The 121,896-nt window shown below is 40.3% G+C and overlaps 4 protein-coding genes, 1 long non-coding RNA gene and 1 other non-coding gene across 6 annotated transcripts; 1 reads left to right on the plus strand and 5 right to left on the minus strand.

Annotated features, from left to right (window-relative positions):
* Positions 1 to 42,252: 42,252 nt before the first annotated feature.
* snapc2 (small nuclear RNA activating complex, polypeptide 2) lies at positions 42,253 to 57,331 on the minus strand. Its single transcript, XM_049568848.1, has 6 exons — positions 56,906 to 57,331; positions 56,622 to 56,795; positions 54,119 to 54,257; positions 50,696 to 51,442; positions 48,927 to 49,015; positions 42,253 to 44,321 (listed from the first exon to the last, which is right to left on the minus strand). Exons 1-6 carry the CDS (start codon positions 57,116 to 57,118, stop codon positions 44,028 to 44,030), a joined length of 1,656 nt encoding a protein of 551 aa, XP_049424805.1. The 5' UTR covers positions 57,119 to 57,331; the 3' UTR covers positions 42,253 to 44,027.
* Positions 57,332 to 58,086: 755 nt separating this feature from the next.
* Positions 58,087 to 78,358, plus strand: LOC125884125 (uncharacterized). The gene is made up of 3 exons (XR_007448648.1): positions 58,087 to 58,222; positions 73,340 to 73,440; positions 77,666 to 78,358. It is a non-coding gene; the product is annotated as an uncharacterized LOC125884125 (long non-coding RNA).
* On the minus strand, positions 58,380 to 58,461 carry trnal-aag (transfer RNA leucine (anticodon AAG)). Its single transcript has one exon. It is a non-coding gene; the product is annotated as a tRNA-Leu (tRNA).
* vgf (VGF nerve growth factor inducible) lies at positions 67,047 to 78,870 on the minus strand. Its single transcript, XM_049568827.1, has 2 exons — positions 78,555 to 78,870; positions 67,047 to 73,525 (listed from the first exon to the last, which is right to left on the minus strand). Exon 2 carries the CDS (start codon positions 73,473 to 73,475, stop codon positions 71,307 to 71,309), a length of 2,169 nt encoding a protein of 722 aa, XP_049424784.1. The 5' UTR covers positions 73,476 to 73,525; positions 78,555 to 78,870; the 3' UTR covers positions 67,047 to 71,306.
* Positions 78,871 to 91,564: 12,694 nt separating this feature from the next.
* On the minus strand, positions 91,565 to 110,923 carry ap1s1 (adaptor related protein complex 1 subunit sigma 1). Its single transcript, XM_049568921.1, has 5 exons — positions 110,764 to 110,923; positions 102,001 to 102,179; positions 97,631 to 97,739; positions 96,551 to 96,688; positions 91,565 to 94,413 (listed from the first exon to the last, which is right to left on the minus strand). Exons 1-5 carry the CDS (start codon positions 110,764 to 110,766, stop codon positions 94,366 to 94,368), a joined length of 477 nt encoding a protein of 158 aa, XP_049424878.1. The 5' UTR covers positions 110,767 to 110,923; the 3' UTR covers positions 91,565 to 94,365.
* Positions 110,924 to 114,318: 3,395 nt separating this feature from the next.
* serpine1 (serpin peptidase inhibitor, clade E (nexin, plasminogen activator inhibitor type 1), member 1) lies at positions 114,319 to 121,169 on the minus strand. Its single transcript, XM_049568885.1, has 9 exons — positions 121,069 to 121,169; positions 118,101 to 118,339; positions 117,735 to 117,959; positions 117,431 to 117,625; positions 117,131 to 117,329; positions 115,923 to 116,023; positions 115,690 to 115,776; positions 114,939 to 115,022; positions 114,319 to 114,829 (listed from the first exon to the last, which is right to left on the minus strand). The coding sequence occupies exons 2-9, from the start codon at positions 118,336 to 118,338 to the stop codon at positions 114,783 to 114,785; spliced, it is 1,176 nt and encodes a 391-aa protein (XP_049424842.1). The 5' UTR covers position 118,339; positions 121,069 to 121,169; the 3' UTR covers positions 114,319 to 114,782.
* Between the last annotated feature and the right edge of the window lie 727 nt (positions 121,170 to 121,896).

Here is a 121,896-nt window from a genome sequence, read left to right on the forward strand (position 1 = left end):
GTCAAATATGCTTTTAACACTCAGTGGTTACAGCACAGTGGAACATCTGCCATCTAACAGGTTCCTTATGCCTTCAAAAACACCTCACAATTTTAATGGCATACAAGGCAGGGCATACATGGGTCATGGTCAGGTTTGGCCTATGACAGACCTGCTGTCTTTGTTAGGCTATGATGGAGGACGCAGGGTTGGTTTTAAAGCTACAGTGAAGACACAGATATATTAAACTGCAGGACCTAAAGCATCTATTGGTATCAACTGTGTTATGCTAACTTGCTGGAAAGGGGGCTCAATAATTCTCCACAGTTATGTTAAATTTTGGTGAGGGAAAAGGAGTATTGCCATTTTTCAAAACAGTGTATTTAAATATTTCTACATACTGGAGTCCATACCTAAAGTCCTTCAAATTGCAGGAATTTGGTATAACTAGAAAACTGAGAGTTGACAGACATATACTCTTTACACTATTTCAGGTCTGCACACAATTTGACCAATGTTTAACTAAAGTAGCCTCAAGACTGCATGAATAAATGTAGGAAGAAATGTATTTGTTGACTCCTGATTTGATGTTATCATTTAATACCTTGCAGTAATTTCCTCAATCAATGTTGATTGACTTTTCTGTAATTATTCATAGAAGGGCATTTCTTTCAGCCCCGGGACACAAATGTGACTACCCCTGTTTTTCAAAATAAGAAAACAAGGTCTTAACTGTAGCTACAAGTACAAGTAGATACAAAATACACGTGGTAATTTGATTAATATGATTATATTTGTAGGAAATATGAAAATGTATAATGTCATCATCATGTCATTAACATTTCATCATGTCATCCACATATCATCAACATGTCATCATCATGTCACCATCATGTTATCACCATGTCATGAACATGTAAGCATCATGCCATCGTCAACATGTCATCATCATGTCATTAACATTTCATCATCATGACAGTCATCCACATATCATCAACATGTCATCATCATGTCATAATCATGTCACTGTCATGTCATCATCATGTCATCATCATCATGTCATCAAATGTCATATTAACTAACAGCTGGCCTGATTAACTGTGGATTAATGTCAGACAATGCAGTCTATGGTTCTAAAATAAAAATCAGAATGCATGACAGGCTTGGGGCAAGCTCAGTTACTACTGTCTCAGGCATGGGTCACACACCTGGCACATAGTCTGTATACAGACATGTACAAAACAATACGTGTATCCCTGCATTTTTAGTATCAACACTTTAATCAGCAGCTGCAGAGGCTGTGGCTTAAGAGGTATAAGGGATCGTCCACCAATTGGAAAATTGGCAGTTTTATACCTAGCTCCTCCAGTCCTCATGTCGACATATCCGTTAGCACAATAATGAACCCCAAATTGCTCCTGATGTGTGAATGCATATGAATGTTTAACTGAGTAGCAGGTGGCACCTTGTACTGTAGCCTTGGTCACCAGTGTATTAATGTGTGTGTGCCAATTTTCCCTCTTTCGTACACCAGGAGGATGCTACCCCCAGTAACCTCATGGCCATATATAAACAAAGTGTGTAGGTAATACAGTATGCCTTGCCAGTTAAATCAAATTTTACCACATCTCTTGTCTGATGATTTGAATATTAAATTGTAGCAACATTATCTGGAGTAGCTGCATGGCTATTTACTGTATGTTAGTCAGCTAGCAGGTGTGCTTAAGGTGGACACTGACTGTATATGCTATTAAATAGCTACAGTTGGTGAATTTGATGAAAAATAACATTTTTGATATTTGCTGAAACTGTCACTATAATCACACAACACTAAATGAGAAAGATAATCAGTGAACAAAATCATACTCCTCTGCCTACTCTATTGTCAACACTTCCGATGGCCTTACTGCAAGTGAATGAATAGAATAGAATTACTACCATGTGGGTGTAAACCTCTGTGAACCAGTCAAGTTGCAGTTACAGTTTGCATGCATGTCTGTCCACACTCATGCAGCTATGAGAGTTGATAATGCTTTAAATGTTGTTGCAAAAATGTGGATGAGTTTGAGGAAACTCCCTCAAGGCCCTCTTCAGATGTTGCGTTTATGAGAATGAGACAGACACAAGGTCATACTGACCTTGACTTTTAACCTATGACCACCAACATCTAAGCAGTTTATCTTGGAGTCCAAGTGGATGTTTTTGTCCAATTTGAAGATATTCTCTTAAGGTGTTACTAAGATATCAGGCTAATGAGAATGGGATGGACAAACAAAATGACCCGAAAACATAATGCTTCTGGCCACAGCTATTTTATGGAGCATTTCTCAAGACTGGGTGACATCACCATGTGGGGAACAAGGGTTGTAGTTGAAAGAGGAATTGGACAGTGGGAGATAAGATCTGGCTACAGCTGACCAGAGTTTGGCAATGAGTCATCGTCATAGCTATGAGGGATGTCCCGATCTGACCTCAAAGATTGGTATCTGGGCCGATCAAAGTATTTTTTTTAACTGATTGGGATCAGATATATTGAGCTAGAGGGCCTGATCTGATCAAACACGGTTTTACTCCAAAGTTGCCTAGTACCAGCGCTTGGTCAGTGACATATATGAAAAAAAGTTGTCCTTTCATGTCAGCATGAGACACGGCCAATTGCTGTTATTGTTTAATGGCACCCAGCGGGGTCAGGGGGAAACACAGTGGGACACTAACAAAAGTTAAAGGGTGGTGGATGGGTTAACACCACCTGGGAGGTGAGTGTTTGCTTCCTGTAAGATTGTAAAGCCAAACCCTGTCCTTTTTTCAAAAACCCAACATTGTCAATGTGTTGGCTAAATGGATCCGTGTTCGTTTGTCGTTGAAGGAAAAAAACATCAGTTTGCAGTGTTGTACTTACGTAGTGCATTTATTTTGAAAGAGACTGTAGGCAAACTCAAAGTGTATTTTGAAAACAGATAATGCATGTAACAGGCTGAAGTTGACACAGTGTCCCAGAACATCAACAACCAACACACTCAGGGTATCTTGCACATCAAATCTCAATGTGGAAAGTCCATGACCAGTCAATATCTGACAAGGTTGGAGTGACAGTGTGTTGTTTTTTACAGATTCTGTCTCATGTACTTCTTTCAGACTATCGTAACAGTTTCAGCAAATATGACACAAAGTTATTTTCATAAAAGTCACCAACTGTAGCTTTAATAAGGCACACACATACATACACAAACTAAAAACGGTTTTATACCTTTACCCCTAACTGGTCAGAAAAATCTATTAAAGCAGTTAACAGAGCTTTTAAAGAATTTAACTAATTATTTTAGCAAATTGGAGCATGTCTGAAATTGTTTTAAATTTGATTAAATTGCCCCTGAAACACAAACACAGATCACACTGATGATGCTGAGAAATTTCAGGAATTTCATGCATGCAATACTTACATCCAAAATCTGTCTCTGTTGCAGTCACTGTGGGCTCAGCTGTGATGTTGTAAGGACAATCTAAAAATTTAGAAGACAAAAATTATTTTGCATTATGTATGCACACCACAGTGTGTTTGGAATACAAAACGTGTTTTTGATCAGAGAAATAAGTCTTAACATAAAGCTTGCAAATCAATGCTAATAAAACTGCCGTACTTGAATGAATATTGTTCTGATCTTGTGGTTTGCTAACAATGCGCACTGTATGTAAATATGTATATAAATATTGATTTTCAATCTTACCTGCTGTGCAGCCAAGAAGCTCGACAACAGCCTCCTTAACTGCTTTAAAGTCACTTTCATATAATTGTTCAGAGCTGGCATTGTTTGGAATCCCCAAAACCACATCATGTGTGACACTAATCCTGAAGTAGAAGAATGTCATACAACATGTCAGTATGGTTTAAGTCTTTTTTATTTTTTTTATTTAGTGTTTTCTGTACACACGAAATCTATTACAGGTCTGTCCATCTGAGAAGAGCGATCCCCTCTGTTGCCCTTACTGAAGTTTCTTCCATTTTGTCCCTGTTAAAGGGTTTTTGGGGGTATTTTTTGCCTACCCAAATGGAGGGTTAAAAGGAAAAAGGGTATTGTATGCTGCACACATTATATAGCTGCCCGAGGCAAATGTGTGATTTGTAATAGAGGGCTATATAAATAAAATTAGATGTTTCTTTATTGGAAACCATTTTGCAAACATGCAAAGTTTCCTGGTGCCTATATGTTAAATGACTTGGGCATTATTGGTGTAAGATGTGTACGACATCTATTGCACGTCTGTCCGTCCTGGAAGAGGAATCCCTCATCAGTTGCTCCTCCTTCCCGCCCCCCCCCCCACCACCACCACCACCACCGAAGGCAAATTGTGATTTGTCATATTGGGCTTTATAAATAAAATTGATTGATTGATTGATTGTTGAAGATCTGTGTGCTCAAATTACCCTTCTGCTCTTGGTGTGGTACTGTAGATAGACATGGCTTCATCTGATAATCTCATCTGAAATAAATATGGAAGAATCATTAATAACTTATCGCTTATTCAATATCATGCTGGTAAGGTGTTTGAATAACTTTACCTGTTCAGCTGTGTCATCTGAGAATCTGACCAAAGGGCCTCCACGACTAAGAGAAAAGAACAGGCAGAAAACTGTCATAAAAAAACACTCAGCCTTGTAATAACACAGTTATATCAAAACGGATGTCTCTTCCCCTGTTTACATTACATAGCAAAATACATCAATGATAAAATGATTCTGGGAATTCATAAGTACATTACCTGACACTAGTTACCACCACTCCTTTAAAATTTGTTATGTCCTTTCCCCTGTAATATGCTTCCATCTGAAAAAGTAACAGCATAACATAAATAATGTTTCAAAAGCAGAATTCCTATAGAGGAAAACAAAACATTTTTGGAGTGGTCTAAATCACCAATGTGTCCTTTTATTAACCATCATCATCATTTTGCTTTTTATGATCCTAAGATTTGTTTTTCTGCTATCTCAGTCAATTGTCAAAATCCTAAATTCAAATAATTTTGATCAATAATAACATCAATTAAAATTAGATTTTTTTTGGACTGGGAGTGAAAGAAGATTCCGTAAATTTTAATGCATCACTAGTCTTGCTATTGTTTCAACATGTTGCTATAATTGTGTAATTTGATTAGAATTCAGTCAGGGCAGTATTATAAGCAATATTATATTTAGTAGTATGGCTCTGTTCTGGGGCCTCTATGACTTTTGTCAGGCCTACGCAGAAAGAGCAAACTTCTCTGCCCTTCCAGATGGTTACATGACAAGCCTAAAGCAGAGAGGGTACACCTCTCTGCCCTTCCAAGCACATACTGCCTGCAGCAGAGAGAGCAACAGCACATACCAGTGTTGGGAACATTAAAAAAGTAATTAGTTGTAGTTACTCGTTACTTTCCCCAAAAAGTAACTGAGTTAGTAACTGAGTTACTGCACTATAAAAGTAACTAATTACCTGGAAAAGTATATAGTGTTACTTTTTTATAAAATGCTCAAATATGTCAAATTGCTTGGACACCCCACTTAATGGAACTGTACAGTATGTAATGAAACTCAACTGTATGTCATGAAACTCAACATTGAATATGTTAAATGAATGAAACTGACACTTAATAGAATAAATCATTATTATAAAGCATTGTACACTTATCTACACTACACTGTGTTGTTGTGTGGGACAACGTAACAGACACAGACAAACAAACAACCAGGGCTATGGAATATTTTACACAGAATCTGAATCTGCACACTGCCTTTGAATCATCCCCTCTTGAAGTCAAATCTTTTAACCCTCTCTCTTTCTATAAATCTTTATTGTATTCTTTCCTTATTTTGCCCACTTGTTAGCGAAATAGTTAAAGAACTTCCACTAATCGCGCAATTTAAATGTGAAAAGTCTCATTGACTGACCGTCACCTGTGTGTATGTGGAGAAGGAGAGGGGCAGAAGGAGTGGAGCTGTGGAAACATCCTGCAGTTCGACATACTATCATGAGCTTTAATAACTTATTAGACAGATATATAGAGAAAGGTGACATTTAGACAGCAAGCCCAAATAAGCAACTCCATTTTAGAAACAAGCCCAAAATCTTGGTTGGTAAGCAGACCTGACAACCCTGCATGTGTGCTTGTGAATACCCGCCCTACTCTGCCTCTGATTGGTTTATGATAAAATTTACTCTCCCTAAGCCAATCATCATCACTTATGCGGTTGTCTCTCCCTTCCTTCCCCCTCACCTGCCCTCACCAAAGTAGAAAAACTTTAGAGCTCCGCTGAGAAGGAGCTTTCTTGGGTGAAAGCTGCTTCAGTGAACTCAAGTAAAGCCGAGTAATGACACATTTTATTGTGAGTAACGGTAACAGCGTTGTAATGGGGGAGACAATGACTTTTTTGATTACTCGTTACTGAAAAAAGTAGTGCCGTTATTCATCACATCACTGGCAAAGACCCCCGGGGAAAAGAACAGAACAAGCATGAACGACCAACAGAAATGATACTGGTAAGTCAGACACAGTATGAAAAAGAGGGGTTGGGGTGAAGGCGGGTTGCAAAGCAGCTTGCAGAGGAAACAGCAACAGCAGGCAGGCCAAAACAGTTTAAATAGGGTGCCCTGAATAGGATTTGCTAATGGTTACATAGAAAGGAATCATGTGGTCTATCAGCTGACTCCCTTCCATCAATCAGCTGATCCATCAGTTGGGGCTGTTTGAGATCAGTTGATGTAGCTGGGATGTGAGCTGAGCTTGATGTTGTGTACTGCCTGAATTAATGGTATACTCAATGTGTTCTGCCTGCATGTCATTTTGAGTTTTGATAGTCATTTAAGTTAAGCTGAACAACATATGTATCCAGAGCAAAGTATTATTTGAAATGTGATTGCTTGCTCAGTTTAGTGCATTTGATAAATGCAGATTTGCCTCTCCTTCTTTTTTTTCCCAGTCAGCACACAACTAGTTGTGTAAAGTCCCAAATGTTTCAACATGCTATAAAATCCTCAATATTACAACATACTGCGACATTCAAAAGATAGTAAAGAGGTTACAACAGTTTATTTTGGAATTACTGACTAAGTGTGTCCAGAACCTAAATGGCTGTAAACCAGTATAATGCATCCATCTTTCCATTTACCTGGTTGGTGAAGTTGCCAACAAACTCTGTGTATTCAGACGATGTTTTGTCCTCATATTTGTCATTAAATTCCTGATTGATCACCACATTAACAGCAACTGACCTGTTAAATGTAACTGCAAAGAGAATCAAACAAATTGGACACCATAAATTAAAATTTAGGATAACAGCTAATTAAACAAATATGATCTGAAACTTTTAGTTACATTTAAAAATGACAGGGCATGCAAGGACTTGACAGTACCTGGGTCAACGCTTTCAACAAATTCACAAAGTTTTCCACTGAATCCAGCAGAACATGTGCAGTTAAATCCATTGAAATATCCCCCATTTTGGCACTTTAAGGGATCTGCTGTTGTTACTGGTTGAGGGGTTGTTTGAGTTGTTGGCGTAGCAGATGGTGTTGTGGTTGGTGGATCAGTTGGTGGTTTGGTTGATGGTATGGATGGTTGTGCAGTTGGTATAGTAGTGAGTGGTTGGTCTGTTGGTGTTACAGTTGGTGTTCCGGTAGGTGGTTCTGTTGGAGGTGAGGATGGTGGTCCACTTGACTGGGTAGATTGTGGGGCTGTTGTAGTGGTTGCTTCAGCTGATGATGTGGTCTGAGCAGATTCAGATGTTACTGTGTTGGTCAGACTGGTTATATCAATTGCTGATGTGGTCTTGGTTGGACCGGTTGGTTCAGAAACCAAGGTGGGACCAGCGGGATGAGATGTCACTAAATCTGTTTGACTGGTCGGTGCAGATACCAAGGTGGTACCAACAGACTCAGAGGTAACTTTGTTAATGGGACTGGTATGGTCCACTGCCAATGTGGTCTCCCCAGTTTCAAATGTTACTGTGTCAGTTGGATCGGTTGATTCAGGTTGTGATGTAGTCTTGGCAGGCTCTGATGTTTCTGTTTCAGTCTGAGTAGTTGATTCAAATGCAGTCGTTATCTTGGTAGTCTTGCTAGGCTTAGAAGTTAATTTCTCAGTGAGGCTTGTTGGTTCAGGTGCAGATGTTGTCATGGCTGGGACAGATTCAGAAATTGAGGTGGTGTCGGCAGGCTTAGATGTTACTGTTTCAGTTGGGCTGGTTGGTTCAGGTTCCGAAGTGGTCGTGGCCAGAACAGAAGTTACTGAATCAGTTGGACTGGCTGATTCAGATACTGAGGTGGTATCAGCAGGCTCAGAGGTTACTGTATCTGTAGGACCTGTAGGCTCAGTTGTCAATGAGGTCTTTGCAGGCTGTGATGTTACTGAATCCGTTGGACCCACTGATTCAGATACCAAGGTGGTAAAAGCAGGTTCAGACATTGCTGTATGCATTGAACTTGTAGGTTCAAGTGACATGGTTGTCTGGGCAGGTTCAGGGGTTACTGTGTCAGTGGGATTGGTTTGCTCAGATGCTGAGGTGGTCTCCCCATTTTCAGATGTTACTGTTTCAGTGGGGCTGGTTGGTTCAGGTGCCAATGTGGTCGTGGCCAGAACAGAAGTTACTGAATCAGTTGGACTGGCTGATTCAGGTACTGAGGTGGTATCAGCAGGCTCAGAGGTTACTGTATCTGTAGGACCTGTAGACTCAGTTGGCAAAGAGGTCTCTGCAGGCTGCGATGTTACTGAATTAGTGGGACCAGTTGATTCAGATAATGGGGTGGTACTGACAGGCTCAGACATTGCTGTATCCGTTGAACTTGTAGGTTCAAGTGACATGGTTGTCTGGGCAGGTTCAGGAGTTACTGTGTCAGTGGGATGTTCAGATGCTGAGGTGGTCTTCCCATTTTCAGATGTTACTGTTTCAGTGGGGCTGGTTGGTTCAGGTTCTGAAGTGGTCGTGGCCAGAACAGAAGTTACTGAATCAGTTGGACTGGCTGATTCAGATACTGAGGTGGTATCAGCAGGCTCAGAGGTTACTGTATCTGTAGGACCTGTAGGCTCAGTTGGCAAAGAGGTCTCTGCAGGCTGTGATGTTACTGAATCCGTTGGACCCACTGATTCAGATACCAAGGTGGTAAAAGCAGGTTCAGACATTGCTGTATGCATTGAACTTGTAGGTTCAAGTGACATGGTTGTCTGGGCAGGTTCAGGGGTTACTGTGTCAGTGGGATTGGTTTGCTCAGATGCTGAGGTGGTCTCCCCATTTTCAGATGTTACTGTCTCAGTGGGGCTGGTTGGTTTAGGTTCGAAGTGGTCGAGAACAGAAGTTACTGAATCAGTTGGACTGGCTGATTCAGGTACTGAGGTGGTATCAGCAGGCTCAGAGGTTACTGTATCTGTAGGACCTGTAGACTCAGTTGGCAAAGAGGTCTCTGCAGGCTGCGATGTTACTGAATTAGTGGGACCAGTTGATTCAGATAATGGGGTGGTACTGACAGGCTCAGACATTGCTGTATCCGTTGAACTTGTAGGTTCAAGTGACATGGTTGTCTGGGCAGGTTCAGGAGTTACTGTGTCAGTGGGATGTTCAGATGCTGAGGTGGTCTTCCCATTTTCAGATGTTACTGTTTCAGTGGGGCTGGTTGGTTCAGGTTCTGAAGTGGTCGTGGCCAGAACAGAAGTTACTGAATCAGTTGGACTGGCTGATTCAGATACTGAGGTGGTATCAGCAGGCTCAGAGGTTACTGTATCTGTAGGACCTGTAGGCTCAGTTGGCAAAGAGGTCTCTGCAGGCTGCGATGTTACTGAATTAGTGGGACCAGTTGATTCAGATAATGAGGTGGTACTGACAGGCTCAGACATTGTTGTATCCGCTGAACTTGTAGGTTCAAGTGACATGGTTGTCTGGGCAGGTTCAGGGGTTACTGTGTCAGTGGGATGTTCAGATGCTGAGGTGGTCTCCCCATTTTCAGATGTTACTGTCTCAGTGGGGCTGGTTGGTTCAGGTGCCAATGTGGTCGTGGCCAGAACAGAAGTTACTGAATCAGTTGGACTGGCTGATTCAGATACTGAGGTGGTATCAGCAGGCTCAGAGGTTACTGTATCTGTAGGACCTGTAGGCTCAGTTGGCAAAGAGGTCTCTGCAGGCTGTGATGTTACTGAATCCGTTGGACCCACTGATTCAGATACCAAGGTGGTAAAAGCAGGTTCAGACATTGCTGTATGCATTGAACTTGTAGGTTCAAGTGACATGGTTGTCTGGGCAGGTTCAGGGGTTACTGTGTCAGTGGGATTGGTTTGCTCAGATGCTGAGGTGGTCTCCCCATTTTCAGATGTTACTGTCTCAGTGGGGCTGGTTGGTTTAGGTTCCGAAGTGGTCGTGGCCAGAACAGAAGTTACTGAATCAGTTGGACTGGCTGATTCAGGTACTGAGGTGGTATCAGCAGGCTCAGAGGTTACTGTATCTGTAGGACCTGTAGGCTCAGTTGGCAAAGAGGTCTCTGCAGGCTGCGATGTTACTGAATTAGTGGGACCAGTTGATTCAGATAATGGGGTGGTACTGACAGGCTCAGACATTGCTGTATCCGTTGAACTTGTAGGTTCAAGTGACATGGTTGTCTGGGCAGGTTCAGGGGTTACTGTGTCAGTGGGATTGGTTTGCTCAGATGCTGAGGTGGTCTCCCCATTTTCAGATGTTACTGTTTCAGTGGGGCTGGTTGGTTCAGGTGCCAATGTGGTCGTGGCCAGAACAGAAGTTACTGAATCAGTTGGACTGGCTGATTCAGATACTGAGGTGGTATCAGCAGGCTCAGAGGTTACTGTATCTGTAGGACCTGTAGACTCAGTTGGCAAAGAGGTCTCTGCAGGCTGCGATGTTACTGAATTAGTGGGACCAGTTGATTCAGATAATGGGGTGGTACTGACAGGCTCAGACATTGCTGTATCCGTTGAACTTGTAGGTTCAAGTGACATGGTTGTCTGGGCAGGTTCAGGGGTTACTGTGTCAGTGGGATTGGTTTGCTCAGATGCTGAGGTGGTCTCCCCATTTTCAGATGTTACTGTTTCAGTGGGGCTGGTTGGTTCAGGTTCCGAAGTGGTCGTGGCCAGAACAGAAGTTACTGAATCAGTTGGACTGGCTGATTCAGATACTGAGGTGGTATCAGCAGGCTCAGAGGTTACTGTATCTGTAGGACCTGTAGACTCAGTTGGCAAAGAGGTCTCTGCAGGCTGCGATGTTACTGAATTAGTGGGACCAGTTGATTCAGATAATGAGGTGGTACTGACAGGCTCAGACATTGCTGTATCCGTTGAACTTGTAGGTTCAAGTGACTGGGCAGGTTCAGGGGTTACTGTGTCAGTGGGGTTGGTTTGCTCAGATGCTGAGGTGGTCTCCCCATTTTCAGATGTTACTGTTTCAGTGGGGCTGGTTGGTTCAGGTGCCAATGTGGTCGTGGCCAGAACAGAAGTTACTGAATCAGTTGGACTGGCTGATTCAGATACTGAGGTGGTATCAGCAGGCTCAGAGGTTACTGTATCTGTAGGACCTGTAGGCTCAGTTGGCAAAGAGGTCTCTGCAGGCTGCGATGTTACTGAATTAGTGGGACCAGTTGATTCAGATAATGGGGTGGTACTGACAGGCTCAGACATTGCTGTATCCGTTGAACTTGTAGGTTCAAGTGACATGGTTGTCTGGGCAGGTTCAGGGGTTACTGTGTCAGTGGGATTGGTTTGCTCAGATGCTGAGGTGGTCTCCCCATTTTCAGATGTTACTGTTTCAGTGGGGCTGGTTGGTTCAGGTGCCAATGTGGTCGTGGCCAGAACAGAAGTTACTGAATCAGTTGGACTGGCTGATTCAGATACTGAGGTGGTATCAGCAGGCTCAGAGGTTACTGTATCTGTAGGACCTGTAGGCTCAGTTGGCAAAGAGGTCTCTGCAGGCTGCGATGTTACTGAATTAGTGGGACCAGTTGATTCAGATAATGGGGTGGTACTGACAGGCTCAGACATTGCTGTATCCGTTGAACTTGTAGGTTCAAGTGACATGGTTGTCTGGGCAGGTTCAGGGGTTACTGTGTCAGTGGGGTTGGTTTGCTCAGATGCTGAGGTGGTCTCCCATTTTCAGATGTTACTGTTTCAGTGGGGCTGGTTGGTTCAGGTGCCAATGTGGTCGTGGCCAGAACAGAAGTTACTGAATCAGTTGGACTGGCTGATTCAGATACTGAGGTGGTATCAGCAGGCTCAGAGGTTACTGTATCTGTAGGACCTGTAGGCTCAGTTGGCAAAGAGGTCTCTGCAGGCTTCGATGTTACTGAATTAGTGGAACCAGTTGATTCAGATAATGGGGTGGTACTGACAGGCTCAGACATTGCTGTATCCTTTGAACTTGTAGGTTCAAGTGACATGGTTGTCTGGGCAGGTTCAGGGGTTACTGTGTCAGTGGGATTGGTTTGCTCAGGTGCTGAGGTGGTCTCCCCATTTTCAGATGTTACTGTTTCAGTGGGGCTGGTTGGTTCAGGTGCCAGTGTGGTCGTGGCCCGAACAGAAGTTACTGAATCAGTTGGACTGGCTGATTCAGATACTGAGGTGGTATCAGCAGGCTCAGAGGTTACTGTATCTGTAGGACCTGTAGGCTCAGTTGGCAAAGAGGTCTCTGCAGGCTGCGATGTTACTGAATTAGTGGGACCAGTTGATTCAGATAATGGGGTGGTACTGACAGGCTCAGACATTGTTGTATCCGTTGAACTTGTAGGTTCAAGTGACATGGTTGTCTGGGCAGGTTCAGGGGTTACTGTGTCAGTGGGATTGGTTTGCTCAGGTGCTGATGTAGTCTCTGCAGACTCAGAAGTGTCTGTTTTGCTCTGAGTAGTTGGTGCAGATGTCATAGTTGTCTCAATAGGATCCAGTGTTACTGTATCTGTTTGACTGGTTGGTGCAGATACCAAGGTGGTACCAACAGACTCAGAGGTAACTTTGTTAATGGGGCTGGTGTGGTCCACTGCCAATGTGGTCTCTCCAGTTTTAAATGTTACTGTGTCAGTTGGATCTGTTGATTCAGGTTGTGATGTGGTCTTGGCAGGCTCTGACATTTCTGTTTTAGTCTGAGTAGTTGGTTCAAATGCTGTAGTTGTCTTGGTAGGCTCAGAAGTTAATTTCTCAGTGGGGCTTGTTGGTTCAGGTGCAGATGTTGTCATGGTGGGAACAGATGTTTCTGAACCAGTTGAACCAGTTGATTCAGATACAGAGGTAGTACCAGCAGGCTTCGACACTGCTGTCTCAGTAGAACCTGTAGGTTCAGGTGCCAATGTGGTCAAGGCCGAAACAGATGTTATTGAATCGATGGGACCCATTGATTCAGATACCAAGGTAGTACCAACAGGCTCAGATGTTGCTGAACTAGTTGAACCTGTAGGTTCAGGTGACATGGTTGTCTGGCCAAGATCAGAGGTTACTATGTCAGTGGGATTGGTTTGCTCAAGTGCTGATGTGGTCTCTACCGGCTCAGATGTTATTGAATCTGTTTGGATGGTCAGTATAGGTACCAAGGTGGTACCAGCAGATTCAGAGGTAACTGTATCAGCGGGACTAGAATGGCCTGAGGACGAGTTTGTCTCTCCAGTTTCACACGTTACTTTCTCAGTGGGACTGGTTGGTCCAGGTGCTGATGTTGTAATAGCTGGGACAAAAGTTATTGAATTAGTTGGACCAATTGATTCAGATACCAAGGTGGTACCAGCAGGCTCAAATGTAACTGTGTCTGTGGGACTGGTTTGGTCTGCTGCTGACATGGTCTCCCCAGTGTCAGATGTTACTGTGTTAGTGGGACTGGTTGGTTCAAGTGCCAATGTGGACATGGTCGGAACAGATGATATCAAATCAGATGGACCAGTTGATTCAGATACTGATGTGGTATCAGCAGACTTAGAAGTTACTGTATCTGTAGAACCTGTAGATACAGTTGGTAAGGTGGTCTCTACAGACTGTGATGTTACTGAATTAGTTGGACTCATTGTTTCAGATACCAAGGTGGTACCAACCAGCTCAGATGTTGCTGAATTAGTTGAACCCATAGGTTCAGGTGACATGGTTGTCTGGCCAGGATCAGAGGTTAATGTGTCAGTGGGATTGGTTTCGCCCGCTGCTGATGTGGTCATCCCAGTTTCAGATGTTACTGTGTCAGTGGAACTGGCTGGTTCAGGTGCCGATGTTGTCATAGTTGGGTCAGATGTTACTGAATCAGTTGGAGTGGCTGATTCAGATAATGAGGTGGTACTGGCAGGCTCAGATGTTGCTGTCTCAGTAGAACATGTAGGTTCAGGTGACATGATTGTCTGGCCAGGTTCAGAGGTTACTGTGTCAGTGGGACTGGTTTGCTCAGGTGCCAATGTGGTCTGTGCAGGGTCAGAAGTTTCTGTTTCAGTCTGAGTAGTTGGTTCAGAAGCCATAGTAACAAGTTCAGATGTTACTTTGTCAGTGGGAGTGGTTGGTTCAGGTGCAGATGTGGTCGTGGCTGGAACAGATGGACCCATTGATTCCGATACCGTGGTGGTATCAACAGGTTCAGAAGTTACTGTATCTGTAGATAATGTAGGTTCAGTTGGCAATGTGGTTTCTGCAGGCTGTGAGGTTTCTGAATCAGTGGGTCTGGTTTGGTCACTTCCTGAAGTGGCACCTGTCATCTGCCTCATTATGGACCACTGTCCATCATGAATTAAGAAATATTCTGAAGAAAAGAAAGGAAGAAAAATCATCCAAGTTCAAAGATAGCGTCCCTTTTAAAACCTTTCTCCTTCAGCAGGTTTTCCCACCTGGGAAAGTTTTCTAACTGTTTGGGACAGACAATGATGAGTTCTATTGCATAAGACTTTGTTTTGTTTTGTTTTGTTTTTTTAATGTGAATGTGAGGGGGAAAACACATATGGGAATTCAGGTGGTAGACGAGACCCGACTTACAATGACCTTGGCCCTGTTTGCACCTGGTATAACCATACTTCTTGGGTGAAAGGGCCACAGTTGCACAGCTCTAATTACAGGTGTGGATAAGATGTGTCTTAAGATCCGATCTTTCAGATTTTGACATTGCCACAAAGGTGATGGGAGAGACATGCACAGGATTGTTATAGGGTTTTAAAACAGAATAGCTTTCAAATACAATCTCAGTGGGTCTCATTCATGAAACGTGAGCAGAAGGAATTTGTGTGTAAACTGTTTGCAGACGGAAATTTATGTGCGTGTCTGCATTCATCAATATTTTAGCTCCGATCTTTTCGTAGCTACTAACAAAATCTACTCCTGCTCCTGACCACTCGTAGTGCTTGTGTAAATTTAGTAAAACACATAAATATTGCTTGTCACTATTAGAAATTACAATTTTAACTCATATTGCGCTCTGTTATGTACACAATACACAGATGCCTTTGAAACACGTAATCTAAACATGACAAAATATTAAAAATATAACACATTTAGTTAAATTAGTTGGCAATTAGCAGGTTTAAGATCCAGATTAGGTTAATGATTGTGAATTATCTATGTAAATCGACTCAGTAGATTACACGTTCTTTCTACATGTTGAATGATGATAATAAAAATACCCGTGAGGACAGCCGGATCACAGCCTCTTCGGCCTCAGTGCCTGGTTTCAGCAGGGGCAGCTGAAAGAATTATTTGAGTGTTTTTGTTTTGTTTTGTTTTTTTGTGGCTTTTTGATCATTTGAATGAATATATCTGATTTGAAAATGTTTAATTTATGTTGTTTAAAACAGAGCTTTAGGCTATTAAGATTCATATAATTTGAAGACGATGCATACAAAACTGCTGTAGGCTATATGTTATCCGTATCATTTGTTAAAATAAATCTTTAATAGCTCTACATTCCGACAGCCATCACTGATCTAGAGTTTATCCATTACGCACAAAACATCTCTGGTTTCCCGTTCCCACTTCATTCAAAACCCCACAAATGAATCTTCTGTTTGTTTGGTTACCACTACACCATCAGAGATGATTTTCAGAATGTATTAGGCTTGTCGCTGTCTCCGTCAGGAATGAGGTCTCCCCAGTTATGCTGGGTCCACGTCATTGGTTCGACAGCCCATTGGTTCGACATCCCATTAGTCCAACTGTCCACGATGCTGAACGGCTCGCGGCGGGCGTATGGTGCGCCGCGACCGGCTTGAGGCGGAGCAGGCCCACGGCTTATGTGTTTGTCACTTTCTTTTTCATTTTAACCCACACCATGATCTTTTCCTGACCCTAACCAAGTGTTTTTTGTGCCTAAACCTAACCAGACCTTAACCACAGGGCATCATGATGATTTCGGAACGGACTTAGGAACAATGAGTTTAATATGGTCAGAACAATGGGCTGTCGAACCAATGGGCAGTTCCCGTTATGCCAGCACTGCGCTCGTCTGCAGCAGGTAGCTGTGACTGTGAGCCTCCTCCTCCTGTGGCTGCTGTATTTTTTGTGTGTGTGCTTATGCGTTTCTTTGCTTTCAGTTTCATATCAAACCATTTACGCTTCACCTCTGACATGGTTCTTTGTACCACGGAACATTAACAGCATCTGTTACCTCCCTCCAGGCCTTCGCTTTGCCTGTCCCTGTCACACCATCACTACTAACTAAAGAAAATAAAATGTTTTTTCTTAAGTCCACTTCACCCAAAATTAATTCAATCTCCGCTTCGGAAAAATTCTTTTTTCTTTTTTTACGCCATGACTGACAGGTCGACAGGATGCACCTACACCTCCTTATATGGTGGTCACTGGCTATTCATGGGCGGGGATTTATGCTAATTGCTGATTACCGGGATCGCGCTGTCACTTTACGATGGATTGGCATTCATGATCATACACACGTGTTTACGATCAAATCTGAGTTTCCAGCGGCGTTCCTGAATCCAGAGTAGGTTTTTAGTAGCGTAGGCTTTTATGTGCAAATCTACACACAGATTTACTCACTTTTCATGAATGAGACCCAATGTGTCTTGCAGTGTCTCCCTCTCACCCCTGCTCTTGTTGCCACCTGTGAGGTAACTGTGTTCAGGTGTGTTGCATACAGGTGAAGGGGTGTGGCTGGTAGGAAACAAAGGAGCAGGGAATTGTTTCGGGAGGGTTTCTTGATTTTGCTGGGGAAAGAGGAAAGCAGAACGGTGGTGGAGTTGAGACAGCCTGCTTCGAAAGGAGAATAAACTTCAAAGTACTCATGTTTTTGGTGATTCCTTGATCGTGTGTGTGTGTGGAGGACCAGAAAGAAACTGAGTCAACAACTAAGTAGGACCAGATTGTTTTTTTTTTATTCCACCCCGGTGAGTTTGATTCCTCTTTTTTTGGACATTTTTCTTTTTTGCAATGCATTGCTTTTTCCCAGAGCCTGTTTTTTCATTTTCAGTTATGGACACTGGACATGTCTTTCTCACTGGGATTATCTTGAGTTGGATGAAGAAAATAATTATTAAAGGGGACATTCCGCCATTTACCTTTTCTAAACTTTTTTTTCCCTGTATTTTCATTTGGGGAGGGGGAATAATGTATAAATAAATCATGTTTGAGTCTTCTGAAATTTTGTTTGCTACGTTTTTCTGCTGGTGTCAGTAGGGAGCCGGTCAGGCACCTTATATTGTCTACCCCCGCTAACCAAGATTAAGTAATAACTGTAGCTTTCGAGTTTAACTCATAATTAGGCTTTAAAGGTAAGCTGATTGTCACATTTCGAGGTGGGATGCATTCATGTGGCCATATTATATTATTACCTCCGCCAAGGAGGTTATGTTTTCGCCGGCATTTGTCTGTTTGTTTGTCTGCAAAATAACTCAAAAAGTTCTGAACGGATTTTGATGAAATTTTCAGGAAAGGCTGATAATGGCACGAGGAAGGATGATAAAATTTTGGTGGAGATCGGTTGAAGCGAAGTGGATAAAATAATAAAATGGCGGGAAATCCGAGCTGCTTGGCAGAGGTCTGTGCTCTCCAAGTGCTCTAGTTATATCTGTGGTCATATTAAATATATATATATATATATATATATATATACACACACACACACACACACACACACACACACACACACACATATATATAATATGAACTATAAAGCTCAAAAGATTCAACTGTCTTGGTTTCGCTTAAATTAAGCTGGAGCTTTGGAATTTTTTTAGAATATCACCAGATGAAAACACATTGCTTTATAAAAATAAAAAATGATTGATTAATGTAACAGGGGCTTAGTCTGAAATGAAACACTGGAGATGATTTAAGATCAGAAATGTGTACAGAAATCTATTCTAGCTCCATGCCCAGTGTCCACTGTATTGGATATAATCAATCAATATAATCAATCAATCAATCAATCAATCAATCAGTTTTATTTATAAAGCCCAATATCACAAATCACTATTTGCCTCACAGGGCTTCACAGCATACAACATCCCTCTGTCCTTATGACCCTCGCAGTGGATAAGGAAAAACTCCCCAAAAAAAAACTTTAACGGGGGGAAAAAACGGTAGAAACCTCAGGAAGAGCAACTGAGGAGGGATCCCTCTTCCAGGACGGACAGACGTGCAATAGATGTCGTACAGAACAATCAACATGATAAATTAACAGTAATCCGTACGACACAATGAGACAGAAAGAGAGACAGAGACAGAGACAGAGAGAGATGCAGGACAGATGGTAATGACAGTAGCTTACAACAACATTAATGAAAGTAATAATATAAGTATTTATTAGTTTCAGTCAGTATTTTTCAAATTCTGACTTCATGCCTAGATTCATCGCCTGGGTGTGACATTAATGTACTAAATTAACCATATTAAAATTAATTAAAAGATATCAATACTTGAGCCATGTGATTTTCCAAATATCCATCCCTGTGGAGATCAGGTCATTAACATAAAATATTCAGATTCTTTGTCATTGTAATTATGGGGTATACCAAATATTAGAAACACTGTTCTGTATAATGCAGTACAGTCAACAGCAGCAGACCTCCAAAATGACCATAATGATGAATCAGCACCTTTCACAGTCTCAACATTCTGATGGTAGGATTTATTGCATGGCTGATGTATTACTGCTTTAGTGTTAGCTAGGCATAGTGACCTGGTCAGTAGCTGATTTCTTCAGAGAGTTCAGAGAGAGACAAAACAGTGGAAATGTTCCTTTGGTGCTTGAAGAATTTGAAGTAACCTACAAGTTGAGATTGCAAACCCCCGACTCCTGAAAATAACAACTGTACACTCAAACATGCCACCAGGATCAGATTTTTTTTATTAATATAATGAGACCTGAGCAACATGATTAATATTTTTAAGGTTTGTCGAAGCAACTCGAAGCTCTTGATTAAGGTAAGATTCCTTGCCATGCACAGACATTTTGTGGGGTAGATGCTCATGCTGGGGGAAAAAAAGGCACATCTGCACACGTGGGGAAAAAAAACCAAAACAAAAAAAGTGTGCTAGCAAAGCACACCCTGCTGGAAGTTTCTATGTGTCAGCCAGCACCAAAAGGGCTCTTGGGGACTAAATACATACACTACATTTGTTTACAGTGATAAGTAGGGGAAGTGTCTGTCTCGCTTACATATGAGGTGTTTTAAGATCTGTACTATGCACCTCACAGCTGCTACTTAAACATTCACTTTCTATTTTTATTCACTTCTCTATATTTATAACAGGCAACAGCAAAGAAAACAATGCATCATTGTGCACACTTTACTAGTCTATAAAATAACAATTCAAAATCAACAAATCTCAACAAAATTGTAAAATGCTATACTCTGAATAAATAACACAATAAAGCAACCAATCTACCCTCCAAACTGCAGGCCTGCATTCAGTTGCAACAATCAGGCTAAGTGTGATCTGCTCTCCCCTCATTTTGTTCTTTTCTCCTCTCCTCACTTTATTCTCCACTACTTTCCTCTGGTTTCCTACTCTCAATTTGTTTTTCTCCTCTTTCTTTTTTTAAAAAGTCACATACTCAACCCTATAATTATCTTTTAAATAAGCTTTGAATATTCTTAAATCCACAGTTTGTAGGAATTTCTCCCCTCTAATTTTGAAATCGTATATTGCATTCAAACAGCTAGCACACTCTAGCGCCTCACTTTTTCCAACTGCAACTATGGTAGCCGCTGTGTACCAAAGAGCTATGAAAACATTGAAACCATGTCATCCAATACTTCATGAAGTATTCATTCATGCTCCTACTCAGACACACGCAATGCGAGTTGACAAACCCCCTCCTCACCATGCTGGCTGTGTTTACAAGGTAGGACTGTTGGGGCATGTGTAAATCGAAACAAACCAATCACGTCTTGTCTTTTAACAACTGACAAGTGGCTCAACCTCACACACCTCATCCCTCTCCTTGCATCACTGCGCCGCTGACAGCGGCCTGTGATTGCCTTGGTGTGGCCTGCCTGTTGGGAAAAAAATGACAGGCAGGCCAGCGGCAGGCCAATCACAGCGTCCCTTTTAAAACCTTTCTCCTTCAGCAGGTTTTCCCACCTGGGAAAGGCTATCTCGATGTTGACCCTCGTTTTTTTAACTCGGTGGTCACGTTGCCTTTTTGATTCCCTTTTGCGCTTTCTTGGCAATGAGGATTCCGTCTCCCGTGATGCTGCATATGCATGATACTGCATTATGCTCAAAGAGTGGGACTTTGTTACGCTGCAGTAGTGCAGGCTTTCAAATTTGCAAGAGTAAGGTAGTAGCGAAGCGCCTCTTGCTCCTCTCCTTTGGCTTCTCAGTCACACATCTGGCCTGGCTCTCAACGAAAACGCCGAAGGTAGGTCCCTGGTAGTGCTATATGTCCCTTGCTGGCAGATGTATTTTCAAGATGGCAGAACGTTACAGAACCCCCCAAACGACTTACCCGCCCAGCGTACAAACAAATCCGAAATTCTCCTTTTATGAGAATAAGTCAGATTAGTGGTGGAGGTAATAATACACCAGTGATGACATATTTATGAATGCATACGCCGATTTTTGCCAATAAACAACTGAAAACGTAACACAATGTCCCTTTGAAGAATCCCCGAGAACAGACGCATGCAGCAGCTGCAACTTTGCCCTCCTGCTCTCGTCCTCTGCATTTTTGTGCACAGCATGTTTGTGCAGCACCAAACCGAATGTTAGCTTTGTTTAAGTGAATTATCAGAGGCTTGGTGTGGGAGATGTAAACATTATTTCAATTTGACTTTGACTCAATTTGACTCGGCATCTGTCTCCGCTCACATCAGGCAGTTGGTGAACCCCAATCTGCCAGAGTTGGAGGGACATGGTGTGATTTTACACCAGACTAACTTACTTGTTGTTAAGTGTAATGGTGGGTTGTTGTCTATTCAGAATGGCAGTACTGAGATGTTTTAATTGTGGATTAATTTTACAACAATGACAAACAATGCACAGGCTTAGGGCAAACACTATCATTACCTGGCTGGTCATAAAGAAGAGAGACAAAGAAGTTGCTCTGCAGGGCGCTCAATTTGCGTGAGTAAGCTGTGGTGGCTGTGACAGAGCAAGTTGAAAAGGGAGGGCAAAAGGCCCAAACGTGGTAGCTGGGAATACAGCACACTTTAAATTGAGAAATAATGCCATGGGCCACATTTATAAACTAAACTGTAAAATTATTAAAAGAAATAGGAAAAATGCCTTGCCAAACAGGGCAGGGCACCTGGGGTTTATCTGTGCATGTGCCTGGTAAGATTAAATAGCACTGTTACTGTAAAGAGAAGATTAAATTGGGGCGTCGGTGGCTTAGTGGTAAAGCAGGTTCCCCATGTACAAGGCTGTTGCCGCAGCAACCCGGGTTCAACTCCAGCCTGTGGCCCTTTGCTGCATGTCACTCCATTGCATCATAGGCCATTTACAACCATAGGGCAATGTAAGACTACATTTAGGATGGCTCAAGATAAAATCCCATAACCTCTGACCACATAAGAGTGTGCCAGCTGAGATGTTTGATATGACATAACCAACTTATCTGCCCTAGGAGGTTTCAACAAACTCATTCATTCTGCTGGAACCTATCTCAGCTGACACTGGACGAGAGGCGGGGTACACCTTGGACAGGTCACCAGACTATCACAGGGCTGATACACAGACAGACAATCATTCACACTCACATTCACATCTACAGCCAATTTTTAAAGTTACCAATTAACCTAACCTGCAAACTGAGCACAGAAGGGCCCCAGCCAGCCATAGGGTTCAAAACCTTATGCTCTGAGGCGTCAGTGTAAACCACTGCACCACTGTGCTGTCTGGTTTCTTTGATTGGAGAATATCAGAACTCTAATTAGCCTTAAATCAGCTGTAAAATAAAATATGAATACATGGTCAATCCAGGTAAACCGACTTTGTCCAATAGTGCTCTTATTTTAAAGTTGCCAACTTTGAATATAACCAGCAAAATATTTATTCTATCCATTAACACAAGCATGGCTGAAACAACCATTAACAGGGATATCCGTGTCAAAGATCAGTTGTGGTGACAAATGTTGATTTGGCTCTATTTCTTTATGGAAAAATGGTTTTACAAATATTCTGACAAATCTTACCGTCAGCAGAACACAAGCAGATGAGTAGAGCAGAGATAATCAGGACACGTAAAAAGAATGCCATGACCAGCAGCAGTGTATGTCACTGATGAATGACACAAATCCAAATGCTGAAAATTGGAAATGACCGCCTATGTATCTATCAAATTGCACAATGTATACTCTGTAAAGTGGCCAATGTTAGTGGCTCAGCTCTATGTAAAAGCATACACCCAGTACCAAGGTGTATAGAAACATCACAGATAGCAGGATGGGCTAAGATAAGACACACAGTCATGATATAAAACCACTTGAAGATGGCATTTATTGCACATACAAAGCTTTTCTCATCTTTCTCATCTCATCATTTACATTCTAGGTGCACTGTTAGTAATTCAGTCTGTGCAGAGAAAGGTAGCAAAAAATTATACATAAACCAAGGGTGCCCACTTTGCATCACTCTTCTGTCATAACCTCTTCCTTGAAAATGTTACTGACTGTGTATTTAGATATTTAAACCTGCAATTGAAGCTATCTCACTAGAGAAATGTAGCAAGCTAAGCTATGAGAAAATGGCAAAATTAGCTTGCTACTTGCAAAGCTACTTTTATTTTTTGACTTAATGCCAAATTAGTGTTATCTCAGTGATAAGAAATACTGTCAGCCAAACAAACAGACAGGTAAAAAAATGTTCAGTTGAAGTGTTTATTATCAAATAACAGAATTAAAACCTTCTTGTTTTCTTCTTTGTTTGTTTGTTTTTTTAAGACTTTGTGACATTTCAAAATATCCTCGAATAACTTGACATCATCAGTTGACCTGTTGCTCTCTCTCTTTGTCTTTCCTCTTCCTACTTAATGCATTTCTCTGTCTTTGCCTCTTTCAATAGGGTATCTGGCTATGTCTGGCTATATGTATTTTCTCACTCAATAAAACCATAAAAATAAAAGACAGTAATATAAACAATAAAAATAACAGACCTAATTAAAAACATTTCTGTTTTTGGGAAATTAAAACATGAACATGTCCTACAAATAACACGTGACATCAGTATATCATTCTTTCTCTCCTCTCTTCCTTCTTAATACTGTCCTGTCTCTCTAGCTCTTTTCTTGGCCCTTGCTGTGTCTATTTATCTAGTGACCACTGCAAATCCACTAAATATATACAGTATATGGGCAAGACACATGAGAAACGTGTCAAGAATTGCAATGTACAGAAGACAGAGTAGTTGTGCGTACATCAATCAATCAATAAATCAATCAATTTTATTTATAAAGCCCAATATCACAAATCACAATTTGCCTCACAGGGCTTTACAGCATACAACATCCCTCTGTCCTTTGGACCCTCACAGTGGATAAGGAAAAACTCCCCCCAAAAAAACCCTTTAATGGGGGAAAAAAACGGTAGAAATCTCAGGAAGAGCAACTGAGGAGGGATCCCTCTTCCAGGATGGACAGATGTGCAATAGATGTCGTACAGAACAGATCAACATAATAAATTAACAGTAATCAGTAGGCTATGACACAATGATACAGAGAGAGAGAGAGAGAGAGAGAGAGAGAGAGAGAGAGAGAGACAGAGAGACAGAGAGAGAGACAGAGAGAGAGAGAGACAGAGACAGAGAGAGATGCAGGACAGACGGTAATGAGAGTAGCTTACATTATTGAAAGTAATAATATTATAACTTTAGTTCTGGCTACTGTGGTACATTATGTTGAAAGTATATATTAATATCTGGCAGTATACATGTGTGACAATAATCATATGTGTATAATAACAGTAGAAGTATGACTAATGACTAATGATGGCAGCAGCAGGAGGCATCTGGCAGGACCACGGCAGCAGCACAACCACACACGTCACGCTATCCAGGCACCGCTGCGATATGAGTTAATCTGAGAGACAGTGGAGCACAAAGGCTCCGGAAAAGAAGCCGAGTTAGTGACATCCAGAATGGCCGAGTTTGCAAGATGCAGTAATAGGATACAAGAGAGAGAGAGAGAAGGAGAGAAGGTGCCCGGTGTATTATAGGGGGGTCCTCCGGCAGACTAGGCCTAAGTCAGCCTAACTAGGGGCTGGTACAGGGCAAGCCTGAGTCAGCCCTAACTATAAGCTTTATCAAAGAGGAAAGTCTTAAGTCTAGTCTTAAATGTGGAGACGGTGTCTGCCTCCCGGACCGTAACAGGAAGATGATTCCACAGGAGAGGAGCCTGATAGCTGAAGGCTCTGGCTCCTGATCTACTTTTGGAGACTTTAGGGACCACAAGTAACCCTGCGTTCTCAGAGCGCAGTGTTCTGGTGGGATAATATGGCACTATGAGCTCTCTAAGATATGACGGAGCTTGACCATTTAGAGCTTTATAAGTTAACAGTAGGATTTTAAATTCAATTCTGGATTTTACAGGGAGCCAGTGCAGAGAAGCTAAAACATGATCTTGTTTCTTAGTTCCTGTTAGTACACGTGCTGCTGCATTCTGAATTAGCTGGAGAGTTTTTAAGGACTTACTAAAGCTACCTGATAATAGAGAGTTACAGTAAACCAGCCTTGAGGTAACAAAAGCGTGGACCAATTTTTCTGCATCTTTTCAGGTCAGGATAGGCCTAATTTTCGCAATATTAGGCAGATGAAAAAATGCAGTCCATGAGGTTTGTTTTAAATGAGAATTAAAAGACAAATCTTGATCAAATGTTACTCCGAGGTTTCTTACGGTAGTGCTAAAGGCCAGAGCAATGCCATCTAGAGAAACTATGTCATCAGATAAAGAGTCTATGAGTTGTTTGGGGCCAAGAACAATAACTTCAGTTTTTTGGTTTTTTTGTCTTTAAGGCAGTTAAGGAGTTTAGTTAATTGATTACTTTCTTCTGGCTTCATCGATAAATACAACTGTGTATCATCCGCATAACAATGGAAATTTATAGAGTGATTTCTAATGATGTTACCTAAAGGAAGCATATATATAGAGTAAATAGGATTGGTCCGAGCACAGAACCTTGCGGAACTCCAAAACAAACTTTAGTACGTAAGGATGATTAATTATGAACATCAACAAACTGAAAACAATCAGATAAATAAAATTAAACCAGCTTAGTGCAGAACCTTTTAGGCCAATTAAGTGATCCAGTCTCTGCAGTAGAATTTGATGGTCAATAGTGTCAAACGCCGCACTAAGATCTAATAAAACAAGTACAGAGACGAGTCCTTTGTCTGAAGCAATCAGAAGGTCATTTGTAATTTTAACTAGGGGTCTCAGTGCTATGATGCACTCTAAATCCTGAAATTCCTCAAATAAATTATTATCATGGAGAAAATCACACAGCTGGTCTGCGACTACTTTCTCAAGGATCTTTGAAAGAAAGGGAAGATTAGATATTGGTCTATAGTTGGCTAACACCTCTGAATCCAGGGTGGGCTTTTTTAGTAGAGGTTTAATTACAACTACCTTAAAAGACTGTGGAACATAGCATGTTAATAAGGATATATTGATCATATCTAATATATGAGTGTTAACTAAAGGAAAGACCTCCTTAAGTAACCTAGTTGGGATGGGGTCTAAGAGACACGTTGATTATTTAGATGAAGAAATCACTGCGGTCAATTCTTGAAAGAAATTGGGGAGAAGTAGTCTAAATATATATTAGGTCTTATAGCTGTGTTTGAGGTTAGACAGGTAGGCCTACTATCTGAGGACAGGAGGTCATGAATTTTGCCTCTAATAGTTAGAATTTTGTCATTAAAAAAGCTTATAAAATCATTACTGCTAAGGGCTAAAGGAATACAAGGCTCAATAGAGCTTTGACTCTCAGTCAGCCTGGCTACAGTGCTGAAAAGAAACCTGGGGTCATCCAATCCTGCTTAAGGTCAGGTGCTGGATAATAGGGGTCCATGCAGAAAGAAGAAGAAAATCTGCACACTGAATTAGAGCTCCCAGTAAGTTTTTAATGACTAAAAAAGCTTTTTTAGTCATCAAATTTTATTGGCTGTAATGGAAAAGTAATGTAACAAGTAGTGTAACGAATTACTGTTGGCAGGGAGTAATAAGTAAAGTAATAGTATTACTTTTGAGTAACAGGCAATTAGTGATAGGTTACATTTATATAGTAACAAGCCCAACACTGGTCCAAGGTATCCAGAGGCATGCACTGTTCCTACGAAAAGTAATGCACCAAAATGAATGCATATCCCATGTAAGGAAGTACTTCATGCATAACCCATGATATTGGAAAGCTGCCATCATGTGACCAATGTGCTGACAGGAGTAAAGAAGGAAACAATCTAGAGGTCCAGTTAGGAGGCAGGTTGGGGCAGTGGATGGGTCACAAAACACAGGACTTTTCCCCGGTTGTTTCTTTTCCTAAACCAGTGTTGGGCTGTTTGTAATATATTCATTACATGTTAGCCAGTAGTGCTACAGCCGACCACCATGACTGAGAGTTGTGTTGTTGGTCACAGCCGGTGTTTTGGACTGGAGGTTTGATGACATATTTTTCCCAGTGGAAAGAGTTTTAGTACAACTACCTGCAGAAATAGTGTTCTTGTCCTCTTTCCTCCTGACAAATTCAAAGTAATGGAAATATATTCAGCTGCTAAGTTAAGTGTTTCCATCCTCTAGACTAGCTTGATGCTTCGTGACTTGCCTGCGCAGCTTGATGATTACGAAAATAAGTCTGCTGATGTGATGTATTTCAAGTCAGTAGTGATGTGACAACAACAGCAATATTGTAACAAGTTGTTTGGTTTTGGGGTAACTGTATTATCACTGAAATTTTATTAGTAATAAGTTACGCTACTACGCTACGGAAACAGTAATATTTTTATGTAACGCGTTACTGCCCAACACTGTCTTTAGCCTAACTACAGTAACTTTAGTTAACTAAACTTAAGCAACTTTATGTTAATGATGTAACATCATTCATGAGGCGATTATTTGTAGAAAATCATGAGCTGAAAGCCATTTGAAGAATGCATTACATAAAGATATCAATTAATTATTCAAAATTTAGATGGCTTATTTTTCTCAACCACCAACTTTCACCTGGGAGGCCGGTGTTAGCCAAACCTTGTTCTTTTTTCCTAAACCCAACCAGATGCATGTGTAGGCTAAACGTAACCACATAAATTTGTTGTTGAAAGAAAAAAACATGAATTTGGAATTTTCTATTTTGAAGTCTTTTTTGAAAGAGACTATATGCAAACTCTAGATTTCCTGTGAAAACAGAAGTGTATGTTGTTGTGCATGTAACAGGCTGAAGTTGACACGATGTTCTACAATGTCAACAATCAACACACCCAGGGTACCTTGCATGCCGTATGTGGATGTGGAAAATCCATGACCAAACGTAAATATGTGACGAGGACAGAGTGAGAATGTGTTGCATTTTTGCCTTAAAATAATCTCAAAACTGAATTTGATGACATAATGACAGGCTGCAGAAAGACAATGCAGGACATTCACATCTGACCAGCCAGAGACAATAACTGTTATCATGTGACTGAAGGTTAGGTCACATGATGACATCATGAGCCATCTCCATGACAACTGAGCAAATGCATCCACCGATGAAAACACTGAGGAAGCATTGGCTTCGATATGAAGAGCAGCTGAAGGTGGTGAGTAAGTAACAGCTAGGTTTTGGCATGAGTGCTTATTCTCATTGAGGGTGTGTGTTTATCTGGAGTTTACAATGGCTTCAGATGTGACATGCCTTATCAGAGCTCAGAGATAAGTGCAGTCATACACAATTCTACAGTACACAGCCCACTTTGTCACTGCTGGAAGGGTCAAAGGTTTATTGAAGTGTTCTTAAGTGAAATGCAACAGCAGGGTGGGGGTTAACATTTTTCCTGCCTTTGTAATGGTGGGTTCACTTTTGACTTATCAGACACTAAAGCTTGACAAACCCTCCCTCTAAATTATCTTACCTTTTACACTCTCAAACTATAAATACTGCAAAAATAATCTGTATGACGGCTGTGTATATCCTCTAACCTCCACAGTGATAAAGCTAGTTACAAACGGATAACCTTGAAATAACATGAATACTACTTCATGGTGAGCAGAATGCATGGGGAGAGTCCACGCACACACACACACAAACCTTGTCAAAACTTTGTTTACTATGTATAGCTTTCTAAAAGGCAAAAAGTTACAGATGATACTGTACATTGCACCCTTTGCTCATTGTGTCCAAAAAGTTCTAGTTGAACTTCATCAGTCCACAGGACTTGTTTAGATGTCCCTTTCAAACTTCTGATCCTGAACTTTGTGGTGAGGACACAGGAAAGCTTTTCCTCTGTTGACTCTTCCATGCAGGTCATATTTGTGCAGGTGTCACTGCACAGTAGAACAGTGCACCACCACTCAAGAGTCTGGTAAATCTTCCTGCAGGTCTTTTGCAGCCAAATGGGGTTTAATTTGCCTTTCTAACAATCCTATCAGCAGCTCTCTCAGAAAGTTTTCCTGGTCTTCCAGACCTCAACTTGACCTTCACAGTTCCCGTTAACTGCCATTTCTTAATTACATTACGAAGTGAGGAAACAGCTACCTGAAAACACTTTGCTATCTTCTTATAGTTGGCATTTGTGGTCATCAGTTATTTTAGAGTGCTGGCAGCTGTTCAGAGGTGCCCATGGCTGCTGATTGTTAGGACAGTATTTCAGGAGTATTTCTAAAGTTTTAAAATTTGCATCTTCTGGCCTGTCCCAACCTGTGACTGTGAACACGCCACAGCCCTAACAAGCTAATTTAGGTCTGAGACTCTGTTAAAAGTTAGTCTGAGAGCTCAAACATCTTGGGGTACCCAAGCCTTTGCATGGTGCTCCTTTCCTTTTTTCCACTTTAAAATTTTACAAAACAAAAATAATACACTGATCTTGCTTAAAATGTTAAAAAAAGGCATGTTTCATCATTTCATCTCCTATTCACTTAACTACTTACAGTAAACGAAAGTTTGACCAGGGGTGCCCAAACTTTTGCATAACCCTGTATGTCATTTTGGTAAAAAATAAAATCAGTCAGTCAGGGGTGATTGCTCTGAGACAACAAGGGAGGCTGAACTTCCCCTAAAATTTCATAGAAGAAATGGTCAAATATGCACTATTGAATTTACATTAAAATAAGAATTTACATTGCTCTAAACATGCGCTAGGATTTCGCATTGACTATGATGTTCAAACGTCAGCTGTTTATCATCAGTTTTCAAACGCGACTTCCCTGTCATACAGTCTCATGTCAACACGGTGGACGCGGAGCCTCCAAGCATTCCTATGAGACAGTGCTGAGCAGTTTTTTTTCATACAGCAAAGTGAGACAGTCATTGGATAAATGCTACAAAATCATCATGGACTATGTTTACCAGCACAAGAGCTCAGTGAGCCACCGAAGGACCGCCCTGCGGATTTACTATTGGTTCTGCAACGTAGGGAGTTTTTTTTTAAACTCTGAAATTGTATCCGCCCATCTAAACACAAAATCAGGGAGAAAGACATCAGTCTTTAGTTAAGCAAAGTTCTAAAGACTGACTATCAATAAACTCCAGGTTGCTTATAATGACTGCAGTATACTGCTAAAGAAACCCCAATGGTGCAGTGTAGAGCTTAGAGCTTAGATTCTCTGCCCGAGCCCGAGCCCGGCCTGACCCGGCGCGCGGGCCCAAGCCGGGTCGGGCCGGGAGCCCCCCTCCCTCTGACAGGCCCAGGCTGGGCCTGGTCAGATATGACGTTTTTTTTTTTAAAGCTATGATTTGATAATGTTATAGGCTATGTATTGTAGCGACCCTGCAGTAAATGATCTGTTATAATGTCAATGTTCTGTGAGTTAATGGCATGTTTGGGATTGAATGAGGTGCGGGGTGCGAGTGTGACGGAGATGAGGAGGGCTGTGTGCGTGCGCGTGCTGGTGTGTGTATGAGCGAGCTGGAGGAGAGAGCAGGAGTACACAGTTGGAGTTACAGCTAAGTTGTTGTTTGTTGGTTGTTTTGGCGTGGTTACGGCCAACAGTAACCTGTACTGTTCAGTAATAAACGGTGGTTTAATTGCACAATAACTGCGTCATCCTTTCCACATGTCCGCCTACAGTATTATAAAAAATAAAATTAACCCACACTTTGTATGACACATAGCTAAAGTTACAACAAACTTAGGGCCGAATTCACAAAGAATGAACTGCGGCCGCTGATAGCACCTTGAATTGCACTTCATTTGCACCCGCAGTTTGCTCCGTCTTAACGTCCTATTCACAAAGGATATTGCGCTAATGATATACCAGCGCAAACACGCCCACAAAGTTTGGCAGCTGAGTGCAGTTTGCCCCTGATTTCCCCCTGATTGCAGTTTGCCCCTGATTTCCCCCTGATTTGCCACACATGGCAAAGTATAAATGCTGGCTTTGCACCAAGAACACCGTGGCAGAACAATGGCAGACTTTGTTTGGCAAAGTACTGAATACTGTAGGCTATAGCCTCATGTAGTGATGTCTGCTCGTGAGTCAGTCTAACAGTGTCGGATGGGTTGAGGCTGTGGATTTGACCAAGTTTGACCACTTTATCACTATTCTCTCTCACTTGTAGCTGTTTTTTCATTATCTTTTGAATTTAATATGAATTATGGAACCGTTTTTGTTCACATTTGTTTCCCCCGTTTCGTAAAATTAGGCTATTGAAAGTTGCTTTTGAAGTAGGCCTATGTGACAGAAGTGCGTTTTGAGAACGACCGCAGACTGTCACCTGTTCAACGCATCAGTATCTTCGGGTGCCATTAAAGTAATAATGATTATAATAATAATGCCAAAATATTATTTACAGACTGATTTAACAGACGATCACTGCTGCCACTATCACTGGAAAGTCTGGGCGAGAGGCTTCCACAGAGGAGCGCCCAGTTTGCACCAGCTTTCTAAAGACGTTATTTACTTCACTCAAACTGCGTGTGGCTATTAGCGCTGGTGTTAGTGAATTAGACATTGTTTATCAATGAGGGTCATTTGCATAGAAATCTGCTTGGCAGCGCAGTTAGTGGAGCATTTCACCCTCTGCGCGTGCTTTGTGAATTAGAAGGCATGTGTTTGCTCCATTTTTACCGGTTTAGCGGCCACAAAAGCCACGCAGTCCTTTTGTGAATTCGGCCCTCAGTTACACTGTTGCAACATTTTGCACGCACAGCCCTTCACCACCTGGATCCTAAAATAAACACCTGTTTTATTACATAATCATGCTTCCGTGTTGCGCCATTTATTAAGATCCTATGTTTCTGTCATTTAAATAACAAGACTTGTGGTTTAATACTCTTCATTATAACAGCCAACTTATTGAAAAGTAAAATAAGTTGGCTGTTACAATTACGCCCCCCACGCCACATCAGGGTCAAAAGTCTGAAACTCAAAAAAACAGATTTGAAACTGAAAAAAAAGATCTGAAAGTGAAAAAAAGATTTGAAAGTGAAAAAATAACATTTGAAACTGTAAAAAATAAGATCTGAATCTGAAAAGATAAAACATGCAACTGAAAAAAATAAGACCTCAAATGTTAAAATATATATGGAAGTGAAAAGTGAAAATAAATTATTCATTCAAAAGAACTACCAAAGTGAATCAAAATTATATTTAACCTGAAAAAACGTTTCATATACTTATTTTTATTTTGAATACATTGTTGTATTTTTCAAAATTCAAGATCAACACATGAATTTTCAGTTTCAAATTTTATTTTTTCAAGTACCCACTGAGCAAGCAACGTCTGTGGACGTCCAAGTCTAGTTGATATCATATCAACTAGACTTGGACGTCCACAGACGTTGTTTGCTCAGTGGGTACAAAATATTTGACCCTAATGTAGCTCCATAATAATTCATATTGAATTCAAAAGATAATGAAAAAACAGCTACAAGTGAGAGGGAATAGTGATAAAGTGGTCAAACTTGGTCAAATCCACAGCCTCAACCCATCTGACACTGTTAGACTGACTCACGAGCAGACATCACTACATGAGGCTATAGCCTACAGTATTCAGTACTTTGCCAGACAAAGTCTGCCATTGTTCTGCCACGGTGTTCTTGGTGCAAAGCCAGCATTTATACTTTGCCATGTGTGGGTTATTGCAATCAGGGGGAAATCAGGGGCAAACTGCACTTAGCTGCCAAACTTTGTGGGCGTGTTTGCGCTGGTATATCATTAGCGCAATATCCTTTGTGAATAGGACGTTAAGACGGAGCAAACTATCAGCGGCCGCAGTTCATTCTTTGTGAATTCGGCCCTAAGTTTGTTGTAACTTTAGCTATGTGTCATACAAAGTGTGGGTTAATTTTATTTTTTATAATACTGTAGGCGGACATGTGGAAAGGATGACGCAGTTATTGTGCAATTAAACCACCGTTTATTACTGAACAGTACAGGTTACTGTTGGCCGTAACCACGCCAAAACAACCAACAAACAACAACTTAGCTGTAACTCCAACTGTGCACTCCTGCTCTCTCCTCCAGCTCGCTCATACACACACCAGCATGCACACTCACACAGCCCTCCTCATCTCCGTCACACTCGCACCCCGCACCTCATTCAATCCCAAACATGCCATTAACTCACAGAACATTGACATTATAACAGAACATTTACTGCAGGGTCTCTACAATACATAGCCTATAACATTATCAAATCATAGCTTTAAAAAAAAAAAAGAACGTGCAGTGTGGGCGTTACCACTTTCCATGCCTTATTGAGGCCTCTGATGTTCAGTTTTAGTGGCAGATTGAAGGAGTCTCAGAACTCTATAATGATATTGTCAAACCCTAGACTAAGTGACACTAGATATAGGTCTAATCTATGGAAACACTGGTTTGACTGTCTTTTGTAATCTGTTTTACTGGGGTCTGTGATGTATTGTTTTTGTTTTGTTTTGTTTACTTTATTATGTTGTATGTTTTTACTGGACCTTTGAGTCTGTGCAAATAAAGCTGATTTGATTTGATTTGTTTTGATGTAACTGCAATTTATTTAGTATTTAACAAAATCTATTTTTAGATTACAAAACTTTCTTCCACATGTCAAATTGGCCCAGTTGTCATAGAATTGTACATGTTAAAATTTCCTTTTTGTCTTTTTCATTGAGTACTGTAAAGGTCCATTGTCTAGAATTTAGGGTCATCTACTGGCAGAAATGGATTTTAATATTCATAACTATGTTTTCATTTGTTTATAATCATCTGAAATTAAGTTTTCTTGTGTTTTTTTTTTTTTTTTTTTTTTTTTTTTACATTAGAAAGAGACCTTTATATCTACATACCTAGTGGGTCCTCTTCCACAGAGTCCTCCATGTTGTTGCTACAGTAGCCCAGCACGGACAAACCAAACATGAGCACTGCATCTAAAATCACATTCTGTGCACTACATACCCAATATGTATACTATCGTTCAATATAATTTTGTGTGAATAAACAGTATGTATCTTTTCAGATGTACTGAGCTGTAATTACAGTGTCACTCTCTGAGAGCCTTCTTGCCAGTTGGAGGCATGTAACAATGGTAATCTATGTCAACCTAAGAGCTACCAGTACAATAATTTATAATTTTTGGTATGCCTTGCGAAGTGAAATCTTATACATATACTTAAATTGATAGTGTTACCAAGTGTTACCTATTCATATCTTTGCTACCAGGGTGTCCTGTGTTTGTTTACTGTAATATTTCACTGAGATATGATATGCAATACCCATACTATTGCTTTCATACTAAGGCCCCAGACATACTAAAAAAAAACTACGACATGCTGTTTTGGCATACTAAATAACATGTTAGTATGGAATTTTGGATGCAGCCTGACTCTGGATAAGGCAGTTTACATTTTCACATCAGCCATCGTAGTTCTCCTACACCCTTGGCACACAGGAGACGTTTCACCTGGTTGCAATCTGCAATCTTTTCCTCAATTGGGCTCCATAGTTTGAATGAAGGGAAGCCTTAAAGGTTCAGTGTGTAGGATTTAGAGGGATATATTGGCAGAAAATGAATACAATATAATAAGTATGTTTTCTTTAGTGTATAATCACCTGAAAATGAGAATCTTTGTGTTTTGGTTACCTCAGATTGAGCCATTTATATCTACATAGAGAGTGAATTCTCATTTATGATTAGATTACCATGTTGCACCACCGTGTTTCTCTCTCTTTTTTTTTAGATTTGTATTTTGAGGGTTTTTGCCCTCATTTGATAGGACAGCTTAGGAGTGAAGGGGGCGAGAGAGGGGATGACATATAGCAAAGGGCCACAGGTTGTCATCAAACCCAGACTGCTGTGGTAGGGACACAGCCTTAGTACATGGGGCATCTGCTCTACCAGGTGAGCCACTGGGCGTCCCACACCATCATGTTTCTACAATAGCCCAGAACGGATTAACCAAACACTAGCTCTAGATTTGGCCATTTGTCATTTTTGTGTTTTTACAGCTGTAGTTAAAAGTTTACATTACGATGAGCAGCTTTGGAAATACACTGATTAGTATCTTTATTCAGTGTTTTTTAATGGTTTAAATCACCTGGTTTGTTTGTTTAAGAGAGGAAGAGACCTCTGTGGATGGTTCAGCTGGTAAAAACCTCCAGACCTCTGAACAATGAAGGAATTCTAACCAGGAGAAGTTTCAGCTGGTTGCAATCTGCGATCCTTACTGCTAGATGCCTCTAAATCCTCGTACATTTGTACTGGACCTTTAAAGCTGCAATAAAATTTTGGACAATATGTGTATTTTCAGCATCACTTTGTATTCATGGCTCTGTAATTTTGTATTATCAAAAGCTATTTTAGAAAGACTAATTTGTATGAAATTCCGTACTAATTACAGTAAAGGGAAAGTGTGTGTAAATACTACAGTCCCCATGATGTAGTTCCAGTTTCACTGTTTTGTAAACTGAACATGCAAAACTGTAAAAATTGTCTATGGACAGCATACAATTCAACATGTATGGAGAGTAAAATCTCAAAAAATAAATTAATCATGAAAATGTTTTACTTCGGTTTATATCGAGCTGTTAATTTAAGAAAAATCTTCCCTTCAACCAAATTACACAGGCCTCTCCAGGGAATTTTATCACCCTCTTTTCCAGTTCCATCATATAATGCCCCTAGGCCAACTCCATATAAAATGAAACACCTTTGGAACACTCCTGTAATGTTCAGGTGTCCACGTTTTTTGTGAAGATTTCATTAACAGTATGAAAGGAAGCATTCTGCATACTGAGCAGCTTTTGATACATAATATTTCAATACTCTTTAGTTGATTAAAGGGTCCAAATACTTCCACCATTGCTTTTAATTTTTTAAATAAGTTATTTATTGTAACATATTGATACAGAATGCCAAACAGTATTAAATGTGTCCATTTTGCTTCATGTATAACAAAAAAGGAAATTGTGGAACACTGTGTGCTTATCTGTTAAGATGTGCTGTGTGTTTCTATTTCCCAGGAAGGTGAATGACACATTGCTCTCTGCTGTGAGATTACACTCAGAATTAAGTTGTTTTAGTGGTACAAAGATAACATTGCTCAAGACAAATGTTGTAAAGCAGTAAAACTGCACCCGTACACTCCCTTCCAACAATGACAACTCAGGCTATTTATATCATTATTGTCAACACAAGCTGAGTGTCATGGCAATGCTCCACCTTGAGTGCACCGTTATCTATTAACAGCGCGTGTTTTCCTGCAGTCATCTGAAAGTCACGTTTAATAAATCATCTTCAAATAATGAATTAACAAAGTGACAATTCAACAGCACAGTGAGAAACTTCCTCAACTGCAGTCATGACACAGGAAACTCTTGCCAGTTGTCAGAAATTAAAATTTCTTTTTTTTATCCCTGTTTTTACTTTCTTGTTCAGAAATAATTTGATTTTGTTTTCTATGTTGACATGGAGAGAATTCAATAAAAAAAAAAAAAACAATTTATTGAGTCACTTAAGACAAAAAGTTAACTGTCATTTAACATGTCTTTCATTTAATCAGCACATGATAAATGCATACTTTATAAGGATATAAAATGACCATGTGTATTGTATTTCACTTTGTTTGGTTATTTTTTTATTTAGGCTTTTTCTCTTACATAGTGAAGAGACATTATTTAAATCAGAAGCTCCTTGATCTGAATTGGACTGTACACTCAATGACAGCTTTCAGTAGATAACAGTTTTTGTATTTTACAATTGCATTTGAGTCAAAAATAATTCAGCTTTGATACTGAGACTGTGTAAAATTGGCCTGTCTATTTCTTCTAGAAGCACATTTACCACCCAACAGTGGCTTTTGCTGCCATCTGATGCCACATCAGGGCAAGTTTCTGTAGAAGTTTAAACCCATTCCATTTTGTGTTTTCTTTTTTCCAGTCTTTTGCTTCTGTACTTTATAATGATGTGCTTGTGGCAAAAGGATGCAAACTAGTAAAATCTGTGTTCCTGTAATGGCTTTGGGCTCACTTTACCAATGATGGACTGCTTATTTCTCTAAAATCTTTCAGGCTGTAAAACAATACATATAGAAACATCTTTATTTGACAAATACAAACATATACACAGACAGACCCCAGGACCCCCTTTTTGCAAAACATGTTTTTTTCTTTTTCTCTTTATATGTAACTTTATATTTTAGATTTTTAAAGGGACATTGTGTAGCATTTTCAGTTGTTTATTGGCAAAAATCGATGTCTGCATTCATAAATATGTCATCACTGGTGTATTATTACCTCCACCAATAATCTGACTTATTCTCATAAAAGGAGAATTTCGGATTTGTTTGTAAGTCATTTGGGGTTTCCACAACGTTCCGCCATCTTCAAACTACATCTGCCAGCAAGGGACATATAGCACTACCAGGGAAGGAGAGGAGCAAGAGGTGCTTCACTACTACCCCGGCAAATTTGAAAGCCTGCACTACTGCAGCATAACAAAGTCCCACTCTTTGAGCATAATGCAGTATCATGCGTATGCAGCATCACGGGAGACGGAATCCTCATTGCCAAGAAAGCAAAAGGGAATCAAAAAGGCAACGTGACCAGTAAATTAAAAAGAAAACAGGGTCAACATCGAGGTAGCCTTTCCCAGGTGGAAAGAGCTGCTGAAGGAGAAAGGTTTTAAAAGGGACGCTGTGATTGGCCTGCTGCTGGCCTGCCTGTCATTTTTTTTCCCGGACAGGCAGGCCACGCCAAGGCAATCACAGGCCGCTGTCAGCGGCGCAGTGATGCAAGGAGAGGGATGAGGTGTGTGAGGTTGAGCCACTTGTCAGTTGTCAAAAGACAAGACGTGATTGGTTTGTTTCGATTTACACATGCCCCAACAGTCCTATGTCGTAAACACAGCCAGCATGGTGAGGAGGGGGTTTGTCAACTTGCGTCACGTGTGTCTGTGTAGGAGCCTGAATGAATACCAAAGAGCATGGATACCAAGAGGCGAAGCTCCATTGAATTTCTGCCAACAGCCACTAGGGGCGCTGCCGCCATTTTGGACTGTTGAGCTTGGACTGTTGCGCCCAGACAACATGCAAGATGTCAAGGAGAGAGAGAAAAAAAGTAAAAGAAAACAGTGTAGTGCAATTAACTATAACAACTATCAGTGGAACACCCCGCACCTGGCCTTCCACCGTTTCCCGAAGGATCCCGACAGGTAAGAACTCCTGAGGTGTAAGTTTTAAAGTGTTTTAATATCCATTTAATATGCCAGTTTTGGAGGGAAGATAACACTTTTAGAAGATGAACTTCATTACTCCTTCACAATCACCCCATAAGCCAATCTACCAAAAATATAGCCTACACACACACACACACACATATATATATATATATATATATTATTATTATTATTATTATTATTACTGTCCCCTTACTGTACAAACTGTAAATAAATCTTTATACCTGACTATGTGACGTCGCCATTAATGTGTTTCTAGTTAAAATATTGATTTTTTTTTTTTTTATCTTCTCATAAGTGGATGTAATATGTAGAGATGCAATCTAGGCCGTTTTTCCTCGTTTTGTTTTTTTTTAAAGTCTATATTTTGCTTTACAAAAACGTGAAAAAGCAGCTGCGACCAAGCTATCACGAGGTGAGTAGCAGTGTAAGCATAATTAATAGCGATATACTTCAGTTTGTCTGTGTGTTTTTGTATGCAAGCGGGTCTGCTGCGGTCTGCCGACAGTCCAATATGGCGGCGGTAGGACGAAACCATGGGCGAGTCTGTTGCTATGGGGCATTTTATTGAGCTTCGCCTCTTGGTATCCATGCTCTTTATGAATACTCCATGAAGTATCTGCTGACATGGTTTCATCAATGTTTTCATAGCTTTTTGGTACACAGCGGCTACCGTAGTTGCAATGCACGTTTGAAAAAGTGAGGTGCTAGAGTCCCACTCAGGATCACGCTTAAGCAGCATCACAGGAGACGGAATCCTCATCGCCAAGAAAGTTTGAATGCAATATACGATTTCAACGTTAGATGGGATAAATTCCTACACACCATGGCTTTAAATCTAGCCTTATGACATCGTTTCTCATTTCAAGTGTGCTGTATGCCCGAAAACTGGATTTGAGTCGAGCTCCCGCCCCTGCCAGTTTAACTTCACTTGTCAGAGCATCACAGTTAACGCACACAAATGATAGGAATTAGCACATGACTATTTAATAAGGAAAAATGACAGGAGGATGAGGAGAGGAGGAGAACAAATTGAAAAGAGGAGAGGAAAGGAAATGATTTGAAAATAAAGTGAGAGGAGAGGAGAGGAGAGCAGGACACACTTTAGTCTGATGGTTGTAAATGAACACTGGCCTGTTTTGTAGTTTGGAGGGTAGCTTGGTTTGTTATTTTATTTATTCAGAGAACAGCGCTTTCCAATTTTGTGTAAGGATTTGTTGATTGCGAGTGGTATTTACTTTATAGACCACTTAAGTGTGCACAACTTGGCATTATTTCCCCTGTTGTTGCCTCTTGTAGATAAATGTCTGTGCATGGTATTGCCTTTGGTTCAAATGAAGAACTGAATTTGTTGTGTTTCGTTGAACTTGATGGATACATTGCTTGTTTTGCCTGTATTTTGTACTTCTTGTACTTTATCTCTGCTACTTCAAGAGCTATAGATAGTAGATTTCTCACCTGTTAGTTGACCATATACTGTATGTTTTTTTTCCCCTTTATCCTCTTTGTCTCTGATGAGGAAATGAAATGTTGGTCTGTTTGCAGCATTAAAAGCTGCAAATCAATCAGTGTGGTTGTTCTTTTTCCTGACAATGGATTTCTCAGAGACTAGAACTGAAAACAGTCAATTAGGCAATCAATGTAAACTTCATCAGAAACTATTTTTGATAATGGAATAATCATTTAAATAATTTTTGAAGCCAGGTGCAAAACAAAAAAATCCACTGCTGATGGCATTTGATGTATGAATATTAAGAGTTTCTGTGATAGTGAAATAAAGTGAAACTATGTCAGTTTTCAAAATTCATACTTGTTATTCCTATGTTCCGAGACAGCCCAAAAAAATAGTAAACATAAACAACTCTCTCCAAAATCCAAAAGCTAGAGTGCTGAAACTTAAATATATGATGTTGTAGGGTATAAAGTCTGGAGATACTCCACAGACAATGAATGGTGAAAGATGTTCTAGATGACAGTGAGAGCAGCCAGGAGAATGTTCTGAGTATATGGGTACATTTTCTGTTTCAGAGTGGAAAAACATGACAATAGAATAAAGATCATTTGGGTATTAAAAAAAAAAGAAAACAAACATTTTGTGGGTCGACAAAATCAGTCTTCCATTCACTATTTACGGAGCAGCTCCAGACTGTACACCCTATGACATCAGAGGTTTGATACTTCCTTTTCTGGTTTCTGGCTTCGGCAGAGAGTAACTCATGTTCACAAATATTGGTTGAACTTTACTAGACCATGGCAATAACACACTGGCATTCCTGAGTTAGGTGGTGTTCTCCCTAAAGATTTTTTGGATTGTTGGCTTAGAAATCACGATGAGCATTTTTCACTTTTTTCTGACATTTTCTAATCCAAACAGTTAATGAAAGAAACCCTCTTCTTTCGTTTAACAAAGTAAGACAAACTTCTCACTGAATCAGTGTTTAATCTCAGAGACCATCAGCTATTGGTCTGATGATGATTTAGCCTCTGGGGGCCCATAGCCAATATTTCTGGGGTTTCCGGTGTAGCCAGCGGATATCAGGGCCAAGACTTCCTCCTGTTCCATGTGACGATCACTCTCCACAGTCTGATTAGCAACTTGAGACACAGGGATGCAGTTGTAGTTGAGAGACAATAATCTCTAAACAGATACCTACATATAAACGCTGATGCGTTCTCCCTACTTTGCTCTACACATGGACTGGGTCCACACCATTACCACACCAATGTATGCCTGTGGTGCGCCAAGTTGGTAGAGTCTGCACAGTTACTGTAGTTATCATAGTCGGCAGAAATGCTGGATGCGCTGCTAAATTTCAACAGCATTTGTGTCACCACGACCCCATGACTCATACAAACACACACAAAGCAAGGGAGATTGATGAGACAAAGAACTGAAAAATGTCATTAAGGACACTTTCACACTGGCACTGTTTAGTCCCCTTTAAATGAACCCTGGTCCGCTTCCACGGATAGTTCGGTTCATTTGGAATCATGTGAACGCTCATTAGAACTCTGGTGTGGACCAAACGAGCAAACCCATGGTCCGCTTGAAAACTGGGGGTCTCGGTTCACTTGCAAGTGAACCCTGGTGCGGCTCTCTTACAATGGGAAATGCAAATGGACTATCCAGCAAACCAAAGAGAGGAAGTGAACAAAAGAAAGGAAGTGCCGTAGAACGCAACAAACAAAGCCAACAGCGCGAACAGGGAGAAGTAGAGGTTAAAAAAAGAAAAAGCTGGAAAATGTCTTGTGGGCAGACGTGGAGTAGTGAGGAGGTGCAGGCGCTTATTGATATATGGTCAGAGGACTATATATTGCAGTTGCTTGTGGCTACCCACAAGAACAATGAGGTTTTTAAAGGGGATGGATTTCCATTTTCGGTCCTGGCCAATCGATGAGCTGGGTTTTCTTCTTACTCATGCTTTTTTTTCCTTCCTGGTTAGTGGTCATTTTGGGCAATACCACCCCAAAGGAGCAGCTGTTGTAACTGCGTGATGTTGTCCAACATGTGTGGTCCACTTTAGAAAGTGCAGTGTGAAAGTGAACTGAACCAAATTAAAGTGTGAAATTTTTCAGCATTCCCCATCCAATAGAACCGAGTCCCCTGGACTATCCTGGTGTGAGTGCGCCCTCCCTCAGACATACATAAAATCATATGGTGAGCATCACTGTCCATGCAGGCAATTATTTGTCAACTAGGAAAGCTACCATGGCTTTGTCCTGTAGGCTGATGTTGTTTGGTTTATCAACTTAAAAGTTACAGGGGTGCACACTCATCCGGGGAGAAAAAGGTGATGACAATGTGAACTGTTCTAACTGCTGTTAAAGACTGATTTTACAACTAAAATAAAACTGTCACAAGGTTACTTCTTTTCAGCTTCTGTCATTTTCAATGAGCTTGACATTTGCCCCTTTCTTAGGCAACATAGGCTAATTTAGCAAGTGTTCTGTTTGACTACATCACGTGAAGTAGGTCTGTTTAGCTCATTGTCTAAGTTTTTTCATATGTTAGGGACCGAGAAATTCAGGGCTGATACCAATAGATGTTTTTTGTTGTTGTTATTTATTCCCTCTTTTGTGCCAGGACAAGAAGAAGTCATTACAAAAAAATAAAAACAACAACAAAAAACAAAAAAAATAAACACTGAAGAACTGCCCTTCATTACACTACCTCTGAATGAGCGCAATTCATTCATACACATCAGTGTGTATTTTATATTGCTGTCAAAACATCAACAATTTTCTCCCTCAAACAGCTGCATTTATTCAAGTTTGTCACCCAAAGCTACATTTTTCAAGATTGAATTCGAACACATCATAAAAATGTTCCAATTTACCTTTACTAAATTCTCATTTTCACTGAATAGAGCTTGAATGCATCATAACGTAACTTGATGCAACCTCCACAGACAGCTGCTTACAGCGGTTCACTAGCTCTCCTGCTCATGTCAGCGCTGATTTGTTGTTCATAATGTAACATCATCAGAGAGAGTTATTGATCAGTTCTACTGATTAGCCTTCAAACCATTGAGAATGAGTATCTACCAATAACCACAGATGGCCAATCAATCGGAACATCCTTATCTGGGGGTATTCTATTTACAATTCTTGCTTGTCCCCAACTCTTACTGCTTAAAGCAGAGATAGTGAGTTAACTGCATGTGTGGAGATTTTATAGCCGCTGTGCGACTAGCTAGCGTTCGCTAAATCAAAACAACTCAACCAATGCAGGCTAATGAACAGTCCTAGCTTGACACATCATCATATAAGCCAAGTACAGTTATCATAACGCTACTGTAGCAGTGTGTCTCAAATCACATAATTCTGTATTAAACACTTGATATTTTAAGTGCACAAGTGCATCTGCGATCACACTGCATGGTTCTGGAAAATGCAGTGTACTTCTGGGGCACTCAAAACGGTCCAAACATCTTTGTGACGTAGTGGAAGCTTTTGAAATGAGGCTGGGGACAACAAGGAGCCTGTTAGTTAAAGGGGTTTTTGCACTAAGTACCAATGTTGTTGCACAGAAGCTGTCAGTAATGTTTGTTGGGTCTGTAATGATTTGGTATCACGAACAATAATAAAGTGCTAACATTAGTTTGCTAGCTAATGTGCTAAGGGCAGTCAGTGCGCGATAAGAGACAACACTACTTTGCTGAAATTAGTGCACCACACAAGAAGAACGTAGTGTACACAGTGTACTACATTGAAGTGTACTAACCAAGTATGCAACTAAGTATGCAATTTGAGACACACTCTAAGAGACTTTCACCTTAAGGCATGCGGGCAGTCAAAAACTGACCTAATTTAAGTCCCCGACTCTGTCCTTACATGTTAAGCAGTGCACTAGCACACCAAAACAGAGCAGGTTTTGTTTACCTGCAGGCGACCATAGCCCACTCAAACATGATTGGTCAATAGCACTCAGACTACAAACTGAGACCAAAACGCTTCTGATATCAAAATCTTGTCCTCTTGGCTAAAGAATCTGCATTCATATAGAGCCATTGGTTTCTAGAGTTTAATCAGTGTTTAATGCTGTCTTAGAAACTGAACAATAAAACTGAAAAGTCTGAAACCGACAAAACAATTTAAATGAGAAACTATCTGATCAGAGAATAAGAAAACAAGACTGAATCTGAGCAGATATTCAACTCTGGAGCTTCTGGGGGGTACACAAGTTCTACACCCAGCCCAGTAACCTCTGAGACAAACAATTAGCAAATAATCTGGGGCTCAACTCTGGAATGACTATAAAAATAATATATTATTATAGAACATACACATAACTAAAGCATTCTATATAAACCATTACACGTTAGTTTGATACTCTTCGAAGTGGACCTATTTGCGCATCAGCAGTTTCAGTGGCACCATAAAAGGGTTGAGGGGGGGGTGGCTGAGTGCGTTACTGCTCCCTGCTGACTGGCTCTCAGCTTCATCTGGCTGCTGTTTCTTCCCTCCACTGTCCATGGCGTCACCGCTGTCAGCAGTTGCAGCAGAGTTCTGCCCAACGTTTGTTCCATTGCTGCTTTGACTGCTCGGTGCGTCTGTGTGAGCACAGAGTTCATTCTTAAGGTCTTTAAGCATTTTGTCTGCCATCTTGGAGTCAGCAGTGGATGAGGCAAATCGGTACACCTGCAGATACAGAGAGAGAGGGCCTGTCAGCTTAATGCACAACTAACGCTGCAAAAAAATGAACAAAATTTTGCAAGTTTGGTATGCAACAGGTCAGCAATGGTTCAACTGTACAACTCACATGCTGGGGATACCATCTCCTGGTATCATTTTATTTAATTTTATTTTCTATATAGCACCAGATGACAACAGAAGTCATTTAATGTTACCTTTCCTATAGAACAGATCTATACCTTGTCCTATTATTAAACAAACTAAATAGACTTATGTTATCTATCTTATTTATACAACAGCATGTCATTTCTGTCTCTACATGGTCAAACCTTTACAATTCTCCTCTGCTCTCTGTATCGCGCATGGCGGAGTTCTGCCCCAATGCACGCGTGCACCTGTTACCTGACATAGTTACTGTTATGGACAGTGTGTAAATGACCATCAAAAGGCTGCTGTTACGCACAGTCAAACAAGCCACTCACACAGCAGTGCAGCACGGCACTGTACACACACTCAATTGGAGTGAAGCCTGTGTTGCGTAGAGAGTGTGAGGGACAGGTGAAGGCATTTAATGTTGCATAGATGGAAGCAGGCAAACCGTGTGACATTATTGATGTGAGCTTGGAATGACAGAGTGCTGTCGAGGATGATGCCCAGACTCTTGACAAGTGGGGACTGTCAGTTTTTGCTAAGGTGGATTTGGTGCCAATAAGAAGTAACCTGGTTTCATCACTATTTACAATTTATAGAAGACATAGCCGAGAGGAAGTAGGTAGATGATAAACAGAAAAAGACCCCAGACAGAATCTTGAGGAACACCGGTAGTGACTGGACATGGCTAGAATTTGAATGTTTTAAACTGGATAAATTGTGTACGGTCAGAGATTTAAACCAGTCCAGGGGTGTGTCAGTGTTTCCAGTGGAGGCCAGTCTGTTGAGGTGGATGCTGTGAGAAATCAATCAATCAATTTTATTTATAAAGCCCAACATCACAAATAACAATTTGCCTCAGAGGGCTTTACAGCATACCACATCCCTCTGTCCTTTGGACCCTGACAGCAGATACGGAAAAACTCCCCCCCAAAAGAAACCTTTGACAGGGGGAAAAATGGTAGAAACCTCAGGAAGAGCAACTGAGGAGGGATCCCTCTTCCAGGACGGCATCAAAAGTTGAAGGTCGCACTCAGATCAAGCAGGATGAAAATGGTTAAGAGTCCGGAGTCAGCTGCCATGAGGAGATCATTAGTGATTTTTACCAAGGCTGTTTCTGAGCTGTGGAGGGTGTGGAAACCAGACTGGAATTGCTCATAAAGGTTATTGTCAGACAAGTGAGCATGACCCTGAGATTCAACAGTTTTTCTCAAGGACTTTAGAAAGAAAAAGTAGTTTAGAGATAGGATGAAAGTTATTGAAATTGCTGGGGTCTGCACCATCTTTCCTCAAGAACAGGAATTACTGTGACTTATTTGAGAGCTGAAGGAACAATACTGGAGGTGAGGCAGGAGTGTATGATGACAGTTCTTAGGGAGGACAGAGAAGGTAAGCAGGCTTTTACAATGACAGTGGAAAGAGGGTCTAACTGACAGGTTGTTGGCTTGGATTTCCTGATGAGGTCTGATATTTCAGCAGCAAGGGGGAAGTCTGAAACTTGAAAGTGAGCAGGTGAGAGGGGCTAATAGGAAAAGAGGACCTATCATAGACTTCCTTAACACCTTGCACCAAAATGCGTTTTGGGTGATCAGATTGCAATCAGATAGTGCTCTACTCTGGTCAGCAAAACCACCTCCAGAGGTGGGAACACGAGTCTGAGACCAGAGTGGCTCTCACCTTGAGCTGGGACAGGTTAGCTACCGGTCCTGCTCTTTCTGCTTCATACCATCAGACCACCTGCTGCTTCTCTCCTCTCCTACATCCTATCCTATTTTTGAGTTGTAGCCAAAAACATGTTTTGTGAGGTCACATTGACCTTGCCTTTGACCTTCGACCACCAAATTTAAATCATCTTATTCCTCAGTCCAAGTGGATGTTTGTGTCAATTTGATGAAATTCCTTCTTGAGATATAGCATTCATGTGAATAAGACAGACTCAGGGTCACCTTGACCTTTGACCACCAAAGTTCATTGTTGAGTCCGAGTGAACACTGGTCCCAAATTTACAGAAATTCCTCGAGATGTTTTTTTATGGAGGTACTTTTGTGTCTTTTTGTTACAATCATATAAAACTGTTTTGAGAGCATATTTCTTGAACTGCAAATCAAAAATCAAGTTTGTAAGTAAAAACGTGTGATCATTTTGCTTATAAATCAGTACTTCTTGCTTGCAAGTTAAAAACTTTTGCTTGCAGATCAGTCCTCTTTGCTTGTGAGTTAAAAACTTTTGCCTGCAGTTCAGCCCTCTTTACTTGCGAGTTCAAGTTTTGCTTGCAAGTTCAACTGCACTTAATGGGCGGGGCCTACATTGATGGATGACACAAGAGTTTCTATTGGTGGGTTTGACGTGGCTACATACAGAGCGGGCTACACCCACGATTCCCTCTCTCCCACTGGAAACGCTCGACAGTCGGCATTACTGCTACACCCCAGGGCACTGATGGTACTGACCATTACGCCGTCGAATAGTTCTGCCCTGGCTAAACAAAAGCAATCTACATGCACCAGTTCAAATAAAATATTCTTGCTATTATTAGGTCTAGTCCACATGGACCCGTGTACTTCTGAAACCGTGTATTATTCTATGCGATTTGGCTGTTTGGCCACACGCAACCACACTTTTGGGCCCCGAAACCGCGTTTCTTTTAAACTGGAGTCCAGGGTGAAGTTTTTGGAAGACTCCGGTGCCAGCGGTTGCGTGTAGATAGGATAACCGCAGAATTTTATTACCTGTCTCCATTGTTTGATGTCAGAGCGACGGTAAATAGCACTTTTCTAAAAGTTTACTAACTACAAAAATCCCACATCCTGTGTTATACAATGTATCTTAACTATATTTACAACGAAGCTTGATTCTGCACTTAGCCCGTATGTGAATGTTTACCGTTGCTATGGCAACAAGTGACAGCTGACGTTAGCGTCAGTTAGCTTAGCTCAATCGGCCGACAAACAATAATTCATAAAATTATAATTCAACATATTCAAACAAAATCAACAACAGCTACCAACAGTTACAGTCCTTACAACCTTAGCTAATGTGTTGTCACAGGTTAGATTGTCAAAATTAAAGTATTAACAGCTTAAATCCCTGAGGAACTATGCTAGCATTAGTGACGGTTGCATCCACTCGTATGCAGTTACGTTACAGTTCCCTCAAACAGTATTATGAAGCACAATACAAACTATATAAACAAGTTATCTATTAAGGGTACACTACTGCTAAAATCTAAAGGTGCTTAGGTGACATTTACCCACCTGAAAGAATAAATGAAAACAAACGGTGATTTTGCTGGTCTTCAGTACCTAGCTACCCCAACTACACTACCACGAAAGCAGCGATGGGCCTGCCAACGGAGGTTCTGGATCCTGCTGGGTCGGACCTCCGTTGGCAGGCCCGTCGCTGCTTTCGTGGTACTATAGTTGGTCGTTCAGGCGCCTCTGCTGTTGAATTAGTTTGCACTCTTTTTGTGGATCGGGTTGTATTTTTTTTTCCGCACGTCCCTATTCTGGTACTGATTCTGACTTCTGATTGGTCAAAATGGCCTTTCCGTTACATCGCCACCTACTGCTTTGGCATGTGTATAATTTTTTTTTTTTTTAATCACACCGCTCGTGTGGACGAATTTTTTTTTGGAAACTGGAGCTCGAAAAACTTCGGAACTTTCGCCACAGCTTCCGCACTGAACTACAGAACTCCCATGTTGCTTTGCAAGCATACTGGGCTGATGAGTAGAATTTAAGAAACAGGCTAAATAACATGATGTTGCACTCTCTTGTACAGTAGGTGGCGATATGCACCTTTAAATTGTTTGCAATCTGCCAACCGAGAGAAGAAAAAAAAAATGCTTTGCAAGCTGTCATTCCGATTGAGACTGGCCAATAGAGACATGTCTTACAGCTTTCAGTTTAGGCCCCGCCTACCAGGCTCAACTTTTTACTCACAAAACTTTTTGACTTGCAAACGGAAAAAAAAAGACTCGCAAACAAAACTTTAAGATTTGCAAACAAAACTTTAGGATTTGCATTTTTTAATCAAACATTTTTTGATTGCAATATTGATACTTTTTCTCTCAAATCTTTTTTGATTGCAAAACCTACTCTGTTTGATTGAATAATAAAGAAACAAATGTAGCTCCATAGTTTTTGAGATGTTAAGTTCACACAAATGAGACAGACAAGGTCACAGTGACCACAAAAATGTAATCAGTTTGTCGTTGAGTCCAAGGGGACGTTTGTGCCAAATCTTAAGAAATTCCCTGAAGGTTTTTTTTTTTTTTTTTTTTAAAGATATCACGTTCACAAGAATGGGACACAGTTGTACAGACAGACAACCTGTAAACATCATACATCCAGCCACAGCTATGGCCTGCACAAACTAATAGGACACCTTGATTTCTAGAGGCCTTGCAGATGCACAAAATTAATTTAAGTGACCACCTAACTAGTGTGCAGCATGTTATACCTTTATGAGATGCTTGTGCAGTTTGTTGCAGTCCAGCAGGGAGAGCTCCTCTGGGAGAGACATTAACAGGTCCAACACTATAGCACTCTCTGGAGGACACAAGACAATATCAGAAAATTGACGGATTTTAATACAGTGGTAGGAAATGTCTCATAAAATTTAAATTGCTTCTAAACAAAAACTGCAGGAACATGGACATTTTGGTGGCCAATATATTACTTTTGATACATCAGAAAATTATATTGTTACTGCCTGCTGTCTGTGTGTGTGTGTGTGTGTGTGTTTGTGTGTGTGTGTGTTGGCAGCTGAGATTGTATCGCAAACAGCCAAATACCTTGTCTAGCAAAACATTTTTTGAGTAAATTCCATTTTAAGGAAGAAGATGTTACATTTGCATGTTCCATATTAACATTTCTAAAGAGATAAAGCATACAAGCTGCCTTTGTAATCTGGAGGTGCAGGAAATGGTGGCGAGACACCTGCTAAGATGCAATCCACTGTTTGAAACAAACAACACAACAGGTTGTGATGTAGCAAGTCATTGCTGTTTCCAATGGCTTTTAGGCACCAAACATGGGTGTTTTAAAGCGACGTGTGACTGTTTATAAAGCGACATGTGACTGTTTATCCTGCAGCCTCTTAGGCTCCCAATGTAGATATTTTGTGGCAACTGGTTTGTGTTTTTCCAGTGGCTTTTTAGGCTCCAAACATGGGGAGTTGTAGTGACCCTTGTGGTTTTCTGGCTACTTTTTAGGCTTCAAACGTGGGTGTTTTGTAGCAACCTGTCAGTGTTTTTTTCAGCGGCTTTTTGGCCTCGTTATATTGTGATTTGTTGTGACTCAGTGTTTTCCTAGCGGTTTTTTTGCCCCCAAATGTTGGTATTTTGTTTGTACCCATCAGTGTTTATCCAGCAGCTTTTTAGGCTCTCAACTTTGACGTTCTGTGGTGACCTGTCAGTGTTTTTCCTGCAGCCTTTTAGGCTACATACGTGGGTGTTTCCAACAGCTATTTAGGCTCCAAATGTTTGACTGTTTGACTTGGATATTCTGTGGCGACCTGTCAGTGTTTTTCCTGCAGCCTTTTAGGCTACGTACGTGTGTGTTTCCAATGGCTATTTAGGCTCCAAATGTTTGACTGTTTGACTTTTTCCAACACCTTTTTGGGCTCTAAACGTAGGTGTTTTATGGCGACCTGTCAGGGTTCTTCCAGTGGCTTTTTAGGCTCTCAACTTGTTTTGGATGTTTTGTAGCAACCTATCAGTGTTTTCCAGTGGATTTTTTGGCCTCCTAACATGGGTGTTTTTTAGTGACCTGTCAGGGTTCTTCCAGCGGCTTTTTAGGCTCTCAACTTGTTTTGGATGTTTTGTAGCAACCTATCAGTGTTTTCCAGTGGATTTTTTGGGCTCCTAACATGGGTGTTTTTTAGTGACCTGTCAGCGGGGATAGTGGTTGTTTTTTTCCCCTGAGAAATCATTGCACAGGGATATCGTGTGCATGTATTTTAAGCTAAATGAGATCTTTTCCTAATCATAACCAAGTGTTTTTGTGCTAAACCTTAACCACACATTAAACCACACAATGTTGAAACATGGAGTTTTAACCTATCCACTGCATACAAATGTAATGTATCCCTGGTTTGCAAAAAAGTAATTGCCAACATTTATTCTTACGATAGGGTTGCACTGATTGGATGCTGCATGTTGAATGTGACTGCAAATGTTAACAATAAAACATTCTTTCAGATGACAGCAAGCAGTGACTCTGACTCACCCATGGGGGTAAGATGGCAGTCCTCATTCGGCTTGTGGATGGCACTCAGGTAGCGATAGATCCTCTCAAAGTCTACTACACTCTTGACGCCAAAAATCCTGGGACTGTCTTCTGTGGCGTATTTGCTGGTGCGACCAAACTTGGCATGAAATGCTGCGGCAGAGGTGGAGAGTGTGGGTGTGGGGTGAGTGGGGGGGGCACCAGAGGATGGTGCAGTACTAGGGACTGGAGTTTGGAAGGTGGCAGAGGAGGTGGGGAGCGTGTGAGGACCAGATGAAGTGGAATTTGAAGCTGAGGTGGTGGAGAGGGCGGTGAGGTGTTGCTCTGAGGGCTGCTGGGTAGTCTGGTTTAGAGAACTGCCAATGCTGTCAGTCTTTAGCACAGCAGCAGAGCCAGAACTGGATGTGACTTGTCCTTTTACTACAGTCTCAGTCTGTGAGGATGTAGAAGGTGCGATGAGCATTTCTGTTGCAACCCGTTGGCAGGAAGTGGCAGCAGACTGAGAGGTAAAGGTGGTGGAGGTGGCAGCAGACTGAGAGGTGGAGGTGGTTGCAGACTGAGAGGTGGAGAGGGCAGCAGACTGAGAGGTGGAGATGGCTCCAGCTGTGGTAGATGGCTTTTGCTGGGGTGGAGGCATTTTGCCGATGGGCACTCTAATTACTAATTTACTTCTGACTGGGCCCATGGCTGGTGCTGGAGTTTTGAGTACTACGCCAGGAGGGGCTGTGTTGGTGCCAGGACGCTCAGCTAAGGGTGGAAAAATCTTACATTGTTAAAGCCGTAATGCACTCTTTTTATCACATCAACATGGAGGTACAAGGCAGTACAGATGAGTACGGGTCAGAGCCCGGTTTGAAGTGACATTTCTTGTTGGAAAGTTGATCAAACGACCATAAGGAAACACAAAACGCATACACAAACTACACACATAAAACAACCACAAAGAGATGCAAATAGAAATCATGCAGACCCCTGATATCTATCTATTTTTATTGTCCACTAGGTTTGAGCAGTATCAGTGTTTCCCCTACCATTGTATTTGGGGGCTCCGTATCGCCTAGACCGGCAGAAACAGCTGACTGGGAAATCACAAGGAGGAGGGGTATGTTTATATGTAAACAGATGCTACTGCACTGCTGTGACTGTCAGAGAGCGTATTTGTATGCCAAACATAGAACTCTTATCTGTTTCATTACGTCCTTTTTATCTACCCCATGAGTTCCCCCAACTTTTCATTACAATTGTGTACATCCACACGAAAGCAGATCCTGCCGCTGCCTCTACTACCATTTTTGAGGTGGTGCAGAAAATACAGGCGATTTCTCCCAATGCACCAAATTTTATCTTGGGTAATTTTAATCATGTTTCCCTTAATAAGACTCATAAAAACTTTTACCAGTATGTCTCTTGTCCAACCAGACGAAATAAGACACTGGATTTATGTTATGGATCACTAAAGGACGCATACAAATCTCTTCCACTCCCTCCTCTGGGCTCTTCTGACCATAACTGCGTGCATCGGCTCCCCACGTATAAAACTGTCCTCAAAAGAGAAAAACCTGCAACTAAGGACATAAAGGTCTGGTCTGAAGAATCGGTTCTCTCACTACAAGAGTGTTTTAACTGCACTGACTGCGACATTTTTACCAAGTCCTGTGATGATGATTTGGACTTATTGGTCGATGTAACATGTTCATACATCACCTTCTGTAGGGACATGATTATCCCATATAAGTGGGTTAAAATATATCCTAACAACAAACCATGGATTAACAAAGCAGTAAAGTCATGTCTTCAAAGGAAGTCTCTTGCTTTCAAGTTATGTTTAAGTTTTAAGTTTAAGTTTATTTACTTTATTAATCCCCCTGAGGGGAAATTCAATGTTTTCACTCTTGCTTGTCAATTATACACACATGCACAAACAGGACCTATACATGCACAAAGTGGAGAGATGTCAGAATGAGGGGGCTGCCCTTGCTCAGGCGCCGCGAGCGGTTTGGGGGGCTTGGTGCCTTGCTCAAGGGCACCTCGGCAGTGCCCAGGAGGTGAACTGGCACCTCTCCAGCCACCAGTCCACGCTCCATATTTGGTCCGGACAGGGACTCGAACAGGCGACCCTCCGGTTCCCAACCCAAGTCCCTATGAACGCGACCCCTGGTGGTAACATCCCTAGAGGAAATATTAAAAATGCTGGGGTGTTGTTGTCATACAGTTGTCTACGGCAGCAGATCGTTCTGTGTCTCTACTGGTCAAAGTGACGGCTGTGATGGGAGAATTGGATCTCAGTGAAGGGCAAGTGGTCCATAACTTTAATTCTGGAGACAAAAAAATGTAGGCTTAGCGCCCTGTGGTCCATTGCCCAATAGGAAATGTAGAATACCCACAAGTACTTTAAAAGTACTTGAGTTACTTTTTTCAGGGAGTAATGCTCGAAGTACTTTAAAAGTGCTTGAGTTACTTTTTTCAGGGAGTAACGTTGGAAGTACTTTTAAAGTAAATGGGTTACTTTACTCAGGGAGTAACACAGTAAAGTAACTGATTAGTTTTTTAAAAAGTAACACACTAACGTACTTTGATTACTTTTAAAGTAACCCTTACTCAACACTGCTTAGGAAACGCTAAAGCCTCTTAAAAGTCCTCCTCCCTGCTCCAAACAGTTTTTCATCTTAGGAGCTCTTTTAAGGTCTAAGATGCTCTGCGAATAACTTTTATCTTTACAAAGACCTATTCTTAAATTTAAGGGGAAATCTTAAGAATTCTAAGAATTTTCTTAGAATTTCGTCACCAGGAGCTGCTCTTGGCACTCGGAAGCTTTGTGAATACAGCCCCAAGGTATTAAGATATCCAAACCGTATGATTTTCAATACCGTCAAAAATGCTGATGCTCAAATTTCTATTTCTTTATATGGCAATACTGTATTGAGAATGTATGGTGTGTAGTGCACATCACACACCACCAGAGATCAGTCTCTACAGGTGGAACAGGTAGCTGAGCTGACAGACATGGAGACTGCGAGTGGTGGGGATAACGTTACAGGACTGTGAACAGCAGCAATAGAAGAGAGAGACCGCAGGGAAAAAGGCATAATTTCAAATCTAACTCTGAATTCCCCACGTGGAGGCCTCTGACTGACGTAACCACTTGCGTAACACCAGCCTCTGAAACATTAACGATATCTTCCTTTACCCACTTAGTCATTATATCCACAATGATATTTATTACTGATAATTATTTATCAGAAATCTCATTGTGTAAATATTTTGTCAAAGCACCAATAGTAAAGCATACAATATCATCACAATATTGATATTGAGGTATTTGCTCAAAAATAGCATGATGTTCGGTTTTCTCCATTTCACCCAGGTCTACTGTATACCTAATTTAAGTAATTTCAATAACACAGAGGAACTGGGTGTACTTACCCTTGACCGGTAAACGAGGCACTGGTCTGAAAGTGATGGTGCGACCAACAGGCCTGTCTTCATCTGTGGGTGGTCTGTAGACCTGGGGAGGGTCGCAATTCCTCAGGGTGCGAGGCTCTGTGGACGACACTATCAGCATCTGAGAAACACAGAGAGAGAAAGGTGGTGGGAGGAGAGAGATAAAACATTCAAGGTTTGCCATCCAGAAGTGAGCAAGTCTGACTCATTGGCATCACTTTATCTAGCAGGGTGTTTCAGATACAACCCGAAGAGAAGTTTCCAGGCAGCAGAAGGTCGTTCTCCGCTGAACAAAACAAAGTAAAGATGACTGATTTGTAATTTGGACTTCGAAATTGTGTGTTTATAGAATTCCATCTCTCCACTTCCACAGTGGCGCCCCCAAGGGAGGACAGGAGGGCTTCAGCCACCCCGATACAAATGCTGGCCCCTCGCTGTATATCTGTCTTTTTAAGAAAAAGGACAACCAGCCTATTAAAGAACAATAAATCACCTCACACATGTACAGATACATTACACATTAAAACAGGATTGTTGAGGAACACAAAATATTACTTGTACCAGTATCAGTCTGTGCATATCAGACAATTAGAAACAACTGTAAAATAAGAAACCAAAGTATATCAGTATGTGATTCCTTGCAGGGTCCGACGTTAAGGTTTTTTCCTACTTGCCCTGCCGGGCAAGTACTTCTCAAATCTACTTGCCCCATCTAAATTCTTACTTGCCCTGCCTAAGAGGTTCTTTTTCTGGCTGTGTGGTGCACATTTTCGCTCATGACTTATATCTTACATCAGCAGAGACGCTCAGCCAATGGAGGCAGCAGCACATAAAAAAGCAGCACACTACAGCTGGCCCCTCTGAGGACAGAAACAGGAGAGGAAATACACAATTACAGGCCTGGAGTCAAGATATTTTTAGGGCAAGGCCACTTTGGCCTTTGATAAATACAAATTTATTGGGGCATCATGGCCAAAATGTGGGGCACCAAGGCCAAAACTAATGGCGCAATAACAATATGTGCTAACTACATTGAATGAAGACAAAACAATGTATGTGCTGAAAAACAGTACTGAGTTTATTAAAACTGGGTGTGCATGACTGGGGATATATCTCGTTTCTTGTTGTTTTGATTCATGTCCCTTATTTTTTAAATCTTTGAAATCTCTTTATTCTTTTGTTATCTCCTAGTTATTAAGAAATTATTATTAGAAGAAGATTCTTTATTGTCCTTTCTCAGCACATTACATACATTGAAACGAAATTTGACCTCTGCATTTGACCCATCCTACTGTATACACTGGGAGCAGTGGGCAGCCGCAGTGCAGCGTCCGGGGACCAACTCCAGTTCTTTTGCCAGTGGTCAGGGTCACTGACAGGAGTATTCACCTAACATAGCCTACATATCTTTAATTATATAGTTATTTATATGACTATGTATATTTTTACATAAATCCCCAATATTTAATTTTCCTTTAAAAAAAATCCTCTTCCTTCATTTAATTTGACCATGTTTATTGTATTCTCTTTGTCCCATGAGAGCAGGCAGCGTGCTCTCCGTGTCCGCATTTAAAACAACTTTTGCTGGCGATTTGACAGTCACTAGAAGCACATTATGACCCTTTGTAAAAGTTTCTGTGTGTTACCTGTGTTGTACATGAGCTAACGTTAGCGGCTAAGGACTGAGAGGCTGTACGATATGTGTGTATGTCAGAGTTGTGCTGCTTGCCCGATCGGGCATGTCTGTGCAGGGTCTGCTGGCCCGCCGGCTATTTTTACTTGCCCCGGGCATTCGGGCAACCGTTAATGTCGGACCCTGCCTTGACTGACCATATTGACATAGAGCATAGTATCATGATATTTTTGTGTGGCAATAAAGTATCGTCACACAGTGCCAAGTATTGTTTTTTTTATTATATTAATTATTAATATTACAAATACAAATTCAACTGTAGGTAGCCTACAAGAATCATATATTGAATTGCTTTTTCAGTTCACTATACAATTTCGGAAAAAAAAAAAAAAAAGGCTGGAGTGAGATGAACACACCGAAAACTTTATCTTATTAGATAAAACAGGTGTCGACAAAGTTTTCCTTTAGGGGCATAACTTGCAGTTAAAAAAAGATGATATCGCAATATATTTTATCACAATACATGGTATATAGCAACATATTCAAAATTGCAATAACATTCGTGACCTAAGTTTCGTAGTAGTTTCCTAGTATCGTATTGTGGATCCTCTGGTGAGTCCCACCATTAGTTTTCAAATACCCTGTCTGTGCAACAGAATTTTCAAATTCCTGAAATTCAGTAATAGCTTTTGGTTTTGGTGTGCCACCTCAAGATTTTCAGTGGCCCCATCTGGCAACCCCTATGAAAAATTTCTAGGGATACGACTGCACTAATGTACAAGAACAAATCAGAAACAAAATACTAATAACTTTCTAATCAAACATGAGTTATTCATATCTGTCTTGCAGTACCTGAGAGAAAGCAGTAGAAATTGGTTCTTCGAGGGTTCCAGCCATAGCAGAGGCCATGTATGTCCACTCCTCAATGGGCTTTCTGTCCTTCTTCTCCTCCCATCTCTTCTTGAGCAGCCTGATGCTCGCCAGTGAGATCACTTCACCCTTCAGATATTCCACCACAGACTGGATCTAAAGGAGGGAAGGAACAGTTCACGTGTATTACATAAAAACATAGAGCTATGCAAAGAACTGTTCTCACTGAGGTGTACTTAAATAAATGGTTGCTAAATCTGCCAGACCTCAGAAATGGACCGAGTAGGCACGTGTTTTTTCAGGAAATCATAGTCGATGTCCCCCTGAGCTGATGTTGTCTTGCCGAGTCTTTTCAAGGCTTTCAGGAGATTCTTCTGTTCCACCTGCTGCCACTGAGAGGACTTTCCACGTGAAGGCGGTAAAGGTTCATAACTCAGGTTTCGTGTTGGTTTAGTTCGTTTACGGGGAGGCGGCTTCATGTCGACCCACGTCACTCACACTTACTAAACTGACACATTGAACCACATCAATCGTTCACGAGACAAACTTCATCTCGTGCAGCTCGGGGAGTAACTGTCTGTTACTGTTTTATTTAACGTTAAACTGAATTTAAAATAAGTGCCTTCCCGTAGACACTGTCCTGCCACAACTTGCGTTTAGCTGTAACGACAGCAATACGTCTTTCGATCGCTTCCGATGGTGATCTTTTCAAAGTAAGAGCGTCATCTGACAAATACGGACCGAATAAATTTACATTTTTACAAGGCTGAAACCCAATACAGATTTAATTCATTTCTTCAGAAAACAATTAACAACCAAACAATTCAATAAATAAATGTTTTTTTAAAAAGCCTCTTCCCCTTCATTTAAATAGCTCTTCAACGGTTTAGTTTTTGTCTGCCTTGTGAACTTTTTCGATGTAAATGCATTAACAAATAAATGGCATATTTGGTGTCCCTTTTTAACTTTAAATCTATAAAGACCTCACTTACATGTATATATAATGAATCGACTTTTAAATTCATAATCTTATATATTTGAATTAAACAAGGGCCGTAGCTATGGAGTCAACACCCCCCATACATATGTGTGTGTGTGTATACATAATATATATATATATATATATATATATATATATATATATATATATATATATATAACCTACTTGGGGAGCATTCTTAGCATTTTTGAACATGCCCCTAACCCCCCTCCAGTATAAAGTATTACTACTGCCTTGGATTAAACATTGTAAAACGCTGTGTAGGCTTTACAAGCTTTACAAGGCTTGCAAGAATACAGTTGTATTGTGAATTCTAATTACTGGGTTGTGATGGCAGTGAGAGCATCTTATCCCCCCCCCCATCACGCGATCCCTTTTAATTTAATTTGAAGGCTAGCGGTCTAACTGCTTCCGGGTTGCCTCTTGGATTTGGGAAACTTTTCGCCCTGAGCTTTTACTCACAGGTATTGTTTTCCGACAGTTCGTGCTCGTTTCCTAACAACCGTAACACTTTCTATTATGGATTGTTAATGTTAAGGTAAACAAGCTGAAGCCAAGAGGTCAGCTGGATGTTCAACCTGAGGTGAGCACTGTCTGCCAGACGAAAGGAGAACAACTGTAACCAATCTGGAGAACTACCAAAAGCGACTTGACATTTTTGTACATTTGGCAATACAAGCATAAACCCAAAAGCGATATCCACAAGAAAACTACCTTCTTTTGACAAGAAAAGAAACATGTGGCAGCGGTGGGATTCGAACCCACGCCCCCGAAGAGACTGGAGCCTTAATCCAGCGCCTTAGACCGCTCGGCCACGCTACCCATGAGCATTAAAAGTAGAGACTTAAGTTTATAAAATATAAAAAAAACATATGTTCATTGTCGATCTAGTGTTTTTTTTATGTATGTGCTAATCGACCAGATCTATGCAAAAGTGCTTTCCTTCCAAGATGGCAATTAAATGCAGCCTAGACTGAACAAAAATATAATATACACAAAAAGCTTGTTTCTGTCTAATTTTGTTTACAGATATGTTAAAATCTGTTAGTGAGTACTTACACCCATGGCCATGACAATCCATCCACCTGACATGATGCTGATTAAACTGTATCATTATTACACAGATACAATAAAAATAATACAATAAAAGGTCAGCTTTATATTTGCAGTTTTATCTTGAACAAAAAAAAAAGACATTTATTAGGATTTTACATGAGTGACAGAAAAGCATTTTGTCACAGACACCCCAAAGAATCAGTCAGTACCTAGTGTGACCATCATTTGCTTCATGCAGTGCAATCTCCTTAGCATAGAGCTTACGGGAAGTATGTACATATCCTTGCACATGGAGCAGTGAATTAACATGTTGCAATAAGGCAGCGGATAAACAGCATCGCAATCTGTCTCAGGATTTCATCAAAGTATTGCTGTACATTCAACATGCCGTAAAAATAAATGCACCTACGTTGGTTGTCCGTAGCTTATTCAAGTCCATACCATAACCCCTCCACTACCATGGAAATCTCTGTTTACAGTGTTGGCAATAGCAAACCTCTCGCCTACAAACACCATACACACCATCTGCCCAGTGCAGTGTAAACCAAGATTTATCCACAAGAGAACACTTCTCCCAAGTGCCAGACGCTGTGGAAGGTGAGCAGTTACCCATTCAAGTTGGTTACAACGACGAACTGCTGTGATCAAACCAACAATTGCATCAAATGTCCAGGTGGCTGGTCTCAGACAATCTTGCAGGTGAGGTCGTTGGACATTACATGTGGTCCGCAGTTGTTAGGCCAGTTGGCGGTACTGCCAAATTAATGGAAACAACATTGGAGACAGCTTATAGTAGTGAAATGATTCAGTTCACGGGTAACAGCTCTGGTGAACATTCCTGCGGTCAGCATAACAATGACCAAAATATTCTCAGAACGGTTTGTGTAATATTCTATGAAAAATGCATGCACAACAGTTTGTGTGATATCCGACAACTTTGCGGCCCACGAGTGACAATAGGTCCTTAACATACAGTTACGTAATTAACATAAATTTACAAAGGCTAGGTTTAGGAAATAAAAGTTGCTGTTACTACACATTGTAGAGCTACCTTTTATTGTGACCATCCCAAGGCACACCTGTGTAGTAATGATGCTATTTAATCAGCATCTTAATATGCCACACCTGTTAGGTGGATGGATTATTTTGGCAAAGGTGCACAAAAAATGACTTAAGAAACATATAGACAAGCACTGATCTATGTGCTCCTAGTGGCTTGAAACTCTGGCTGGCTCATTTCAAAACAAAAAACTTGCAATATGATTTGAAATAAACACTTGGTGGCTACCTAAGTAAAATGCTTTAAGACTGAGGATAAGGACAGTAAGATGAGTTTGTGCTTGGGTTTCTGGAGTGTAAACTTCCCCAAATCCTACAATAAGCAGGACAGAGCAAACACACCATTTAATCCTTTCCTTACACTTTTGCTCTTACGTTTTTGCTTTTAGAAATTTGTTTTACAAAAATACATTGCTCTCCAAACTGGTTTTATGGCTATTTATCTCTTTTCCTGGAGGCCCACGGAGACCACTTCAGCATATGGAGAAATGTACCTGCTGTGCCTAGTTATGTCAGGTATGATTGGATGATGGCCACTTAAGGGAGGGATTTATCCCACAGTCAGTTACTGAAGACGTTCACATTGTTGCAAAATAAGTCAGACTGTTGTCACGAACTATTTGTACCTATAACTTTAAAAAGTAATGCAGTAGAATCCACATAATTAGGAATTCTGCAATCACATGACCATGTGCTGACTGGAGTAAAGAAAGAAGTAGTATAAAGAGCATAAGTCTGCAGGCAATAGGTTGAAGTTCAGGGTGGATCAAACAAAAACAGGACTTTTCCCCTCAAGACTGGTGTTTGTGCCTATGAAACTAAGTAAACCTTAAGTTGTTTTAAAGTATGTCGTGACCATGTTTGTTTTCCTAAACCTGACCTACACAACTTTACTTGCAGTAACCTAATCTACATAACTTTACATTTAGTATGGAACTTTAGCCTTAGTACATGCCGTGATGACGCCCAACCATGTTTCTTTTCCGAAAACTAGGGCCGTAACGGTACATGTATTTGTGTCGAACCGTTCGGTACGCGACTTTAGGTTCGGCACAACCCTGTACCGAATTATTGGGCGCAGGATATTATTTTATTTTATTTAGTTTTATTTTAATTCCGTTTTTGCGAGCCAGACCATTTAAAATATCTAGTTCCCCGACGGACATAATTGAGTGACGGACCAAGTCCGACCGTAAATCTCCGCTTTCACTTTGTGCAGCGCATTCTCGCATTTTGACAACATGGCAATGAGCCTGACGAAACTGAAGACCCACCTGCAAACCTTAAGTCCTCTGTTTGGGAACACTTTGGTTTCAGGGTAAAATACAAAGATGGAAATAAACAAGTTGACAAAACCAAAGCAGTGTGCCGACACTGCAGAACAGCGGTCGGGTATGTACTTGGAAACACATCTAACATGCTAATGCATCTAAAGCGACACCACCCGAGTTTGAACGTTAACCATCATGACTAGAAAAAGCAATCTGGTGCAAACTACGATATTGTCGTCGTTTAAAAAGAAAGAGCGTTTCCCTGACCATCGCACTAAAGAAATAACCAACGCCATTGGAGTTGAGTAAAATTGTTTAAGCTGCACTTTAGATATAAGCATGTTTTGTTTACTGCACTTTAACAAAGTGGGAAAGCTAAGTAAGTTCCTAGTAAAACTGAATCTGAGCAGGCTTTAAAGCTGACCAGCTGCACTATACGTTTTATTTTAATTGAGTAAAACTGTTTAAGCAGAAATGTATATTTATATTTTTCATTCAAAAAATGTGTTAAAAAAACAGCAGGATTTTATTTTTCACTTTTATATTTCTATTTTCATTCAAACAATGTGAAAAAGCAGGATTTTATATATATTTGTTGCATTCAAAAATTGTGTAAAAAGAGTTAACTGCTGTGGTGGTATGTTTTAATAAGGTTACCAATAAGTAAAAGATAGTTAATAGTTGTCTATTTTTTTCATTACTGTACCGAAAAAAACGGAACCATGACTTGTGTACTGAGGTACGTACCGAACCGAGATTTTTGTGTACCGTTACACCCCTACCGAAAACCTAACCTATGTAACTTTACATTAACTACTTAACATAAAGATCCCAGCCAAGTTTCTTTTCCCAAACCAAACCAACATAATTACGTTAACTACATGACTTGACAAAGGCCAACCATTTTTCTTTTCCTAAACCTAACCTACTTAACTTTACTTGCATAAACCAAAACTTATGTTAAGTACACAACTTTACATTAAGTATATAACTTGACAAGAGCTAACCATCTTTGTTTTCTTAAACCTACTCTACCTAACTTTACTTGCCCGTAACGTAAGTAAGTTTATGTTGAATACCAAATGCGATGATGCCCTACCATGTTTCTTTTCATTGTCCTAACCTACATAACTTTACTTGCATAAACCAAACCTACGTAACTTTACGTTATGTACGGAATGTGAAGTTGCCCAACCATGATTCTTTTCCCTGTCCTAATCTACATAATTTAACTTGCCTAAACCAAACCTACGTAACTTAATGTTAAGTACGTGACTTGACAATGGCCAACCATTGTTTTTCTAAATCTAACCTTTACATGCATAAACCTACCATATATAACTTTGCGTTAAGTATGTAACCTGAAGATGCCCAGCCGTGTTTTTTAGCCATGTTTTTTTTCCCAAACCTAACCTACGTAACTTTACATTAACTACGTAACGTAAAGATCCCAACCAAGTTTCTTTTCCTAAACCTAATCTACGTAACTTTACATTAACTATGTAACGTAAAGATCCCGACCAAGTTTCTTTTCCCAAACCAAACCAACATAACTTTACGTTAACTACGTAACTTGACAAAGGCCAATCATTTTTCTTTTCCTAAATCTAACCTACTTAACTTTACTTGCATAAACCAAAACGTATGTTAAGTACACAACTTTACATTAAGTATGTAACTTCACAAGAGCTAACCATCTTTCTTTTCCTAAACCTAATCTACCCAACTTTACTTGCCTAAGCCCTAACCTAAGTTTATGTTGAATACCAAATGCGATGATGCCCTACCATGTTTCTTTTCCCTGTCCCAACCTACATAACTTTACCTGCATAAACCAAACCTACGTAACTTTACGTTATGTACTTAATGTGAAGTTGCCCAACCATGATTCTTTTCCCTGTCCTAATCTACATAATTTAACTTGCCTAAACCAAACCTACGTAACTTCACATTAAGTACGTAACTTGACAATGGCCAACCATTGTTTTTCTAAATCTAACCTTTACATGCATAAACCTACCATTATGTAACTTTATGTTAAGTATGTAACCTGAAGATGCCCAGCCGTGTTTCTTTTCCCAAAACTAACCTATGCAACTTTACTTGCCTAAACCTAACCCATGTCACTTAACATTAAATAGGTAACTTTACGTTAAGTAAACCAGACCTATAACTTAACGTTAAGTATGTAACTTGACAACAGCCAACTAGGGCTGACCCAAAAAATTCAAAACTTCGAAGCTTCGTTCGATGGCACGGGATTCGATTGTGGAAAAAAAATTCAAAGCTTCTGCGCTTTTTTTTCTGTCTTTTTTGGGGGAGGCCTTAAACGCAACACTAACCCCCACCAGTCCGATACTGACAACGAGCGCAATCAGAGCTGGCAGACATGTCCAAGAGGTCATCAGTTACACCGGTCCGCTCTGAGTCTGGTGTCAGAGACACTTCTGATGCTCTGAGTTGCGCATCTGTTTGATTGTGCTGCAGTGTGCGCCGAGGGTTTTAATTTAGTGTTCAATCAAAAGTTAAACACTACTTATCACCGACCATTAGTGTCTCCCCCTAAATCTAACAGCACTTGCGTAAATCTAGCCTACCTAACTGTACATTAAGTAAATTACATAACGTTCAGTATGTAATGTGACAACACCATTTGTGGGGCACTAATTTGTTAGATATCATATTAACCATTGTATGAGGATACGTTGAATAAATAGAGCACATATGGCCAAATTACAGCTCTGCCTGCTAAATTTACATATTGAGATCTGATCACAATGTGGGCTAAATGAGAATAATTAACCAGACTTAATCACAGCAGGTGTAAGGGCTAACTGACATGACCAGATGTCAGAACATAAGCAGATAGTGATCAAATGTCAACACCAGGTAAAGATGGGGTATAATATGTGTGTGTGTGTGGGTGTGAGAGAGAGTGAGAGAGAGAGAATGATAGGTTTTATAGGCTATATGTTAGTATTACTGTTAATTGCTGCCAGTAACGTCTGCATGTTTCTGATATAAATATATGGGTTTTAATGAACATGCTGCTTCATGTTTACTACTGAGAATTTGTATGCTCATGAATATGTTTGATCAGCTTGTGGTTTTGTGTGCATGAGCATGCATGCATACGTACATATGTCTAATGTGTGCACTTTTGTGTGTGTGCGTGTGTGTGTGTGTGTGTGTGTGTGTGTTTGGGTGCTCTGCAGTGGCTGCATGATGATGTTGGTGGATGAGTCACCCAGTCTTCACCACGTGACATCATGAATCACTGCACCTCTCCATGGGCAGAGCTGCAACCATCAACCACTCCACTCCTCCCTTCTCTCATCCCTCACTCCCTCCTCCCTGCCTCTGCCCAGCCTTGTGTTGCTTTTTCCTCACGCTGTCATCTGGCATGCTTTCTATCTTCTCTGTCTTCTTCACTTTCTCTTTGTCTTCTCTTTATTCTGACCAGCAGTCCTTCTTTTTATTTGATTTTTACTGTAGCCTTAGAACTAATTTTAACATAATGTCTCAGTCTGAGTCCTCCTTTACTAATGCACATCCCATCTCTTATTGGCTGTCTTTTATTTCTGTCACACACTCACCACCTGGTCAATTTACACCTCCATTCATGTCATCCTGTCCTGAGGATGAATTACTGAACCTCATTTGACGCCCTGTGGAAGTCCTCGTCAGTAGTTTCATAGTTTTGGTGTTTCTCCAACCTTCACACAGACATGCATTTGTGGTTACCGCTCTGCGTGGGAGTTAGCACACCCCTGCAGCCCACAATCAGCATCTCCTCTGATGACTGCTCTAACCTCTAATCATCCTGCCAAACACCCCCACCCCTGAGCAGCACGACGTATCAAAGCAAGCCAAATCCTGCCTCCTGTTCCCTCCCACTTTTAATTACTGTCTGCGCTGTAATCAGCCCAAAGGACTTCACAAGGATCACAGGGGATTATCATTCTTAACCCTGGATGTGATTTATTTATGTGGATTTATTTATAATAAGAAGAATGTAGTTTTCACAATGCACCAGACCATGACTGAGACAGTCATTGGCTTCAATGAAATTGACAGTTCCAGCATGTTTGTTTATTCAAACGTGCAATGTCTAAGATATGGCCAGAATCTTAGTTTAAAACATTTAAAAATGAACTAACATTATCGACAGCATGTGAAGAAGTTCATGTATTGTCTATGTATTGTGTTGCAGAGATGAGTACTATTTTATTTTATTTTACTTTATTTTATTTTTATTTTTATTTTTTTTCTTGTTAGAATGCTAACCAGCTAGCCCTGGCTCCTCTTGTCTTGTAATACCACTTGTAGCTACCTCAAGAGGCGATCAGTGTTAATCTGATGAAAACTATGCCGAAAATGTTTGTCAGTGACCTTTTCTCCATGACATAAATGAAACAATGACGAGCTAAAAATGGATCTTGATAATAAAAAAAGATGAAATCTATATTTCATTTTCATTGACGTGATTTGACGAAAATGTTAGTTTACAGCCAAGAAGGGCTGTGTTTGTAATTATCTTCAAATGCTGCATGAGCGATAGGCTGGCGAACTCCAGTAAATAGTCTGCACCAGGATGTTTTGCTAGCCAGCGAAAACACTCACACTGGAGCAGTCAGCTGTTGGCGTGAGTTGTGAGCTGTAATTCAGCAGTAAATAATCAGCCATGTGTGTCTGACTGTGAATGACAGAGCTCCTGAGTGGATTTGTGGAATTTGTTAGTTGCAGCAGTGGCTGTTAGCAGTTAGTTCCACTTGTTAGCATCTGAACAGCAGAGCAAGCAGCCACCGGCCACTAGACTTAACATCTGATCTTCTCAGGACTCTACTCAGTCCGGACTGGAAAAGGTTTATGGGTTGATACAGTTTGACAGGCAGGTTGGAGGCTCAGTTATCTGTGAGTGTAGCTGTGCTGTAAGTAATCAGTTTTCTCTGACAAAGATGAAAGTACAGTAAACCTAAAGATGGCTGAAGCTCTTGGCAAGCAACCTTTATCACCATCCTAACCACTAACTCCCAGCATGGACCTTCATTTACAACCCAGTAGCAACTTGAATTCAGCCAGCACAAGACCCAGCGCCAGGGTTCTTTGTTACAATTATGTGTTGGCAAAGTGAAACACTGCCAATGCAGTCAATTAGGATTTTTGTTTTGTCATGGTGGACACATGAATTAAGTATAAAGATCAAGAAATTCAGCATAGGATAGAAGCGAGGGATGATAGATAGGTCAAACAAACATTGACCTTTAAAATGTTACTTGTATTAGTCTATGCACATCAGATAATTAGTACTATTAACTGCAAAATAAGAAACCAAGGTTTATCAGTATGTGATTCCTTAACTCTACATTGACATAGTTTTCAACTAGCCTATATACTTAAACAGCATAAAAACAGCACAAACTAAATTCTGTTCACCTCCACTGTGTTAAGGAGGAGGCAAGAATTTCAGAGAAACCTAGTCAAATAAAACTAAAGCTATGGATAGATGTGACTAGGACTAAGAGAGAAAATGTGTATTCATAGACTTGTTAAACCAAAGACTTATACGTAGTTAAAGTTTCTCTTTATTTTGTTCCATGACAGACTTCAATTAATGAGATTTGCTGTTGATACTCACGTTCCTCAAAATGATTCATAATCTTTTTCTCTCTCTGTCTCATTCTCACTTCAAAGGCCATCCACCAATCCGTCCATCTGTCCATCAAATGTATCAATCTATGCCAAATGCAATGTCCAGGACTGTCAGAGTACATGACATAAGCCTGTAACTATCTCACAGTACCTGGACATTTCAGTCACTCGAGTGTTAATGACATCTGAAAACAGGAAGACTGTGGAAAATATGAACGCCTTTGCGACTATAATATCCAGGTCCAGTGGCATGGCTATCCAGGCTCTTTCCTTTCTCCTCTCACACTCACATAAAAATTCTCTCTGTCCACAATGAAACATTTTTGTAATAAAAATAGTTGACTTTATTGTTTCTTTATGTGTAGCAAAAGTAGTCATTGACATGCGCATATGTACATCCAGCAAACGCATGTTTATTACGATGGTTACAACAAGGTACATCTAGAAAGACCATGGACAACACTCGCCGCATACATGACTCAAACAGTGATTTTAAGGTACACTGACATCATTGTTTCTGTCATCTTTAATTTTTTTTTTATACTTTTTTAATTGATGCTTGTACATCTTCAAAGAAGCAAGGTTTAGATGCAAGTATACATAAACGTGCAGACACTGTACCCTCACCTCTGGTCTGTAGCTTCAGATCTCAGTCCCTTTTTTCCCCACATCTTAATCTATAACCTCCGTCTTAATCTTGTAAAAGACAACAAATTATTAGAATTTACAAAAAGCTTTGTTTTAACCCCTCTGTTTGATTCACTCTCTTTTTCAAAACAAATGGCCTCTTGTTGACTTTTTTTTCAGTATGAGATTGTCAATGCCATGATTCTGTTTTGGCTTGGCAACAAAGATGTTGAGATTTGCTGATCCCTTAGCAACAGATAACCGCAGAGGTCAACAATACAGACAAACCAAAGAGCAGCATCTGCTCTTGTTCCCAGTGATGTTATTTGAGAAAGAGGTTAACGTGGAAAAAAGCCTATGTTTATTGACAACCGATTATCAGTAGCCATTTAAGTAAAGAAAGGAAATCTCAGCAGTACAATCCTTTTCTTTTTTGCACAATAAAAAACTTTTTTTTTTACAATCATTTTTATAACACTGCCATCTACCAATCCAAGCAATGAAAATCCCTTCATTGTGTTTTTTTTTTGTTTTGTTTTGTTTTTTTTTAAATTGTGAACTTAGTTTTACCTGAATATGAGCCAACTGATCCCATCTCCACTGGAATCAGTTTCAGAGAATGAATCATTTCTATTATCCCATCTGCTACCATTACAAAAGTGATGTCAGCCTTGATCTCATGGTAAACATCAAATGGTACAAAAGAAAAAAACAAAGTAATGTCAGGGATGTCATAGTGACATGTAAGGCAACCGATTTCATCTCAGAATTTGGAAACAACTTCCCACCTACAAATGTATAAAAGGTATGACTGAATGTTGTGCAACATTTAGATAAAAAAAAATCAGAATGGATTCTCAGTTGAAAATGATCAATGAAAAATAAATTTTGAATGCTAAAATCACACTAAATGGTCTTTATTGAGCTAAAGGTAACTTTGGGGGCACTTTGGGGTGCTGTAACAAAACCATGGAGAGTATCTTTAAAGAATAAGGCTGGTGATTAACTACATCACAAATACACAAATCTTGTGTGCAGAGCATAGACCAGGGGTCTACAATGTTCTTCAAGCCAAGGACCCCTTAGCTCAAAGAGAGACGGAGCAGGGACCCCCTGCTACATATATTGTATAAAGCTGAGTTGCACTTGAGATAAATCTCTTAATATTTTCCGGTCTTCTTTTGTTCGCACCTGCTTGTAGCTGCCAAGTTAGTAGCAGTTGTAGCATGGCTAGGTGCATTAGCGTCCCCCTCTACACTTTTGCTGGAGGTTTCTGAGGTGGACGTATGTCAGAGTCTCTTGCTTGAAACTTTACAAAATTATCAATTGTGGCGCACAAGAATGTTTGTACATTTGGAATAATAATTAAGTTAAATTTAGCTACTAGTTCACCTTGCTGTTATGGATAAGTGCTGCACAGCGATTCAGTGTTAGCTAGCTAGCATGATTACACAAGGATGGGTAACAGTTAGATTATCATTATTGTTGTGTAATGTAAATTTAATTTCTTTTCCATGAATAGGCTAATTATCTTTGCTAATAATATCTTGGATTCATGTTGTATATTTTTTAGATATATTTTCATTTTAATAGAGCCCTCTGTATGGGGCAGCACGGTGGTGCAGTGGCTAGCATTGGTGCCTCTCAGCAAGAGGGTTCCTGGTTCAAACCCAGGGCGCAGAGCCCGCATGCTCCACCTGCGTCAGCATGGGCCCTCTCCAGTACCCCAGCTTCCCCCGCAGTCCAAAGACATGCAGGTACGTGTGAATGTGAGCATGAATGGTTGTCTGTCTCTGTTGTGACAGACAATAGTCTGGTGACCTGTCCAGGGTGTACCCTGCCTCTTGCCCAGTGTTACCTGGGATAGGCCCCAAACTCCATCAGGATAAACGGGTACAGAAAAGAATGAATGAATGAAGGACCCCCTGTTGTTGTTATTGTAAAATAATGGACATAGCCGCCACAACATCACCCATTGGTTTGTGGACTTCATTCTGAAGTCTTGATATTGGCATTTTGGCCATCTTAAGCATAAGTATTGTGATAATATCGTATTGTGGATCCTCTGGTAATTCTCACCCCTTAGCCCTGGAGGAGTGAGGGGTGGATCTGACTGTGAAACCGAGGACATTATCAGCAGACAGTCTGTCACTCATGATGCATAACTTTAAGCCTTATAAAAATGCGAAGAGGCAAGTTAAAATAAAATTCAACTCCCTTACAGTTGTCATGAATGGGAAAGTAGCTGTAAAGTTGGGCATTTTAAAATGGGGGTCTATGGGGATTGAGCCAGGCTCAAGTGGCCATTGAAGGGACTGTAGGTTTGGCACTTTGGCCTTGGCTTCATTTTCAGCCTTTTAGGTTGCCACTTGATGTGGACCCAAACCAACCATGAATGTATCCACTAACAAGTATTGTGTGTATCAAAGCCCAATATATCTTATTCCTCTGTTCCATAGAGCTGTGCTATTGTCCAGAAACTATGATCACTTGACTAATCCTCCACTGAAAATAGTCTCCAACAAAGGCACCATTGTACATTGTGCATGTAGAGATGTGAAAGTATGTGGGGTTTGAACTTCTCCATTAACCTCTCTTTTTCATTTGTCACAAAAGTGAGTGTAACACCATGAGATATGTCCTCAGTAGCAAGAAAAAGGCTTGGAAATGAAAGCCAGAGGAGGGGTCCAAAAGTAACACACACATTTGGTGTTCTAAAATTAAATATAGAATAACACCAGCCTTATTCTTTAGAAAACATGTGTTAAGTAAAAGAGCAGTATGCCTCCACCACTGCATCCTCCTCTGAAGGCGTCAAAGAATGCCATATAGAGTTTGGCCAGGGTTTGGCACCATAGCAACAAGGTAATTGAAGTTATGCAAAAGGATGAGTCATCCAAGCCATTATAGTGGTGTTAGTGTGGCTTCCACAGCCCTTTGTATGAAATATGCTTTTTTGGTGCGTTATATTTCATGATAAAGAGCTTCGGTGGCTATGTGTGAGTATACATGATGAGAAGGTGTTGCTCTGCTGAAATGTTTCTGCTGCATTTTTATACAAAAATGATACATTTGCATAAAAATGTATTCATTTAAAAAAAAAATGAGATTGTGAATGTTTTTCAGCATATGGCCATTCCAACAGGATGTCTGATTTCGATTCCATCTGTAAGAGATTAAAGTTATGTCAGCTGTATAATATCGTATAACAATATGACCAGAGGTATGTAGACACCTTGTGGTTTGGAGATGTTTTTCCTGGCCCCTTGGTTTGTGTTTGGCTGCTTCCTGCCAACACCTTTTGGATGAATTTAAACATCGACTGTGCGCCAGACCTTATCACCCAACATCAGTGTTCCCTTTTTTCATCACATATGGCTGAAATGTTTGTCATTCACATAATTTTGGCCATGTAATGTAGGTCATTTTAGAAAGATGATGAAATATTTTTCAAATTTCCTGCCTGAGATAATTACACAAATATTCCCTTTGTGTACCAACTGTAAAATTCCATCAGCCATCGAACATTTTCCAGCATCCATCACCACCTCTGACTCTGTGACTCTGAAACAGATTTTTTTTTTTTTAAAGGTACAGGTAACAACATATTTAAGCGTCCTCCTTTGTTGGCATTGTAAAATGTCCAAATGGAGAATGTTGTCATGCGGAGTTTGGATGAAAAGTTCTAGCATGATACAAATCTTTGCCGTGTCATGCTTTCCACCAGCCCACATTCATCCTGTTTCCCCTTCCTTCACAGAGGAGGAGTGTAGATTTATATCTTCTGTTCATTTTCCCACCAAAGTTCCATTTCATCCAGACTAAATCTGGAAAAAAGTCCTCCTTTATGTCCTTGTCCAAATCACAACCAACCAAAATAGGAGAAAGGAATTTGTTACATATTTAACAAAACCAAACACCAGCAATACGAAATCATAAATACGCTCTTTTCTGCTCATGTCTCATCTTTTCCTCTTGTTCTCACTCTCTTCTAATCGCCTTTCAGTCCAACATCGGTCTCTTCATAAGAATCTGCTGTATGTATTTCTCCAGATCGTCATTGTTGTTGCTTTCTGGTTGCTTTCCAGCCCCATAATCTTTGTTTCTTGTCACTGTAGGTGCTGCAGGGGCTGAGTAATAAAACTTCTGTTGAGGAGGGATTGCAGGAATTCGGGGGGGGGAACGGGGTTTGGGGATGGGTACTGGCTGAAACCTGTAGCTGGTGTAGTAAGGCCTCAGCTGGAGGCCTGAGGGTGGGGTTCTCAGCCGAGGTTGGACCCAGCTGTGGTAACGACGTTTGGGAGGGAAAGAGTAGGAGTCATCCACGGAATTTCCCAGGAAGTTGTTGGGGGTAAGAGCTGGTTTGGGGACGAAGTAACGGGGTTTGGGTCTCGGGGGAGGAGGAAAATAGATGGGGTAGTAGTCTGGGTACAGTTTCCTCTGGTAGTAGGACGGGTATGTGTAGGGGTACAAAGGGTAGCCAGTCCAAACAGACTTGGGTGATTTGAGCCAGTAGTCCTGTTTAATTGACAGAGGCTTCTGAGGTTTGGGCCAGCGATTCTGATTGGCTAACAGAGGCTTGGCAGGTTTGCTCCAGAGATCCTGTGATTTGGTTTGCGATTTCTCCTGTAACCATGTTTTGAGTAGATTGACAGCTGGTGAGGGTTGCTTAGAGACAGGGAAGCTATTTTGATTGGTTGGAATCTGCGATGCTGAGAACCCATTGGTTGATGAGAATGAAGAAGACAGCGGAGGTGGAGGTCGCTGCCAACGAGACGTCATGTCAGGCGGCACGTCTTTCTTCTTCTTCTTCTCCACATCGCTGATGATATCCACCACGTCATCAGCAGGGAGATGGAGCTTGTTGGAGATCTCAATCAGCTTGTCGATTGTCTGGGGGTCGATGTCATCCTCTTCCGTCACTTCCTGTTCCTCGTCGGACCTTTTGTCCTCAGCGGCGTTGGATAAAGACGAGCCATACTTCTTGTTCCCGTTGTTCTGTTTGACCATGTAGCGCAGCAGCATGTCCGAGGCAATGTCGGCCAGCTTCTCCTCCTCCATCTTGGCTCTCTGAGCCTCGGCCGCCTGCCTCCTCATCTCCTCCTGCTCTGCTTTAGCCCGAGCTTCCTCCTCCTCAGGACTCAACACCTCTTCGTCTTCCTCCTCCTCCTCCTCCTCCTCTGGTTCATCATCCTCCATCACTTCCTGCTCTGCCGGAGGTTTGGACTGTTCAGCATTGCTGCCAGCGTAATTATTGTCCTCAAAGTCATCCATAAAGTTTCCTCCCCTGAATGTTGGGAAGTTCAGGCCTTTCTGTGTCTCCTCCTGCCATTTCAGTTTCTTCTTAGACATGGCGAGGTCGTTGCCTTTGTTAAGTGGTATGATGTCGTTGTAGCTGCTGTAACCTCTGCTTTCTCTCTGGTTTTGCTCTGAATCTCCCTCCCTCTTTGTGGCTGTGTTCAAACGTGGAAACTCCTTCATCATAGTCTCCAGGTTCTTCAGCTCCTCTGGGCTGAGCTGCTCCTCCTCCTCATTGCTGCCTTGCTCAGGGCTGTTGGGCCCCTGCTGAGAGGTGGCGCCTTGCCCTTTCTCCCCTCTCACATCTACACGAGAGGACTGCTGCTCTGTTTGGACCTGGACTGTCTGACTTGTGGTACGACTGGTCACCTTTTCTGTCATCTTCTCCTCTTCCTCCTGAGCTTTCTTCCTCTCCTCTTCCTCCTCTCTTTCCTGCTCCTTCCCCTGTGCAGCCATCAGCAGCTCCAACTCCTGCCGTCCATCTCTGTCTCTGTCTGCTCCCTTCATTGTCCTCACTTCTCTGTAAGCTTCTCCTTTTTTAACCTCTCCCATCTCAGCCTTCATTTCTTCTTCCACCCCAGCGTGCTCCGCACCCTCCCTCCTTTTCTCTACTTGTGAGCGATTCAGTGCCTCCAGTAAAACTGCTGCTAGTGTTTTGGGATCCACATCTTTAAAGAGCTCCTCTTCTTCTTCTGCCTCTTCTTTCTGTATTGATCGTGTCTCCTCTTCCTTCACAGGAGGAGTATCTCTGTGTGGGCTATCGACATCTCCAGGGGTGATGATCGGGTTGGGGGTGGACAGATGGAGGAAGGAAGCCCCTGTCAGGAGGACTAGGAGGGTAAGGGCACTTGAGGTGTTGTGGTACCCAATCATGGTCACTCAGAACAAGGCTTGCTGCGATCAGCGAGGGGGATCAGAAATGCCTGGAGGAGAGAGAAAACACATCTTCAGTAACAATAAGTCTCCAACTTGTTGCCTTGTAGCACATAACCACAGCACAGTCATGTTTACACCTGGTATTAACATGCGTTTCAGTGATCCCAACACAAGTGGACACTCGAGACACAACACTACTCATACCTACCTGTTACTGTCTATATCACTAATGCTAGAAGGTCAAAGGTTATTATGTCCACACTCTCACTAGCTGCTTGCTAACATGCTCTGTAGTCATGTTTGTGGTAGTGTATGTACTGCTAAAGATATCACTGTCAGCAGAATTCATCGTGGGAAGACGTGGACTGGTGACACCAAATGTAACTACCACAGAAGTTATTTTGAGTATTTTTTTAGATGTTTATATGTCTGTGTAGACTGATTTTGTCAACGCAATAATGTTGCAAGATCTTTTGATGTTAATATTTGGTTGAATTTAGGTTGTGATGGCGGGTAACCAAAATTCAATGTCAGGACATTTAATGCTAATGTCAATTGATGAAGAATACTGACGACAGATGATGTCGATATTTTGTTGTTTTTAAGTTGTGTTGTTAAAGCAGCTGTGCGGAACTTTTTACCATTTATAAAACTTTCCCTAGTTCGTATCACCCCCCCTTGAAGATCCGCATATTTATTGAACCCAACAGCAACAAAAAAGCCTTTCTCTACATGGCTATTTAGCGTAGCCTTGGTCGGGTTGGACACAGCGGAAGCAAACCAGAATACGGCACCCAGAGGTGGAATTAAGTCTGCACGCCCGCAGCGGCCCGAAGCCATTAAACCACAGAAGAAAAAGCAGCCGTGTTTACGAGTAGGATTTAAGAAACAGGCTAAATGACATGTAGTAGGGAGTAATGAATGATTTCGGACACATTGCACACTCTTGTACAGTAGGTGGTGGTATACACCTGGAAGTTGTTTGTGATCTGCCAATAAACTGAGAGAAGAAGAAGAGCCGCGTTTACAAAGAGTGTTCTTCGAGTATGCGGTACACAATGGGCATTGCTGAACACATAACAGTTTTACCAGATTTGTCTATAAGGACTTGGTTGTACTTTCGATGTCATGGTGGATAAAGAAGGAGCACCATCTAAAAGAAAAAAGACAGAAGAAGGCTAAACGGGACAGTGATAGGGCTCGAGCTCAAACGAGTGTAAACCTCGGTCAGGCATTCACCAAGTGGAGAGAGCTGAGAGATTTGAAAGGTTTTAAAACTGATCCCGAGTTGGCCCTTTTCCTAATCGACAGGTATGTAATTTTTGTTTTTATTTAGAGAATATACCGCAGTTTGTTAGAAGTTGTTTCACTTCAATGTATGATGACATGGAAGTAATAAGCAAGCTAAATGCAACGTTAGCTGATGTGAACCGCTTTTGTCTAGTAACGTTACAACAAACGCCACAAAATTATCTGTGACTGTGACCATGAACACCAATATACAGCAGGCAGTTGTCCTCAGTTTATAAGAAATTCAGAGCTACTCCAGAACATTTATGATTTTCCTCTCGCTCTCCAAAACAAATGCATGCGGTAATTGCCGGTTGCAGTCTATGGGGTGCCGTTTGTAAAGTGGCTCACGCTGAAAATAACATCAACATTTTGCCACATTTAGCTTCAAACAATGTTTAAAAAAGTGTTGTGAATTTTTTAACGTCACCTTTTACCACATTTACAGCAATATTTGTTAACTTAGAAATATATTAAATACTTAGTTGTAAGGTATGGAGAGCAAAACCTAACGTTTCCAAAACGTCGTAATGTTAAAGGTCCACATAACTTGAAATTCTAACATTGTTTGGCATTTAAAATATGGTCAACGTGATTTTCATTCCATCTAAAATTAAACGTCTGTCCAACGTAAGAGTCCAACATCTTTTTAACTTAATTTTTTGATGTCTGGTGCCAGCTGGGATGTAGCCACAAAACTTTAAAGGTGTGCATTGAGATCAAAATTAAAGTTTGGTTCAAAGATGGGTGTGGTCTGAGCAAGGGGACTGGAAGTTATGCTGTTTTCACACAACAAGCAACACGGCAACAGACTACAAGTAATTTTCAATGGAAACTAGTGACATGACGCTCAACACCTGTTGCTGCTGATGGCTGTGACATGCTTCAAACAAAAGCTGAGCTGGCCTCAACTTTTGCCAGCACTCCAATGATGCAGTGAGGTGTCAACCAATCATATGGTTTGTTTCTAGCTGTGGTAATGTGTTATTTAGCTTAGTTAGCTGACACTTTGCTAGCTTTCTGTGTATTGCGGTGCATACAGGGATGCAGTGGAGTGGCGAAATGTGGCTCAGACACTGATCATAAGCAGATATTTTATGTCCAAATACAAACTTGAGATGACATTCAGTGGAGGTGCTTTGCAGCAGTAGTACAACACTCTAACGGCAACTCAGTGAAAACGTAGCTGGGCACAGTCAGTACATTTATCTGGGTGTGTTAGTCCAACTTTGAGAAATTCAATTTAGTACAATTTCAGTAGAACTAACATGAACTAACATGATTTTAAAAGTCTGGTGTAAGCTGGATTATCAAAAATAAATCCATTTTCTCTAATGTCATGTAATGTAATTGGGAGTTGAATTACTCCTGCATGTATACAGTTAATCAGACCCACATGCTCCACAGTTTCCACCCTGGACTTTGACCCAGAAGTCAAACAGCATTAAATGCAGAAGAAGAAGCCTGTGACAACGTACGAAATGTACATTACGGACAAAACGTATAGAGCTGTTAAGTTGTCCACCATGGTCCCAGTTTGCTGCTAGCTACAGTAGCTAAGTTTTTTGTCGATTATTTGGTCTGTGATGTAATAGGTCAACTGGAAAAAGGTCAGACACTGACAGGCTGAAAGGGGGCATATCACCACCTATCGTAGCGGAGTCAAATATACTTCGGTCAATAAATTGATTCCCCTCCCGTGCTTATATACTGCGACAAGGACATTAGTCCAATTAAATGGCCGACTGTGCATGTAAACATACTGACTGTTGCTGTGTAGCTTGTAGAGTAAAGGGTCAAGAAGTGGGGAGGGCCCCCCCCATACTAACTGTACAGGCTTGTAGCTTAGATCTCACACACACACACACACACACGCACGCACGCACGCACACACACACACACACACACACACACACACACACACACTTGCTGACATTTGCTTTGAGTTGCAGATTGCTGTATTGCAGCTGGAGTGATCTGGATGCAAGTTGGCCTCTTATATTTCACATGTGAAAACATAAACTTCTGCTGTTCTTTTCCTAACTAATCCTCAGGTGCAATCAGCTGGATCAGGTGCGTTCAGCCAATGAAGAATTGAGAGGCACCAACTCTTTATCTTATTAGGTGTGGGCAGAGCAGGGAGATGTGGCTCTTTAGGAGCAGGATCACTGCGCCACTGCAACATAGGAATGTTGTTTTGCTGATAGTGTTATTATTAGTGATTCCAGTAAGTACAGTTTCTGGTGCGGGGAGGAGGACAGAGTGGTGGTGGGTGAGTGTTGGTGGGGTGGGGGGATTGCTTCCATCGGTTGAAATGTTTGGTCCACCATTCTGGAGTGCAACAAGTGCACTGACGTTGACGTGTATTGCCATTTCTTCAACACGCCTACACATTAGTCTGCGCTCCAGTATATTTGTTTAAAGTGCGCAAAAGATCCCCATAATAGCCGATCCTCTTTTTTAATGGACCACCGCCGAATTGCACTGTTTGCTGCAGTTAATTTTAAGGACACTGCGAAAATATCTGCAGTCATTTTGTCTATATATATATATATATTTATATATATAAATAGTAATAAAAATCTACGTTTATTGAGTTTTAGAAATGATTTTTATAGCCATCAGAGATATTTCAAGACATCCTCAAGACAATCTAAAAAACAAGTTTATTTGTGATGGAATTTATTCTTATTTTCAGTTTAAATAAAAAAATAAAATCCAAGAGCCAATAACAGACCAACACGGGCACGTTCTGCAGTAGAGGCAGTGGAGGTGGCTGGATTGCAGAGGGGTGCGTGATGTGCAAACACGCAGCAAATAATTGCTGATCGAATGACATATCTCATCATAAACCAAACACATCAGCTTGGTTGCATCTCTCCTATTCTGTCCTGCAGGAGCCCTCTGGCCTGAGCGGGTCAACACCACAGTTTATGGCAGCAGAACGGATTAACAATCTGAGAGGCAAGAAATCAAGACAAAAATCTGTCAGCATAAAGCCACCTCCAGACTGTCAACATGAGTAACCTCCCCACAGCCTACACACTGACTGTAAACCTCCAACCCCCCCAACAATCATGGACGTCAGTGTTATGCAGACATTTTAGACACGACAAAGGACTGCCATTGTCTCTGTGGCATCATAACCTGTTTAGCTCCACCGCACCTTAATGCACATCAAGGGAAGCGTCTGAAGCAGCTCCAATCTACTCTGCTTTTTTTTCTTATTTTTTTTTCGTCTGGTTATTTTTGGCAAAGCGAGTCATGGTGGAGATGGCTAGAGATGAAGATAACTGTGATGATGATGATGATGATGATGATGATGACGATGATGATGATGATGACGGGGAGGAGGGCAACAGCCACCTCTGTTGACCATAAACAAAGGGATACAAGTAACAATCCATTCAGCTCCCACAGGGGCCGCACAGTAATTCACCGCAAAATAATGCAAATGTCCCATGAAAAAAACCCCGCTAATTTATCTGTTAACTACAGACTGTGAAATATGTTATTGGATTTATCTAATCAATAAAAATATCATGTGTCTAAAGGGAATTTAAATGTATTCAGATGACTATTAAACCTTCTCCAACCCAACAAACAAACTCTCTCTTTTGTAGCCTACATTCTTTGCAGATGTGAACTGCACAGTGAAAAATTGCGGAGCTTCGGAGGGATTTTAATTTTTCATCTGATTTCTCAGTATCAGTAATCAACCTGTCAACCCAATTAATTTCTTTTTTTCCCAGAGGAAAAAGTAAAGTAAAATAAGTTGCCTCTTACTTGCAGTTCAGTGAGAGCAGCGGGGGGATTCCAGCTTCCCCTCCCAGTCACGTCACACTCGGAGCCGCTAGAAGTCCCGCTGTCACGCACGGAGCCCACTGCCCGAACCGTGTTGTTGTTGTTGTTATTGTTATTGTGTGCAAGTTGTTGTCTAATGATAAGTGTCGTCACCGTTGTTGGTTGTCACTGAGTTGCGGTCACCTCCTGTGCTCCTCTCCCGGGATTCCACTCCTCGGCTCGGTCTGATTTAAGAACCACGGACAGCGGCTGCTGCTGTCTTATACCTCGGTCCTCCCCGGCCCACGTGATTCATGCGTCAAGCGGTCCCCATTGACGTCACCAGACTGGGTTTCATTCATAAGATTTCTCTGCCCCCCTCCTCCTCCCTCCCCCTCCCCTCTTTGATCGAACCAATTAGCTGCAGTGCGCGAGCTGCTGAATGAACAGAAGCCGGTGAATGAATTCGCAGTTTATGGTGCCATCTCTCAGGACCGGAGCCAGACTTTCTGGGGACACAGACTGTGTCTGAAGTTCAAGCAACATGTTAATAATAATAACAATAAATTAAAGAGGCCGCATGAAATAAATTCAATTTATGTTTAAAGAATGATAGGCAATATATAGGCTACATTAAATATAATTTCAAAATAATTTACTGGCTTCATTTATGTTGGGCTCGTCACCCCATCTCACCCACATGTAGCCTATTAGAAGAGACGTATTGGAGAGATATTGTATCAGATTATCTTATCAGAAAGTGTTAATGAAATCACATAGGCCTATCGCCACATAGGCGATTTTGGTTCTACAACCCTGCAGGGGTGAAGAACCAAAATCTTGGGCCCTATGCATAAGCAGTCTCTGTGGGCCCCCCACCCTTAGTCTTTGGATATGTCTCTCCCACACACCTTTTGAATATTCAACACATTCTCATACTGACCTCGTCACATATCAACGTTAGTTCATTCCACGTCCACGCATATGATATGCAAGGTACCCTGGGTGCGTTGGTTGATGGTTGATGTTCTGGGATGCTGTGTCACCTTCAGCCTGCATGTTATATGCATTGTCTGTTTTCAAAATACACTTCTGTTTTCACAGGAAATATACAGCTTGCATATAGTCTCTCTCAAAATAAATGCACTTCATTGGTACAACACAACAAAAGCACATGGTTGGGTTTAGGAAAAAAGAACAGGGTTTGACTTCACAATCTTATGAAAAGTGAACACCGGCCTCACGGGTCAAAGTCAGCGGTTGTTGGACCCATCCACACAACCCCTCATACCCAACCTACTCGGCAGTGGCGTAAGGTAGTTACAATGGGCCCCAGTGCACACTATTATGAGGGGCCCTATTACGCCCTAGTTACAAGTTATGAAGCACACACACGCACGCACACACACACACACAGACATACACACACAGTTTTTGGTGTATATATATTTTAGCAACAGTGTGTCTTACTGCCACTTTTACGTTACATCCACTTGCAGTTACTTGATATTGGACACATTAACATACATATTATACAGCAATCATCATTACATATCTGTATAAGACAAATCTACAAAAGAAAATAGGAAATTGTTAGTTTAACTTGATAGTTTTTTATTGGTAAATTATAGTTTTTTAAATAGTTTATGTAGAATATGTTTATAATTTGTTATAGATTGACACTGTTTTACAAAACCATTGTGGAGATGGGTTTGCCTTATTTAGGGCATGTATGGAAAATGGCACCATTTTTGTTTTAATGTGAGTTCTTCTTTGAACACGGGCGTATTTCCAGGTGGCAGTCGGGACCCTCCACTCCATGGGCCCCAGTGCAACCGCACTGCCTGCACTGTCTATATTGACGCCCCTACTACTCGGACTTTTACCTTCTTAAGTTACGTTGTTGTCCCTCCACGTTTCCCCCTGAAGACCCCGGGCACCATTAAACAATAACTGCAACTGGCTGCGTATCATGCTGATGTGAAAAGACGGCTTTTTTCGTTGCTGTCTGACACTGGAAGTCGCTGACTAAGCGCTGGTTTACGACAACTTCAGAGTGAGGTCGGGTTGGAATATTATACAATGGAAGTTTGAAGATGGTGACGCCTGGTCTGAACTTGTGTGTTGCGTACAGCCAAACCGTGTTCAAATAAATACGGGCGGTCATCAAATTCAAATGGCTCATCCAGATCCAGTTGGTCAAAATCGGGTAAAAATTTGGACATGTTTGTTGCGGCAAGTCAAAACACTCACTCAGAGAGTGAAAGTCTGGCTCTGAAATCTCACGTCTCACGAGATTTACTTCGGTATCACATACTAAAATTGCAACAGGCAGAGGAACATGTCCAAGTCCAGCTAAAGGTAAACACAGTCCTTTCTCCTTTGCGTCATGTTGTCGTATAGTTATACTAACAATCCGAGCCTATCTGTGTGAAAAAATGCACTTTTAGTGGACGTGTTTTGACGTTGTTTGATGCTGTCTGAGTGCCTATTATTTAATATAGTGCACGTTCACGGGCTGCAGGCAGGTCAGCCCTAGCTTCGTACCGGAGAAATGTCAAATATTGAACATCCTATCACTCATTTAGACAAAAGTAGATCGGAGAATAGGGCCCAGGTTGAAAAAAACATTAGTTCCCCTTTAAAAATTCATAAGATTATATACATCATTAGACACGACCAAACTGCATCAAAGGCAGACAGATGGCTAGCAAATCATTTTGAAGTAATGGTTAACAAGTTACACAAGTTGGAGCATATCCTGAAGAAGAAGAAAGAAGAAGAAGGAAGTCATGGAATCAGATAAGCTCAAAAGTTTCTTGTAAACTAGGTGCTTTTGAAGAATGTCCTTCCTTTGTTTAAGTAACTTTTGTTGTACTTTAGCCATGCCATTTGCCACTGTTCTGTTATTATGGTATGTAATGTTTGTGCTGAAATGAAATGAATGAGTTTGCTTTCAGTCCTTTACTATTCCTTTCTTTTTTTCTTCCTTTCTTTTTTTGGAACCCCAGTTTCCCATCCATCCATCCATTTTCATCCACTTATCCGGGGCCGGGTCGCGGGGGCAGCATGCCGAGCAAGGCACCCCAGACATCCCTCTCCCTAATTCCCAGCTCCTCCTGGGGGACCCCAAGATGTTCCCAGGCCAGACAAGATATATAATCCCTCCAGCGTGTTCTGGGTTTACCCCGGGGCCTCTTACCAGTGGGACGTGCCCGGGACACCTCCAGTGGGAGGCATCCTAGTCAGATCCCTGAACCACCTCAACTGACCCCTTTGGACACGAAGGAGCAGTGGCTCTACTCCGAGCTCCCCTCGGATGTCCAAGCTCCTCACCCTATCTCTAAGGCTGAGCCCAGCCACTCCACAGAGGAAACTCATTTCCGCCGCTTGTATCTGCGATTTCATTCTTTTGGTCACTACCCAGAGCTCATGACCATAGGTGAGGGTTGGGATGTAGATGTACCAGTAAATCGAAAGCTTTGCTTTCCAGCTCAGCTCCCTTTTCACCACGACGGACCAGCGCAGCGCCCACATTACTACAGAAGCCGCACCGACCCGCCAATCCATCTCACGCTCCATTCTACCCTCACTCGAGAACAAGACCCCGAGATACTTGAACTCCCTCGCTGGAGGCAGTAACTCTCCCCCAACCCAGAGAGGGCAATCCACCGGTTTCCGACAGAGGACCATGGCCTCAGACTTGGAGGTGCTGACTCTCATCCCAACTGCTTCACACTCAGCTGCTAAACGCCCCAGTGCATGCTGGAGGTCACGGTGTGATGGAGCGAACAGAACCACATCATCTGCGAAAAGTAGAGATGCAATTCTGAGGTCCCCAAACCAGACCCCTTCCTCCCCCCAGCTGCACCTTGAGATCCTGTCCATGAGAATCACAAAAAAGATTGGTGACAACGGACAACCTTGGCAGAGGCCTACACCCACCGAGAACGTGTTCAACTTTACACCAAGTATGCCGACACAGCTGTCACTTTGGTCATACAGGGATCGGATGGCTCGTAGCAGTGAGCCTGGTACCCCATACTCCCGCAGTACCCCCCACAAGACCCCCGAGGGACGCGGTTGTAAGCCTTCTCCAAGTCCACAAAGCACATGTAGACTGGATGGACAAACTCCCACGACCCCTCCAGCAGCCTCACAAGGGTAAAGAGCTGGTCCACTGTTCCACGGCCAGGACGGAATCCACATTGCTCCTCCTGAACCCCAGTTTCCCTTTTCCGGGAAAAGACATAACGTTATATGTTGGTAATACCGCAGCAGAAGCAGTCACTTGACTCTGGCAAGGTTTAGAGATGTATCCTAGTGCAGGGGCAGCCTAACTATTTGGCACCTTTTGCGGTTGAGAAGATTCTCAGAAAATTTCCACTATTTCTTTTACACAAAGTTCAGTCTGTAAACCGATTTATTCAGCCAATTTGATTTAGTTAAAGGGATAGTGCACCCAAAAATGAAAATTCAGCCATTATCTACTCACCCATATGCCGATGGAGGCTCAGGTGAAGTTTTAGAGTCCTTACATCACTTGCGGAGATCCAAGGGTAGCAATACAACTCCACCTAATGGAGGCTTATGGCACCCCAGATTCAAACGTCCAAAAACACATAACTGAAATGAAGTTTTTCCAAGCAACTTTTTATGTCAGGGCTTCAGGACACTTGGATCACTACGGACGGGCAGTATGGAGATATTTTGTGGTTTCAATTATGTGTTTTTGGACGTTTGAATCTGTTCCCCTACCCTCCGAAAAAGGCAGACTAGTCCCACAAGACCATCCATTCAAGCATTAACTCTAGACGAAGTATCAACAGAAGGCAACACAGACACTAGCTAGCACTAGCATAACTTGCTAGTTGAAATGTTGACTACTCCCACTACTGCAAAGTGATTGACTGAAATAAAAACTGATACATTTTTGACCACCAGGAGATTGTGTTGATGTTAAATGATTGACAGATACCCCGCCCTCTTGAGCGCATACATCTAAAATGGTGGCTCTCTGGCTCTGCAGGGGGATGATATTGACTATAGCCTTTTTTAAATAGCAATTGTGCAAGGAAAGCCCAAGCAGTCTTCTTTCAGCTTTGGCAGTTTGAAAACAAAATCAGGGAGTGTAGCAAATGGGGGAGGGCTTGTCTCCTCAGTTGCTCATCTTTACAGCGTCTTTCAGGTTTGCGTTTCCCTCTTGCTACTTGCTGCTCATTCCTGCGATCAGCTGTTTCCTGTTTATCCACCGCCAGTAGGTCGCATGTGCGGCATCATCAACAGCTCCTCCCGTGGCAGAAGGGCGTCTTGTTCTTTTTAAACCAAAAAAGTTCCGCCAATATGTCTACCCTATGAGTTGGAAAATTGGGCACCTTGGATCAACTCGCCAATCCTCTGTGTGTCTAAATGCTCGCAGCTTGCCGGCAAAATGGCCCAACATTTGCCAGTAGTGCCACGAAAGGATGACCATTTTTGATTGAAATCAGAAAACAAAGCAATACAATATATAGGTTTATATTAACAGAGCATGCCTATATGCAGACTGCAAAAAGTCAAAATGTGATTGTTTTAAGACTTTTGTCAGCATGCACATGTAGTAAAGGAGAACAGAGAGCTGTTGCAGCACCACCTGCTGGTCAGTATCTGCACTGTGAATCAGGAATCAAATGCAGTGAGTCACCATACAAAGTTGAGCACTTGCTACACTGCTGCGTGTTGGTGTTGTCTATCTACCCACTCGTTACACACAGCAACAATGGAGAAGATGGTATACTAAGTCTTTAAGGAGAGTGTGGAGAGAGAACAGGTTGAAATCAACAGTACAATAATTTAGACATCCAGAAGGAAGCAGCACACCACAGCTGTGAAAGGACCAGGTGGAGTCATTTGAGGACAAGCTGAGGCAGAAGGATGTGTGGAGGTTTGAGTACCGTGTCTAGGTTCCCACATACCTATCACCAGTGGTGAAACTCTGGATATTTAGTTTACATTTTATGCTGCTTTATACTTTTACTTAACTACATCTGAGAGAGAAATATTGTACTTTAACTTCACACTACTGTACATCCATTAGCTGGCACTACTATGCGCAAATATGAGTCTATCCAACAGTAATATAAATGAGCTTTTCCTCAACCACCTACAACATCTAATCACTATCAGTAATAACAATCCAATAATATACATGTAGCAGTCACGGGCAAATTTGCACAGTGAGTGCTGTACATTTTGATGATAATACCTGCACACTTTTTATTGATTGGTATACAGTGAGGAGGCAGATAGGAAACAAGGTGTCATTGTTCCTTTAACTGGAGGATCTGAATGTTTCACTGCTTTCTCTCTTCAGTAGAACTGAAAGTAAAAATAATAGACAATGGTCAGCGGTGGAGGAAGTATTATTCAGATCCTGTACTTCAGTGAAATTACCAATACCACAGAATAACCATACTCTATTACAAGTAAAAGTCCTATGGAGAAAAAAAAAAACAACATACGTGGGTATAAATAAATAAATATTTATAAATGATCAACTTTGCTGTTTATCCATGCATTTATTTTTAAATTTCAACTTATTTATACTTTTCTTCATTTATGCGTTTTTTTCTAATTTATTTCAGCATTTATTTTTTTAGTCCTGTATTTAATTATTTATACAATTATTTAGTTTTGTTTATTAATTTCTGTATTTATGTATTAATTATGATCAGATTTATTTAATCTTGTATTCATTTATTTTCATATTTATTTAGTCTTGTATTTATCTATGTATTTATTCATTTTTCTTGAATTCATTTATAAATCTATTTTTATATTAATTCATTCTTGTATTTATTAAACATTCATTTTTGTGATTTCACATATTGTTGCACATACTGTACACAGGCAGGTACCAAACATCAGGCCACACCATTACATTTAGCTTAAAATGTTTTATTTCTTTATAAAATTACATTCACACAATGAGTCCCTTTAGCCTTTGCCTGTATTACACAGATTCACAGAGCTTCTTCTTTCCTACACTCGGACCCCTTTACAGCTCTAACCCATGTACTGTCTCATATTCTCTTCCTCTGAGGAACCAAAAACTTTGAACAAGATACTTCAAAGCAAAATCTTCATTCTTAACATGAATTAAAACAACACAATCACCAAATCGATAAAGTCATTGCATATGATAAGCTGATTGACTGAAGACAAAGTTCAAACTGGGTATTAAATAGAATCTTGCCCATCATAGACAGAAAAACATTATTAAACACACTATTCAAAGAATGTCCCTTTGAAGGAGAGCAGGGGGAGCAGAGGTCAGGGTTCATGATTGAATTTATTAAATAGAGGGTGTAAGCTCAAATGTACAGATAAATGTGAGGAGAAAATGCTTGTCAGAATTCACTTTCTGAAGGCAAATTCAGGGAGCTATGTCTGATTCTGCTAACTCTCTGGAATCAGTCAATCAAACAAAGCCACACAATTCACACAGCCATTGGCCAGGTGTGTGGAGGTGTAAAAGTGCCTTTACCTCCGTCATTTCACACATGTACGACAGAGTGCAACACCATCAATGCCTTCAAAGAGAGACTGTCTGAAAGTGTGATCTGTTATTGCATCATGACTACAACGATACGCAAGAGAAACTAAATTCTTAGATTGAGGAGGCAGTGGGATGCAGGCAGGAGGAGGAGGAGGAGGGGCAGGGGGAGTATGACAGCAGCCTTCCAGTGTGGACATTCAGAACAGCGACAGCTATTTTTGCTTTCAGACATGGTTGGACAAAATGTAGCACTTTTGTTTAAAGCATATAAAAGCCTTTGGGGCCACAGGACAAAATATATTTAAAGTCTTGAGGTTAAAGTCAAAAGTCTGAGGAAAGGGCAAGACTTAAAGGGTAACTTTGGTATTTTCCAACCTGGACACTATTTTACCATGTTTTTGTGTCTAACTGACGAATGGGAACAACAATTTGTTAAATTGGTCCAGTATTAAGCCAGAATGCTGCAGCCGGCAGCAATAAAAATGGCTGTAATGTAATCTCTACAGGGAACTGAGCATCATCTATGTACATCCACTAAATGTGCTTGTTTGTGCAACTGCAGTGTATCCTCATACAACAGTTTGCATGATATCCTATGAATTAGCGCCCCACAAATGGTATTACCTACTTTATGTGAAGTTGCGTACTTTACATAAAGTTATGGAGGTAAGGTTTAGGCAAGTAAAGTTAATGTGGTTAGGGTCAGGAAAAAACATGTTGACGGCATTACTTAAAATGACTCAGTTTATACGGTTCCGAACACCAGTCTCCTGGGGGGAAGGGGAAAGTCCCAAACCTTGAGGGACCACTTCCTTCTTTACTCCCATCAGTGCATTGGTCACGTGCTCACAGTCTTCCCAAAAACGTGTTATACATTATTTACTAGCTCATGATTACCTATGATATGTATGGATTTTAGTTGACTTTTCTGAGGAAAACATACCAACAGTGCATGAGAACAGCCTGGCCACTGAAGGCTTGAATTTTTATTCAAAGTGTCTGTCAACATTATGGAAAAATCCCCACAGTGGGCAACCTTTTTGTTAGGGTAAGATTTGTTTTGTTTAACCATAAACAGACCAAAACTCAGTCGCCAAACTCACCAGTCTCTATTTAAATAAACAGTAATTTTAGCGTATACAGAGCCAGCACATTTTCACATCTAACTGGGTGAAATAAGGATTTCTTCCAACCAAATCAGAGTTGGTGATTGTTGTAAGAAACATGGCTTTTGTGACTTTGATTTCACTTTTGTCAACTTTGAATGAGATGTGTTTAATGATGATAAAATTAGTCTGGTAGGTTTGGTGATGGCAATTTGGGGCTGTTTCTGGTTAAACAAAAAGGATCTTACTCTTTAACCAAAGTTCCATCTCTGTAAGGATCCTTTCCATAATGTTGTCAGACACTTAGAATAATAATCTGAGCCTGTCAGTGACAAAAACCACTTTTGATGATGCATTTGTGCACTGATGATGCAAAAATGCCCAAAGTGGTTTCATTGCAGGCTGTTTTGCTGCTGCTAGCTGCAGCACTTTTGCCCAATACTGGACCAATTTCAAAAACTGCTATTCTGATTAGTCACTTAGAAACAAAACATTGGAAAATAGGGTCCAGGTTATACAATACCAAAGTTAGCCTTTAAAACACATGTAATCTCTGAAGTCATATTCTCATACTCATATTTCTTCCTAATGCTGTTCCACATACTGGACATGCCACAGCGACAATCTGGTGTCTTTGTTTGCAGCACTTTTCAGCACCTCTTCCCCATGTGCTTTTCTTTACCATTAGCTCCACAACATACTGACAAAGAAAACAATCAGGTCACACTGTGAGCCCTTAACTCTTAACACACAAACTAACATTCAAAATAGAGGATTAGTCATTGCTGTGCACAGACAACAGCACTGCATTTAAGCTGACAGCAACCTTCATGAGGTTCAGGTTGAATGTCCTGCAGCCTGTTCCTGCTAATGACCTCTACTTTTTCTTTGTTTTTCCTGGAGGTACACTTGCACAAAGGTCTTCTGAGGATGTAGTGCCTTCTTAGAGAACACAGAGTTACAGTAACAGTCCAATATTCACTTAGAAGTTCTATATTTGTACAAATAAGCAAGCATCATGATCAGCAGGCCACATCAGAGCACAAAACAAAAAAGTTTCCTATTAGAAGGTGTTTGTCCAGAACTCCTGAGAGGACAACATATAAATTAGATCCCTGTATAATGAAAAACATGCACACATTTTGAGGCAATACAAAGATGATTTTCCTCTGTAGGATTACATGATTGGAAAAAGTAACAAAACTGTCATAAGCAACAGCCACTGAAAAGATATGTGCAATTAAATTGTGATATAGTTTTGAAGTAATATCTGTCTTTTTCAGCAGAGTAACATAATTCATACATTTTTCTTAAGGTACCACATCACCTGACCCTATTTTAGATGAAAGATCTTTATGAAGCACGGACAGTGATACCCTCCACCATTACAGTATCATAGTGACCTCAAGACAAAGAGATTTTGTAGATACAGCCTCTAATCAACTATGGAGAGCTAATAGAAAACCCTACTACATGGTCACATAGTAAGAAAGAATCAGGATATATATATATATATATATATCCTGATTCTTTCTTACTATGTGTATATATATATATATATATATATATATATATATATATATATATATATATATATAAGGTGTGTGTGTATATATATAAATTTTGGGAAGGTGAACATATGAGTGAACATAGATAATAATTTATTGTCCAATGTACAGTTTTTCCAGGGGAAAGTCTGGTTCACTATATATGATGACCAATCATGAGCTTTTGTACAAACCCAACATGTGACTGCAAAGAAATCACAGTATAGCTGACAGACTCAGCTTTTTATGACGAGAGTGTGTCATGCAAAGCATGACAAGACCACACCAGTACACACACTAACTAAATACCGGAGGTGTAACAGTTCACACACTCAGCTGGGTTCTGATTGCTGTGCCTGTTTTCGATCGAGTTCCACGTTAAAATGAGGTTAACAGATTATTTCATTTTCTACTGTTACAAATATTGAAAGCTGATGGGTACAAATGGTGCTGGATTCAGATTCAATGAAATACTATCAAATTCCAACTCTCTGTTTGAGCATGAACACAAGATGTTTATATATTTGTTCCAATGACACTAGATGATTTGTCTGATCACAGGCCAATCTGAACTAAGGTCTGATCACTCAGAAAGTGTTTTAGCAGCTGGAGGAAGCTTTTTGTAACTATTTTTAATGAGAATTAAGCTTTTTGCTCACTGTTTTTGCGTCGCTACACGCCTCACATTTCTGCCCTCAGGGTGAAAAAAATTCAGAGGGCGGGAAGTGCTGTTGGAATGTACCGTTCGGTTATTCAGAGCACCACACTCTCGGAGCACTGGAGCGTCCTCTGGGACACTGTGCTTTGTGCACTGTCTCCCCAGACAGAGTGGAGTGAATGTGTGATTAACGCAATGGTTTGAGAATAGGGATGGGTCCCAAAACCCAGTGTTAAACAAGACCCAGGGCTAAATCGTCAAAGATTGTGTTGTACATTGATTATATGTATATGAGCTGACTATGTCATGTCAATGAGCTGACAATGTCATGTCAGTGAGCTGACTATGTCATTGGGAGGTGCAGGGAATGGTGGATGGTGGCGAGACGGCTGTCTATTGGTACTTTTTCATGGTCCAGCGCAAACCCACAACACTCATGGTTCACAATCCTGTTTTTAGGGGGTGGAGATTTTGTGAACTTCTACAGCCTTTACAATTTCATATAGTGCAGTAGAGTTGGGAACCGAAACTTGATTCCAAAGTACAACCCAATACAAAATGCTAAGTACTGTGCACCTGTAAATTCAGGAAGACCATGTGGTTTTGAATGGAATAAAATTATGGTAAAGATGCCAACTGTGGCAGAACACAAGTAAAAATAATTAACTGAAGGGATTCCTGATAAATCTACATTTAAACATACTATTTAAAAACATGGGTTAACATTATATAACAAATAATCAAGGGTAAGGATCTTAACACCCATGCTTTCAACAGTCCTTGAAGAACTCTTTTTTTTTTTTTTTTTTTTTTTACAAAGAACACTTTAAGAACCCTTTCCTCAAACAAAGAGTTCTTTGGATGCAAAGGATTCTTATTGGAATCCTTCTTACAAAGAACCCCTCCTTCAAAAAAGGTTATTTGGATGAAAAATGTTCTTTTTTTAAAGATATTTTTTTGGGGCATTTTTTATCTTTAATGGACAGGACAGTTAAGTGTGAAAGGGGGTGAGAGAGAGGGGATGACATGCAGCGAAGGGCCACAGGCTGGACTCGAACCCGGGCCGCTGCGGCAACAGCCTTGTACATGGGGCGCCTGCTCTATCCACTAAGCCACCGACGCCCCGAAAAATGTTCTTAATGAAACCCTCATTCTTATTAAGAATGCTCAACAAACCCTTTCTTCAAAAATAGTTTGTTGGATGAAAAAAATTCTGAATGGAACCCTCAGTTTTAAATGAACCCTTGAAAAACCCCTTCATAAAATAGGTTCTTCAGAGGCAAATGGTCAGCTCTTCAGGAAGAATTCTTTTGGAACCTTTATTTCAAAGACTGTAGGCTCTCTGTTTTAAACACTAGACAACAAACTCTCCTAAAACCTGAGGTATGAACCCGCCATGACCCTGATGAACTGTTACACCCCAAAAGAATACCCTCAAAACTGATTGCAGACATACTATTTACTTTGCCTAAATTAAATGAAAGTTTAACTAACTTGAACAACTCAAGCTCCATTTATAGAAGCTCTTTTACTTTACTGACTTCCATTACCCTAAGAGCTGCTTCTCATCTGGAATTTCATACAGACATCAAAATTAGACATAAGACAAAATCAGTAACAACCACTCATTCAAAACAGCCCAGCCCCCAGAGGAAAATGTTGGCATTGTATGTTTCTGCAAACCACAGCTACTCAACATTTCTATGTTTCATATGTTGCACATCAACATTGCTCCAGCGACATAGTTGATTACATGTATATGAGCGGACTATGTCATTGGGAGGTGGAGGGAATGGTGGATGGTGGAGAGACAGCTGTTAAACAGCAGATCCCTTTTTGAGAGCAACAAAGAACAAAACCAGCTGTTTTTTAGCAAGACATTGCAGCATTTCCAGCTGTGGTTGTGGCAACAAAACTGGGTATTTTAAGCCGAATGTGGTCTTTTCCTAACCATAACCAAGTGGTTTTTGTGCCTAAATATAACCACACATTAAGCACAGCGTTGTTAAAATTGTAAATAAACAAAGTTTTAAGATATCCGCAAAATATGAAACATACAAATGTTACATATTCATGTTTTGCAGAAACATACATGCCAACATTTATTCTGAAAACTTAGCTGTTCAAAAATAAAACACTGTAAAAATATGTATTCAACCATTAGATATACTTGTCTAAAATTCAGTTTATTCTAATTGCCTTGGAATTTCAACCCAGTCCTAACATGTAGTACCAGTTAGTAGTCCCAACAGAACAACTCAGCACTAAAGTTTTCCTTGTCATTCAATCTCAGTGGTTGCTTCTTGCTGTCTGTAGGAAAACTAAGTGGGATGTGATTCGCAGTTGCACTTTGATAAATTGCATAAGACAGACTTGACATTTCCATCTTGTCTGGTACATCAGTCCACTTATGGTACATATGCATGGCTCATATGTAAACAAGTTATTTTAGGCCGTGATACAAATCTCAAATGTCTTTGGTTCATTATTCACAATCCACCCTGGGCCCGGCATGTTAGGTAAGATGGGCCAATCACAGATATAGCAATGAATTCAGAACAGTACTACTCTACCTTTATGAGAAAAGTTTAAAGATCTGTTTAAAACATCAAGTGTAGTTCAAATAATTGTAATAATATACTGACAGATGTTTTTGACAACACCTCAGGATTAAGTTGTATTCAAACATCTGGAGAGCGGAGCCAGAAAACAATTCTGCTTTACCGTAGCCTCTGTCCTCAGCCCGTTCTCACTCCCAGTTCGTCAAATAAGCCACTCAATGATCTCGGCGTCAGATACTGACACACAGGGGCACCTTTGCGGCCGTATGATATGCACCAGGTTGTGGCAGTTGTTGACAAAGTGGGCAATAACCAAACTTGTCAAATAGTGTCGCTTTGTCAGTGGACATTCGTGTCAGACACCTATCCGCAAAGGTACCTTTTGTTATTTCCGATGCCGCTGGCATCTACCATACTATACAGAACATAAAAGTCTGTTAAGGAGTGGTGGAAGATGGGTCAAACAAAATCCTGACTTTTACCCAGGAGCCCACTGTTTGTTACCTGTGTGAAGCCTATATCAGAACAGTTAGTATTTCACTCCATTTTCATGACTGTATTTAAGTAGTTTAATTTAGGTAGACCTAATTAGTGATACAGCCATATAAGATCCTATAGATATAAAATTTCGAGGCCTGGAAAGGTTTTTGTAATTTCCTTACTTTTTCAGGAATTTCATGACCTTGGAAACCCTGTAGTATGTGTAGCATGCTATGGTAGTGACTTATGTCACATGATGCATGTCAGGTGATGATACGTTATATTAATAACAACTGTGCTTATTTCAAGCCAAATGATGATGTTTTTTTCTAAACCTAACCTGGTGCTTTTGTTGCATAACCTTAAGAAAACAAACCTAAAAATGAGGTGTTTTATGTACAGCCCAAGTTTATTTTGAAAAAGACTGTACGTAACGAACAACGTCTTACGCCGTCCTATACCATCCAAAACGGATGCAGGTGGCTACCTAGCATGTCATATTTTGACGTTTAGGTCCACTGACAAAGCGGCAGTATTTGACAAGTTGGGATGAGAACTCGCTGCTGTCCTCTGTGGTAGTTACAGCCTTCAGTCCTTTTGGTTATGACAATGTAACTGGTAGGAATGATGGATAAATCTATAAAAATAAGACCTAAGTTGCAGTTAAACAAAATGACCCTTCACACTACACAACTAAAACTACAAAAAAAATGAAAGAAAATAACTGACAAAGAAAAATTCTGTGTTTTTCACCAGCACATTGTGTGTTATTTTCCTTGTTTCATGTTATCACTTACATAACCATAGGAAACAGGATTGTATAAATACAGAATTTTACTTAAAAAGATCCAGTGTAGAGGATTTAGGGACATCTATTGGAAGAAATGCTATATAATAAATATAACTGTTTTTATTAGAGTATAATCATCTGAAACTAAGAATCATTGTGTTTTCGTTCGTACACACAGAGCGGGTCCTCTTCTGTGGAGTCCGCCATGTTGTTTCAACAGTTATCCCAGAACGGACAAACCAAACACTGGCTCCAAACAGGGCCTTTTGCATTTTTGTTTTGGCCACTGTAGTTCTCCTACATACTTGGCACATAGAAGAAGTTTCAGTTCTGCAACCTAGACCGCTAGATGCCTCTAAATCCTACAGACTAGACCTTTGAAGTACTGGTGATATTCTATATTTTTCTGATTATCACCAAATCTCACGTACAGATCAAAACCAACAAAGCTGTTTTGAAATATTTATATCTTCAGTAGGAACCAATGGGCTTGGAGATGAGTGTCAAGGCAAAGTGTGAAAAACTTAAAGTATTGAGCGCTGAGAACACGTTGTTGGTTTTGGTCTTTTTTATGAGAATTGTCTAAAATACAAAAAAATGTAAAATAACATCAGACTTATCATTTGAATGATGCCCCCAATCTATAAACCCAAATCCCTGACCTAGTCTCAGTCCCCTGTCAGTACCTGACAAACCTTCAAGACAAGGTGTGACTGTTCAACCATCTCTTTGCATCACAGCATCAGTCAAACTGCCAAGCTGCCTCACTGTGACGTCAGCGTCCACTGTGGATTCTTATTTTAACTCTCTGATAAGCCCCTGCTGCCACACACGTTTAAATGTATTCCATATCTTCTACCCCACTCTCAGATCACACACACACACACACACACACACACACACACACACACACACACACACACACACACAGAGCTAAAGGGCCTGTCAATGCAAGGATCTTCCATTCTTAACTGAGTTGCTTCCCCAGTTACACACTGCACATCAGTCCCAAGAGCCACAGATACACAGAACCAATGCTGTCAGTCCAAGAATGTCCAATCCCAGATTGTGCCCCGCCCCCTCTCATCCAGCCCTCTGCCTTAGTATCTATAGTCTTTCACAACCTTGCTGTGTACTACGCCAAGCCCATCTCCTCCAGCACGCTCCTGGGTGACTCGTCCTCCTGTAAAGGGAAACACAGAGACATTAGAATGGAGGAGTTACACTACACAAACTAACAATAAAAACAATAAATGTGCACATCAACATTTCATGGGGCTGCCAGCTCTGAGAGTAAAAGACGCATGAGTCACTACAATCACACCTTTTTCAATCATGTTACAATATGGTATTATGCAGCCCTGAAACATTCAGAAATGCTGAAAGAAAAACTAAAATTACTGCAATGCATCTGTATGCCTGGGCACACCAGTCAAGTTTCTCTTACAGTTTACATCCATGTCTGTGAAAACATGGATGCTTCACACACCTAAGCTCAAAACAATCAGCACAGTTTCAAGGTGGGCACCCAAGATTAGTGTCACCAATTCAGTATCTGTTCAAATGTCTCCCCTTCTGTTCCTGAGATAGGATGTTTGATGATGGCCAGAAAAGCATTTTATGCAAAACATTATGATGTCACAATGAAGATGACCTTTGACCTTTAGGATATAAAATGTCATGAGTTCATTATTTTATCTTATAAGACATTTGTGTGAAGTGTTATCATAAATAACACATCAATTCCTGAATTGTGACCAAAACATGTTTTGTGAGGTCACACTGACCTTTGGCCACAAAATTCTTATTAGTTTATTCCAAAGTCCAAGTGGAAGATTGTGTCAAATTTAAAGAAATTTGCTTAAGATGTTCTTGAGAAATCATGTTCACAAGAATGAGACAGATGCAAGGTCATACTGACCCTGACCTTTGACAACAAAAATCCAATCAGTTTATTGTTGAGTCTAAGTGAACATTTGTGCCAAATTTGAAGAAATTCCCTCAGTGTTCTTGAGATACTGCATTCATAAAAATGAGACAGACAAGATCATAGTGACCTTGACCCTTTACCAACAAAATGTAATAAGTTCATCATTGAGTCGAAGTGAATGTTTGTGCGAAATTCAAAGAAATTCTCTTAAGGTGTTTTTGAGATATTGCGTTCACAAGGATGGGACGGACGGACGAACTGACGGACAGACAACCCAAAAACATAATGCCTCCGCACCAGCAATAGCACTGGCCAGAGCAAACAAACATAATCCAGTCTATGACAGGGCACAAGCAATCTAGGGCTGGGTATCATTGAACTTCAGAACTTTTTTGGTACCAACAAAAATGTGTCTGTAGCTCCGAGAACTGAAAGATGCCATACAATAAAAGCTGAGGGTCTGTTGAGATTCGACTCTTTTAACACTCCATTTTGACCAAACTACCGAAACTAAACCGAGGGAGAACTAAAAGTTGCTTCGCCCTTTCCTGTCTGTTTCCACTACATCTGTGACACTGAAAACATTAGACAATTTACATCCATAAAGGATTCAAAAATAAAGGCAGCTTTTGAGATGCAATATTCTAGGGGTGTGAATCTCCAGAGGTCCCCACAATACGATATTATCATGATAGTTAGGTCATGATACAATATTATTGCAATTTTAAATGTTTTCCAATATCCTGAGTATTATGATACCATATATTTATTTTATATACAAATGCATGTAAACAGGAACTGCAGTTTTTCTGGAAAAAAAGCACTGTAATGTTTTCATTCAGTTATGATGATATTATTTACATAGTCAAGGATTTATGATTTAACTTGTAGTAGAAAAAAAAGTTGTCTTCAGTTCATTCAAGTTTTGATAGATAGGCTATAATCCCTGCTGCAGGCTTAAGATAAGAAAATAACTCATTGTCAAAATAAATTGTATAAACTGACATTGGTCAAGCATGGATTTCACTTATTCTCCTTGGTTAAAAACTTGGTTGAAGCACTAGCTAGTTAAAGTTTTTCGTCTTTTAAACAACTCCTTGATCATAACAGATATCTAATAATTTCTACCACTGCTCATTTTAGAAAAACCGCTGCAAGAAAAGGTGTTATTTGTTTACGTTATATAATGTGCATTTAGGTAGGTTTCAGTCTGCACCCAAGCATGATAATGAGAAAATGAAGGCTTGCTAATGTTAGCGCACTAGCCAATGTTTGCAGCCAGGAACAAACATCAAACATCCATTGTTGATGTATCACTGCAACAGGCTGACACAGTTAATGCGCATCTACATATACCTGTCTCTGGGTAAAACCCTTATTCCCAGATTACCTCCTGCAGTAGGTCAGCTTGTTCAATGGCTTTGAGAACGCTCTTCTTAGATGTGTCCTGTATCTCTCCTCCCATCAGGAACTCATCTAGAATGAAGTAGGCCTTCTCAAAGTTGAAGATGATGTCCAGCTCACACACCTACACAAATGAAAGTCATCAATGCTTTCTTCATCAAGGGAATTCTTCACATGCTTGGGTGGTACAACTTCTCACTTAACTCTGTAACCTTTGTTTGGCAGTGTGAAATCAAACACAGACAGAGAGGAGACAGGAGGCTTGGGCGATATCTCATTTTTCATACCTTCCTGAAATTTCACCGGGGTATACGGTATATGATGGTATGATTGTGAGCTACCCCCCACCCAACTGGAGAGTTCCTGCTCTCCAGAAGCTCTCCTGGCTCTTACAAACTATTAAATAGACCACAGAAATACCTAAAATGCTAAAAAAAAGTAATGTTATCACATCTATTGTCCTTGTTCAACAGAGAAACACAACTGTACACATTTTGAATTCTAGTTTCTCTCAGTCACGGAAATGAGACTGGCTTAACTGTGCTGTTAACTCACTTCATTCAAACTCGACAAAAACAAAATAAAACTCACCCAAGCCATTTTGGTTACTCTTGTTACTCATCCAGTTAGTTAGTCCACTGTTGCAACAATCAAAAATTCCAGTTTGGTCGAAATAAACCCTTAATAGATGTAGAAACATGCTTTTTTTTTTTTTTTTACCCAAGGTCTTTCTTGGTTGTTGCTGTATGGCTGTCCACTGAAAAACAAGACAAGAGGTCCCACAACGAGGCAGACACACAATGTGGTCCGGGCTATATTCCTCCACCACTCGGTACCATGGTGTCTTTTCGCTCAGCTGCCTGTTCCATCAGTAGAGACTGGGGACTGACCTATGGCCCATGCTATGCACTACATACAATGAGTTTGATAAAGAAAGAAGCGCCTGTATACTTGACAGTATTGAAAATCATTTCGAAATACCCTGGTACACTGTAATACAATGACACCGCCCAAGCCTAGCACACAAACCAGGAACAACAGAGAGATTCAGTGATTTATGACGTACGCTGCCAAAGTACTTATCCAGCAGCTCTACGAAGCGGTGGATGACTTCCAGTGTGATGAGCTCATTGTCCTGCTCTTCAATCGCACAACAGAAATACAGGCTGGCATACCTGCATGGATACAAACACAAAAACCAGAAACAACTTAGCAATATAATAACATCTAACTTATGAATTCTTCTCCATTGCAGAGCAGGGAACGACAAAAAAACAACAACACATTTTTAATAAATGAAATGCGTGGAGACATATGAAATAACAACCAGTTTGTCCACATGATACCAAAGCTCAAAGTGTTGAGCACTAGAAGCTGCTTTCCAGGAAACACAAGCTAATGGATTTAACTGTCAGGACACTGATGGGAGTTTATTTTCGGATAATATTACAGTGGACATCACATTTATTTTTCACTCGAGGTATTCCACTTGCCTGAACACAGTGTTTACTTGCTCTGTGGCAGTAAAAAAACACTTAGGCTGAACCACAGAACTACCAGCTGGATTCACCCAGTGCATGGTGGCCAAATTAGTAAATCAATTGGTTGATGAGAAAGCAAAATTTCAGTCAATCAAGATTTTCTTTTTCAGCCCTATTAATCTGCTGATTCCTTTCCTGAAAATCGGTCTATAAATAATTAGAAAACAGTGAAAAATTCCCATCACAACTCCTGACGCCCAAGGTGACCTCATCAAGGGGCGGCAGTAGCTCAGTCCATAGGGACTTGGGTTGGGAACCAGAGGGTCGCCTGTTCAAGTCCCCGTCCGGACCAGAAATATGGAGCGTGGACTGGTAGCTGGAGAGGTGCCAGTTCACCTCCTGGGCACTGCCGAGGTGCCCCTGAGCAAGGCACCGAACCCCCAACCGCTCAGAGTGCCTGTCATGGGCAGCCCACTCTGACATCTCTCCACTTAGTGCATGTATAGGTCCAGTTTGTGCATGTGTGTGTTCGGACCTGTGTGTAATTGACAACAGAGTGAAAAATTGAATTTCCCCTCAGGGATTAATAAAGTATATAAGATTAAATTAAATTAAATTAAAATCAAACAGCTTGTTTTGTTCAATCAGCAGTCGAAAACTCAGTATTATTAAATATATATTAATGTAACACCAAAAAATGCAGCATACTTTACATTTGAAAACCTCAAACTATACATGTTTTGGCATATGTGTTTGACAAATAATGATTTGTTGTTATTACTTAACAAATAATACATGCTGACTCATTTTCCCTTTATCATTAAATGGACTAATCGTTGCAGCTCTACTCTCAAATCATATTTTGACAGATACAATTTAAAAAAATATTTAAAATTCCAGGCTTGCAAAAAGGGTTAACAGGAGGTTTCTGATGAGCAGTAGAGCTTCGATTGCAAGTGCAGTGTTCCCTCAGTCCACCTCCACTGCAGGAAATCCCTCTGTGCTCAACTCATCACCCACCCACCGCCTACACACACACACACACACACACACACACACACACACACACACACACACACACACAGGCTAAGGCTCCTTTGTTTTGTTTGTCCACCTCTGCATTCTGCTTGCAGTAATGAGCCCTGACACACACTGATCTGTGCGCGCGTGTGTGTTTGTGTGTGTGTGTGTGTGTGTGTGTGTGTGTGTGTGTTAGATCAATGAGAGTGGAATGCTGGGTCTCACCCTTTCCACCCACCTAAAATCTAATGCTGCTCAGCCCACATACAAACAGACAAGAACTTTTATTGGTCTGTGGGAGGTGAACTGAAGTAAAAAGTAGATGTACTGAAACCAGAGAATCTGCTGCTTCACTGAAGGCAAATTAAGGATGTTTTACTGCTACATCCCTCATACAACAAATACTGATTTCTACTGTATATCAGACTTCATATCTGACATTAAAATTGAGTTTGTAGAATAATGATAAATAACAAATACATATAAATTAATAATAAATTACATTATTTCTAAGTTACTCATACTGTACCACTAAAGGTACACCTTCTTCTGCTGTCAGCAGGTGGAGCTTTGCTCAAAATGACCCGTTGCCTTTAGCTGGTATATATGTATGCATGTGTATATAAATATATACAGTACAGGCCAAAAGTTTGGACACACCTTCTCATTCAATGCGTTTTCTTTATTTTCATGACTATTTACATTGTAGATTCTCACTGAAGGCATCAAAACTATGAATGAACACATGTGGAGTTATGTACTTAACAAAAAAAGGTGAAATAACTGAAAACATGTTTTATATTCTAGTTTCTTCAAAATAGCCACCCTTTGCTCTGATTACTGCTTTGCACACTCTTGGCATTCTCTCCATGAGCTTCAAGAGGTAGTCACCTGAAATGGTTTTCCAACAGTCTTGAAGGAGTTCCCAGAGGTGTTTAGCACTTGTTGGCCCCTTTGCCTTCATTCTGCGGTCCAGCTCACCCCAAACCATCTCGATTGGGTTCAGATCCAGTGACTGTGGAGGCCAGGTCATCTGCCGCAGCACTCCATCACTCTCCTTCTTGGTCAAATAACCCTTACACAGCCTGGAGGTGTGTTTGGGGTCATTGTCCTGTTGAAAAATAAATGATCGTCCAACTAAACGCAAACCGGATGGGATGGCATGTCGCTGCAGGATGCTGTGGTAGCCATGCTGGTTCAGTGTGCCTTCAATTTTGAATAAATCCCCAACAGTGTCACCAGCAAAACACCCCCACACCATCACACCTCCTCCTGGCATGTGGAATCCATCCGTTCACCTTTTCTGCGTCTCACAAAGACACGGCGGTTGGAACCAAAGATCTCAAATTTGGACTCATCAGACCAAAGCACAGATTTCCACTGGTCTAATGTCCATTCCTTGTGTTTCTTGGCCCAAACAAATCTCTTCTGTTTGTTGCCTCTCCTTAGCAGTGGTTTCCTAGCAGCTATTTGACCATGAAGGCCTGATTGGCGCAGTCTCCTCTTAACAGTTGTTCTAGAGATGGGTCTGCTGCTAGAACTCTGTGTGGCATTCATCTGGTCTCTGATCTGAGCTGCTGTTAACTTGCGATTTCTGAGGCTGGTGACTCGGATGAACTTATCCTCAAAAGCAGAGGTGACTCTTGGTCTTCCTTTCCTGGGTCGGTCCTCATGTGTGCCAGTTTCGTTGTAGCGCTTGATGGTTTTTGCGACTCCACTTGGGGACACATTTAAAGTTTTTGCAATTTTCCGGACTGACTGACCTTCATTTCTTAAAGTAATGATGGCCACTCGTTTTCCTTTAGTTAGCTGATTGGTTCTTGCCATAATATGAATTTTAACAGTTGTCCAATAGGGCTGTCGGCTGTGTATTAACCTGACTTCTGCACAACACAACTGATGGTCCCAACCCCATTGATAAAGCAAGAAATTCCACTAATTAACCCTGATAAGGCACACCTGTGAAGTGGAAACCATTTCAGGTGACTACCTCTTGAAGCTCATGGAGAGAATGCCAAGAGTGTGCAAAGCAGTAATCAGAGCAAAGGGTGGCTATTGGCGGCAAATGACAAAAATTGCAGCTAATGACAAAAGGAGAAAAAAAAATGTGATAAAAAAAAAAGAAACTACTACCTCCAAAAAAATAAGTCATGTAATCACTTGCTATAATAATCATACTGAATATTACAAAAATAGCTGTAAATGTTTTTTTTTTAATAGTTCTCTTCTTTAGTTTTATTTAATTAGTTTCAAAACATGGACTCCAATAATGTTGCAAAAAATCCTGAGTGAATATTGTAGCTCTCAAACCACACAATGTGACTGTAAAACAACATGTAAGCTACGTCTTCTCTAAACATAACATTTTAATACATTCAACACATATTGTATGCATTTAAACAGAACGTTTCTCCATACTGCAATGCCATTAGCGCATTTGATGATGCATCTGATTGCGTTTCAAATGACGTCGCATGCGTGACGACTTCTCATGACTCATTGTGATCGCAAGATTGCGATTTTTTGGAGGGACTGATTTTTTTGAATTTTTGGGATATTTATTTTAATTCATTATTTGAACTCATCCACTATATGCTCAGCCTGGAGGCGGAAAATGATATTCAGACATGCAAACAAAGTCACACTAGTGTGCACTTACATTTGATTTGGCTTTTGATCATGGCGAACTAAGCAGCTCATTAACATTAATGAAGTTGGCCAAACATCAAAATGAACCTCTTGGCTGTTGTCTGGTTTTAACATTGTCGTCAATAAAGAGAAAAATAAAGTGAAACTGGTGTAAAAAGAGACCCATATTTAATAAAGGACCTCATTAAAGAAGAAACCCTCCACTAACATGGACACTTTTGAGAAAATACTTCTGACTGGTCAGCAAAATAAGTGCAACATTGTGAGTTTATGATTTAGTCTTTACCTTTTATAGACAATCTTGAGGTCCCTCCATTCTAGGAAGCTGCACATCTTTGGTTTGCGGGCAAGCACTATCTGCATCAGCTCCCTGACCATCTTCTTCTTGTCGCGCTCAGCTGTGGCTGTGTACCACTTCTGCAGCCGCAGCTTCCCCTGTCGGCTGAAAAGCAGCATGAAGCGCATCTACACACAGATAGGGACAGAAACAGTTCAAAACAAGGGGAAGAACACAGACAGGAAAGCATTATTATTCATATATATTCCATGTTGATGAATCTGCCAATATATGAGAAAAAGGGATAAGTATTATTGCACCAGGACAGGAATTTCAAACAAGGACTACAACTGATGGTTAAAAGGTTGTTCTCTTTTTCAGTGTTCATCACATGGCAGGACTGAGTATCACCAAGTGCACATATGGGTAGGAGTTAGAGAAGTTTTTGATGAATAAAAGGAAGTATATCACATCAAGCCAATGTTAAGAGTTCAGCAATATGCTGATCTATCTAGGAGGAAAGATGATAAGAACATTGTTGTTCCAGGTAGTGGTACTAAGACAACACTGTAATTTCTGATCACTATGGCTCCATCAAAAAAACTCTGCACAGAAAAAAACCCAAAAAAACCCCAATCACATTAAAAGCCTTCCAGCAGCTCCCTTTCATGGTAGACTTTTAAGGTGAAACATTTGCAAGAAGTGTGAGAAACATCCACCTACAGAGCCGGAGAGCCACCGTTACACATGCGCATGCACAAGTTTCAGAGCCACCGTATTAGATGTGCGAATACGCAAGTACCACACCCTTTTATGTAGGGATGGGTATCGTTAAGATTTTATCAATACTACTACTTTTATCGATACTCCTTATCGATTCGATACTTTATCGGTATTCTTATCGGTTCTTCTTCATTCCTAAATAATTGCTTTTTAGAAAATATATTAATTTAAAAAGAATAAATTCAGAATAGGATAACTGAATATTCTGAATACAACTAAACATTTCCAGAGTAGCAACAGTAACTTTTACAACAGCAACATCACTATAATCATAATAATATTCCTGACATCACAAAACTGAGAGAAGTTTAGTTTTTATTAGTCACAATAAGTCATTCCACCTGTCCTCTGTCCTCCTGCCCTCTGTCCTGCTCCCTCTTTGCTGATGTGATTCACTGTGTGCAGGTAGCATTAGCGCTGGCAGAAAGAGGAGGGGCTGTTTGTCTCAGCCAGCAGCTAAGTTTAAACGTATCTGCCCAATTTTAAGATAAGTGTCAAACTAAGCTAGTCTACATACAGACAGCTGTCATTTGAGCTTATTAGTAACAATTTGCTATTAGCTAAACTAGCATGCTTGTGTAGGTTAGTGTCGGTGGATGAGAGACTGTGGATGGAGCATATTAAAGTATCGCTGTCTGCATGTTTACATGTTTATTCTTGCTGAACACGTGTATTGATAAAGTATTGGCTTCTTACTCGCTAAGGTTTAATGTCACTTACAGTAAAGAGAGTAGCTGTCGTCAGCTCGAGTAATTTTTGAGTTAACTTAAATTTGTTTCCACTGCGGCTGCCCGGCTGTTCACTGATTACCGTGTTGTGTAGGCATGTGCATGTGTTTGTGGATGTGTGTGTATGTGGAGCACTTCAGCCCCGGCACAGAGCAAGGATGAGGGTCTGTGGGATGATAATGAATTAAACCAAAATGAATAAAAATACAGATAAAGAACATACCGTCAGAGCTTATCAATACTACAGTCTTTGATAAGTTAGCCCCAGGGCTAATCTGGTACTGGGTTTGGGTACCCATCCCTACTTTTATGTTGTACAGATTGAGATAGCTATATGTTTAAGATTGTTGTTGTAAAATAATGTTAGCCTTATGTTTGCAATTGCTTGTTTAAAGTGGAAGTAGAAAACTTTTCCACTAGCTAGTGTACTAGCTCGCTAACTAACACTGTCTACTTGTCAACTTAATCATGGATTATTACAGAATATCTTAACTTTCACCACAGTTCATTTTAGGACAACAACCTTTGTTTAGATTATCAAATGGACGATGGGTCACAGATGCTTGTTCCTGGCTGCCAGTGTTAGCTAGCTGAAAAGTTGTCTATTTCCTGTCTTTTTTTTCCCAGGGGTTTTGTAACCCTTACCCTCTGGACAGGTGGGCTTGTCCCTTTCAGACCATCCATGCAAGCATCAACCCTACACAAAGTATCAACAGACGGCAACATTTTTTAATCTACATTTTTAAGTGGAAATAGACAGGTTTTCAGCTAACTTAGCTGACATTTAGCTGCACAAGCTACTGCTGGCAGCCAGAAACAAGCAACCATGATTCACTGTCTGTTACTTGTCCAATAATTTAAACAAAGAACATGCTTTCGCAGCAGCTGTGCTAAAATGAACAATGTCTGATGTTACTCTATTCCGTTATGATCAGGGAGTTGAATCGCAGACGCTAGTTAGTGTTAGCATAGCTAGCTAGTTAATGTTGACTACTCCCACTACTGAGAAGAGATTGGATGAATTAAAAACTATTATTAGTGTTTGACTGACAAGGGATTGTTACACTCTGATTGGCCACAACACTCGCACATGCATACGTCTAAAATGGTGGCTACCTGGCTCTGCAGGGGGATGTAATTGGGAAGTGTTGTGTTTCATTAAGACATTCCTCATAGAGAACATTTCAATGGAGACATACTGCACAATAGAGAATATCACACCAAACTCCTTTCAGAACTACTAAAGGTGGCCTGTTTTGAAATTTTTTTATTTCCACTCAATGTCAATTAGGAATTGGAGTATCAGTCAATACCTAGGCCTGGTCCAATAATATCATGGGAGACTCTCAATGAACTGCTAATGACCTGCAAGGCAAAGGTCATGAGAAGCGGTGGTAGCTAAAGCTAAACCCTTAGCGAGTTCATCTGCTATCATCGCGACTAATGGCTGACTACTGTAGAGTGTTTGAGACATTCTGAACATTAGCTGAGACTTTGAGGAAAATGATGACAAAACTGTAAGACACTGGATTTTTTTGAAAGGAATCCTTCAATGTGGCTATAATGGATATAGTATTATAAAATGGAATGAGGTTAGCTTGCTATAAGTCTTCAGTTTGCAGGCTGTAGCCATTGAGAGTCCTCCATACAGCCGCATGGGACTGAGGTTGACATTAATATAAAGCAATGAAAAATATATTTAGGCCATGGGTGAGGTGATGATAATGTTGCTCTGTGTCTGCTAAATATGCAAGCAGGCAAGTGTATGCCAACACATTTGCTATAACAACTTTATAAACTGGATACTATGCATAACTCTCTTAAATGAGCAGATATCTACATGCAGTTTGGTGTGATATTCTCTCCACATCTACACAAAAAGTATGTACTGCAGCTAGTGTACACAGTGAACCCACATAAACCGATGATAACCAAATGTACAGGTCATTTTATTCATAGGAAAATACCTGATGGTCTCACTAATATCAACACAGTGACGCTGCCATCATCACAGCTTTAATAAAACTCTACACCTGACACAATCCTAACACAAATATACAGTACCACTTATTTTTACTTACATTTGCCTGCTATCTGTTTTTATCTCTGTATATAGTCTAAATGACAGAGAAACAGAGTGGGAGGTGTGGTTCCCATTTGTTTTACAGCAGCAGGATACATGTCTATTTGGTTAGTGCAAAAAACCGTATACATGTGTATACGATTTATTAGTGATTTACAACTTCACATTTGACACTTATGGCAGTAATGACAAACTGCTGGTAAGTCTCATCTAACAATGTTTTTATATCTAACTTATCACTACGCTGTAGCTGAAACCTGGAGGTCATTATTTTTAGAATTTATTCTGGTCTGCAAATAGAAATGAGAACATGTATTAATCTACAAATTCATGTAAATGAAGTCCCAACGTCTCACAAAATCTGAAAATGTCTGACAATTAAATAGTACAGTGCAAAACATTACAATAAACTAATTTCAAATAACTAAGACACTTGTGCAGTCCAAAAAAGGTGCAGGCTGAAGCTACAGCATATAACACCTACTATTTTAACAGCACATCATATTTAGCAATCAACAACAAAACAAGCCAAAACAGGCAAACAAGACAAAACATCAAAAAAAAAAAGAAGAATACAACACATACACACACAAAATGAAGAAAAAAACAACTAACAAAAGGCAACTTACACACTTTGTGCCCTGTTCTTCTACGTCAGTATTACAGTCCATTTTCATATTCAATAAATACATTATTTTTAAACTTTTGGTCAAACTTACTTAACGTTCTAGATGTTTTCAGTTCCTCACTACAACTGTTCCATTTAAATGAAATACAATGTAGTTTGGCATTGGTTCTCACAAAATTTTTTGACCATAAAAATACCTCTCAAAGCATGCTGACTTTCTTTTCTGTTAAATAACTTTAAGGTGATAATTGTTTGGGTTTTTTGTTTTTGTTTTAAAGTTGACCAAATCTTCAAATTCCAGAGTCTTTAGTTTAATAAATAATGAGTTTGTTGGTTTTCTGTAAGAGGTTTTGTTCACAATTCTTATGGCTCTCTTTTCAAGTATGAAAATTGGATTTGTATTTGTTTTATATGTATTTCCCAACACTTTCACACAATATGCAATGGATGGCAGTATAAGGTGTATAATGAGGCTTGATTTAAAAGATCTTTAACTTTATATAATATTGCAGTTGACTTTGAAATTTTGGCTTTGATATAATTTATGTGCAGCTTCCAGCAAAGTTTATTATTTATTATGACACCTAAAAATTTCATCTCCAGTACTCTTTCAGTTTCAACTTAATTTATCACAAGTTTGCTGTTTCAGTTGGCTACACAATTACCAAAAACTATAAATTTACACATTTAATTTAGAGCTCTGCTTTTAACACAACATTAAACTGCCTGCGGCAACCTCTGTGAATCGTGGTCCTTTTGAACATAAACAAAAAAAAATATCTTGTTTTTTGTTAAACGTCAAAGTGCTATATCTTCTTTAAAAAAAAAATCTGTGGAGTGTAAATGGCATACACACATCTTAACTGAAAAAGCCAAGAGATCTTGTTGTTCCACCAACTTAGTTAGCTAACCTACAGTTGGAGGGAAGACTGGGGCTGATTGGCACACAGCTATTTACTTGTCCTTTGAAAGTCACGGAAACACATCTCCCACATCTGAACATTTTTGTTGAGAGTTAAATTTGACTTTTATTGTATTGAAAGTAGGGCTGCAAGATTAATTGTAATAAAATCGTGATCTCGATTCATATGCGATCTAATTTTTCTGCCGACCCCGCCCGTGCCGGGAGTCGGGACATCATCTGCATGAAAACAAGCGCTCCCAAAGATGCAGCGTCATACTACGTGATACAGAGCGACAGCTGGCCGGCAGTTTGGAAAGCAGCAAGACAGGGGGAAACACACCGCTAACTGTAGCCTCAGTTTGTGCCTCATTCAGATCTGCTGGTAAAGTTAACTTAGCGTTAGCAAGCGTGATTAAAGACGGCAGAGAGGAAACCAAAGATTTATTAATTTTCTGTAGCAGTAAACACATGGCCCGATAACAAATGTGATAACTAACTATGCTAAAGTTTTACAAGCTATTCAGGGCTGCCGACGATAACATTAACATGACGAACAGCAAGGCTACGGCTAACAAGTTAATATACTGACACTCCTCAGACAGACACACACACACTCACATACCGGACAGCCTCTCAGTCCTTAGCCGCTAACGTTAGCTCATGTACAACACAGTTACCACACAAAAACTTTTACAAATGGTCATAATGTGCTTCTAGTGACTGTCAAATCGCCAGACACGGAGAACAGCTGCCTGCTCTCATGGGACAAAGATCCTGAAGAAAGACGGATCATTCTGCTCTGCCGCCAGAACAAAGTGGGAGGCAAAGATCCTCTCTGAGGAAGAGGGCTCACTTTGCTGCAGGGTTCACCAAAACGTTTTTTTCTTTTAATAAATTAAACGCACATTAAAGAACATATAAGCCCTATAGAGAATTAATACATATAATACAATACAATAAACATTGTCAAATTAAATGAAGGAAGAGGATTTTTTTAAAGGCAAATACAATACAACATTGATATTATTGTTAAAATTGTTCAAAAGCTGCAAGAGAAGACAAGAGACTAAAGTTTATTGTTTTTATGGTCAGTGTCAGGCTGTCAGCTGTTGCATTTAAGCTAAAAACAGGAGTGTTCCCTCTCTGCTGACCAGAGTTTATGTGACTTGTATGTCTTGTATCAGGCACAATCATAGGTTTTGTTATTTAATTATATATTTTTTTATTATTTATTTATAATTTTTGTTACTTTTCCTTTTCTATCAGGAAATAAGCACAATATATCTTTATGTTGAAAAAAATCGTGAGAGAATCGTGATCTCAATTATAAGCCAAAAAATCGTGATTCTCATTTTTTCCAGAATCGTGCAGCCCTAATTGAAAGTTTTAAAAAAAGTGGTCTGTGGACTAAACATATAAAACTGTGTTAAACAGAAACATTATGAATGCAATACTTATAGTTAATTGATAAAGATACATTAAGATAGTGCTGGGCAATAAAAATATAATGATGACTATCTCAATATACTTGTTCTTGATAGAAATGTAATAAATGTTCAATAAGTCTTCCATATAATTAAACCACACATACGCCCATAGAGGGGGTCGGTAATGCTCCTTAAACACCAGCTGCTACCCACCATTTACCAGAAGAATAAGAAGGAGGAGAAACAGTAGTGATAATAGAAGAAGAAGCAGATGAGATCGGCCACCAACACATACTGTAACATTATAATGTTACAAAATTCAACAAGCTCATAAAGTTACTTTTAGTATGATTGTATTTTACCACAGATAACAGCACAGCACTACCCCACAACTGAATTCGCCAGATAACGTTAACTACAGTAGCCGTATAGCCGACTCATCTAAAGCTAATGCTAAGTAAGTGATGTGACATGACATACTAACCAGCTATTTCATTACAATGATATCACAAAATGTGACTAACGGTAACGTGAAAACTTTCATACATTTCCTCGTCTCTAAACATAATTTCTGTCTGACTCTCATCACAAATGATTTGTACAGGCAATGAATGAACCATGTTACTACACGTCATCAAAGTCCGTCTTTTGTTACTGTTTTGATTGAGAAATGCACATGAATGCACATACTGACCACAGCTGAGATTTTAGTTTTATCTATTTATTTTGTTTCCACTGTCAAACAGAATGTTTTATACCATCTGTAGAAAAAGTTTGAAATGCTCCTGACCAGTAGAAAGATTTCTTACTGACATTATTTCAATTATGATTGTTTAGAATCTTCCTCAGATTTGTGAAATGATCTGCTTTTTGGTAAATGTTTGTCATGTTCTGACAATAAAGAATTTTTTAAACCGCCATTAACCATATGGTTTCTTCAACATTTACTCAGGAGCAAAAATCAATCATCTTTAAACTTGAAAGAAATAACTATTTGGCTTTTTAAATGTGATTAAAATGCACTCAGTAGTGTTATCGATAAATCAGTATTGCCTGATATGGAAACTTTTATCACGATAACATTATTAGCCATATCACCCAGCTCTACAACAAGACTAGGGATGCACGATAATATGAGCACGTCATCGGTATTGGTCAATGTGTTTTTTCTTAATTTGCACAAATGAATGAATATTACATACACTGAAAAGTATGAAAGCAACTTTTCAGCATACACTGAAAAGTACTGTATTTCATGTCTCCATCTGCTGTTGGGCCATCACGATAAGGGTATGCATGCATAATATGATGTCAATTCTACTACAGAATAGACTTGATTTTCTCTACTAAAATGTAGCGGGGAAAAAGGTGGATATACAGATATCAGTAACAGTTAACAGCTAAATTAGTTGTTATATATTGGTATATTGAAAATAAGCAAAAAAATAAATCCAATATTGTGCATCCCTAAATAAGATGTGTTTATTTATAGCTGAGACCTTCACCTTTCATTTGCTGCTGGTTAGAAAATTCTAACATAAATTATATCAGAGAAGTACAGCAGAGAGTGAAAAGCGTGCCAACCAACCCCAGGCTTCCCTACATCTGCCAGCCACAGCTGTCATTATAGCCAATGAAATTAAAGAGCATTTGTGGATATTTACATACACTATTTTGACACATGTTTATTAAGTGTACTAATACATTTCAACAGTGACAAAATAATAGTTACTGTGCATTCTAATGTAATAATAAATTCATTGCTGGATATTCAACCTAGAGGTTGGTAGATGGCAGTTAGAAACAGGCAGCTGAGTTAACAGTCATCTAACTGTCATCTCCATTGTTGACACTGACTAAAACCTGGGCCTATACTCATTACCTGCAACGAGGAAGCTCGGCTATTACTCAACTGTTAAATTTAGCACTGTCTGTCATGCTCTGTTTTAACATTACTCAATGTCATTGAGATACAGCTACCATTACACGGACCACAGGCTAGTTAAAAGCTCTACTAAGTGTTAGAAAGTCAAGACTATTTTCCACCCTATGCGGTTACACGGCCTGTTAGCTAGCGGGCTATGCTGACGGAAGCCAGGTAAGTTAAAGGTAGCGCAGGTGGACACTTCCTGAAACCATACACCTTGCTAGCATTAGCTTAGCACCTAGCTCCTGCTCTCTTGTTTTAAAGCGAAATAGAAGCAGTAAGATTAACTTACCATTTGTTCGAATGTATTAAGATGCTGCGACGTTAGAAACAAACACTACGTCTACACTGCCTGGTCCACGTAAACGAATACACCGCAGCTAACGTTGACAGTGCATGTCTGTGTCAGATACAGTACAGTGGGTAACTGAAGCTCAGCCCATTCCCCTGCTTCACTGAGCAGTTCCGCCTCTACTGAGCATGCGTATGCTTTTTTTCATTTTTTTTTTCCATCCCCTGGGTTTAGCCTCTCAGGTAACACATTTTTTATACAGCCTCGTCTTGATGCGATTAGGGGTTTTGAGAGACAGCTGTGCTGGAATAATTACAATTTATGACATTTATCGAAAATTATATAGCTAAAATTATCAAATCGCACTTTTAAAATTATAATGGTGTTACAATTTCATTGCACTTATGAAATTATAACAACATTTAGCCTATCTATGTATCTTCTGTGTGAATCAGTCATATACTGTCAATAACTCTGTAACACATCCATCGCTCTCATTATAGATTTTAATTTTTACAGTTTTTAATGTTGCAATATTTTAATATGTACATATCATCTGTCACTGTCAATATAAATCCTACATGTTGTGTATACAGTATACATACATTTGCACATGCTGCATCTAGTAAATGCATTTTAATTTAGTATTTATTTTATATGTACCATTTGTATAGTTTACAAGTTAGTGACCACTTTACTTGTATATAGACTCGTATTTCCTTTTAGTTTAATTTTATTGTTGGTCATTGGTTCTTTTTCCTATATATTTATTACTATTTATATATACACTTATTTTTTTCACATACTTGTGTACATAAAAATCCTGTGTATTCTTTACATTATCTGTTCAGCTTTAAAGTCATTCTTCTTAGCTTATGTTTATTATTGTGTAGGGCAGAACAGGGTTGGTTGTCACATTCATAAGGGGTATGTTTCGAATTGCATACTTTTTCTTTTTTCTTTTAGTCGGTACTGCTGCTGCCCTTAAAAAGTATGTACTGTTGCATGCAGTATGAACACAGTCAGGAGGACATACTACTTTCTCATCACATTACACCCTAAGCTTTGACCCTCTTGCTTTAATATCCATTACCTTGAAGATAAAACAAACACCACTTACCAAGTCCCAGAGAAGGAGATCATCCCAGAGAGCTCTTTTGGTACTTTGCAATGTATGTAGTTTAACTTTAAAGTTATAACTGCACAGATTGTAGACTCTAGCATATTATATTTGCAACAATTAAATTACATCTGCTGTTCTCTGTCATTGATATTTTTATAGTTATGTCCTGTTGTTTTTTGTAATATGTATTCTTATTTTGTTAACCTAAACAATCAATATTCCTATTATTACTATTCCATTGATCATCAGTTACTTGAATGCGCTGTCATCTGTCACTGTGACTTCTCACAGCTGGCGATCAGCTGTCAAGCTGACATCTGTTTGCAGCTCAGTCAATGTCAATCAATCAATCAATCAATCAATCAATCAATCAATCAATCAATCAATTTTATTTATAAAGCCCAATATCATAAATCATAATGTGCCTCACAGGGCTTTACAGCTTACGACATCCCTCTGTCCTTATGACCCTCACAGCGGATAAGGAAAAACTCCTCCAAAAAACCTTTTAACGGGGGAAAAAACGGTAGAAACCTCAGGAAGAGCAACTGAGGAGGAATCCCTCTTCCAGGACGGACAGACATGCAATAGATGTCGTACAGTATAGAATGTGACGTATAGTCCATTGGGTAGAAGATTGCGGGGCAAAGTAGACAGAATGCTGACAGCATAGGGAGCATGCTGGCTTGTATACTGCCAAATCAGACCAGATGTAGTAGAACATCCTGGTATTTTTGACATACTATGTATTGGGACATACAGAATTCTTTTCTGGCATACTATTTAGTATGGTAGTATGGGCATTGGAATGCACAGTAGATCTCACTTCGTAGAAGGTGTTGTTAAAGAATAACAGTACTGATTTTTTAAGAATTGAGGTCAAAGGTCACCTACTGCATCATATCAGGAGTAAGACACTTGACAAGGAGGTGAGAGGACTTTTATTGTTTTTGTCAAAATGTAAATATCCAGCTTTTATGTGTTTCTCTTCTAGGCTATTAGACTATGGGTTTTATTCACTTTGAGAGTCCAAAGACAGAAGGATGTCGTATGCTGTTAAGCCCTCTGAAGCTAATTGTGACTTCTTGGACTTTGAGACTTTTTAGATCAAATTGACACTGAAATCGAATTGAAATTATGATTTGTGCAGCATTTTAAGGCCTGCTTTGTGATTGGGCTACAATAAACTTTGACTTGAGTCATCTGTACAGCGCTTTAGGTTGCCTTCGGGTATGAAATATGCTATATAAATAAATTTGCCTTGCCTTGCTTAGCACTTGGGAGAAGTTTCAGTTGGTTATTTTACACCAACTCATCAAAAGCCATGACCCAGCCCTTAAACCTTAACCCTAACCACTCAACAACTCACAAAATTCAGCAATTTTTCAAGGGAGTCTGGTGCAGAATCTGTGACAGAATCTGATGGGTCACAGATTTTGGTATGACAGTTGCAATCTGTAGCCTCACCGCTAGATGCCATTTAACACTAGGCTTAGGGTAGAATTTCAATGTCTGGCTTGACTTTGAATAAAACTGCAAAGATGTGCATTTCTGACATTGAACACCCATGTTGTGAAAAGCTACCACTGGTTAGTGTCAGTGAATGTTTAATTTCCACCACAAAGAGTGGCAGCAGCAGGGGCGTAAATATAGACAGTGCAAGCAGTGCAGTGCAAGCAATTTGCATCTATGTTTTTTTTTCTTTTGTGAAATAATCAGTAACAATTGATAACAAAATGATATGTTAATTTTACATAAACTACAAATAAACTATTTAAAACCTTTGATGCCGATGATTGGTAATGTGTATTTTGATGCTGTCCAACATCAAGTCAGTATTTGATCATGTAAAAACACTATAAAATATACAGTGGCTGTTTCGATGCAAAATCTGGCACTAGGGCCCATCATAATAGCGTGCATTGGGGCCAGTCCTAACTACCGTATGCCACTGGGCAGCAGTAACTTTTTTTAAATCGTAGTGTCCAAATACCAACAATTCATAAAGAGTTATGTATACTGACACGGTGTGGTGTGGCCCCTAAAAAGAGTAAAATTACATAAAATATTTAGCCTTAATAATAAATATAATAATAACTTGTATTTGCTATTGTTTTCAACAACAAAGGTTTAAATACCTTGGAAAACATTCTTACAGTTAAGACAAATTAGAGTGCAAAGGGATTTAATCTGACAGTGTTAGCTTTGCTTATAATCTGGTTATTTTATGGTGCAAACTACTAGAAAAGTTCACTTCACTGAAAGCTTATAGTTACATTATATTTAATCAGGGCTTCATTGAGTCTGCGTAATTTAAAGTAATGAGTATATGCATGTGAAGCAAGCAAGTCATGACTTTTGGCTGTTTGAACACAAGAGGTCAGTGTTGACCTTCCACAGATCTCAACACCACAGTAATCACACATTGCAGCTTTGTAAAAACATAGTATTTTAATAAATATAAATATGGCCAAACACAAATGTAACTTTGCAACAAAATGGCAATAACAAAAATAGACATTACAAATAACATTGCAAAAATAGATAGAAAAAAATACAAATTTTTTGGTACTCATTGCAGTGCATTGGTGCCTGTTGTGTCAGACAACAGTAAACTACCTAATCAGTTAACTTTCCTTCATATTTCTTTCCATCTCATCAACCTCAAACATTCAGAGAAATAAATTAACAGCAAACATATAAACTCTTAGTCAATGTTTCCAATGTCTGTCATGTTAGATCTGTGTATCCCTTTGCCCCAGTTTTCCTGTATTAAGCACATTATAAATAAAGCTTTCAGTCATATGAACCCTGTACAGTAGGTCTGGTGTGGTCACCATGTATATGTGGAGTATGAGCAGCAGTAGTCAGACACAGTGGAATGAAGGCGAGTGGGTTATTGTTCTTGAGGCTGGTTGAACTGACCCATGAACAGAACAGCACCTGGGACACAGGAAGTAAAACATCAGAAACACCGACTAAAGATGCTACCTGGACGGCTAGGCTGAATTCTAAAATGGGATTTCAAAATAAAGCATAAAAAGACTGTTACCTGTAAGTTTGTGCTGGATGAGGAAGAGGAAGGGTCGGTCCAGAGTAATCTCCTCCACTGCCATTCGAGAAAACATCACAGCGGCTAACGGAGGGAAGTAATGAAAAACAGGTCATTGTTTTTGCCTGAAGCCCCAAATCCTTAACAGTACTCCTGAATACACCCTGGCCTTGTCTCAGTTTTGGTTGTTATAATTTGATTAAACACAAAATATATTTAGAAATATGTGCTATAACCCTAACCCTAGTTTATTTGCTAATCCTAACCCTGAAAGTAAAGTTACACAGGTAAGGTTTTGGAAAGTAAAATTATGTAGGCTAGATAAGGTTTATTTACACAGGCAGGGTTTGGGCAAGAGAAGTTAAATATATAATGTTTAGGAATGTAAAGTTACTTAGTCAAAGTTTAGAAAAGTAAAGTTATGTTGGTAAGGTTTAGGCAAGAGAAGTTATGTGGGTAAGATTTAGGAAAGTTAAGTAACGTAGGTAAGGCTTGGCAAAAGTCACATAAGTAAGGTAGGAAGGCGTTGCTGGCTTTGACTGTAGCTTCACTTAAAGGATAATTACATAGATCTGGCCATAATTTTGGGTGCTTGTTGTGTTTGACTCAGCTATTCATGTAGTGAGAAAACTTATCTTCTAATAAGACCTAATGCAATGATTAGATAGAAAATATCCAATCCCTCTGCATTAGCCTCTCTCTAAAACACTGAAACTCATGAGTCCAATGCTTGTATCAGTAGTGGGCCTACCTGTTGCTGCTGCTCCCTTGGTTCCTCGTTCATTCACCTCAATCTTCACTCTCTGCAGAACCTTGGACACACACAGCCTCTCATCAGCTGCAGGGCAGAAACACACACAGATTAGATACATCGGAATGCACTAAATGCAAAAATGCACTAAACTTATTGTAGTTTTTAACATGCTTATATGGAATGGTGAACTTCCTAACAAACTAATTGCTTTTTCTAAGAGGTTAACTTACAAGTGATACGTGTGAAGTCAGCAGTAGCCAGGTTAAACATGTCTCCCAGACCTATGTTAAGCAGAGCAGTCTTCAAATCCACCTCAGAGTTCAGAGAAAACCTGCGAGAACATACATAGATCCTCAGTTTCCCTCTTGGCAGCCACATAATAATCAATATGACACAAAAATGGTAAAACATTACTAGTATTTCTTTCAAATTATTTCCAGAGTATCCTAATGTAACTGTTCATATGATATGATATCTAGCAAATTAGTACCCAACGAATTAGTGCCACTACCAGTTAGGCTAGGCTTAGGAAAGGAATAATGTTTAGACGTCATCATGTTACGTACTTAATGTAAAGTTACGTAGGTTAGGTTTGGGAAAGTAGAAATGTGTAGGTAAGGTTTAGGCAAGTGAAGTCACATAGGTTACATTTAGGAAAGTAGAGTCATGTAGGTAAGGTTTAGGCAAGAGAAGTTACGTAGGTATGGTTTAGGTAAGAGAAGTTATGTAGGTAATGTTTAGGAAAGAAAAGTTACATAGATTAGGTTTAGGAAAATAATCATGGTTGGGCATTGTCACGTTTTGTACTTAATGTAAAATTATGTAGGTAAGGTTTAGAAAAGTGAAGTTACATAGGTAAGGTTTAGGTAAGAGAAGTTACGTCGGAAAGGTTTAAGATAGAGAAGTCACGTAGGTAAGGTTAAGGCAAGAGAAGTTATGTATGTAAAGTTTAGACAAGAGAAGCTATGTAGGTAAGGTATAGGCAGGAGAAATTGCATAGGTGAGGTTTAAGCAAGTCAAATTACGTGGATTAGGTTTAGGAAAAGAGTCATGGTTGGGCATTGTCAAGTTATGTTCTTAAAGTTAAGTTACGTAGGTAAGGTGTAGGCAAGAGATGGTACATAGGTTAGGTTTCGGAAAAAGAACATGGTCGGACGTTGTCACGTTACTTAATTAACGTTAAGTTCACTAAGTTTCACAGGACACAAATACCAGTTTTCTGGGGAAAAGTCCTGTGTTTGATTGACCTGTCCACCATCCAACCTTGCCCCCCTTCACAATTAAGTGGGTTTGCATAAAATTACTGGCTCATGATGGCTTGGGACATATACAAATTCTGGTGCATTACTTTTGGTAGGTATACATATGAACAGGTAATGAGAACAGCAAATAATTTCATGTGAGCTACCCTCAAACTGTCTGACTCTGTCTCCCTCACCTGGGCATGGCCAGCTGTCGCTTGACATTCCTCAACTCCATTCTCCATTGCTTAATCTTCTGGCTGCTCAGATCTGCACTGAGTGTGCTCAGGGGAACTTCAGGCTCAAAGGGTGACACCAGGAGCATGCTCATTGAGTCCCCCTCGTATGGGACCTCAATAACATCATAGTCCACCCCATCGGCAGTCACAAACTCACCTGTTGATGAAGGAGAAGGAGATAGATGTATTAAGTGACACACAGTCTGTCATCTATGTCAAATATAGATAAAGTGCACTGGTTCAGTGTGTTGAACCTACCATAGTTGAAGCGATTGGTGAGTCTCATCATATGCACGGGCACATTGCTGCCATTGGCACAGTGGAACATCCTCTCCTGTGTCAGTTTGGGGTCAAAGGGAACCTTCCAGAGGCCCTGGAAGTGGAGGGCGTTCAGGAGGACCAGGCGGGTCTCATCAGTCAAAGATCCAGATGCCAGGAACTCTGGGATAGCACCTGCAGAAGAAAAGATAGCAATGAAGTCACAAAGGATTCAAAATCTGCAAGCAAAGAAAAACAAAATAATCCTGCAAATGACATGCTGTTAGCTGGATGGTGTGAGTACCTGCAGTGTGGTCGGAGACCCATGAGTTGATGACACTGACTGCCTGGTCTGGCTTGGTGAAGTCCACCTGGTTAGGGTGGGTCTGGAAGGCCTTGGCCAGGGCTCGGCGGTATCCTTTCTCCAGGCTCATCTTCCTCTCCACCATGACACCGCTGGCTGTCTCAACCCCCTCCTCACTGGACAGGTCACGCTGCAGGAGGCGCTGCACCCGAGACATCCCTCGCTCTGCAGGGGAGGCAAGATAAGGGTTTGTTTTATGACTACACCAATGGTAGCCTACACCAACATACCTTCCTCTTCCTATGCACAGTCTACCCAAATAATTCACAGATTTTCGGGATTTAGTGTCTCTAATCTATTACTTACCTTGCAGAGAAAAGCCCATAGCAGCAGTTAAAGCTCTGCGGGTGTTTCCAGCAGCACCAAGCTGAGCCATGGCCAGCACAGAGGCCACGCCGTACGGAGACAAGGCCACATTCTTGTCTGCAGAGTCCTGAGCCAGCTGTGAGAAGACCTTCAAGCCAAAGTCAGTCTGTTTATCTTGAAGAGAGCCCAGCCCCACTTTGCTCAGTGTCAGCAACAGGAAAATATACACACAAAGCATCCTGGGACAGAAAGAGGAGAGTAGGTGTGAGTTGGATCGTGGTCTGTTTATATTCAGACAGTGGAATGAGACACCTTAAAGTAAAACCTTTTATCTACTTAATATTTCATTTGGGAAAAAAGGGAACTTTTTTTGCCATATGCACACTGTCACTGGCATCAGTAACACCTCATCCTAAAGGAGAACAAATCACGACAAAATGTTGCCCCATATGTTCTCAGCATGTGAGTGTTTCTGTTTCTTGTAAGAGGTGGGCACAGCACTGCAAAAAGACTCTAAACAGCTCTTAGATGCTTTCAGTCAGACTTAGGGCATTAGAAAAGATGCCAAGGATATTTTTTAGTGTCAAGACAACAATGATGCAGTGATACAGGAAATGGTCCCACATCAGTAGCCTCATTTTTTTCCTTTTGTGCATTTTAAATAGGTTTTTGTTTTAAAATAGGGAGAAAAACATGTAATCAATGTGGTGGTTCTGTGCCTTTTTGTAGTCATTTTGTGTTTCCTTGTGGTTGTTTTGTGTCTTTTCACCGTCGTATGGGTCTTGTTGAAGTAAATCTATGTCTTTTATGGAGTATTTCACTGCTTTGTAGTCATTTTGTGTTTGTTTTTTGTATCTCTTTGGGGTAATTTTGTGTCACTTATAGTCGTTTAGTTTCTCTTTGTAGCTATTTTGTGTTTGCTTGTGGTTTTTGATGTCTTTTTGTAGTTATTTTGGTCTCTTGGAGGTAATTTTATGTGTTTTTTTGGTAGTTTTGTGTTTTACTGTAGTAATTTTCTGTCTCCTTGTGGTTGTTTTGCCCATTTTTGAAGTTATTCTGTGTCTCTTTGTGCTCATTTTCAGTCTCTTCCTGGTCAGTGTACATGTTCATTTGAGTGACATTTTGCAGGTAAAGGCCAGGTGGCCCCCTACCACTCTGGGCCCCTGGGCCTGACCGCATGGATTCATCAATCCATGGTCCTAAGTCAAAAAGGTTAGGGCCAGCTGATCTGACTGATTTAATTCTTCAGAAAACTGAACAATTTTACACTGTTGAACTAACCCTTTCAATTTGGTCAAGGCCCAGATGAAGTCATTGACCTTGCAGCTACATTGTATTACATGTACGTATGTGACTCATATTGGATGTGAATGCATTCACATCACTGTGTTAACTGGAAAATCTGTGTGTGTCAGTAACATTGGCTTTCCATTGCATATATCAATAGTGTATGGTACCCTGTGGTTACAGCATACTTTACATACTGTAGCAGTAGTGCCATAGACCTGCTTCTGAATCACAGGTCAGTGCCTCTGTTTGCATAAGCAATCACATCTACCTCTGAACACACACATGCTTTCACTGATCACCACAGAGAGCAACACACAGCAGTTGTGCAATATTCTATAAACCACTGGACCATGGCTAAAGTAAACTGTGTTACCTTTGTACTTGGTTACTTTCCACCACTGTTAGTATTAAAAGGGGGCAAAAAATATGGGTATAAAAGTACTAACTCCACCACCTCAATAGGAAAAATGAATCCTCACTACCTTTTTGGGAATTTAGGCATTTTTTTCAAACGATGAACACATGACCACAAGGGGAGAAACCCTGGAAGAATAGAGCATCGTTTTCAACTAATAGATGTCCTTATGAAACATTCCCAGTTCGTTATTCACCACAAGACAATTATTTTCTGAATAAAATGTTTTCTAAAATTGTGTGTAAATATGCAAATGAGTCACTATTTAATGAAATATGTTCTAATTTGCATACATTTCCAGAACAGAAATCTGAATAGTGGATAAAGCCAGGTTCAAAATTCTTGTTTCATTTTGTTGTCATATCAAGAGTCATAGGTTATCGCTCCATAAATCAAAAAATACTGTCAACAGCCATAAAAAAAATAAATATATTTTTGTATTTAGGGATAAAATATTGGGAAATCAGGCTATAATGATATATGAGTAAACCCCTCTGTAGAAACCTAGGAATGAAATGGGAAAGTTTGGTGGATGTAAGTGCTACTGAAGTGAACATTTTTGGCTCATCAATAATTATTAGATTTTCAAACTGTACCCTTTGATGTTTTAAATTAAAGTTAAAAGTTCTTGTCGTGCATGCTAGTTAGTTCATAAAAACAATTTATTTTCAGCAACATTTCAAAGCTGATGTAGAATAAAGTGATTTTGATGAAATATCGCTATTTTAATCTCAGACTTGGTTAAGTTTCGCATGGACGCATTTGACACACATAATGTGTGCTAGGACCATTGGAAATTTTAAAATCCAACAACCATTCCTGTTTTTACAGTTTCCAGCAGTGAAAAAATGTGCAATTTGTTCAAACTCTTGAAGTTTTCTTTAAAGATCAGCATTAAACAAAATACAAAATACAACCATTTAAATTTGTAAACTCCTCCCTTAAGCCAAAAAAGAAAAAACCCAAACATGTTGCTCCCAGTGCTTAAAAATATTTTACATGTCTCCCATTTTTTGCACCACCCCCTCCCCCCATAAGTAATGAACAGTCCCTAAAAACAATAAAATAGTAAAACAGTGATATGGAGTTGTACAAAACCTGTCCAACTATTATTCCTTGTGTTGTGTTTTTGTTCATATAACTGCAATGCAAAGTAACACTTTCATCAAATTAAAGTCATTTGTAAGAAAAATGTCTTGACTTTGTTAGATTTGTTACATAATTGTAATTTTAAAAGCTCTGAAGTCCAGTTGTGTTTCTTACCTTTTGGTTGAAATATGTCAGATGTAGTTCAGCGGCTGTATGTAGTTTCAGCTTCTGTCTGCTGCTGCTTGAGTCTGAATGACTGAATGAGCTTCTTTCCTGTTATATGCAGAGCTGCATGCTCTCAAGCCCCACCCCCCACCTACGCACACACACAGAAGTTATTAGACAGGATGATGTCATCTGATACTGTCTGGACAGGCTTCCTTTTCATGATCACACACATCCACTCTCGCCTCCCTCCCATTCCCCCCACTGTCTGTCTGTTTTGCTCAAAGCATGACGGAGCATATGGAAAGTCACTTAACTGTTTTCCTTGTCTCATTCAAACACACACACACACACACACACACACACACACACACACCACTCCTCTGGCATGTGCACAAAGGAACGTGTTTTCAGGAAAAGGTGCAGTCTGTATTTCTCCCGAACAAATGTCTATCAGCCTGTAGAGGAGACGAGTGTAACAGTGGTTTAGTGTGTAATGTTTGCCTATCAAGTTTCATTTTGTCATGAATAAGCCACAACAAGTCAACTTATAAGAAGTGAAAGTGAAACTTGTTTAATCGTGTTTCATTACAGAGTGTTATATATTTATGTATGCATTTAAATTATTTATTTCTCTATTTATTTATATAAAATTTAATAATTTATTTATTTATTTGAACATTTATTTGTTTAGTTCTTTTACTATATATTTATTTATTATTATTATTTTTATTATTTTCTCACTAGTAAATGGTTATTTATAATCTTACATTGTTCATCGACACATGTCCACAAACATGTCCAGACAGTTGCTGATTTTGATTAAAATGATGCCAA

Source organism: Epinephelus fuscoguttatus, linkage group LG23, assembly GCF_011397635.1.
Source record: "Epinephelus fuscoguttatus linkage group LG23, E.fuscoguttatus.final_Chr_v1".
NCBI lineage: Eukaryota > Metazoa > Chordata > Actinopteri > Perciformes > Serranidae > Epinephelus > Epinephelus fuscoguttatus.

Bases quoted from the DNA above. Each gene is read 5' to 3' on its own strand.
- snapc2 (XM_049568848.1), bottom strand. From the start codon at position 57,118: ATGAAGCCGCCTCCCCGTAAACGAACTAAACCAACACGAAACCTGAGT. The intron at 51,443-54,118 runs GTAAGTACACCC...TTCCACCCTTAG, and splicing joins GCCTCGTTTACCGGTCAAGG to CTGAGCGTCCTGGCACCAAC. The intron at 49,016-50,695 runs GTGAGTCAGAGT...TGTGTCCTCCAG, and splicing joins CTGCCATCTTACCCCCATGG to AGAGTGCTATAGTGTTGGAC.
- vgf (XM_049568827.1), bottom strand. From the start codon at position 73,475: ATGATTGGGTACCACAACACCTCAAGTGCCCTTACCCTCCTAGTCCTC.
- ap1s1 (XM_049568921.1), bottom strand. The intron at 97,740-102,000 runs GTAAAGACTAAA...GTATCCATGCAG, and splicing joins CTCAAGATTGTCTATAAAAG to GTATGCCAGCCTGTATTTCT. The intron at 94,414-96,550 runs GTAATCTGGGAA...TTCCCTTTACAG, and splicing joins AAGCTGACCTACTGCAGGAG to GAGGACGAGTCACCCAGGAG.
- serpine1 (XM_049568885.1), bottom strand. From the start codon at position 118,338: ATGCTTTGTGTGTATATTTTCCTGTTGCTGACACTGAGCAAAGTGGGG. The intron at 117,626-117,734 runs GTACTCACACCA...TTTCTTCTGCAG, and splicing joins GGTCTCCGACCACACTGCAG to GTGCTATCCCAGAGTTCCTG. The intron at 116,024-117,130 runs GTGAGGGAGACA...ATGTTCTCGCAG, and splicing joins CGACAGCTGGCCATGCCCAG to GTTTTCTCTGAACTCTGAGG.